The sequence below is a fragment of the Syzygium oleosum genome, unplaced genomic scaffold, assembly GCF_021117445.2.
Source record: "Syzygium oleosum isolate NSW1041296 unplaced genomic scaffold, Sole_v2.1 Sole_v2.10, whole genome shotgun sequence".
NCBI lineage: Eukaryota > Viridiplantae > Streptophyta > Magnoliopsida > Myrtales > Myrtaceae > Syzygium > Syzygium oleosum.
Window position 1 is genome coordinate 344,076 of NW_026607494.1, and position 144,179 is coordinate 488,254.

At 39.5% G+C, this 144,179-nt stretch overlaps 10 protein-coding genes and 1 pseudogene across 12 annotated transcripts; 6 read left to right on the forward strand and 5 right to left on the reverse strand.

The window, feature by feature from the left end:
* The first annotated feature begins 1,337 nt into the window (after nucleotides 1-1,337).
* Nucleotides 1,338-4,275, forward strand: LOC115692425 (pentatricopeptide repeat-containing protein At1g74630). Its single transcript, XM_030619267.2, has one exon. The coding sequence runs from the start codon at nucleotides 1,452-1,454 to the stop codon at nucleotides 3,387-3,389; it is 1,938 nt and encodes a 645-aa protein (XP_030475127.2). The 5' UTR covers nucleotides 1,338-1,451; the 3' UTR covers nucleotides 3,390-4,275.
* A 10,036-nt stretch (nucleotides 4,276-14,311) lies between these two features.
* On the reverse strand, nucleotides 14,312-16,306 carry LOC130139062 (putative disease resistance protein RGA4). Its single transcript, XM_056315286.1, has one exon. It carries the CDS (start codon nucleotides 16,304-16,306, stop codon nucleotides 14,312-14,314), a length of 1,995 nt encoding a protein of 664 aa, XP_056171261.1.
* A 399-nt stretch (nucleotides 16,307-16,705) lies between these two features.
* LOC115692431 (putative disease resistance protein RGA3) lies at nucleotides 16,706-17,626 on the reverse strand. The gene has a single exon (XM_030619270.2). It carries the CDS (start codon nucleotides 17,624-17,626, stop codon nucleotides 16,706-16,708), a length of 921 nt encoding a protein of 306 aa, XP_030475130.2.
* A 4,518-nt stretch (nucleotides 17,627-22,144) lies between these two features.
* LOC115692423 (cell division protein FtsZ homolog 2-1, chloroplastic-like) lies at nucleotides 22,145-32,194 on the forward strand. The gene is made up of 8 exons (XM_030619266.2): nucleotides 22,145-22,376; nucleotides 22,796-23,559; nucleotides 24,089-24,388; nucleotides 25,002-25,092; nucleotides 29,126-29,250; nucleotides 31,079-31,171; nucleotides 31,506-31,571; nucleotides 31,678-32,194. Exons 2-8 carry the CDS (start codon nucleotides 22,909-22,911, stop codon nucleotides 31,807-31,809), a joined length of 1,458 nt encoding a protein of 485 aa, XP_030475126.2. The 5' UTR covers nucleotides 22,145-22,376; nucleotides 22,796-22,908; the 3' UTR covers nucleotides 31,810-32,194.
* Nucleotides 32,195-42,797: 10,603 nt separating this feature from the next.
* On the forward strand, nucleotides 42,798-44,213 carry LOC115692419 (protein BIC1). The gene is made up of 2 exons (XM_030619260.2): nucleotides 42,798-43,485; nucleotides 43,742-44,213. Exons 1-2 carry the CDS (start codon nucleotides 42,995-42,997, stop codon nucleotides 43,770-43,772), a joined length of 522 nt encoding a protein of 173 aa, XP_030475120.2. The 5' UTR covers nucleotides 42,798-42,994; the 3' UTR covers nucleotides 43,773-44,213.
* An 85-nt stretch (nucleotides 44,214-44,298) lies between these two features.
* On the reverse strand, nucleotides 44,299-51,234 carry LOC115692418 (protein CIA1). Of its 2 annotated transcripts, XM_030619259.2 has the most exons (10): nucleotides 50,730-51,232; nucleotides 50,296-50,442; nucleotides 49,852-50,070; nucleotides 49,635-49,696; nucleotides 49,364-49,429; nucleotides 49,210-49,281; nucleotides 47,886-47,948; nucleotides 47,237-47,306; nucleotides 45,543-45,626; nucleotides 44,299-44,732 (listed from the first exon to the last, which is right to left on the reverse strand). In XM_030619259.2, the coding sequence occupies exons 1-10, from the start codon at nucleotides 50,922-50,924 to the stop codon at nucleotides 44,658-44,660; spliced, it is 1,053 nt and encodes a 350-aa protein (XP_030475119.1). In that variant the 5' UTR covers nucleotides 50,925-51,232; the 3' UTR covers nucleotides 44,299-44,657. The 2 variants fall into 2 exon arrangements, with proteins under 2 accessions (XP_030475119.1, XP_056171316.1); XM_056315341.1 differs by lacking the exons at nucleotides 44,299-44,732; nucleotides 45,543-45,626; nucleotides 47,237-47,306 and adding an exon at nucleotides 47,327-47,521 and having other exon boundaries at nucleotides 50,730-51,234.
* Nucleotides 51,235-79,361: 28,127 nt separating this feature from the next.
* LOC115692426 (cytochrome b-c1 complex subunit 9) lies at nucleotides 79,362-81,937 on the forward strand. Of its 2 annotated transcripts, XR_008817388.1 has the most exons (4): nucleotides 79,362-79,587; nucleotides 80,101-80,148; nucleotides 81,682-81,863; nucleotides 81,900-81,937. XR_008817388.1 is itself a non-coding variant. In XM_030619268.2 (3 exons), the coding sequence occupies exons 1-3, from the start codon at nucleotides 79,468-79,470 to the stop codon at nucleotides 81,730-81,732; spliced, it is 219 nt and encodes a 72-aa protein (XP_030475128.2). In that variant the 5' UTR covers nucleotides 79,362-79,467; the 3' UTR covers nucleotides 81,733-81,937. The 2 variants fall into 2 exon arrangements, 1 of the variants encoding a protein (XP_030475128.2); XM_030619268.2 differs by having other exon boundaries at nucleotides 81,682-81,937.
* A 1,329-nt stretch (nucleotides 81,938-83,266) lies between these two features.
* Nucleotides 83,267-86,683, reverse strand: LOC115692410 (iron-sulfur assembly protein IscA-like 2, mitochondrial). Its single transcript, XM_030619248.2, has 5 exons — nucleotides 86,351-86,683; nucleotides 84,797-84,989; nucleotides 83,966-84,096; nucleotides 83,759-83,867; nucleotides 83,267-83,542 (listed from the first exon to the last, which is right to left on the reverse strand). Exons 2-5 carry the CDS (start codon nucleotides 84,947-84,949, stop codon nucleotides 83,477-83,479), a joined length of 459 nt encoding a protein of 152 aa, XP_030475108.2. The 5' UTR covers nucleotides 84,950-84,989; nucleotides 86,351-86,683; the 3' UTR covers nucleotides 83,267-83,476.
* A 2,188-nt stretch (nucleotides 86,684-88,871) lies between these two features.
* Nucleotides 88,872-91,535, forward strand: LOC115692417 (glucosamine 6-phosphate N-acetyltransferase). Its single transcript, XM_030619257.2, has 2 exons — nucleotides 88,872-88,985; nucleotides 90,930-91,535. Exon 2 carries the CDS (start codon nucleotides 90,960-90,962, stop codon nucleotides 91,431-91,433), a length of 474 nt encoding a protein of 157 aa, XP_030475117.1. The 5' UTR covers nucleotides 88,872-88,985; nucleotides 90,930-90,959; the 3' UTR covers nucleotides 91,434-91,535.
* Nucleotides 91,536-92,760: 1,225 nt separating this feature from the next.
* Nucleotides 92,761-111,740, reverse strand: LOC115692416 (nuclear pore complex protein NUP107). The gene is made up of 24 exons (XM_056315387.1): nucleotides 111,516-111,740; nucleotides 110,816-111,195; nucleotides 109,681-109,750; nucleotides 109,369-109,485; nucleotides 108,293-108,323; nucleotides 108,055-108,180; nucleotides 106,630-106,788; nucleotides 105,364-105,456; nucleotides 105,111-105,278; nucleotides 104,680-104,778; nucleotides 102,464-102,699; nucleotides 102,324-102,381; nucleotides 101,933-102,021; nucleotides 99,685-99,816; nucleotides 98,927-99,049; nucleotides 98,050-98,148; nucleotides 97,788-97,976; nucleotides 97,299-97,473; nucleotides 97,061-97,217; nucleotides 96,754-96,956; nucleotides 95,675-95,816; nucleotides 93,521-93,681; nucleotides 93,273-93,389; nucleotides 92,761-92,933 (listed from the first exon to the last, which is right to left on the reverse strand). The coding sequence occupies exons 1-24, from the start codon at nucleotides 111,593-111,595 to the stop codon at nucleotides 92,868-92,870; spliced, it is 3,270 nt and encodes a 1,089-aa protein (XP_056171362.1). The 5' UTR covers nucleotides 111,596-111,740; the 3' UTR covers nucleotides 92,761-92,867.
* A 15,709-nt stretch (nucleotides 111,741-127,449) lies between these two features.
* On the forward strand, nucleotides 127,450-128,629 carry LOC115687505 (L10-interacting MYB domain-containing protein-like; annotated as a pseudogene).
* The last annotated feature ends 15,550 nt before the right edge of the window (nucleotides 128,630-144,179 follow it).

Genomic DNA, 144,179 nt, shown 5'->3' on the forward strand with positions numbered 1-144,179 from the left:
GAAGGTGTGTGGTTTGGGACGAATCAGGCAGAAGCTAGTGGGCCTGTAACGACCCGATCTGATGAGGGCGAGGAGTGATTGTCGGGAAAAATCATCCAATTGTAGTACTTTAGTTGGGTAAGCAACAATTATGCTAATTATATTAGGGTGCTACTATTGTTAACATATTATTAGATATTATATCTATACCTATATGATGTATTATATAACTAATCAGTAATAATTTTTCTTTTGTAATAAATGTGACATAAGATATATAATAATAACAATAACAACAACATGTTATAAAATGTCTTTAGCCGTAGGACTGTGGATTTGGAACAAGGTTTCTCCAAAAACATGGTTACATTTTTCATTACACGCGGCTTTCTCCTTTTTTGATTATTATGTAAGATTAAATCCTTTTGAATCATCCCTATATACAACCAACTATTGTTCATAATTGCTTCTCTTTGGACAAAAAATGCAAACAGGAGGAGGAGGGGAATACCACAAAGACAAAGTGTAACACTAATGGAGGAAGGGGGTCGGGCAATGGATCATCTAAAAAAGAAAATTTGGGATAGTTATTACGTTCACTGTCATTTAAAAACAAATTTACACATTCATTATTAAATGAGTAACATATGAAATAAATTTGGTTATGCATCTATATTTAAGCACGTATGTTACCCATTCGACGCGCATTTGTAAAAGTTAGCAATCAATCTCATAAAAACCCATAGTTTTTGTTAAAGATTTTAACGAAAATAGACCTATATTATGTCAGCAATAGTATATTTTAGAGTTAATATTACGAAAAATCCTAAGTTAGCACATCTATGATAATTTTACCCCAAACTAACTTTTTATCACCAAAAACTCTAAACTGGTACATCTGTGACAATTTTACCCTTCATTAGTTTCCCTTAAATTTTACCGTTAAATTTCTAAATTCGATGACACGTGGCAGTTGACGGGTATACAAGTTTGGGGTTTTACCCTCCGCTTGTCACAGATGTACCGGTTTGTGATTTTTCGTGATATTAATCTAATTTAACGGAGAATAAATTTATCACAAATGTACTAATTTGGAGTTTTTTTTGGTCAAAAAATTAGTTTAGGGTAAAATTATCACAAGTGTACCAGTTTGAGATTTTTAGTGATCAAAAATTAATTTGGGATAAATTTGTCACATGTATTCTAGTTTGTGATTTTTCGTGGTATTAACCGTAACATTTATAACGTGTAGAAAACATTTAACAAACAACTAATTTTTTTTATTTTGCCTTTTCTTTTCCTGCTCATCTACATTAGTTCAAACTCTAGTTTTTCATCTTATGCCTGAGGATATTTGCTTTGTGTCGGCTTCATTGACTAAACAGATGAGCGAAGTTACCAAACCACGTAGAAACCTTATGCAATTTCCATGTCGCCGACCATGGAGAGCGTGAGATGTTGATGAGCTGAGCATGAACAACCCAGCAAATCTTTGCCCGTCGCTGCCGATATTGAACCATTGCCGGACCCTCAAGTCCGTCAAGACCGTGCAGGCCCTCCTCTGCAAAACCGGCGTTGACACCGATCCTCTGTTCGCCGGAAAGCTCCTCCTCCACTGCGCCATCACCATCTCCGACGCCCTCGACCATGCTCGCCGTCTCTTCCTTCACTTCCCAAACCCGGATACGTTCATGTACAACACCCTCATCCGGGGTTTTTCCGAGTCTGATGCCCCTCGTAATTCCTTCTCATTGTTCGACGAAATGCGTAGGAAATCGGTCGCTCCTCCTGACAGCTTTTCTTTCGCGTTCATGCTTAAAGCAGCTGCGAATCTGCGGTCTTTGAGGGTTGGAATTCAGCTGCATTGTCAAGCTCTGGTTCATGGGCTGGACACCCATGTTTTTGTTGGGACTACTATGATAAGCATGTACGGCGAATGTGGGCATGCTCATTTCGCGAGGCAAGTGTTTGACGAAATGCGTGACCCCAACGCTGTTTCTTGGAATGCGATCATTACTTCTAGTTTTCGTTCCGGGGACTTGAAGCTTGCTAAGGCCATGTTTGATGCGATGCCTTTTAGGAATTCAACTTCGTATAATGCCATGCTTGCAGGGTACACGAAAGCGGGGCAGCTTGACCTTTCTATGGAGGTGTTCTCTGCGGTACCCTTGAAGGATGACGTATCTTGGAGTACTATGATTGTTGGATTTGCACAAAACGGTTGCTTTGACGAGGCTTTTAGATTTTTCAGGGATTTGCAGCGAATAGAAATGAGACCAAATGAGGTGAGCTTGACTGGAGTTTTAGCTGCGTGTGCTGATGCAGGGGCATTTGAGTTTGGGAAAATAATACATGGATTTATAGAGAAATGTGGGTTTTCAAATATCATCTCCGTGGCTAATGCATTGTTAAATACTTACTCTAAGTGTGGTAATATACGCATGGCTCGGTTGGTCTTTGAGATGACGCTACACAGAAGAAACATCGTTTCTTGGACTACTATGATTGCAGGCTTGGCCATGCAAGGTTATGGGGAAGAAGCAATAGAACTTTTCCATAAAATGAAAGGGTGTGGAATTGTGCCCGATGGCATAACCTTCATTTCCATCCTATATGCTTGTAGTCATTCTGGTTTGATTGAAGAAGGTCTCAAGTATTTTTTTATGATGAAAGATATGTATGGAATAGAACCAGCCATTGAGCATTATGGTTGTATTGTTGACTTATATGGCAGGGCTGGTCAACTTCAGAAGGCCTATGACTTCGTCTGTCAAATGCCTGTTGCCCCTACTTCTATCATTTGGCGAACTCTTCTAGGGGCTTGCAGCATTCATAACAATGTCAAGATAGGGGAACAAGTTAGGAAAAAGCTTTCTGAGATTGATCCCACCAATTCTGGTGACCATGTGCTGCTGTCGAACATATATGCTGTTGCGGGGAAATGGAGGGATGTTGCTGCGATTAGAAGATCAATGAGAGACCAGAGAATGAAGAAAACTCCTGGTTGGAGCATGATTGAAGTAGACAAGACCATGTATAGTTTTGTTGCTGGTGAAAAGCAGGGTGAGATTGCTGAAAAGGCTAATGAGAAGTTGACAGAGATTCTGTTGAGGTTAAAGGTTGAAGGAGGTTATGTTCCGGAGCTCAAGATGGTCTTGCATGATCTAGAAGAGGAGGAAAAAGAAGATTCAGTGTCTAGGCACAGTGAAAAGCTTGCTGTAGCATTTGGAATGGCAAGATCGTGCAAGGGTAGCGCTATCAGAATAGTGAAGAATTTGAGGGTTTGCAGGGATTGTCATGCATTTATGAAGCTCGTCTCCAAACTCTATAAACTGGAGATTCTGGTGAGAGACAGAAGTCGCTTTCATTTCTTCATTGATGGTTCTTGCTCATGTGGAGAGTACTGGTGATGGTTAAGTAAGAATAGTTAATGGAGACTCCATGCTAGAAATCATGGCATGAAGTAAACTAGTATGAAGCCTGAAGGATAACAAAAGGGTTTCTTGTTGTATTTTGCTAGGTCAGAGATTTCACTTAGAGGTAAATGGAAAACTCCCTTTATAGAGTGAAACTCTTCTTGGGGCAAAAAAAACAGAAACAAGGAAATGGAAACAACTGGAGGCTTCACATTTCTTCAAGCATCAGCTAAAGCAACAATTTAAGAAGCTTCATATGCAGTCTGGTACTTGTTGATTCGTTTGAATACGGATTTATCAAAAAGCATGATATAATGATGGGGATGCGCTCTGTACGGGTTTGCATGACATCCAACCTTGAAAGCCACAAGCTCGCAAAAGAAGGGAAGCTACCTTAGGAAGTACCCCTTCCAGGAACATCTAGTAGACTCGGCTTCAAAGTGGATGTTCGGTGTGGAGAGCGCATTATTACATGTGTCTGCCTACCTGGTGGGGGGCAACTACATTATTGTGGTTAAACAGGACACCCGACTTTACAAATCTGATGGCCTTGGTGGCTCAGACTGCTCTCTCACACACTTGGGAGATGCAGTCAGTCAAACCTGATTTTGAGGTTTTAGGGATTCCATATTTCCTACCCCCTCTTCCTTGGTAATTGTTATACTCGTGACCTGGTTATTGAGAGCCAGCAATTGGCGCTGGGTTTCATTCAGGAACCAGAAGAAGATCACTATCAGGGTCTTTTTGGTGCCACTCAATGTAGATTAGCCGCCTGATCTTTTTGTGCTGATTGCACTGAATTATAAAAAAAAAATAAACTGTTCAAAGAAGAATGTACTTGCACAAGAGCAGCAAGTTGCATCAAGATTGTTCTTCCATCCATGGAGCTATGCTTTTATGCCTACTGCTTAATCTATCCCATCAAAATTCAGACCTGATGAATATTAAGCTGGTTTCTTCATATATGGCAAGGCTGCAAGTAAGCTCCATTAGATCCACATTTCCAAAGGTAGATTGTAGTTCTCTTAAAATTTCAAGGCGTGTGGCATCCAAACTATCGTTATATTGTGTTGGTTGTTGTTGAGTTGGTTGAAGGAGAAAAGACTAGCCAAACTATGTTATTGATTGAATCGCTACTTACAAATTTATAAGCTGTAGAAGCTTATCTCTAGGAACAGAAAAACAATAAGATCCCAAAATACAAGGAAAATAAATAAGATATTTATCCCTAATGATAAGAAGAATTTTAAAAACAAATCCTAACTGAAATAGGTAAAAAACTAAATCCTAAAAATCTGCTAAGGATCCGCAACACTCCCCCTCAAGCTGAGTTGTACAGACCGTACATACCCAGCTTGTCTAGTAGACTTTCAAACATTTTTCTGGATAGGCCCTTAGTCAAAATGTCAGCTGTTTGATTCCCGGTAGGGATGTATGTTAAACTGATAATTCCATCTTCTATCTTTTCTTTGATGAAGTGTCTATCTACCTCTACATGTTTAGTGCGATCATGATGAACTGGATTATGAGCAATACTAATAGCAGCCTTGTTATCACAATACATCCTCATAGGCAGCTCCCCTTGAACTTGTAACTCTTTCATAAGACGACTCAGCCAAATAAGTTCACAAACTCCGTGTGCCAAAGCTCGAAATTCTGCCTCTGCACTGCTTCTAGCCACAACACTCTGCTTCTTACTCCTCCAGGTTACAAGATTGCCCCAAATAAAAGTACAACAACCAGAAGTTGATCTCCTATCTTCCACTAATCCTGCCCAATCAGCATCTGTATATCCTTCAATTAATCTATTCTCATTTTTTCTGAAAAATAGCCCCTTTCCAGATGTACCCTTCAAGTATTTCAAAATTCTAAAGACAGCTTCCATATCTTCTTCAGTAGGATCATGCATATACTGACTTACCACACTTACAGCAAATGCTATATCAGGTCTGGTATGTGAAAGATAAATGAGTTTACCTACCAAACGTTGATACCTTCCTTTATCTACAAGTGTCCCATCGACTTTCTGCCCGGTTTTGCTTAATGGTTCCATTGGAGTATCAACAGGTTTAGAGCCAAGCATCCCTGTTTCTTTCAATAAATCCAATACATACTTTCTTTGGGTAATGGAAATACCTTCTCTATTTCTTGCAAATTCCATTCCAAGAAAATATCTTAAGGATCCCAAGTCCTTAATTTCGAATTCAGCAGCTAACTTCCCCTACAACCTTGACATTTCCTCTTCGTCATTACCTGTTAAGATAATGTCGTCAACATAAACAATAAGGATAGTACTCTTACCTTCCTTATGTCTATAAAAAAGAGTGTGATCCATCTGTGCTTGACAATATCCTTGTTGTAAGACGGCTTTAGTGAATCTCCCAAACCAGGCTCTAGGAGATTGTTTCAACCCATAAAGAGCTTTGTTCAATCTGCAAACCTTTCCATACTTCTTCGCATCATCAAATCCTAGCGGAAGATTCATATAAACTTCTTCCAAATCACCGTTTAGGAATGCATTCTTGACATCGAGTTGTTGTAGTTTCCAATCAAGGTTTGCTGCAAGAGAGAGAATTACTCGTATAGTATTCAGCTTCGCTATAGGTGCAAACGTCTCCCCGTAATCAATCCCGTATGTTTGGGTGAAACCCTTGGCGACTAATCTTGCTTTGTACCTTTCCACTGAGCCATCAGATTTGTATTTAACTGTAAAAACCCATTTGCACCCCACGGAGTCTTCCCCTTGGGTTTTTCAACAATATCCCAGGTGTTATTCTTCTCAAGGGCACTCATCTCCTCAAATACAGCTTTCTTCCATTGTGGTTCTTTTAACGCATTATGAATATCCTTAGGAAGATTTTCACCTGAAACCCTTGTAACAAAGGCTCTAAAAGAAGGAGATAGATGTCCATAGGAAACATAATTAGAAATAGGATGTTGTGTACATGATCTTACACCCTTTCTATCAGCAATGGGAATGTCGAGCTCACTAACCTTATTAGACCGATCCGGGTCCAAGAATTGACTGCTTTCGGGTTGCACAATGGTCTCCTTATTTTGTTTCAAATTTCTACGTGAATAAACACGTAATTCAGTGTGTAATTGTGGGCTATTGGGTACGGTTTCAGGACTGTTGGGTACGGTCTCAGAGATAGAAGGAGACACGGTTTCTATTTCAATATTGGTTTCGGTAGATGATGGTATAGTGGATAGAGTGATGGGTTGAGATAGCGATTCGGGCATTGTAGGCAATGTAGGGATGGTAGGGACAGATTCAGTGAGCATAAAGGATTCAGTGATTGTGTCCCAAGAATTGTCTTCCTCTATATTTTCTGGTTTCTCTCCCTGAAGAGAATTCTTGAAAAAAGGTTGCTGTTCAAAAAAGGTAATGTCCATAGAGATAATGTATTTTTTATGTTGGGGAATAAAACACTTGTAACCTTTTTTTGTGGAAGAATAACTGAGAAATATGCATGGAATGGCTCGAGGTTCAAGCTTTGAACGAGAAGGATCAGTGATATGAATGAAACACTTGCAGCCGAAAACTTTCAGTGGTAAGGAGGAGACAATTTGGTGATCTGGGAAAGTTTTGCAAAGAATGTTGATTGGTGTCTCATACTTGTGAACTCGTGAGGGTAACCGGTTAATTAGGTAACAAGCTGTAAGGATAGAATCCCCCCAAAGATATGTAGGTACATTAGTTGTAAACATGAGGGAACGGGCTACCTCTAACAAGTGTCTGTTTTTGCATTCAGCAACACCATTCTGTTTTGGGGTACGGACACAAGAACTTTGGTGAATGATGCCGTTGGATTCCAAGTATTTCCCAAGAGTGGAGATGAAGTATTCTGTACGAAAGATTTTGATATTAGTACCGAACTGAGTTTTAACCATGGTATGGAATATTTGAAAGATATGAGAAACTTCACTCTTGTCTTTTAATAGATATACCCAAGTAAGACGGGTATGATCATCTATAAAAGTAATGAACCACCTTTTTCCCGTATTAGTTGTAATACATGAAGGCCCCCATAAGTCACTGTGTATCGAAGAAAATGGTGAGGATGGGATATGTTCATGAGATGAGTAGGAAGAGCGCTTATGTTTAGCTAATTGGCATATATCACATTGAAAAACATCACTTGAAAGGAATAATGATGGAAATAATTGTTTCATATATCCAAAGCTTGGATGTCCAAGTCTGAAATGTAATAACATGAGATGTTTTTCACGAGTCATTGGAAAAGATTCACAACTAACATTGAAAACATTTTTATTAATGCAGAAATCTGAAACAAAATAATAAAGTCCACCGTGTTCCTTAGCACTGCCAATCCTCTTCCCCAAACTCAAGTCCCGAAATTCACAAATAGATGGTGAGAACTGAACCATACAATTCAAATCCCTTGAGAGCTTACTAATGGAAAGGAGATTGCAAGTCAACTTAGGGACATGGAGAACATTTACTAAGCAAATTGTCGGGCTCAAATGGACAGTACCCGACCCTGCAATAGAGGCAAGGGAACCATCTGCAATTTTCACTTTAATGTTACCCGAACTTGGTTGATATGTAGAAAAAATATTTTCAGATCCAGTCATATGATCAGTAGCTCCGGAATCTATTATCCATGGATCACAACCGGTAGATCCCCACGAGAGAGCGATTAAAAAGTACCTTTCGAGCAAGCAAAGAAGTGCTTGCAGCAAGAGGATTTTGTGGAGTTGTCGGGGAGTGAGCAATTTATATAATTGCTCTATCTGCCGCTTATTGAGGGAAGCTGGATCGGATGATCTTCATGCTTCTAGTGACACATCCATAGAAGCCGAGTATCCTCTAGTGTTATGAGGTCTATTATTTTTCAAATCTCCAGGCTTGCCATGGAGTTTCCAGCATTTGTCCCTAGTATGATTAGTTCTTTGGCAATAATCACACCAGAGATTTCCTTGGCATTTGTTTGACCTCGGTTCTCCTCTTTGATCAGCCTTGTTGTGATCATTACGACGAGAAACAAGGGCTGATGATTAAGGGCTGTTATATCGATTTGTTGTTGCCTAACATCACGCGCTTCCTTGATTCTTCACGCCGAACCTCACAAAAAATCTCCTCTATACATGGTAATGGTTTGATTCCAAGAAGACGACCTCGAACCTCATCAAGATCTCTATTTAGACCTGCCAAGAAATCATATGCCCTCTCCTTTGCCATTCGGTCCTGATATTTCTTGGTACATGTAGCACAGGCCATAGAACAGTCATCATGAAGATCTAATTCCTGCCAAATCTTTACCAGTGAGGTGTAGTATTCTGTCACATCGGCTTCTCCCTGCAGTAGATTCCTTGCTGCATTCCGAAGTTCAAATACTTGAGATGAATTATCAAGGTCGGAATATGCCAAATTTAGATAGTTCCGAGTTCGGCGCGAGGAGTAGTAGAGACGGCTACTTTGGATTTTTTTGTCATGGAATTGATTAGCCATGACATAACAATGTTGTTGTTGGCATCCCATGTCTCGAAAGCAGGATCCTTTGAGTCTGGTTTTGATAGAGTACCTAAGAGATATCCGAGCTTACCCCTGTTTGAAGAAGAAGAAAAGAAGAGAAGGGGATGAATGAATTGTCTAACCCTCTAGGTTAGCATGCTCTCTTATTTATACTAATAGTGAGGGTACATAGTAATGTGGTAGACATTCCCACACATGATAGTAAATAGTAATAAAATAACTCTTAATAACTCGTAACACCCTCCCTCAAGCTGAGGCATAGATATCGACCATGCCTAGCTTGTTACATATAAAGCGAACCCGTTGCCCGCCTAAAGATTTAGTCAACACATCGCTGGGCGATCGCGCATCTGAACATGTGAGAGAGTGATACTCCCACGCGTAAGCTCCTGTCGAACGAAATGACAGTCAATCTCAATGTGTTTTGTTCTCTCGTGAAAGACAGGATTTGAAGCAATGTGAATCGCTGAACTACTATCACACCATAGCGAAGTAGGACCACTCAACCCATATCCAACCTCATTCGGAAGATGTCTAGTCCACATAATCTCTGCCGGTGGCTGCAAGCAATGGCCCGATACTGCTTCAAGCCTACTCCTCGCAACAATGTCCCTGTTTCTTACTCTTCCATGAAACCAAATTACCACCAACATACAAAGCATATCCAGAGGTAGACCGCCTATCGGTAGGGCAACCACCCAATCAAGCATCGTATAACACTCCATGCGAGCGTGACCATGAGCGGCAAAAACAATTCCCTTGCCGGGACTACCTCGAAGATATCTCAGAATCCTCAAAACAGCATCCCAATGTGGTTGTCTAGGTGCTGCCATAAACTGACTAACTACACTAACCGAATATGCAAGATCAGGTCTAGTCATCGTAGTGAGATAGTTTAGTTTACCAACAACACGCCGGTATCTTTCAGGGTGTTCAAACAACTCGCCCTGATCAGGAAGAAGCTTCAATCCCGATTCCATAGGCGACTCTGCAGATCGAGAGTGCTGCATGTTAAATTCAGCCAAAATATCTAGAATATACTTACGTTGTGACAAAGAAATACTTTCTTTCTTTCGAGCCACCTCTATGCCAAGAAAATATCTCAAATCACCCAGGTCTTTCGTCTCAAAGTGAGTATGTAAATATCTCTTCAGCTCAACAATACCCTGCTCATCATCCCCTGTCAAGACAATGTCATCCACATATAAAACCAGAAAGATACACCCAGTAGTAGCACGACGATAGAACACTGCATGATCCTTTTGAGACTGAAGCAAACCAAAAGTCTGAACCACTGAGCTGAATCGGTCAAACCATGCTCGAGGAGACTGCTTCAAACCATACAAAGAGCGACGAAGCTTACAAACTTTCCCTCCCTGAACAGCAAACCCTGGAGGCTGCTCCATATAAACATCCTCAGCAAGATCACCTTTTGGTCCATAGGCACGCTCTCAGGCGCAACATGAGCAGATGTGGTTCGTGAACCAGAAGCTGCCTGTGCAGCTTGTAATTTTCGGCAATAGCTGCGAAGATGTCCAATAATACCACAATAATTGCAAGTACGAGTCTCCCGACCACGACCGGCAGTACCACCACGACCTCCCCCTCGGTCACGGCCTCCACTGCCACGGCCACCTCCTTTGTTCGTATATAAAGCAGCAGCCTGTTCACCAACCTCTGAGGGGGCGGCTTTAACCTCCTCACGACTCGCAGTACGAAGAACACGACGATGAACTTCTCCAAGAGAAGGAACTCGAGCATCTGAAAGGATTTGTGAGCGAGCAGTGTCAAACTCAGCTCCCAGCCCATTAAGATAGCAAGTGACCAGAAACTGATTTCGTTGTTCTTGAAAAGTAGTCCGACTAGACGTAAACGGGACTAACCGATCAAATTCATCAGCAAAGGATTTAAAATCCTCATAATATCCCTGCAGAGGCCGACCGGCAAAAGCCGGCTTCAACAACCCACACACAACATCATAGAGTCGCGAGAAATCATTTAGAGAGGAGTATAAATCTGCCAAAGCATCCCATAACTCCTTAACAGTATCAGAATTGCTAACAACGGTCTGAACAGAAATATCCATAGCATTCAATAGTTGACTATAAATACGACAATCAACAGTGTACCATTCATCATAAGTCGGGTCATCCCTGCTCGGGGGAGGCTGAGTAAGATGATGAGATAACCGCTGTCCGTGCAAATTCTTGAAAACATTCTTCTTCCAAAGTGTGTATGTAGACTGTCCCGTCAAAACACATTCGACGAGCTTAGACGAAGTAGATATAAAGGTCGGAGCTTGTGACCGCATCACATCAGATCCAGTCGCACCAGATCTATTCATGGCTAATCCAGTCTCACCGGATTCAACAGCAGCATCTATCGGAGTCTCAGAACCACTTGACATAATGATGCGTACTTAATCTAGTCACACCAAATTAATTAGAAAATTAGATTAAAGAAAGAGATCACAAGCTCCACCGTTTCATAGATCCTTGATCAGAACTAGATCAGATCTGGAAGAAGAGAATGACCGACAAAAAGAGAAGCAGGCCTAGAGATTAGATTAGAGAGAGAGAGAGAGAGAGAGCAGATGGTGGTGACGGTGATGGTGGTGGTGATGGTGGCGCTGGCTAGGGTTAGGATTTAGGTTGGGGCGGCGGCTAGGGTTGGCTCTGATACCATGTTTGAAGAAGAAGAAAAGAAGAGAAGGGGATGAATGAATTGTCTAACCCTCTAGGTTAGCATGCTCTCTTATTTATACTAATAGTAAGGGTACATAGTAATGTGGTAGACATTCCCACACATGATAGTAAATAATAATAAAATAACTCTTAATAACTCGTAACAACCCCTTCCTTTAACGATCATTAGGACTGACCGAGACCAAGAGAGGAAGTTTTTTCCATTTAATTTGAGTGAGGTAATTTGAGGAGAGGAGAGGGATTGATCAAGGAAAGGGAGTGGGAGCAATTGTAGAGGAGGACGAGATGATCGTAGAACCATCCGAGTCTGCTCCTCTGCTTCCCCGTGTCCTGGCAGTCTTTACCATGGTTTTTTCTCAACTTTACAGATCAGAACAACCACGCTCTGATACCATGTTGAGTTGGTTGAAGGAGAAAAGACTAGCCAAACTATGTTATTGATTGAATCGCTACTTACAAATTTATAAGCTATAGAAGCTTATCTCTAGGAACAGAAAAACAATAAGATCCCAAAATACAAGGAAAATAAATAAGATATTTATCCCTAATGATAAGAAGAATTTTAAAAACAAATCCTAACTGAAATAGGTAAAAATCTAAATCCTAAAAATCTGCTAAGGATCCGCAACAGTTGTAATGGTAGTATTGTATGTACTCAGCTTTTTGACTTGTAGTTTCTATGCATTGTGGTAGTTGTAACTGGTTTCCATGAGTTCGTTCTTGGTAATAACATTTAGCTTGGATGATAAAAAGTTGAGTTAAAGCTTTTTGGCCAGATCATCTGTTGTTTCAGCTTAATTGAAAACAAAAAGTACTTTGTTTCTTCCCAACAAATTAAAATATTATTTAAATTTCAAAAGATTACGATGATATCATTTGTCAACCTACATATCAAACATTTGCATTTTGTGAAAGTTTCAAGTGTTTTCGGTTTATAAAGAGTCAAAAAGCACTAACTGTAAGGTTTTAGTAAGCAAAAAGTAAAAAGTAAAAAGTCAATTCAAGCAATAGCCACGTCCAATCTTCGTTGTAGGAAGAAGCAATAAAAAAGAAAAAAAAAGTGTTCATATCTTCATTGAGAATGTCTTTGAATTACTCATTTCTGGTGTCAACTCATGCGTCTGGTTGGTTTCCTTGGCTAGGCTTAATGTCGATCTAATTTTTTTGGTGGCACTAATCTGTTAATAGATAAACAGAGTGCACTTCCAATGTTGAGTCCCCACCCTTCTGCTTCTTCGTCCTTCTTCTTTTGTTTTTTTCACAATATTTACTGCCATGCCCATGCTGTTAATTTCTTTGAACCAATGTCATCTGTATCTATCCTCATATATCTCCGGGTGATGCTATTTGACTAATTTACCCAGCCGCTAATGGAACAGATTGAAATACCCTTTCTTGAGTGGATCTACTCTGGCGTATCTACTTCTTGTGATTTACTTTTTTCGTTCTCTTTTTTGGTCTAAAAAATCTTGTTCCCGTGATTTACAATCCCTCAATTACAAAGTTCTCCTTGGAAGCCCTTCTTTGTTTCACAGTACTTTCCCACAGAAAGCAGTTATTGTTGGCTAAGCCAACAATAACTGCTATGAGGATGCTGGCCAAAAACAAAAAACTGCTATGAGGATCGAGGACCAAAAAAAATGAGTCACTTTTGGTCTTTGACTTCTGATGATATGTGACATGCTGTTGGACTTGGAACGAGAGTTCCACTGTCATTGAAGAGGATTTCTCGCGAGAAAGGTCAGCTTTTCATGCAATTAGCTGCTTAGTGAATACTTCAGTGTAGAAATGCATTGAAAGTTCATCAGTTATCTAAAATTTTCTTTTCTTATTTTGGTGAAGCAATAACTATCACTTAGTTTTGAGAAAAGTAGAATTGGCTTCTCCATTTGAAAACCATGAATTTACTCAAATCGAGAACGAAAAAATGATTTAAGAAAGGAAAATTGATGGAGCACTTCAAAGCTTATTCAGGAAGGAAAATTGAGTGTTAGCATAAATAAGAAAAGTTGATTGATAATAGCATTAGTTAACTAATATCTAACGATAAATTATATGCAAAAAAAATTACATGAAAACAGGAAAACATAGTTCAGTAGATCTAATTTGGTTCATTTGGACGGACATCCTACCTAAAAATAGAATGATCAGGATTTAAAGACCTGACTTTCTGAGATGGAATTCTTCGTAAGTAATTGATTTTGAAATATTCTAATTCTACCAATCCGATCTAACAATTGGGATCCTATCTGTTTTTCCTTTCCATTCAAAAGAACGATTCTTCCAATGTGTGTTAGAATGATAGAGCTTATCTGTTAATACACAAAGCTATATCTTATGCGTATATTGGTTAAATTTTCATGGAGTGTATACTTCTCTAAGTAATAGTTTATGTCATATTTCCAAAAGGGAGAATAAACACTAAATTAATTGACAACATGCAACACCATGCATACAATAAATATATGAATTTACGCCTAGTCACTCTATTTTAGAAATTTTGTAACATAAAAAATGATAATTGTCGGAAATGACCTGAAAGATAAGAATACAAATGAAGGAAACAGGGTACTTATAAGTTATCACAGGCAATTACTAGAAGTTCAAAGACTGAAATAGAACGCAATTTTGAGCTGCAAGAAATCTCGATTTCTTATAACTCGCTCGCTTGAACCAATCCACCGCATATAATATTGTGAGCATGAGCAATCTTATGCCAATCTTATACACTCTCTCCTTGGCATCTTTGCCATCACTATGGGACAACCAGAAAGCTCCAACTCTTGCAAACCAGTGAGAGAACTCACTGGAGTCGGCAAAGAAATTAATTTCCGGCAATCGAAAATTCGTATACGTTGTAGAGACTGGAGGTTGCCTATCGATTCAGGTAGGCTAACCAAGCCACTGCAGCTTTCAATCTCAAGCTTTTCTAGATTTGGGAACTGTTCGAGCCTTTGTGGTAGGCAATCTGGTTTTGCTGCTTCTTTAATTGTCATAGAACGTAGATTCAGAAAGCCTTTTGATTGCATACTGCTGCCACTATCAACCTCTTTAAAATCAATGTCTTTGCAGTTGCTAATACCCAGTATCTCAAGCGAAGAGAGATGTGACAGTCCTTGGGACAGAGACATTAATTTTGGGCAATCTGATATCCACATGAACTCAAGAGAAGTGAGATTTTGCAGCCATTTCCCCGATAGAGATTCCATTTTAAGGACTTTGCCAATACGAAGTTTCTTCAATCTGCAAAGGGAGGAAGATGATTCTGCTGTTGATGACTGTGGGGACAATAGTTTTTCGTTGACTCCGTAAACGTCTAGTTTTTCCAGACTCGGCAGTAGTGGCATAGACAACAAATTGGGGCAATCCAAGATCACCAGGTAAGAAAGGTGAGGAATTGACGGAAGCAACTCCTTGCTGGCCTCTTCCTTTCGCCACCATTTCTTCAAGTTGGGCATGTTGACAATCCAGAGCTGTGCAAGCACTGGGAAGAAATCACACCCTGATGGTCTGACTTCAGCAACCCCTTCACATTCTATTATGCACTCTATGTTACTCAAATCTCCAAGATAGAGGTCCTTAAGATAAGCAAGCTGATGCAGTGGTGGCAAATGTTGGCACCTAAAACAACTGTCCAGCCGAACTTTAACTAAATTGGGGAGGTATGACATCAGATCATCCACCATCCATTTGCGAAACCGTGCACCTCCATACCATTCAATCATTAACTGTTTGAGGCTCCAGAGCGCCTTTATATCCTCCAACATCATCACATCATTTAATACACCCTCGTTTTCATGGCTTTCTGGACCCCATTCCACAATCAAGGACTGAAGATTTTGTTTGTCTTTCAGGTTCACATCCTTCCATTCTAATGTGGCGTCATCATCATGTCCTAAGTCCACGATCCTCAGCTCTCCATCCAAGTTGTTTAGGTCCTTCAGTTCTGTGAGCCAACAGCTTTGCCTGGAAATGGTGATACCACCCTTGCCTAATGATTGAAGAGACTGCAACTTGCCCAATCCACATGGCACTTGCTTCAGATTGGCACATCCATCAATATCAAGATGTCTTAGGTTGATCGACTTTTCCATTTGTGTTGGCAAGTTTTCAAGGTTATAACAGCTGGTGAGTATTAAGGTCTGTAAATTAAGGAGATCAGTGATAGTGTTGGGGAGCAGTTTGATGTCGGGATTCCAAGATATATCGAGATATCTCAGATGGACAAGGTTGCTTATGGATATTGGCAGCATGGTGACTCCTGAATTGCTCATACTCAAAGAACGCAAGCCTCTAAATCTTCCTATGGCTGTGTCATAAAATAGCTTATTTGGCATGCTATGGAAAGGGGATTGATTTAGGAGAAGAAAGGACCTAAGTTTGTCCGCTCCAGAGTAAGAGGTTTCCCGCGTCCATGATAGATCAAAATTAGAACTGTGTGACACGTGGCGGACCCTTTCATCAAGTTTTCCTGAACTCAAGTCCACAATCATGCACTCTGTCCCCGCAACTAGTTGAGCAAGATCATGCATTAAGTCATGCATTTTGAAATTTACTATGTTGCCTAATTCATCCTCTTGAACATCTTGAAAGAAGGACCTCCACAGCAAATCCATGAAATACTCATTGCCCAAACGTTCCTTATTCGGATCCACGTCTGATGATGGGATAAATCCCTGTGCCATCCAAAGGTTGATCAATGCCATCCTATCAATTCTGTAGTCTTTTGGGAATATAGAGGAATAAGCAAAGCACTGCTTTAGATGGGATGGTAAGTGATCATAACTTAGCTTCAGTATTGGAATAATGCCATCTTCTTGTAGAGCCACCTTAGCAAGTTTGCTATTCTTAAAGTCAGACCACTCGGCGAGTGTTGTTTTGGAGTATAGCACCCTTCCAACAGACCTTATGGCAAGAGGGACTCCGGAACATTTGTCTACTATCTCTAGTCCGATCTCTTTCAAGTGCGGATCATTGAGTTCCTGCTCGTCTTCTGAAAGCCATTTGTTTCAGTAAAGACCAAGACTGGTTTCTGGAAAGACTGCCTAAAAAATACAGGATATCCGCGCCTGCGCTATCCGCGACCAATTTACTGCGTGTTGTTATTAGAATTTTGCTTCCTCTTGCATCAGGAGTCCCCTCAGATCAAGCCACTTTGTAGGGATTTCATTCCACACGTCATCCAAGACAAGCATGTACTTCTTTCCCTCGATTTCCCTCCGGAAGAGCTTCTGCAGTTGGTCTATCTCCATATTTTGAGGTAAATCCTTGTCGGTAGCGGACTTTATCATCTTCTCTAGGATTAGTTTTACGTCAAAAACGTCCGAGATGCAAACCCACATATGGATCTCAAAGTTTTTCTTGACCAGCTCATCGTTACACACCAATTGTGCTAATGTTGTTTTCCCTAAGCCACCTATCCCTATTATAGAAATGATGGATACATTCTCCTGGATATTGGAAGGTATCAGTAGGAACTTTAGAATTGCAATTTTATCATCATCCCTCCCTATGACCTCCTCAGCACGGACAAATGAGTGAGTCTGTTCTCTCTCCCTGACCACGAACCGAGTTTCAAACGGGTACTCAGCTAAGTGGAACTTCCTATTGGCCGCAATACGATCTAATCTTTCCCTAATGCCTTTTATCTTGTGACGTGTCTTGATAGCAAGAATGAAATCCTTCATGCTTGAAAAGATGAGATGGAAATTCTTGATTACCCCCTTATCGGCTGCATCACCGCTGACCAAGATCTGCCTTCTCAAGGCCTCAGTCGTGCACTCGTCTAGCAAGTCGTCAGCATCGTACATGACTTGTTTCAGCTCCATGAGCCAACTTTTGACTTGATGGTTCTTCTCGTATGCCTCCTCCGCGTCAAGAAGGACATTCCGGATTGTGGAGACGACGACGACTAGCTTCTTGAGCTCATCCTTCAATCCCCAGAGCTCTGCAATCTCATTCACAATCAAAGAGCCCACTCTCTTGATGATTTCTGACGCTACGCTGAAGAGAGCTGCTTCTGCCATTGCAAGGGAAAACGAGGGTTAACAGCAAATGTTTCTTTTGTGCACTCCAAGATCAACCGGATGATGCTTGTTGGCAATGGCCTAGATATTTAAGTCAGGAGGAGTCTCTTTCTCTTTGTATCATTTAATCTGAGTCAACGTGGACCCGGCTTCTGCTGAGCAACGACCAAGACTCGTTCTTTCATCCCCTGTCTACCTTTCACAGAACATGACGAACCAATCCCCTGTCTACCTTTCAGAGAGAATATAACTCGAACGTGACCAACCACGACCAATCTAAACGTAACACAACAAGAACACAACTCAAAACTCGAACTTGCGGTCATATACAATCTCTTTTCAATCAGAGATTGGTTCTCTACCTGTTGCGCTAATTCCAGATATAAGAATTCACGGGTCGCGCAAGCTAATCAAGGAACTTGAAGTGTTAATGTGTCTGTCAGGCGAACCTTTAAACTCTCGCTCCCATTGGAGCTTTCACGGCCTGGCCGTTTGATATACAGGAACGGTGGGCTCCACGGATGCGTTACTTATTTTAACATGCCGGTGCCCGCACGTCCTGCGTCCTCAATTCTCCCCGTATCTTTTTCTTCCCCAGAAAAAAGGAATACCCTTTAGAAATTTTACATTCTTGGGATCCCGAGGTCCGAACAAGGCGAGAGATGAAACCTTTTAAGGACTTGCTTAGGTCCTATTGTTATTAACAATGCTCGTGTCTTTATTGGATAAACTTTGTGATTGCAATTACATTTATAATCCGTCCAAACATTGTTCATGTTCCATTTTCTTCTTTGGAGAGACGAATGGCCGGACTCCGAAAAGAGTTGTGCAAGTTATGGGATCAATGCACATTGCTTTTGTTTGTCTATCTCTCTATCTTACTTAGAAAAGGAACTTTTAATTTTATCCCGGTATTTTGTGAACGTAAAATATATTTCTTGTTAAAGGTTCCTTTTATTTCTCGAAAAATTAATGATTTGAGAAATATCTTCCTAAAAATAATCGCTTCATGAACAAAAATGAACGAATGAAAGATATTTAACATTCACGAAAATGTTTAGACATAAATTATTGTCGATAATGAAATTTTTTTATCGACCAATTATTTCAAGCGATATAAGCAACTAGTTTTAAGAAAATATTTTCTAAATTATTTATTTTTCGCGAAACAAACGAAGCCTAAAATTGTAAAAGAGATCTGCCGAGCAACCATGAAGTCATTATTATTGATAGGAAATTCTAATCAAAGGAAGGGAAAATAAATAATAGAGAATTGAGGAAAAAGGCTAAACCAAATAAAAACCACAAACTTTTGTTGCCATGACAATTTTAATACCAACTTTCAAAAGTACCAAACTAAAACACAAATTTTCATCTTTGTGACAAATCTTTTATCCGCTAGTTTTGATCCAAAATCTTATTTTTTATTACCTTTCTACCCTTTACAGTTTCAGCTATTTACTGAATTGCCATTAAGGATATGTTTTCTTGAAGAGAACTTAGTTTTTCATTTTATTTTTTTACTTTTTGGCCCTCCAATCTATGATTCTTAACAAATATTATCTATCCAAAGATTAATTATAACATCCATAAACAAACAACAATCTTGATTAATCTTATTATAACGGATAAATATCCAAGTCGTATAATCCACGTAAATCCTTGTGACGGTCTCTCCTCTCCACTCAATGGCCATGCCACCAGCCATAGCCAACCACCGTGTGGTGGTTGCTCACCCGTGCTGCCCCAGCAGGAACTACCCTAGCTTGAAACTACTGAGGTTGAGGAATGTGCACCTGTGCCTAACCCTCCAACCTTTAGAACTGCAATCGAGTCTTTATATTATTAACTGTTAATACTTAATACTAACAGAGATAGAGTCGACAAAGAGTACGCGTTGCCGAAGAATACGCAAAGCTTGATTCAATGAATTGATGCCACTTCTTTATATAAAAGCTCTTTCTTTAAATTCCAATAGTAAGTTCCAGGCCTTCCTCGGTTAGTTAGATTGAAAGATTCCTTTTTAGGTTATAGGGCAGGAAGCAGAGGTGATACTACTGGTCTTTCTTTTGTTCTTTCTTGAAGAAAATAAGCGAAGCGGGGATGCCACCAACCTAGAATTCCTTGAGAGCCCTTTCCCATTCTAGCTTGGGGAAGGAGGAGGTCGAGGCTCCTGAATCTGACCTAGTAGGTGCCATCATCTTAATGGATTCGGCAAACTCATTAATAAGGGACCTTCATAGTAAAAACAAGTACGAAGGCCAGAGGAGAAGAGCACCCAATCTGGAGTAATACAGAATAGAGACCTCGAGTAGTTAAATAAATTCCAGTTTTTGAAAGAAGGCCCTGAAATACATCAATAGCACCTAAAGATGCAAAGAAACAAAAGCACAAACCAAAGAAGGTCAGCAAGATGACAACCGAAAGCTTCCGTTGGTTTTGCTAAAGCTTTCCTCGAGAGAGTAGATACTCTTCGGTTAGAACACTACAATAACGGACATAACATTAGATTTGAATTCACTACAAAGAAAGATAAAGAGAAATTGGGCAAAAGAACACTACAAGTGCCATAACTTGTGTACGGCGTTCACTTTGGTGCCATAAGTTTTTTTTGGATCACTTTAGTGCTAAAATTTTTGAAAAACGATCACTTAAGTGCCAACTCTGGTGCCGTACACAATTTTTCGCCGGAAATCCGACGTGGCATTTTTTTTATTAATTTCTGAAGCTGACGTGGCTCGCCGGAGGCTCACCGGAGATTGGTACTTAAGTGATCGTTTTTAAAAATTTTTAGCACTTCAATGATCGTTTTTAAAAAATTTTAGCACTTAAGTGATCGTTTTTCAAAAATTTTAGCACTGAAGTGATCCAAAAAAAACTTATGACACTTAAGTGATCGTTTTTCCTCCGACTTGGCACCAAAGTGATCCGAAAAAAAGTTATGGCACCAAAGTGATCTCCGTACACAAGTTATGGCACTTATAGTGTCCTTTTGCCGAGAAATTGTATTCGATAATGTGGCAATACGGGCCGAAAGAATAATAATCGAACGGGGATGCACTCTGAAATACTCCTCCGATCGGTTCCGACAGTCTTTTCTTCACCTTCTCTTCTCGGCACAATCCAGGCGTTCAAGCCAGCAGATCAAATCATGGGTTTTCATCCCCGGAGAGGCAAATTAGTCGGTTGGTTGAAATGCGGTTATGCCGGGTGGACCACCTCAACCGATCAACCAAGCCACCGCCATCGCCACCCCTCGCGGTCAAAACCAGCCGCAAAGTTCAAATCGCACCTCCACGAGTCGACCACCACCACCGCAGAGAGCAACCTAGTTTTTGAGAGGGGTATTGGATGTGGAGGATTTTAGCGTGTTGAATTGGCTGTTGTGCTGGCTAAGTGCTGAGTTGCTATTGATTCGATTTGGGTGTATAATTTATTGATTTTTTTGCCATTTGATAAAGGTTATTAAAAAGAAAGGGAAGAAATTCAGATAATTACGAGAGAAAAAAAAAATGAATGATGGATTGAATCGTAATGTCATTTGGATGCTAACCACGGAACGAACGGAAATCAATACATAAGGATTCAAATTTCTTTTATGTATTTGCAGTTAAAGATAAAAACAAGGACATATGTGGAAAAGAAGAAGATTATTAATTTTTGTATTACCAGTACCAATAGCTCCAAATTCCTCCTTATTAGGAGGAAGATATTATAAATAATTAATTAATTAATTAGCACTAATCCCTTTTAATTTACCCCTAATCCATTTTAATATGAGACATTCTTTAAAATCCTCTCCCTTATCTTCGAATGACCTCGTTTTTTCGTACATAGATATGTCCGAGGTGCCTTGTTTCATTTGTTGATTTTTGGGAAAGATCAATGACCTAACAATTATTTTTATCATTAAAGGGAAAATGACAAAAATAATGTGCGATGTGGTTCGTGAAATTATTCAATATGGTCCATAAACTATAGCCCAATGTGCAATATCGTCCTTCAATTTTAAAATTGTTCAATGTAGTCCCTGAACTTTTTGTATATGTTCAATTTAGTCCTTATACTATATGAATATGTTGAACATTGTTATTCCATTAATTAAAGTTCAGGGACAACATTTAAAATTTCCATATAGTTCGAGGATTAGATTGAGCATAAACCAAAATTTAGAGACCACATTAAATAAAATTAAAAGTTTAGGAACGACATTGTACATTGGAACAAAGTTCACGAACCATTTATGTTATTATCCCTCCATTGAAAAAACATGACATTTGAGCTTACCTCGAACCGACCCGGACCAGCCTGGGTCGATTCTCTTTGAGCCGACTCTTGGAGCCAAAAGTTTTAGGTCCGGCAATGTTCGAGGCGGGCTCATATTCAAGCGAAAATCCCAGCCCGGCCGGCCCGAATCTCAGCACAACGGCAGAATGTCCTCTCCTTTTTTTGTGTAGTTCAGGTATAATTTGATAGGATTGCTCCTTGCTTCTTGGTGCCGGGATATTTTGGAGGCGGGTGTGGGTGTGTGGAGACCTTCGTTATCAGCCAAACAAGCCAGACCAAACATATATTTTGGTAAAGCATTAAAGCAAAGCATCAAACGCAGCGACCCACCGCGAGAGTCCCCTCGCTCACTCCCCTCCCTCCCCACTCGAAAGCCGAACCACTAAAACCTCTCTCGTTTCCAGTTTCGGCGACCACCCATCAAGCGCTTCGCCGCCATTCCTCGCCTTCCTCGTCTCCATTAGTAAGCCCTTTAGCATTCTCTCGCATTGCTCCTGTGTTGGGCATGTGGGTTCTGCATTCTTTTCTGTTTGCTCGATTCTTTGGCATTGTTCAGGTTTCGATACGGCTGAATTTCGTTACCCACTAAACGTTTTTTTGTTTTCTTTTGTCTGGGGTAGTTCGCGCATCCTTTGGTTGTTGTTTTGTCGCGTCCGAGGTTGTGTTCTCGACCCTGAAGTTATGGTATTGCCTTTAGGGTTTTTGTTCTTTTCTTTCTGCACGTTTGGCCTTCGTATACTTGAGCTTGAGTGGCTAATTTTCCGTTTGACATGGTCCTGGTGTGTTTTTTTTGGACAGTCACTTTGTGCATTTTCATTATTCTGGTTCTGCCCTTAATGCTGCTTGCTGTGTCTCTGATTGTCTTTCATTTCTCTCAAACAGGTCTTCCGAAAATATTGGCAGTGGAATTGGAGATTTGGGTTGTCTTAGTCTAAAGACTCTGTTAACGTATACAATTTATCTTATCGTAAGATCATTTGCGTCTGCATTTGGAAATGGCTTCTTGTTCATCCATGCGTATTGCGCCTTCTGTCACCCGGGTCCCCTTGGGGATGTCTGGCCATCTTGGGGACAGATTTGCCCTCGAGAATCAGTTGGGAAGAGTTAATTTTCTGAGGATGTCCGACCGCAAGAGTAGACTTATGGATGCCTACCAAAATTGTTCTTCGTCTCAATTTAAATGCTCTTTTAACTCACACAGTGTCAGTCCATACCCAAGTAAAGATCCTTTCCTGAATCTGCACCCGGAAGTGTCAATGCTTAGGGGTGAGGGAAATAACACCGTAAGTAATCCGCGGAAGGATAGTTCAAGTGGAAATGTCACGGAGAACCTAAGAGATACACCTACTCCAAATTCTTATAATGAAGCTAAGATCAAGGTTATTGGGGTGGGAGGAGGTGGGTCAAACGCAGTTAATCGCATGATTGAAAGTGCAATGAAGGGCGTGGAGTTTTGGATTGTCAATACAGATGTTCAAGCGATGAGAATGTCACCTGTCTTATCAGAGAATCGTCTACAAATCGGTCAAGAGCTTACTAGAGGTCTTGGTGCTGGTGGGAACCCCGAGATTGGCATGAATGCTGCAAAAGAGAGCAAAGAAACAATAGAGGAGGCACTTTATGGTGCAGATATGGTCTTTGTCACGGTAGGATAGGTTCTGTTTTTCCTGTCATCAAATTAAACAATGATGTTCACCTAGTGTATGCTTCTTTGTTTTACGGTTTAATGCTTTCACTTTGACCTCCATAATTTGCAGGCATTTTCTTATTGTTAGTGGATATTACCATCAGGGACTAAAAAAAGGTTTTAGCTGCAATTTTTTTCTCTTTTGGAAGTTTGATCTGTTCTCATACTCAAATAAGCATGTGAATGATAGGGTGTAAGCTAAGACTACTGATAATTTGGTAAGAGTGACCATGCAGCGTGCTAATTATCATAAAACAAACTTTTTAGAATGTTCATTCTCTTTATTGCATTCCTGCTGTTGGGACTAAAGTATGTAGATTGCTAATATAGGGGATAAAATTGTCATTGGAAGCTAATTTTTTTGGGACATTTAATGAATTCTAGTCTGGAAAATTTTACTTCAGGCTATTTTAAGTTGAATGCACTTGCTTGTTGATATATTGACATGGTCCATCTATTTTCTCATCATCTTAGACCTCCACTTGCAGGCTGGCATGGGGGGAGGAACTGGGACTGGTGGTGCACCTATCATTGCAGGAATTGCAAAATCAATGGGTATACTGACTGTTGGTATAGTCACAACGCCGTTTTCTTTTGAGGGAAGAAGGAGGACCGTTCAAGCCCAGGAAGGAGTAGCATCTTTGAGAGACAACGTTGACACACTAATTGTCATCCCGAATGACAAATTGTTAACTGCAGTTTCACAATCTACCCCAGTGACTGAAGCATTTAATCTGGCAGATGATATCCTACGGCAAGGAGTTCGAGGCATCTCTGACATAATCACGGTATAGAGATATCAGTTTGCCTCATTGGACCTTCATTTCTTTTGTTATTTGGTTGTTGAAATAGAAGTTCTGGATATAGAAAGAAAGAGGAAAATTTTATTCAAAATTTATTTCCTGTGATAGCACGAAGGTTTTAAAAATCTAATTATTTCCGCCGCCAAATGATCTCAAGGTATCCAGTTTATAAGCAGCAGATATGGATTATGTAGGAGAGATTTATTTCTATTCTGAGGAACCCTTTCCAGTATATTATAGTAGCTTAATGCATATACGATCATGGAAAACTGTTGCTGTTGTTACTGAAGAAAGAAACTGGGAAAATGAGTATTTTATTGCTGGAGTTGCTTCTATGGTTTGAGGTATGCTGACTGATCATTCACTATTTTAGATAGAGCCACCTTGCAGTAACTTTTGTCTGACTGTTTGTTCATGGTTTGTCTGGGTAGTAAGTTAGATAAGTTAAGTATTTGCTGTTAATGAGCACTTTCTTTATAAAATTAATATGTTTCATCAACTAGATTGTGCTAGTGGAAGTTCTCTTACTATTTCGAGTATCCTACTTCCTTGAATTTATCTGTTGGTGCTAGTTGATCTTATATCATCTTGTTTGCAGATACCGGGGATGGTCAATGTGGATTTTGCTGATGTTCGAGCTATAATGGCAAATGCCGGCTCTGCATTGATGGGGATAGGAACTGCAACAGGTATTTTGGTGTTAAAGCAGAATAATTATTGTATGATGTTGTGATAAAACTTCCTGCATGCTATTGTAGCATCCATCTCCTCATATTGTTTAAATGTATCGTAGATACCTCACTAATTGCCAAGTAAAATCTTAATGTCAAATGTAGATTTGATATGTTAGGTACTGTAATTAATTTAGTGTTGATAGCTTTGTTTGGATTGTTAGAATCTCTCTAACGGTTGACTGCAGCCGAAATAAAGCTGATTTAGTTTTCACTAATTGACAGTCTGGTTAGTTAACTATTTCAACTTTTGATAACTTTATATGAAAAGTAATTGGCATTTTCAATATGTTAGAGAAGGAAAAGTTGATTTAATATTCAGCAAAATACCGTATTTATACAATGGTAACTCAATAAACCCTAAGAGTCCTAAAGACTACTTTGCCCTTGATACTTCTAACACTCCCCCTCAAGCTGGAGCATAGATATTAATCATGCCCAGCTTGTTACAAATATATTCTATCCTCCCGCTACCCAAAGATTTAGTAAAAATGTTTGCAAGTTGTTCACCAGTTCTAACATGACTAGGAAGAATCATTCCACTTTGCAGCTTCTCTCGAATAAAATGACAATCAATCTCAATGTGTTTTGTTCTCTCATGAAACACCGGGTTAGATGCTATATGTACTATGATCTTATTATCACACCATAGAGACATAGGAATTGAAACTTTCAAGCCTAACTCGATGGCCGCAACTGCTTGAATCCACACTAATTCACATGTTGCTTGTGCCATGGCTCTATACTCTGATTCAGCACTGGAGCGGGCAACAACACTCTGTTTCTTACTCTTCCATGACACTAGATTTCCTCCAACCAATGTACAGTAGCCAGTAGTAGATCTCCTATCATCTGGAGATCTCCTTCAACTCTACTATGACCATGATTTTGATAAATAATGCCTTTCCCTGGAGTCTTCTTCAAGTACCTTAAAATTCGAATTACTGCATCCCAGTGAGAAGTACGAGGAGAAGACAGAAATTGGCTGACCACACTAACTGGAAAGGCAATGTCTGGTCGAGTAACTGTGAGATAATTTAGTTTGCCTACCAATCTTCTATATCTCTGAGGACTATCGAATAGCTCTCCTCCTTCGGCAACCAGTTTAACTCCTTGTTCCATGGGTGAATCAAGAGGCTTGGATCCTAACATGCCCGTCTCAATGAGTAAATCCAAGACATATTTTCGTTGTGACAGAACAATACCCTTTGTGGATCGTGCCACCTCAATCCCTAAGAAATACTTCAATTTTCTTAGGTCCTTAGTCTCAAACCTGTTTCGAAGATAGATCTTTAGTTCATCTATACCAACTAAATCATCTCCCGTGATAATAATATCATCCACATAGACAATCAAGAATAATTTGCCTTTCCTTGACTGTCTATAAAAGAAAGAGTGATCATTGTCACATCTAGACAGTCCAAAAGAAAGTACAGCTTCAGAAAATCTTCCAAACCATGCCCGAGGAGACTGCTTCAAACCATACAAGGATCTTTTTAATTTGCAAACCATTCCTCCAAACTCCCCCTGAGCAACAAACCCTGGAGGTTGCTCCATATAAACTTCTTCATGTAGAGTACCGTGCAAAAAGGCATTCTTAACATCAAGCTGAAATAAAGGCCAATGATAGGTGGCAGCAAGAGATATCAAAATACGAACAGAAGTAAGCTTGGCAACAGGAGAGAAAATATCCAGATAGTCAATCCCATACATCTGAGCATACCCTTTCGCAACAAGTCTCGCTTTTAAGCGAGCAAGAGAACCATCGGGATTAACTTTAACAGCATACACCCATCTACAACCAATAGCAGTTTTGCCTGAAGGAAGAGATACCAAGTCCCAAGTTTGATTTACCTGTAGAGCTTTTCATTATTCTTCCATTGCTGTCCTCCACCCAGAAATTTGTACTGCCTCAGATACAGACTTGGGAATAGGATATTGGTCAACAGTAGATAAAAATGATCGAAAAGAAGGAGACACAAAAGAATATGAAATAAAATTTGCGATAGAATGTTGTGTACAGGCACGTGTACCTTTGCGATGAGCTATTGGAAGATCAAGATCTAACACATGAGGAGAATCGACTAATGGTGGATCTCGGGGATGAAGATGACGCAATCGATGACGTGAGGAAGGGGGAGTATGAACCCGAGGACGCCGAGTATAAACCTGTAGAGGAGGTGGTTCCTGTGTAGATGCAGATGAAACAGCTGGAGTAGTTGACCGAATTGTAGTCACATGTAATTCTTCATCCAACTCAGACACAGAAATTGGAACATCATGATATGGAGTGGATTCGAAGAATGAGACATCAGCACTTATGAAGTATTTGTTCAGTAAGGGAGAATAACAATGATAACCCTTTTGAGTACGGGAGTAACCAAGAAACATACACTTAATAGCCTTGGGATCAAGTTTGGATACTCCAGGTCGATGATCACGAACAAAACAGACACAACCAAATACACGAGGTGGTAAGGCAAATAGTGGCTGATTTGGAAACAAAGTAGAAAATGGAATACCACCTCGTAGAACAGAGGAAGGCATGCGATTAATGAGATAGCATGCAGTCAAGACAGCATCAGACCAAAAGACTTTAGGGACTTTCATCTCAAATAACATAGATCTAGTAACTTCCAACAAATGTCTATTCTTCCTCTCAGCAACACCATTCTGCTGTGGTGTATCAGGACATGAAGATTCATGAATCATACCATGCTGTGTCATAAAATCAGAAAAAGGTGCAGAAAAGTACTCCTTAGCGTTATCAGAACGCAACACTTTAACATGCACACCAAACTGAGTAAAGATTTCAGATATAAATGCGCGAAATATAGAAAACAACTCAGAACGATTTTTCATTAGATATAACCAAGTAACTCTGGAATAGTCATCAACAAAAGTAACGAAATATCTAAAACCCAACTTGGAAGTCACATGACATGGACCCCAAACATCTGAATGAACTAACAAAAATGGAGACTCTGTTCGTTTAATGTCTCGAGGCGGATAACTAACACGATGTAATTTGCCAAGTTGGCATGACTCACACTCTAAACTAGAAATAGATTTAAAACTGGAATTCAATCTCTGAAGACTGTGTAGAGAAGGATGACCAAGACGACAATGGATATGATGTAGAGTAGTTACTACGGTATTTGCTCAAGTCCTTTACCAATCGTCGTCTTCGTAGCCAGATCCTGGAATATACAAGAATCAGGATAGAATGTTAGAGCATGTTAGAGAAGGAAAAGTTGATTTATTATTCAGCAAAATACCGTATTTATACAATGGTAACCCAATAAACCCTAAGAGTCCTAAAGACCACTTTGCCCTTGATATTTCTAACACAATACATTCCATAAAGTTCATGTAATAATTGTTGGAGGTAATTGTGGGCCATGAAGTTCAGATCCGCATTCTTGCATCTTTACTAAGAAGGTGGTTTTTGTGAATTATAGAATCCTACGAATCTAACAATGAAAATTAGCTTACATGTCCTCAATGTTTGATTAACCATATATAGAGAGAGGAAGAGACTGAACTAATCTTATGGTGTGAGTTTCCTTTGGCAATTTTCTGTCTCTCCTTAATAATTCATGACTGCACTCTGCAAGTTGTAGGAAAGGCATAAAAGTTTCAGTTTAAAGTTATTACTAATCCAGCTATTAGATCTAACTATCACCTTATTCAAAAAGGGATCTATCACATTCTTCTGTGCATATTGGCCATTGAGAAACTCTGAACTGTGACTTAATCAAGAAGTCACTCAAGAAGTCGTACTGGTCTAATATAGAAAATCACACTCTCCTCATGAGCATGCATGTGCATCGGTATCTGTGATAAAGTTATCCTGGGGATTGCTAATATCTTAGATTGATGTATGAGGTGAGGTGACAAACTTGTCTGTTTGAAATTTGGTTCATAAACTCACTTATGATTAATGTCGAAATTTTCAGTCTGTAAACAATGATATCTTGTCATTAAATAGGTAAGAGCAGGGCCAAAGATGCTGCATTGAATGCTGTTCAGTCACCATTACTGGACATCGGCATAGAAAGGGCTACTGGAATTGTTTGGAACATAACTGGTGGCAGCGATCTCACATTATATGAGGTATAAGCACATTAAAATACTTTCTGTCCATCTTCTGTAGGTGGTTGTCTGAAGTTTGACCTTTACTTGCTTCCTCTTTGCCTAGCATATTTTCTATTTAAGCACATCCATCGAAAAGACAATGGAAATCACAATTCACAGCATAGGATGATCTCAGGTAGGTATCGGCATATCGCGGATGATGCAGCACATATGTGTGCTCCCTCATTCACGACTCATTGGAGGAGAAGTGATATTTAGAACTAGAAGTAAAATTCCATGTCTTGTTACTAAGGGTGCGCATGGCAACGATTCTGTGCCCGGAAACTGATTTTGCTCAGAAATTATTCTTTTTTATACTGTGCTCGGGAACTGATTCTGAGCATTTGAATACGTTTGGTAACGGCTCAAAATTTCTATTCCTGAAATAGCAAAAGAACATAAATGTGTTTGGTAACAGCATAAAATTTCTTTTTATTAATAATATTTAAATAATATTTTAAATATTTTAATATTTCTTTCTTTTCTTTTTTTCTTCTCCTCCTTGGTCATGGCCGGTAAAATATTTTTTAATTAATGATACTTTTATTAAAAATAATTTTTTTATTTCTTTTGGTCATGGCCGATAAAAAATTTCTTTATTAATAATGCTTTTATTAAAAAATATTTTTTTTTTTTTTGGCCATGGCTGATAAAATTTTTTTTATTAATAATATTTTATTTTATTTTTTGACCATGGACGGTAAAATATTTTTTTTATTAATAAATTTTTTTTATTAAAATATTTTTTTATTTTTTTTTCCATGGCCTGGTCGCCGACCATAACCGGTAAAATATTTTTTTTATTGACATTTTTTTTATTAATAATATTTTTTATTAAAAGTATTTTTTTCCTTTTTTTTTGCCATGGCCAATAAAATAATTTTATTAATAATATATGTTTTTTAAATGGCCTAGTCGCTGGCCATGGCTGGTAAAATATTTTTTTTTTGTTCATGGCCGGTAAAATATTTTTTTATTAATAACATTTTTTTATTAAAATATTTTAATCTCGCCAGATACGGCGAAGGTGGCCCTCGCGCCGGACATTAGAAGCTACATTAAAAATCAAGAAAAAGAAAAAAAATTTGATTCTCATTTTTGTTCCCAGAATCAAGAATCTACTTTTTTTTTATTCTTGATTCTGCACCAAAACTAATTCTGGACACAAATTTGCAAGAATTTGTGCTCAGAATCGAAAAATTTAACAAACGGATTTCTGTTCCAAAACTGATTCTGGGAACAAAAAAACAAAAATTTTCACTATTTGGCCGGTTGCCAAACAATCCCTAAGTGCTACTGATTTCTTCATTAGTGGCATCTTGAATCAACAAGAAAAAAAAACTAATCTTTTTTTCTTTCATATGTGCTGCGTACAGTTGGTCATAGATTGCAGCACTAGGGCTTATCTGTTACTGCACATAGCTTCAATATTGTGATGGAACTTGGTCCCACTGAAAATGAGGTTTGGTGCTGAAGTTTTTGTGATGGCGCTGTGGGACTGTTTCATCTTCTTGTATGTACATGTATTTAGACTTTGGGTCTCTGATTGGCATGGCAAATGGTAAATCTTCCATGTTCCAAGACTTTCTTGAGGAGAAACAAACAAATATGAGGCCTCTCTCTTTCCCACCTAAAGTTTTTGACATCAGGCATTGGAATTCCTGAACAGGCTCCCCAACCACCAGTTGGCTGTTTGACAATTTAAAGCTTGTACTATATCTCTAACGGCTTATGCAAGCCAGGATCTTCACTGCTACTTTAGGAGAATAATTTAAAGCTTTTACGTATTTGTGTCCTTTTTTGGCAGGTAAATGCTGCTGCAGAGGTGATATATGACCTTGTGGATCCAAATGCTAATTTAATATTTGGTGCAGTAATAGATCCATCACTCAGTGGTCAAGTAAGTTGCAGATAGTAGCTGATCAATAAGCAAACTGTACTGCACTTACGCTATTCAATCTTAAGTAAATCTAGTCTTTAAACCTTCATGATCTCTGAATAAGTCCCTTTTCTCTCTTAGTTTCTTATTTTGCCATCTTTGGAACATGTGTCCCAAGTCTTTTTGGTTGAACACCGTCCTTTAAAATCAGCACAGATGGGGAAAGTACACCCTATGAGAGAGGAATAAGATTTTGATTTGGGCCAAAATATACTGGACAGTTTTTTTACAACTGTCCCATTACAACAATGAATCTTGTGCTGATGGTGATTGTAATTGGTTTGCTCTTAATCAGGTTAGCATAACATTGATTGCAACGGGGTTCAAACGCCAAGAAGAAAGTGACAGCAGGCTTGTCCAGGTCTCTCTCTCTCTCTCTCTCTCGGGAGTATGAACAAATGACTTGTTTTCCTTGTGAGTGTTGACCATGTTTTAATTGATTTTATTTCTGCTGTTTGGAAATGCAGGCAGGTCAGCTTGCCCAAGGGGAGGTCACCATAGGAATCAACCGGCCAACGTCCTCCTTTAGCGAGGGTGGTTCAGTAGAGATTCCAGAATTCCTCAAGAAGAAGGGACGTTCACGTTATCCAAGAGCTTAAATTGTAAAGTTAGGGATTTCTTGTTGGCTTCAGCATGCCTTCTAAGAGAGTGAAAAGGATTCTCTGACGATACAGGCCTCCTAAATATGCCTTTGGATCTTAACTAAGGGTTCTACATCTTGAGATATTAGAGTGCATCATTGGCTAGTGAATCTTGTGATTATTTTTTTTAGGTTTTGTTTATTATGTTATAAATGTGGCCTAGAGGAAAATAATACGAGCTGCAATTTCAGACTTGAGTATCATCTAAATTCTCCACGAAGTTCAGTTGTTTTGTGATATATGTTGGAAATAATTCCCCTGTACAGATGGTACTTACTTGGAAGTGGCTCTGCTTCCTGATGTAGCTGTAATCTACTAGATGCAGTTTATTTTTGTTCTTTCATTTTTTTATCACCTAATTTAGAAGATAGAGAGGTTCATAATGTACTTTGTGTGACTTCCATCATGTGCAGGCCCCTGAGCTGGTTCTTGGTGGTAATATTAGAACCTAATGGTCCTAAATGTGGCTTTGTATAGTCTTATAAATAAGATTAAATGTTGAAATGGTAGCTATCGAGATCTTCTATATGCGCTTCATGTAATCCTGCTGGCAAGAGTAGGCATCAATTGTTTGCGGGGAATCATATGTTACAGCTTGTGGATTGCACAGGAGGCGGGTGCCTTGGCAGGATGAACTCAATTGGGTAAGGCGATACTCGTGTTTAAGCTTCTTGGAGGGCTCTAAATTGGGTTCTCAATAATCATGAAATGCCTACTGTTGCTCGTGGGATTTGATAAATTCAGTTTCTTAATAAGCATAGAATTGAGATCTGAGAGTTTGAATCACCTTGAGGGAAAGCTTAACTGTGATTCTTCTGGAAGGTGGGACATTGGTTGACATAGATGGGCCGGTAACAGGATGTTCTGCAACTTTGTGGCAACGAATGAATTACATTAGAAAAACTAAAGTGGGCATAGCTTACCTAGTTGTGTAGATAAAATTCATGAAGACGGTCGGGTTATGTGGGATATGCCTTTGAATCTTGTGACCCTTATACACCCAACTGTTCGGATTTCAGTCCGCATTGATTGTGCAGAGGCAAGATTTTGCCCTAATTTGTTCCTCTGGCAGGTCTCTGTTTTGGCTATATATGACTTTACTTTATGGTAGATACCACCATGCAATATTTTGAGTCCCAAGGCAAACTCTCTTACATGAAGGCTTCTCTCGGAACAGGTGTTTGTAAACTGGTTACCTAGGATCTCCAATGGTAACTATACTTAAGTAGGAGCACAAATGGGGTAAAAGGATCTTCATCCGTGAAAGATGGAGATTAAGGCTTCATCTGTTTGACGAAAAATGAACTTTGTTGGAAATTGTTTTCGAAGGAACTTATTTTCAAGAAAAATTATTCATTTTTCAATGTTTGGTTGCATTTTGTAAATAATAACAGCAGTCATATTTTGATGTTTGTCATGAGAAAATTATGAAACGCACATTGAGATAAAGTCTCGAGTACAACTCAAGTCTTGGGCTTGAGTGCGAGGGTCTAGGGCCTGGCCTCCGAGGGACCTAGACCTGGTAGCTAAGGTGCCAAGCTCGAATGTCGAGGTCCCAAGTACGAGCACTAGAATTGAATCATATTTTGAAAAGAAATGATTTTTGATATTTAAAAGAGAAAGTGACGTACTTGAATAAGATTTTTCATGGATTCATATTCTTAAGTGATCCAAACATTGAAAAATGAGAAATATTTTTTCGTAAATAAAATTTTCCCGAAACGTGAACTTCCCTTTGGGAGATGGACATGTTTTGGATATTCATATGCAACAAAAAAAGTAGGGATCACTTGAAATGGACTATGTTCATCATTTTCATTATCATCATCAGATGTTACTTATTAACCATCGCCGGTTGTTGGTAGCCGTCTTTGACTTTAACCGAAGAAATATAAGGAAGATGAATTCAAAGATCGAGAAAGACATTTCACACTAAATAGTGAATCCAGAGAGATTAAGTCGGACATTTCAGTCTAATTAGCTTCCATGTATAGTCACACTTTAGCAAACAATGTTACAATACAAGAATATAATGAAAGAGAAAGAAATGTGAAAAATAAAATAAAATAACTGGTCGGAGCTTCAAGCAAATGAGGACGAAATGGACGGTGGTGGTTGGAGGTGTCCATCACCATCTAAGAAATATTTCTCCTCAAAACTCTTTCCCGCCGAGTCTCCAATAAATAATATTAAAAATTAGGGATATCGATTTCGAGATAAGTATATTCCCACTTAAAACTTAAAATCGGACCGGGCAAGATTGATTCCTAGTTTGTGGAATCGGGAATCGGATCACCAAGGTCGGTCCCGGAATTAGTGATTTCTTTACGAGAGGAAGTTTCCCCAACATTAAAAGAAAAAAATAATTTATTAATTAGAATTTATTTCAGAATAAAAAATAATAAAAATTAAGAAATCTTGGCCAGTCCGATCCAGACGATCCGGTTCCTTTTGTGGAATTGAGAACCGGAGTGGTTATTCCCAGTTCCAAATTTTTGGAATTGGGAACCATAACGGTCTCCCAAAACCTGCCAATTTGGTCCAGTTCCTAAAGTGGACCGAGACAAATGCACACCCCTATAAAAAAATAATATACATCTTTTTCTTGTAAAAATAATCAAAATGACAAAAGGGTTCCCCTCATCCTCCCCTAAATCAAATAGTACAACCTCATTGGCCTATCCCCCAAGAATCACATTCATCCATAATCACCATCAACCTCCCATACTCACTTGGGAAAAAAGCAAGAACTCATATCAACCTCACATTATTCCCCCAAGATCCTTCTAAAAGGCATAATGGGTGGGCCACTCGAGATGAGCCAAACCCAGCCCATAAACCACAAAGGCCCACAAAGTAGTTATTTGCCTCTTACTATAAATAGTAGACCTCCCTTGGAAAACCAACGTGATTTTTCACGTATGCGTAATAACACACATTTTCGAAAGTAACGTCTTCTCTGGTTTTCCTTCGGAACGTAAGTGGATACGAAAGACAATCGAAGATCACTCTCAAGTGCAAAGTGGCATTTAATCTGTGATAATACCAGGTATGTTCGTTATGTGATATGCCAGTACGATCGGTGATACAAGTTTATGATCATTGGGCACATTTTCCGCGTTGATCGAATACGTTTCGAATATGTCGATTAGGGAATGAGTTTTCTCAACATTGGTATCAAATCCCACTTACTTGTTTCCTGATCGTACATGCGAATACCCTCTAAAATTTGAAGTGTATATTGTCTATTTTTTTGTTTCAGTCTCGTTTTTGGCCCGTTTTCGCGTAGACGAACTGTTCATGAATGTTTCCATTTGATTTTTTCGCCAAAACTCGTTTTGGATTACACAGACAGAAAGTGCTCGTTGAGACGAGAAAAGTGAGAGGTGGTGCATCACCGGCAGAGATCGCACGCGCCCTCACGCTCCGACACAAGTTGTGGGCGTGACGGTCACACGCGGCCGTGGCAAAGCAACGTATCGATTGTCGGCATCGCCGCCAACTGCCGACGCTGACGTCAACGACGCACATATCTGGGTTAACCCAGATCCTGACCCGACCCGACCCAGTGACTCGGCGACCCTATTGACCATTGACCCGACCCGGTTAACCGTTGACCAGTCAACGATAGGATCAGTCAAATCGAACCGGTTCAAACCGGTCAAAATGACCCCAGCGTGGTTTTTTGGCCTGTACGAGCTCATTTGAACTCCGATTTTGGTGTTCTTAGTATCGGTGTGTTCATATCGGAATGCTCTACGTTATGGTATATTTGTATGACATGTTTACCGCACTTATGAATGTGAAAATGCATAATGAACCCTATGTATGTGTACTTTGGGGTATATTTTTTGGCATTTTCTCTAGTATTTTTCTATGATTTTCGAAATACAAGTGCTGGGTCACATGTATATGAATAAGCATTCACTATCTTAATATATCATGTATTATGAGTAATTCTTTTGTTCTGCATTCATTGTAGGAACAATGGTGCATACGAGACGCACTCCGATAATCCCAAGAACGGCGGCTCAAAAGGAGAGGCTTGAGAAACTTAAAATCAAGCTAGCTCTTTATCGATAGGATGCTGGTGATGACATGATGACACACATCATCAAGGTCAACAAAATGATACAATATATTATTTGGAACGGTTTCATAATGCCGGAATATGGGATGATCAAAGCCCTAAAATGCACTATTCTTGAGGAGTTGAGAAGAATGCTTGATAAGGTTAGGGAAACCTTAGAGGGCCCAAGCTATAAGATGCTTGTGGAGAATTTCCTACAAGAGTACATAAGGGTCGGGGTAAGGAAAACATCAACCCTTGCATTGAACGAGTCTCGGCGCAAACTGTGGCCCGAATCTAGAGATTTTCCGAGAGCCTTTATTTTTGTTCCAAAGAAAATGAAATTCCTTAAGGAATTTCATGAATATTTTCATGTCTGTGTTGAATAGGTACACTTGATGTTGTTCTTTTAGGATTTGGAATTACTTGTGTATATGTTTCAAGTTGATATTACATCTTTTTGAATATTTGTGAATATGTCATGAAATATATGGTTATGGAAATTTGTGGATTTTTATTTGATATAGCCATATTATATGGTATGTTATGTGGGAAGTTCTTAAAAGTTTGTGTAACTTTTGAAGAACTAAATTTTTATTTACATAAATAATTATGTTAATGATAATTTCAAATTGGAATTCTTAAACGATGATTGGGAACATAGCGACTTGTCGACTCTAAGACCTTTTGTGAAACTATTCATTAATGTGATTAGTTCATGTAATTATGATGTTGATGAAGCATCAATATAGGCATTAATAATTCGTGTGTATGCGTCTGAAATATTCAAATACAATGGCTTTAGCAATTAAGAACATAGTGGCCAAATTTAAAAAGGGAAAAAAATTGAATGGCGATAATTATGAGATTTGGAGTCTCAAAATTTAGTTTGTGCTGAAAGAGCAAGAGGCACTCGAAACTCTTAACCAGGTTATGGAAGAACCTGAAGATGGGACTACTGCCCAGCACAAAAGGGATAAAGATGCCTATGCTGCGTAGAAAAGGAAGAACTCTTTGGCTCGCATTTCGTTGCTAAGCAGCATGGACAATGATATCATGCGAGAGTTCAGATGTTTTAAGAACGCCAAAGACATGTGGGCCACACTGGCAACAAGATTTGGTCGAACTTCTGCAACCAAACTGAGATAACTCACTATTCGTTTTGACTCATACGAGATGTCTCATGGAAAGACCATGAAACAATATTTGAGGCAGATGTCAAATATGATAAGTGAGCTGAAGGATGCTAGTCACATACTCACTGATGAACAGCAAGTACAGGCAGTAATCCGCTCATTGCCTCAAAGCTAGGAGTATGAAGACCTTCGAGGATGCTTTCCAGCATCTTAAACCGGAAGAGGACTGCCTCCTAAAGGCTAAGCCGGAAAGCGACATTTACTTTGCTGGTTCTAGGTCGCATGGAGTTTTGGGGCTCCAAGCGGAAGTATCTTGCTGGGTTAAAGTAGTGGAAAGGTAAGGAAGCAAGTCCTTCAGGCAAGAAACCGAGGTTTAACCAATGGGAGAAAGGAAAGCGTCCTTTCAAGAAGAACATTTCAAGAGTGAAATGTTACAACTGTGACAAGAAAGGTCACTTTGCTCGCGACTGTGGTAAGCAAAAGAAGGTAGAAACCTTTAGCATTCACGAAAGTGCTACTTATGTGTCTAGTTCAGTATTTCTAACTGAATCTAATCCTTTGTGGACTGTAGACTCGGGAGCCACAGACTATGTAGCGAAGGATAGAGAAGCCTTCGTGGAATTCCAATGAGTTCCACAAGGAACGAAGTGGTATATGTTGGGAACAATTCCAGAGTGGAGGTTAGAGGCATTGGCACCTGTCAACTACTTATGCACGGTGGACGTACATTGTTCCTACATGATATGTTATTTGCTCTAGAAATTCGTCGGAACTTAGTTTTAGTGTTGATTTTAATAAGACTTGGTTTTAACGTAAACTTCCATAACATTGGTGTAGACTTGTCTTTAGGTACAAGTTATTATGATTGTGGATATTTTTTGAATGGTTTCACTGTATTAGATGTTAACTATTGTGAAGTTAAAGTTAGTTATTCCTTATTTACAACCTCTGATTCTTATGAGAATGATGTGAATGTGTGGCATGCTAGACTTTGTCATATTGGCCAACAAAGAATGAATAGATTTGGCCAAAGATGGCTCATTGGGCAATATTAAAAAGGTTGATTTGCCCATATGCAAGCATTACCTAAAAGGAAAAACAAACCATTTGGAAAAGAAACAAGAGCTGAGTTTCATTTGCAATTAATCCATACAGACATTTGTGGTCCAATGAATGTAAGAGCAAAGCATGGGGCTATTTATTTAATCACATTTATTGATGATCATACTCGATTCGAACATGTTGATTTGATTTCTCATAAGTCCGAGGCATTAAGTTGCTGTAAAAGATCTATGAGCTTAGTGGAAAATCAATTAGACAGAAAAATAAAAGTAAAAGTATTAAGATATGATCGAGGTCGAGAATAACTGTCTGATCAGTTCAGAATTTATTTGATAAAAAGCGAATAGAAAGGCAACTGACTATTCTACATACTCCTTAACAAAATGGTGTTGCAGAAAGGAGAAACAGAACCTTAATGAAAATGGTTAAGTCAATGATAGCACAAACTAAGTTACCTATCACCTTTTGGGGTGATGTTTTGTTAACCGCTGCCTATATACTTAATTGTGTGCCTTCTAAATCAGTTACTTCTACTCCATATGAGTTATGGACAGACAGAAAACCCGATTTAAGCTTTTTAAAACCTTTGGGTTATACTGTCTATACTCGTGAGTCCTCTCACAAGTATGAAAAATTAGGCCCAAGAGGCAAAAAGAGTATTTTCATAAGATACTCAGAGCACTCAAAAGAGTATGTGCTCATAGGTGAGCAAGAAAGCGGAAGTATAACTAAATTCGAATCACGGAATACTACATTCTTAGAGAATGAATTTCCTAAAAATGGCAAATTAGGTAGAAATTGCTTATTATATGAATTTGTGGATCGTGATAGTGAAGTCAGTGGGAGCATTGTGACAAGTGGGGAGTTCAGTGCAAACCAGTCTCAATTGCAACCACTTAATGAGACGACATCACTATTATTTAATCCGAGTGGAAGCGCAATGGAGCGTGGTGAATCATCAGGAATATAGCCTCCCATACGATTGTCAAGTCGTAATAGGATTCCTCATTGATGTTTTGACATCGATGGAGAAGCTTTCATGATCGCCCCACAGGATGAAGATGAGCCGAAGAATGTGAATAAGGTTATAATATGTCATAATAAGGAAAAATGGATGCATGCAATGGAAGAAGAAATGTAGTCATTAAGATCAAACCAAGTTTGGGAATTAGTTGACCTTCTAAAGAGACACAAAGCCATTGGAAACAAGTGGGTTCTCAAAATAAAGCGTAAGGCTAATGGCTCAGTAAAGAGGTATAAGGCTCGTCTTGTGGCGAAATGATATAATCAATAGAAAGGAGTTGATTTTGAATAAACTTTTTCTCCTGTGGTTAGATTTACCTCTATTCGTCTTATTATTCTGGCAATAGTAGCTAGTATGGATCTTGAATTACATCAAATGGATGTAAAGACTGCATTCCTCAATAGAGAATTATAGGAAGAAATTTATATGGAACAACCTATTGGCTTCATTACAAAAGGCAAAGAGCAAAAGGTGTGTCGACTATTGAGATTGATATATGACTTGAAGCAGTCTTCGAGACAATGATATATACGTTTTCACAATGCTATAATAGCATATGATTTTGTAATGATTAGTAAAGATAATTGTGTATATATCAAAAGATCCAAATATCAATTTGTGATCTTATCATTATATGTTAATGATATACTAATTGCCAGAAGTAATATGGAGTTTGATAATATAGTGAAGAGTTAGTTATCTTCCAATTTTGAGATGAAAGATATGGGTGAAACTGCATACATTCTTGGAATTAAGATTTCAAAAGATCGTTCAAGGAAATCTTTATCCCTTTCACAACAGACGTATGTGAATAAAATCCTTTAGTAGATAGTATGGATGTTGAATTACATTAAATGGATGTAAAGACTGCATTCCTCAATAGAGAATTATAGGAAGAAATTTATATGGAACAACCTGTTGGTTTCATTATAAAAGGCCAAAACCAAAAGGTGTGTCGACTATTGAGATCGATATATGGCCTTAAGCAGTCTTCGAGACAATGATGCATACGTTTTCACAATGCCATAATAGCATATGATTTTGTAATTATTAGTTAAGATAATTGTGTATATATCAAAAGATCCAACTATCAATTTGTGATATTATCATTATATGTTGATGATATACTAATTGCCAGAGGCAGTATGGAGTTTGTTAATATAGTGAAGAATTGGTTATCTTTCAATTTTGAGATGAAAGATATGGGTGAAGCTGCATACATTCTTGGAATTAAGATTTCAAGAGATCGTTCAAGGAAATATTTATCCCTTGCACAAGAGACGTATATGAATAAAATCCTTTAGCGATTTCGTATGCAAGATTGTAAATCAATAGACACTCATATTGCAAAGAGCGAAGCATTGAACGATAGAATGTGTCCTAAAACTCCACAAGAAAAGGAGCAAATGGAACAAGTTCCATATGCTAGTGCTGTCGGAAGTTTAATGTACGCTATGATATGTACGAGACCTAATATTTGTTATGCAATTGGAATGATAAGTAGATATCAATCTAATCCAGGTCAAGCACATTGGATTGCCATCAAAGGAATCCCAAGATATCTAAAGGGAAATGCTGACTATGCACTGACTTATCAAGGAAGTGATCTACACCTTGAAAGCTATATTGATGTTGACTGGGGAGGAGATTTAAAGGAAAGGAAATCTACCTATGGATATGTATTCTTACTGAATAATGGCGCCATATGTTGGAGCAGTAAGAAGCAACAGTGTGTGGCCTTATCCAAAATGGAAGCTGAGTTCGTGGCTCTATCAGTGGCGGCACAAAAAGCTGTTTGGCTTGGAAGATTTTTGGATCACTTAGGTGTTGCTGAGAATGCTGCAAACTTAGTATTAGTCTATTGTGATAGCCAAGCAGCGCAATAGTGTATACTAAGGATCCCATGTACTATGAAAAGACCAAACATATAGATATCAAATATAACTATATCAAGGACATGATTGCACGAAAGGAAGTGAATGTGCAGTACATATCTACGCAAAGGATGATAGCAGATCTTATGACGAATCCGATTCCTAGAGAAGTTTTCCATGGTCATGTGAGATTTTTAGGACTATGTAAAATATGATGCACTGAATATTATAATTTTCCCTAGATGTCCACTATTAATGAAGTTTGTTATTATCAATGCCTATGAGTTTATATAACGTTTATGAATGTTGATGCTAAGTGCATTATATTAAATAGGTATATCGGACAGATGAGATATTAGCTCACTCACATGGGTAATCACCTCTACTCATTGTGTGATGAATAGAGATGAGACCGTTTTAAGCTTGTTATCTAGGTGATAATTGAAAGCTCAAGCTTGAAGCATAGACGTTGCTTTAACAAAATGTTAAGATGATGACATATAGATTGTTATATCCGAAAGTGAAACATATTTCACTTTATCTGTCTTTAATGCCAAATGTGAGTTATGATAAATGCTTATGAATATAGTAGATTTGTGAACTCAAGTTAGACATTAAGTATATCTGAACTATCATCTATACGGTATTGAGAGTAAAGACATACGCTCTATGGGAAAGGACAGAATACCGTAATACGTATTTCATATTACGTATGTCTGGGATGACCGATAAGTGTTGGCAAAAGTTATGATCTCAACTTTTTAAGCCATGTGAGACTCTTGAGGAAAATAGTTCCTCAATTAAGTACCCTCACGACTCTTACTTATTCTCAAAATTTTTATTCAGTGTTTACTATCTTAGGATGTTGCTGATGATCATTACAATTCAGTCTAACGGGGCATTTCTAGAAAAGCAAGCTGGACTAAAATGTAGAGGTTTAAGGAAAGAGGAAGATCAATTTGTTTTATAATGTCACATTTTTTTTTTGTATTCACAAGTCGACCAATTATGATTTTCAATAAATCATAGTTGTGAATACAATATATGATATACTAAAAGAGATCAAGAGAGATACAAATATGACTGATTGATATGGGGAACTGCATACTAATTCTACTTTAGATAATGCTTAATTTACCTGTTATATTTTACCAACAGATGTATAGCAACGAGCTTTCGAAGTATACTGGTCGCACAAATTATTTGCCAATATGAACTTTGTAAAGAAGAGAGTTGTGCTTAGCCCATCATGGACAAGTGGGAAATGAAAGGCATAATGGGTGGGCCACTCAAGATGGGCCAAACCTGGTCCATGAACCACAAAAGCCCACAATGTGGTTATTTGCCTCTTACTATAAATAGTAGACCCTCCTTGGAAAACCAACGTGATTTTTCACGAATGCGTAATAACACACCTCTTCTGGTTTTCCTTCGGAATGCAAATGAGTACAAAAGACAATCGAAAATCACTCTCAAGTGTAAAAGGCATTTAATCCGTGGCAATATCAGGTATGTTTGTTATGTGATATGCCTATACGATTAGTGATATAAGTTGATGATCATTAAACACGTTTATCATTTTAATTGAACACATTTCGAATATGTCGACAGGAGAATGAGTTTTTCTAATACCTTCCCACGGAGCAGGTCGACCCAGGTGACCCTGACCCTCTCTCTCTGGTGCATCAAGGGACTTGAAAGAAAGCCACACAAAATGGAATTCAGTCAGGAAAAAGACACGTACACTTGTCACATACCATTAAAAAAAGGGGGGGGCTGCTGGACGACGTGTCGACTACCGTCCCACCCATTTCTCTTCCCTCTTATTCCCACACACTCTCTCAAGCTCTTGCCAATCTTCTCAAGCACGAAGGAGATCTGCAGCAGGGGTCGGATCAAGAACTGGAGCAGAGCCAAGACCTCACAAGAATCAAGAAGAGCAAACACTGGCCGTTCATTCAATTCGTCCACTTCCCACATGAGGAAAGAAGACAGTGAAATGAGTGCCCAAGAAGGTTCCGGTTCGGCTCAGTCCGATGCATCAATGCCCTCCTCTCCTGCAGAAACCCACCAGTCTATTCATGGGGATGACCCCGAGGGTAACTTTGACGTAAATGACGGGCGGAGTTCATCACCAGCAACTCATGAGGAGACCAAGAACGATGAAGAAGTAAGCGTGCGACTCCAAGCATTGGCCGACTACTCCTTGTGCCTGGACGGTTCAAATGAAGAAGGTAAGGAAGAAGATAAAGGAATGAATGGGCGGGAGAGGCTGAAGAGACATCGGGTCGAAGTCGTGGGTCGGGCTTGGATTCCCGAGATATGGGGTCAGGAGGAGCTGCTGAAGGATTGGGTGGATTGCTCCGCGTTCGAGGCCTCGTTCATGCCCGCGAAAATCACGTCGGCCAAGGCGGCTTTGGTTGAAGAGGGAAGAAGAGCTAACTCCGGTGGACTGAGAATAGAGAACAGGTGCTAAGATTTTTCCACTGTTTTTCTTCTTTGGGCTTTTGCTGTCTTTCAGATTTGGAGCTGAGAAGAGAAGTGCAAGTGTAATCATAATTACTTTCCGATTGACCTTGGCAATGTGTCGTGTATTGTCGAACCAGGAAGATGCATAATGTTCAAGTGATTTTTGGGAATTGCTTTTCTTCCTTCTTTTGTTTGCTTTGTAGAGGGTACTATACAAGCCTAGCAGATAAGAGTTCCAACGTGCTGTTTTATTCAGGGACACGTTCCGTGAAATGCAAGAAAAGTAGTGATGGTTTTGGCTCCTATCCATGTCCGGTTTGGTGGGAATGCAATGGGAGTTTTGAGGACATTGCACAATATAACGACATTTGGATCGATGATTCGCCAAACGCCAGAGGAGAGCTCGTAAAGAGCGAGATGGTGACTTTTCCGGATGAAGCGACTGGCGTAGAAACCGTTATTCAGGACCAGTAGAATTGTTGTATCGAGAGATCGAGATCAGCACAAGAATACAAGCATAATCTACTTCTGAATCCTTGGCTCCGCCATTGTCAATGTGCAATTGACAAAGCGTGAACCTCTGCTTCTAGTGTATGGAGGGGGCAGCAAATATCAATCCTTTTTTGGGCCACAAAGTAACTATAGCAGGAAAGAGAGAAACAAGCACTGGTCTGTTGCATATGTTGCTCCTGTATGTCCTCAAAGCAAAATGACCTGTTTATCTACTACCAACATGATCATGGATCGTTATAGTCTCCGCTTCGAATATGCAATAGCGAAAGATAATAAACAAAACAAAGAAAAAGGAATGTCTCCCACAAAATTTTGATTAGTCTGTTGACTGCAGAATATATGTATGGTTTACACAGCCAAACTAGAAGAGAACCCAGCAAATGGCAGAACAGGGGGAAAAATTCTCCCCGAAACCGTGCACCCAAAGACATCCCTTCAGCTGGGCTACAAGCACAAATTTTCCTCATCTTCATTCTCATCTCTGTTTTTCTCCCTGGCCAAACTTGGGTAAAATCTGATCAACGGCATTCTCTTATCCCAAGGCGAGACATTTGAAATGAAACTCTATATATTTCTTCTAAGGTTTGAACATTTTGGAGAGCTTTTTACATAACTATGACATGATACCTATGGAAATTCACCGACAGTGTGATACATAGCTATCCAATCACAGGCACAAGCTCCCATATTTTTACCATCCCGTCGTCACTTGCAGATGCAAGAAAGCGGTTTTCCTGGAAATAACAGTTGTAAGTGCATAATATTGCGGCAATATTAATATGAAAAATCAAACAGAAGCAATCAAGCATTGTAGCTAACAGAATCAACAAACCCACAATAGCCCACCCCCAACAGAAACCCCCCCCTTTTTTCCCAACCTCCAAAACACACAGAACCAGAGAGAGAGAGAGAGAGGAGAAGAAGAAGAAGAAGAAGAAGGAAGCCCAGGCCAACCAAGAAACTGAGAACAAAAGACAAATTTGCACGGGAAAACCAATAAGTAGTTAGAGATAAATTGACGAGAGATTTCCCCAATGCAGTGTTTCTTACATTATCTTCTAAACCTGTTTCGACAGTCTAATCTTTTTTCATTCTCATCATTTTAGGTAATGAAGGGGGAAGATAATACAAAGAACACCAAGCAAGAAGCTGCCTAGTGTACTCTCTTCGTCTCAGTATATTTAATTACTAAAAGACAATTTTGAGTTTGAGATTTTTCTTTTTCTTGGTATTCCTGCAGAATAAAGCAAAGAATAATCTCCATACAGCGGTTAATGGTCATCATGAATACTTCCACCATAGGCATGAGCAAGATCTAAAAATTACAGCAAGGAAAGACCAAATTTCCAGCAAGCACCTTGTAATACACTAAAAATATTGTAGTCAGTTAAATCTTTAATATGAGTCCACATTCAGGTCAACTCGCATTCCTAATACGATAAGATGATTACATTCAACCGCAATCTGACTTTACAATCAAGCAAAAATAGACGTCTCTATTGAATGCATATGCCTATACGGAACTCAGAGAGAGAGAGACTTACACCGGGGCTCCACCTTACTGAGTTCACATCCATATCATGGGCCTTTTCATTTCTTAGAATCATTTTGTGTGAAGGTCCATCAACCTGAGATAGATGTGAGAAGGTTGATGAGGTAATCTGTGTTTTTGAGTTCAAAAGGCAAAAGGACGCATAGTCGTCAATCCAAAAGATTCAGTAGATCAAGTAAAGGCCCTACTGCATAATCACAAAGTTTGCTTATTGAATATTTCACGAGTTGGATTTAATGCAATATCCATCAACTTCGTAGTCAGGTAACAAAAAAGACTCTAGATAAATGTAACCACAAAGTGAAGACGATTAGTTCTGCATTTGATTGCCAAAACTACATGGTCATGGAAAATGTCTAAGGATTCATAGGACAACCCAGCAAAGTATGAAGTGAGCAGCCTTGTTGACCAGTCTACAACAAAAACCCAAAGAAGAACTTGCATCTAACAGAGATTTCAGATTATTTTAGAGAGGAAAGACCTTGGTTTGTCAATCCTCCCAACTGATCCCTCAGTGCAAAAGTATTGAGTGTTTAACGCTGCGACTGGAGCATTCTTGCAAAGTTCCAAATTTCGAAAATGAATGTTGAAATGTCCCTCAGCTAGGCAGAGCCTCAAGATTTCGCCGGTTTGGTCTAATATCCATTTATAAATAGGAATTTCCAAGCTTATTTATAGAAATTGAGGCATATGCCTAAAAAAAGTTGTTCGACTAAACAAGGGCTATGTTCTAGTGCAAGTAGCTGACATTCTCAGACAATGGTCGAGGGAAAACATAAGATCATTGAAGGGGCAATGTCAGTAATGCTTGCACATTGAGCCAAGACAGGGACCAGAGATCGAAATCAAACATGTTGACTTTTGTGAACCAGATTCAGATGCCTAAATTGTAGAACAAACTGAATGCTGAACGGGCAGATGGCACACGCTTCTAACAATGTCTCATCCACAGTTTCATTTATTGTCCAAAAAATAGATGGTCACTTCAAAATTTTACTTGCAAAGATCATTAGTTGAGGAAATTAAGATATGACAGCAGGATATTTTAACTTTCAAATGTTAATACTTTTTCTCTTTGAACATATGTTAATATTAGAGCAAGCGAAATTCCAGTTTGATTGAATGGTGTTGCATGTGTAAAGCATACAGGGAATTCACTGCTTTTTCATCAAGATTTTGTTCAACATTTTTGGCATTTCAGTTTCGATTCCTCGGAATATAGGGTTAGTCAAAGTCAGTTCTGTAATTGTTTCAGTGCTGGATCTTTTCTTCCTGTTCTCTCCTTTCCAAATTGGCTCGGACTCTTGGAGTGCCGCTCCTCTTCGCCTCGTGTGCAATTGGAAGGAAAGAACTAAAAAATTATCGGAAGAATCCAAATCTTCTCAGATTCCTTTTTTGCTTATTTGAAGTACTTATGGATTTCATGTTCTAATAATTTTAGGAAATAGTGTGGTCCTGTCAGTTTCTTACCTCTTCTTGTATATTCCTGATGTACTTGAACAATTCTCTATTAAGAAATTTTTCATCTAATAAAAGAAGGTTAACATTGACCAAACCTGTTAATCACTTAAGAGAAGCCATCTAAACATTAACATTTCGGAAGCTCCATAAATAGGGGAACAATATAGGAGGAACTGTTAAAAGAAAAGATTAAGTCATGAAGATATGGTGAGGTATAATACTTACTGAACCATCTTTACTCTCAACAAAAAATCGGATAGCATCATCTGCAGCCCCAGTGGCGATAATTCCTTCCCTGTAACATTCAAGAATCATAACACTATAAATCAGCAACTCTTAACATAAGAGGCAATCCATGTCAACGCATTTCACATTAACCAAGAAAGCAAAATCCAAATTATTTCAAGAAGTGCCCATAAAATTCTTTCTATCTCAATTCCTAACTTGTCAGGTTGAAGCCCCTCGTATTCTTGACTTTGCTCCTAATAATTCTTGCCCTTGCCTGTTATACTGGTACTTGGAAAACAAACAAACTTATCATGCTACATAGCAATTCATTTGGGAAGATCTTGCGGGATAGTTCCTAAAATCAACAGTCATTGTCCATGATTAACTGATACATGCACTACGGAACAACTAGGGAGATGTTGGGAAATAATATACTTTGGACCGATAACTACAACATCATCCAGCTTATACCCAAACCAATTCTTCAGAAGTTGAAAGATATGTTAGAGATCACCACTTAACTTGCATCACCAAGATTTTTCTGACTTAACATTTACAAGGCTAAGAGGAACTGATAAGAAGAAAATATGCAGATATAATCTCAAACTAAGTAAAAATATATTCATCAAAGTATCGATATCGCTACCTGGACCAATGAACAGAAAAGATGGTTCGATCATGGTAACCAGAGAGAGTGCAGAGATGACTCCTGGAGAAAAGAGAGAAAGCAAATTATATGATTGCAATGAAGATTTAGCAGTAGCTAGAAACCATCTAGTAAACGAATGGGACTAGTGTTAAAGCAAATCTTCCATCAGTCAATATGTACATTTGAAAGATCATACAGTCAAACAACACGTATTACTTTTCTACAATACAATTTCATAGTATTGTGGTTCAAAATTTAATCTAAAGCCAGACCGCAATAACCATAACATAAAAACTGCACGCACGGTCCGTACAAATAGCATAATCACCAAACAGTCATCTCAACCATGTGAAGCGCATTACATGGGCTAGATATATCACTGGCCCGAAAAGGTTGTTGCATTGCCTTTCCATTTAAGCAAGATTTACCAATTAGGATGGAGGACAGAAAGAGAACAATGACCTCAGCAACATAGACATAGAGGAACAGAGAGATCGCACCGAGATCAACCTTTGATGGAGTGAGAGAGGCTTCCATCACTGCCATCATGGTAATTAACCGCGATAACCATGGTTTTGTCACCACTCTCCACCCCGGCCCTCACCTCTCTCTGTGTTGACATAGCATAGGGCTTCTTATAATACTATTTTTAATTTTTTTTTCTCTGGATATAACAAGTAGTATCCACAGTTATCACATTCCGATGGTACTTCTCGTCAGGGCTATATCCTATCTCAACTCCAAAGGCCTCGCCAAAAGTCTGTTGGGATAAAAATTATTTTATTCGGGCTTATACTCAGCCAAACAAACACAGCTTTATGCCTTTAATGCTAAGCAACTAGAAGAGGGTATCAGAATATCCAACTCAAAACTTAAGTTATTAGGTGGAAGAAGACTACATGAATATAAGACCCATTGAAATCAATAGATAAGCAATGTTAATATACTTCAAAACCCTCTCTCACGTACAAATCGGACTAAGAACAGTACGTGGAATTGATGAACGGAGAGACGCAGATGCGAAATAAACTTTGGGTGAAACTTGGCTCAAATATCATATTAGAATATCTAACTCAAAAGCTTAAGTTATTAGATGGAGAGACACTGCATGAATAGAAGACTCATTAAACTTCATAACCAAGCATTGCAGGATATATTTTAACTGACTGATTGACAGGAGCAAGAATTGAAACATGGCATAGGAAAATAAGATTCAAAATCCTTAAAAAAATTATCAAACTTTCTTATCATAATCTCCCATACTAGCTGCAACTCTTCACAATCGCAAAAATTAAATGCTTATAGTTGGTCTCTTCCTCACCAAGGTGCATAGCCATCACCAGACATCATCTTTCTGCTGTCTGTCTCCCATATCTTTATCGTGAGATCATCACTGCAACATACTCAAATTGTTAGCAGCAGTCTCTTTCTAATTAGTTTAATACAGAGATACTGAAAACGGAACTCTAGCATACCTACACGTAACCATTTTGTCTCCAGCAGTGTTAAAGGAAAGAGCCCAAACGGTAGATGTATGACCACTAACAGGAGAAGCAATCATGTAAACCAAAAATTATCACAAAACAGAAAGACGTATTGTTTCAACATGCTATGTAATACAGGTACTGTCGAAAGTGCCATCACATGCATATAGAAAGGACTACACTGGTCACACATGGAAGGAGCCAACTTTCACAAAGGACGAACAAAGAACAGAAACAAAAGATGATTATAGAAGTGAGGTACCCATTAGCTTCACTTATGGTTTGAACACAATGCCAGTCATCATCACCATCCTCTGCCCAAATCTGCAAGAAAAATTGCACGCACCAAGTCTTTAATCTCCAGACCAAACTCATATCCGGGATAACCAACGGCAGCGAAGCCAGTGGGAAAATTCGTTCTCGACTTTCTTCAGCAGCAGCATTAGCAAAGACAACAGAATTTTAAAGCAAAGAAGTACCTTAATAGTGTTGTCATAGCTACAAGAAAAGAGTATATCCATGGTTGGGTGCCACTGGACCATCTTCACATCTTGTGTGTGTCCTTGCAACACTGAGGCACACTCAAACTCATTCCCTGGCAACACTTCCCAAATCCAAACAGATCTATCTCGGCCACATGTCGCAAGTAAGGACCCTGACGCATTCCAACACACGCTTTTGACTTCATTTTCATGACCCTATAGCACATAGACAAGTAAAAAGTCTACTTCAAATTTATTAGAACCATGAATTAACCAGCAAATCATATACGGAAGGAATCTACGTTTCAAGAACCAGCAAATGCCGAGTGGGAGGGGAAAAGAGAAGGGTACATATGGCATACAAGATCGTCACGCAACAAAAGCTTAGCAAGTCCAATGGTGCATAATTTTAACAATCGAAGTGCAAAACCATAGTTATACCTCTAATGTAGAAACACATTCGAAATCACCCCCAACATTTTCCCAAATCGCAGTGGTGGCGTCGAAGCTCCCAGTGGCTAATAACTTCCCCGAAGGCGACCAAGCACAAGACCTAACAGTCCTAGTGTGCGTCTCATCCAAAACCGCCTGCAAGTTCCAACTCAAGATTACTGTACAAAGCGCACTACTACAATCCACGAAATTTGGAAATCAAACCCTTTCATGTTTTGCAAACTACTCTACCAGGGAACAAGCACTCAACTTCATATCTTACAATCCCGCAGCCCGATTACAAAGGAACTCGCACATGATAATGACGAACATTCCCTCAAGCTCGGCCGCAGTTCGACCATTCCGAGGTTCATCACTCGACAATCAATCAACTAGCTTCCAATAAATCGTAACCACAGGAAAGCGCGACAACAAAAACCGACCTTGCAGGACCACGAGGAAGACGAGGGGTTCTGCTCCCAGACGCGGACCGTCTTGTCGCCGCTGCAGGAGGCGAGCATCGCGGGGACGCCGGCCGCGCCGGTGGCCGGGTTCCACGCTACGCTCCACACCCTATCGGCGTGGCCCTCCAGCTTCTGCAGCTCCTTGAGCGACCACTCGCCGTCGTGCGACTCCATCGGCCACCGACGGAGCGGGAGATCGAGGGGCGGGTCGTCGAACGATCGGACTTCCGGCGACCGGGGGAGGGTGGGGGAGCTCGCGAGGCGGCGGGTGAGTACGCGCCGCCGCAGTGAGGAGGAGGAGGTGGTGGCGGTCCGATGGGGGGCGGGCGGAGGACTGATCTGACGGTGGGGGGGAGCGTGGAGCGAACGTGTCTTTGAATTATTGCGACATGGCGTGTCGGATTTCCCGGAGAAAAAGAGAAACAAAGAGAAGTGACACTTTCCCTGCCTCCTTTTTCCTTCTTTTGTTTTTCCACTCTCTGTTTTTGGCCTTTTCCTTCTTGATAATCCGAAATTATAGGCTGATTATCATGATGAGCATAGTTTCATAATAAAATCGGAAATCGGAACCGGAAGACCGAATCAATTCCAGATTCTAGGAAGGAAGGTTCCGGTTCCCACTTCGGTTCCCGATTCAAAAACCCTAAATCCCTAATTTTCTTCCTCCGTTCCCCAATTTGCTTTCTTTATTTTTTTTTTTTTATAATCTTATAGGCGAAAATTTAAGAATCTCTTTCAAACATTAAAACCGGGAACTGGAGAACCAAACCGATTCCAGATTCTAGGAAGGGAGGTCTGGTTTTCGGTTCAGTTCCCGATTCCTATTCGGATTGAAAACCCTAAAATCCTTAATTTTCTTCCTCCGTTCCCCAATTTGCTTTCTTTTGTTTTTATATTCTCACAGGCAAAAATTAAGAATCTCTTTCGAGAATGACATGACTTCTCATTTTAATTGCATTTATTTGGACTGTAATATCAGTAAAACTAGTATTTTGTATTTCTTTGGTGAACGACAAGTTTGTTCGGTACTCAATAGACCAAGAACGCTATGGAGGTTCCTTATTTTTCATTGTTACCTCTTTGGTTGGCAAGGTTGTGTATTCATCTGCTGAGTTTATTTGTGACATCCCGAACCTGCCCCTTTCAAGAGGAATCCTCTAGTTCTCAATAGTCATCAAATTTTTCGCAGGCAGAAGATGCTTCTTTCTAAGGTCAACATTTATAACATGAATATGATATAGAAAACATAGAAATGCAAGGACGTACAAGTGATGAAATTTACCATTCATCTTAATTAATAACAAGGGTGATACAAGGGGGTGAGTTGCACTCGGGGAGACTATCTACAGGAGCTACTCCAACCCGAACTATCCACATGGACCCACCAACCACATCAAAATCAAAAGCTATTACCCAAACACACAATTCTATCCCAAAAAGTGTCAGTCGTGTCTTTCCAAAAATGGTCCTTCCCACTCCTCGATACTGGCCTCACACAACCCAACTACTAGCATCGCCAACCGCTTCATCCTGCCCCGGGTGTGGGAGAGGTCCCACCGGCCGTCCACCAGCATGAACATAGATGGCTACAAACTCCAAAAGTATGGGTCTTAATGGGAACCCAATATCTACGGTCAGAATAGAGATACACTTAAAAAAAGACTATCCCTGGGAAATCAGGATCCATGAACTCAGGCAGATGACTCTCGAAATCGGCGGATGCTCCATAACTAATGAAGGTCGATGTGGGAAGCATCGGCATGGCTATATATCTGTAAAAAGTTATCAACAATAAACGGTGAGCGAAAGCTCAGTAAAATAAACTCTATCACTCTATACTAAATAGATAATGTCAAGCATATCAACAGGATCAATCAGATAGACAACTAAACCAATCAATAAGCCAGCCATAGCATGCATAGACTCCCTTTTCTTTCTCCGCTACCAATCATCGGGCATTAAGATCACAAATCAATGAAACAAGCGATAACACGAGCATACGACGCATGCATTTTACGTCATTAATCAAACTTTAATCTCCACTCCAAGGCACATGTCCGATGCGCTCCTCGGCCACGCAAGGAGGAACATCCCATCTAGCAGTATTCAATGCGCCCTCCGGTCTACCGCAATATACGCCAGTATTCTCATCGGCTCGCGTGGGCTTCGTAGTCCACTAATCACGGCATCCCGATCATACTCCCAGGGCATCTAGGGCATAGCTCCTCCTAAGCATCGTAGTCGACTGACCACGGCATCCCACATTCCTTACGACTCCTCAAGGCATCGTCGTATGTAAATTGATGGCATCAATTCATCTCTTAGTCACACATTCACACGCACAAGCGATCTTTTCATTTATCACATGCATAGTTAACAATGAACTTACAACTTACCGTGCACTCCTCGGACTCCAACCAATTCATAATTATCAATTCCACAGCTTCTCACCATTTCTAATACACAACTATAGACTTCTTACTATATAACATCTATTCTTGCTTAATTTCTAATCTACGATTCCCAAATTACCTTATACGATCTTGAAAGCTTACAATATTTTTCGAAAACACGAGACCCTCGGCCCAAGACCGTGCCGAATGCCCAGTTATTCCACCAATCGAGCGATCGGCTTCTCGATCGCGCTGATCTTCCGCGGCCAACACCGCTGTCCGCGCCAGGGCATTCGGCCCACCTCACTGACCAAGCTGGAGCATCCAACCGATCACTCGGCTCCCCCACCACACTCAATTGAATTTCCATTCTTGCCATGACTTCTTAAAGATCTCCAACCTCGCCAACAAACTTGGCGAACACACAATTTCATTAGATTCTCCATCACAACCCCGCCTCAGCCGAACACAATCAACAATTTCCCCCACAACATCTAGCCACCACACTATCTAATCCGAGACCCAAACTCAACATGCAAACACTATAATGGTTAGTATAGGGTGAGAGAGTACACTTGCCTCAACGGCGAGTGTGGCGGCATGGTGCGCGGTTCCTAGTCCGAGGCATAGAGAGAGGAAGAGCACATCGCGACGATTTCCGGGCTCACGATGGCTGCTACTGTCGATGCGAGGAGACGAGACAATGGAGGGAGCGGTGACTGGTTGGGCGGCGTCGTACGGTGGACGGCTGCCGCAGATGGATCGAGTGGCTGGTGGAGTTCCGGGCGAAGAGAGAGAGCAAGTGAGAACCGGAGGGAAGGAAGGAAATATGAGGGAGGGAAAGAGAGTCAAGGGGTTTTTCCCCTTCCCTTGCATGTATGGCCATTGGCCGTGTGGGGTGGTGGAGCCACACGGTCCAAGACGGGCGCCACTTGGTGCTTCTCCTTTGCCAAGTGGCGAAGGGGAAGAAGAAAAGAGAAAAAAATGAAAAGCAAGAGGGCGGTGAAGCTGGCGATAAGAGGGAGGAGAGCAATGGAGGGAAAATGAAAGCTTGGGTGATGCAGCAAAGAGTCGGGTCGTGTGGCAAAGGAAACCAAGAAACACGGTGTATGATCTCAAAGGTAATAATGGTGGCGTTAAAATGACACATGAACTTCTAAGTTCGAAATTCCCAATTTCCGTCGATGAGCGCTCGAACCTTTTAGGGTCCTCATATTCCTTTGACGAATGGAAGTTTAGGATGGCATAACTCTCCCCTCCTTAAAGAATTTAGTCCTTGAAATTCCAATTCTCATCCATTCCTTCGAACAATTGGGGATATTGCCATCTCATGTTTTCTTCGTCTTCCCACATTGCCTCCTCTTGGTCATGATACCGCCATAGCACCTTAACAAGAGGGATAGTTTTATTCTTGAGGATCCACTCATTGTGATCCAATATTTGCATTGGTTCATCGACGTATCTTACTCTGTCGTCGACTTGTACAGCTTCAAAATCCAAAACATGCGCAGAATCAGGTTCATATTTTCTCAGCATAGAAACATGAAACACATTATGTACGTTGGATAGTTTTGGTGGTAATGCCAATCGATATACCAATTCTCCAATTCTTTCAAATATCTCTAAAGGTCCTATAAATCTCGAACTTAACTTTTCCTTCTTTCCAAACCTTGATACTCCTCTCATTGGCGACACTTTTAGGAATACATGATCACCCATCTTGAATTCCAATGGTCTTCAACGTCTGTCAGCATAACTTTTCTACCGACTCTAGGCAGTTCTAAGTCTATTGCGTATCACTTTCATTGCATCAGTCATGACTTCTACCAATTCTGGTCCTGTCAACTTCCGTTCTCCTACCTCATCCCAACAGACGGACATCCTGCAAGCCCTTCCGTATGGAACCTCAAATGGGGTCATGCTAATACTTTTCTGAAAATTGTTGTTATAAGCAAACTCCACTATATACAACTTCTCATCCCAATTGCCCTTGAAATCAATCATACAGGCCTGTAACATATCCTCTAACACTTGAATTACCCGTTTTGATTGTCCATCCGTTTGTGGGTAGAATGTGGTATTGTACTGAAGTTTCATTCCTAAAGCCACTTGGAGACTCTTCCAAAAGTTCAAAGTGAATCTAGGGTCCCGATCTGATGTGATGATCACAGGTACTCCGTGCAATCGCACTATTTATTTAACATATAAGTCTGCATGCTTCTCAAGTGTATAGTCTGCTCGTACTTAGTTAGACGATCCATAGTAACCCATATAGCATCGTGACCACTTGATGTCCTTGGTAGACCCTGCACAAAATCCATTGTTATTCTATTCAGGAATTTCTAATGGTTTCAACAATCCTGCAGGGTTACGGTGCTCTACCTTTACTTGTTAACATGTCAAGCATTTGGCTACATGCTTTGCAATATCTGTCTTCATTCCACTCCACCGATAAAGTTGACGAAGATTATGATACATTTTCGTGTTTTCGGGGTGAATACTATAATTACTCCGATAAACTTCCGTCAAAATTTCCCTTTTTAACTCATCATTGTCAGGCACACATAGACATCCACGGAATCTTATGTTGCCTTCATCCGTCACTTGAAAATCCATTTTCCTTCCTTTCGCTACCTCTTCTCGTATCTTCGAGATTCCAGGATCTGTTTGTTGTAATATCGTTATTCTTTGTATAACTTCAAGTTCAATTTTGACCGTAGCTAATACACTTGAAAGATTCTCTACTTCGAGCTTAAATTCCGATCCAGAAACCTGCTCGAGTCAACACCACTCCTTAACCATTAAACTTGCTACTGTCGAGACGAACTTGCTACTGTCAAGGCGGACTTTCGACTAAGAGCATCCGCTACTTTGTTTGCTTTTCCTGGATGGTATAAAATCTCCCAATCATAATCCTTGAACAATTCTATCCATTGTCTCTGTTTCATATTCAATTCCTTTTGAGAGAACAAATGCTTCAAACTTTTACGATCCGTATAAATTTCAAACTTTTCTCCGTAAAGATAATGTCTCCACATCTTCAGTGCAAAGATAATCACCGCAAGTTCTAGAGTATGCGTCGGATAATTTAACTCATACAGCTTTAATTATCTTGATGCATAAGCAATGACCTTCTCGTGCTGCATTAAAACACACCCAAGTCCTTTGTGAGAAACGTCACTATACACCACGAATCCTTCTGATCCCGATGGTATTATCAGAATTGATGCCGTAGTCATTTTCCTCTTGAGTTCCAGAAAAACTTTGCTCACACTCCTCATCCCATTCAAACTTTGTATCCTTCCTTGTTAATTAGGTTAACAGTCCTACGAGACATGAAAATCCTTCAACAAATCTTTTATAGTAACCAGCCATTCCTAGAAAACTTCGAATCTCTGTTACTGTTTTTGGTCTTGGCCAATTGATTACCACTTCAATCTTAGCTAAGTCTACTGATATACCCTCGCCAGTTACCACATGACCCAGAAATACTACTCGGTCCAGCCAAAACTCACATTTACTAAATTTCGCATACAACCTATGTTCTCGAAGAGACTGAAGTACCATCCTTAGGTGTTGTTCAGGCTCTTCTGGCCCTTTCGAGTATATCAGGATATCATCAATGAAGACAATCACAAATCGATCCAAAAACGGTTTAAACACCTGGTTCATTAGGTCCATAAATGTTGCTGGTGCGTTAGTCAATCCAAATGGTATAACCGCAAACTCATAATGTCCGTATCGAGTTTGGAAAGTCATCTTAGGAATGTCTTCTTTCTTGATCCACAGTTGATCACATCCAGACCGTAGATCAATCTTTGAAAATATAGATGCTCACTGCAACTGATCAAATAAGTCGTCAATTCTAAGCAACGGATACTTATTCTTAACCGTTGCTTAATTCAATTGTCTATAGTCGATGCATAGGCGTAATGATCCATCTTTCTTCTTCACAAACAGCACTGGCACACCCCACGGTGATGTACTTGGTCGTATAAACCCCCTATCAAGTAATTCTTGTAACTGCACCTTTAATTCATTCAGTTCCGTTAAGGCCATTCTATAAGGGGCTTTTGATATAGGCTATGTTCCTGGGGCTAATTCAATAACAAATTCAACCTCTTGTTCCAAGGGTAATCCTAGCAATTCCTCAGGAAATATGTTAGGAAATTCTTGGACTACTCGAATTTCCTCAAGCTCAGCTTCCTTTTTAATTTGATCATTGACTACTACTAAATATCCTTGACAGCCCTTGCTAAGCAGTTGGTGTGCTTCAAATGTTGAGATGAGAGGCACAGAGGGGTCCATCCCACTTCCGAAAAATTCGAAGCTAGTGTGATCGGGTGGATCAAACTGGATTGTTTTTCTATAACAATCCACATTGGCTTATTGTCTGCTGAGCCAATCCATTCTTATGATGATATCAAAATCATACATAATTAATACAACCAAATCTATCACCTGATCCGTCCCACCTATAGATATTTGCAATCTCTACACATTAATGTTAATAACACCTTATTCTTTAAAGGTATAGAGACACTAAGGGGCGCTACAAGCAACTCAGATTTCAGTCCATACAATTGCACAAAATTGGCAAATATAAATGAGTGGGTATCACCAGTATCAAATAGGGCTTAAGCCTTTTTGTCACACAAGGAGAGCGTACCTGAAATAACAGTCTTGAAAGTCTCAGCTTCCTCCTGGGTGACTGCATAAACTCTTACTTGATTTGGCGGCCTCTGTAAATTCCTTTGCTGTGGTGCTCCTTCCTGAGTTACTTTCTACGGTTACTGTTGTCGCGCCACGCTCTCGCGTGCTTGAATGGAGGTATTTTTCTACACGGGTCTCTCCCAGATCATACCTCACGTGACAGCGAGGTTTATTTGATCTAAACTTGAACTTGGAGTCGCCACTAGTCATTTACGGTAGGTTGACTAGAAACATAATCGAGGTACGGGAGAGGTACCACGATCCTACGAACCAGAGATTCTAGGGACTTGGTTACGTTAACGATTCCAAATTGAGACCATTAACGCCCTTTCGGTACCTAAGAACGATATGGCATGTCTAACGTGTCACACGGATTCCTAAGGTCAATTCACTAATCTAATCATGAACACACAATTAAGCACCCAAGAATTAAATGTGCAATCAATGGCAAATCAATCATAGCAACCCTAATTTGGCCACTAAAAATGAAAATCAAGCAAAACACCCAAACCTTAATGAAGCCCTAGAGGCTTACTCATTTAAAGGTGCATTTTTGGATTTAGGGTTTTTTAGGGGTTTTAACCCTTAAATTTGGAATTTTCCAAAAAATGCCACTTAGCCATTTCCGAAAATTCAAACTTCACTTCTTATGACTGGCCACGATGATTTTGGACCTTTCTGTGAATTTTCAAATTTTTTGAATTTTTGAAATTTTTTTTTTCGGAAAAATTTTTTAAACCGAGAATTGATTTTTTTAATGGTTTTCTGAAAATTTTCATGAATTTTCCAATTTTTCCAATTTTCTATTTTTTGATTTTCTAATTTTTGAATTTTTATTTTCTGAATTTTTATGAATTTTATGAATTTTTTGGATTTTTATGAATTTTCTGCTTTTTTATGAATTTTCTGCAAATTTTTTAATTTTCTAAAAAAATTTCTAATTTTTTTTATGATTTTTGTGATTTTTTTTATAGAATTTTCTGATTTTTTATTTTTTTTATTATTATTTTTGGAATTTTCAATTCCCGCGGGCGAATTGCACCGGACTGGACCAGTTCAAATCAGTTCGGCCGAGACCGAACCGGCCGGCACCGGCGCCGGTCTTCTTCTCCGGCGGGTGCGGCATGCCAAAACGGCACCGTTTTAGCCCAAATTCATTAAAGCATTTTTACAAACAGTTGGTGTGCGTTGTTCCGCATTTAACGTTCTCTAGACCGCCGATTCGGGCTCACCGCCGGCGACCTTCCGGCAACTATTTCGCTGTTCCACTTGCACCATCCTCAAGTCCACATGTTCTATTATCAATCTAGCCTAATTACAAGCCCTAACTTGTAAACTGTTCAAGCATGGTTTCCAGAATACAAATCCTAAAACTAGCCGTCCTAGCCGTCTAAATCGGTTCTAACAACTATCAAAATATCAAACAAAGTCAGGGAAACTAACTTGAATGGCCCTATGGCCATGGCAATGCTCCGACGAGACTTCGAGTTTTCCGGCGAAGGGGTTTAATGCACGGCCGAGGTGGTTTATGCATATTTTCCAATCAAATAAAGTAAAACCTGGTTAGCACACATTTTAGGCATCTAATATAGTAAAATCATAGAAAAACATGCACAAACAAACAAAAACAATATTCTAGAATTTCTAAAAAAATGACCGCGAGTGATATTTACCTTCTTCGTCCGATGATTAAACGAAATTGTTGAGATGATCCGTGCCTGCAGTGTTGTTCCTCGACACTTGATCTTTCCTCTGGTGACCGCGGCTTCGCCGTAACAGGTCTGGATGCGCCGAAACACGCTCGGTTTCAGGCCTTCACGGTCAGACTTTCCCGGCTGGTACGGCGAGGGAGGTCATAGCCAACTCACGATTCGCCGACGCCCCGCCGTTTAGGGCGGCGCCGAACACTCGTGGGGGGACCTCTGACTCTTCTTCTCTGGTTTTCTCTCTTCGGTTTCGCTCTCTTCTCTCTTTTCTCTCTCTTGGGAATTTTCTCGAACACCCTCTATTCTTCTCCCGTCAGTTTTTCTCCTTTTTTGTTGATTGATTTCTCGCTCAAATTCAGTTGGAACCGACCTCCGATCGGTTGGGGTCGTTAACCAGTGCCAGCTGGACATTTTCCAGCTAGCAAAACCAATTAAAATGTGCTAGTTTGATCGAGAATGATCGGTGAAGTCGCGGGCACGAGCCAGTTTTCCTGGGTTTTTTTGTGCATTGGGCAAGTCGGGTAGGGAAGACAAACTACTCGGGTCGGGTCGGGTTGACCCGACCGACCCGGGTAGGTCTAAATTCTTCAATTCAACCCAATTTTGACCCAATTTTTCAAATTTAACCCCAAAATTGAATTTCCCATCACATTTTGAACCTAAGCATATGTTTTTCCCCAATTTTTAATATAATCATGTCCAAAATTTTCCAAATTTCATATCCGGGTTATTCGGATTTTTCTCAATTCGACGTCCTAATGACCTGATTAGGCAAAACCGATGCCAAAATTGAATTACCTAGGTCTGATTAACCCTAGAAATGATAGTCTCATATTTCGACAATTTCATATTGGGCACGATTCTCAATTTGGGTTCAAAATTCTTAATTTTCAATCAAATTGTGGGGATTTTTTATTTTTATGTCAAATTGTGCAATTGGACCGACCATTGTGCAATTCAAGGTCCCAGAATCAATTGTTGTGAAGACACTATGATTTAAAAATGACTAGAAAAAATTTAATTTCATTTTTGGTTCAATTTGGGTTTAATTTTGCCCAATTTTGGAAAAAAACATATACCCAATTGAGATTTTTCAAAATTGACAATGTATTTATGAAATTGGATTTAAAATAAGACTAATGACTATTTTTATGGAATTTTATGATTCCATTTGCTATTTTTGTTGATTTTCTCGCCTATTTTGATTAAAAGAAATTAAGAAAAAAATGCTAAAAAATGCTAAAAAATTATTTTTTGGTTGAGAAATAGGTTTCTAGGCTTGGCCAAGATCCCTAGACCTAATTTTGAAAATTTTGAAAATATGACAAAACTGAGCTAAAAATTAGATGTCAACAGCTGCCCCTCTTTGAGATTGAGCTCGTTAGAGATTGATCTCAAAGACAAGGTGACACCTGAATTTTTAGTTGACTCACTAAACAAAATAAAATGAAAATTTCACAACAACTGATTAGGGTCTTTGCTTTTGAAATTTGTGATCTAATCCAAAGGTTCTCTTTTTGGAACACATTTTGAAAGATTCTTAATTATTGAGAGAGAGAAACTTACCTGTTTGTGAGAGTTTATTTGTTGCTCATCCAAGGCCATGAATTGATAGTGAGTGATGATTATTCTGATTTCGCGGTTTAAGGATGAACTCACGAACCATGAACGCCCGTGGCTCTTTGCCTTAAGACTTGAATTTGCCTAACGTCTCCTCGTCAAATAGGATTTTGGAATTTGCCTAGTGGTTCCTCGCCAGTATGACTTTAGATTTGCCTAGGGGTTCCTCACCTATAGGACTTTGAAATTTGCCTAGTGGCTCTTCGCCAACTAGGACTTGAAATTTGCCTAGTGGCTCTTCACCTATAGGACTTGAATTTGCTTAAGGGCTTCTCGCCTGTAGCACTTTAATTTGCCTAGTAGTTCCTCACCAGTAGGACTTCGAAAGATTTGCATAGTGGTTCCTCACCAGTAGGACTTGAAAGTTTTGCCTAGTGGTTCCTAACCAGTAGGACTTTGAAATTTTGCCTAGTGGTTCCTCACCAGTAAGTCTTCGAAAGATTTGCCTAGTGGTTCCTCACCAAATAGGACTTTGAAATTTTGCCTAGTGGTTCCTCACCAGTAGGACTTCGAAAGATTTGCCTAGTGGTTCCTCACCAAATAGGACTTTGGAATTTGCTTAGTGACTTCTCGTCAAATAGGACTTGAAATTGCCTAGTGGCTCCTCGCCAAATAGGACTTTGAAATAGTTTTATGAAGCTACGGTTTGCGATCACTTACAAATGGTCAATTCTCCGAGGCTACAAATCCGCAATTACTCAGAAGAACTATAACGAGGCCATGCTTTAGGCTCAAAAAGTCATCCAAAGCTACAAGTTGCGAACACTCGGAGGGTGATGGCTTCGAAGCTACAAACCTACGAACACTTGGCAAGACCATAAAAATCACCATGAAGAGGCCATTCTATGGGCCAAAAAAAGTTATCCAAGGCTACAGGTTGCAAACACTCGGAGGGTGATAGCTCCGAAGCTACAGACCTGCGATCACTTGAGAAAACTGTAAAGATCACCATATTCAAAGCTGCAAAATCACGATCACTCATGAGAATCATCACTCAGAGACTACGAAGTGCAATTTGCTTTGGAATATCTGTTAAAAATGTGATTTTAAGGATAATTTCACGAAACTTTTGTATGGTTTTTTAGCTAACCAAAAACTATTTTGAAACGTGGTTTTTTTTTAGATTACCACAAACTTTTTGAAAACTTGGTTTTAAGTTGACCAAAAATTATTTGAAACCTGGTTTTGAAACATGCATTCTTTGTATTAAATGCATTTCAGCCAATCAAATTTCCTTTTCAAGGAATTATTTGAACAAAATGCTTGCAATCTTTCAAGAAATGCTTGAAATGATCGTTTGGAAGACCTTCATTAGAAAGAATTTGTTTCAATCTATGAACTTGGTCTTTTCTTCATTCGATTGAAAGGGGACTAATCTGATATCCCTCAATTTTATCTCTCTTAACCAATCCTTAGGTGTTCAGAGATATTCACAATGTATACAATCTGATTGATCCGATAAGGTCTTTCAAAAGGTTGTAATGTTGGCTTGGTCAATGGTTATTCAAAGGATAGGCATTCTGAGGCCAAGAAAAGGGATTTCATCATATCTGACTTCGGGTCTACAAGTTAAGAACCTCGAGGATAAGATAAGATATTATTGCATACACTTCTTTAAGTGATGGCTTCTGTCATGAAATCATATTTTCACTCTCAACATCCCAATATGAAGAGTCTTCGGGGAGAGGTTGTAATATTGGTATTGGGTAGGCTCAAAAGGCTCAATTGTTTTTGAATTCGGGATTTTTGTGAAACTGGTGATCTTCTTGGCATCACCGCTCTTTTTCTTTGTCCACTGGGGATCTTTTTTGAACATAAGAGTCCCCTAAACTTTCATCAAGATCTTTTCAATCATTGATTTGTTGTGACTTTCGATTTTTCATAACTTTTGCTTTGCTTTTGACTTGACTTTTGTCATTCTTTCTTTTGAATGTTTTTTTTTCCTTTCTTTTGCTCATTTTTCTGGGCATTGGCTTTGTTTTTACCAGGCACACTGCTTTTTCATGCCCCAGACTCCTTTATCCTTGATCTTTTTGCATTCTAAGGACTCTGTGTTCTGCCCTTTTGCTTTATATTTATTAAAGTGGATCATATGCTCATGCTCCAGTGCGAAGAGATGATTACCCCAAGAGTGCGAAGAGATGATTACCAACTTGGGGTTCTGAAATGAATATTCAGGCTCAATTGGGCTTTGTCAAAGATAAAGTGTTTGGGTATAGGAAATGAAGTGCTCTTCTTACTCTTGGGATGTTTTGAGCTTCCATATGACTTTATGTGAAGTTATCTCAGAAAGATTGATGCAAGAGTATGCAATAAAATCTTTCTTGATCCTATTCTCCATAGTTGTCAATCCTCAAACCTCCTGATTTGCCCCAATGTGGGGTGGTCCTTAATATGGTTGTTTTGGGGAAACTTCTCCACTATTTTGGCTCAAATTTGGTTTGCAAGGGATAAGTATGTGTTTGGGATAGTGAAATGATTGCCTTTCATCATTTCAATCCATGTAATCATTGCGAATATCCCATATTTCCTTTCAGATGAGTTTTTCTCACTCACTTCAACACTTTGACTTTGAGTGTATAGGGGACGTGTTTGGATATGGCTTACCTTTCATCATTTGAAGGTCTTTCCATTTTGATTTGATCCAAACTTTTTCTATGAAATTTTTCAAAGCCTTTTGTCAAATTATCCCTTTTTGGAAATTTTGATGCTTATTGCAATTTCAAAGGAAGCGTGTTTCAAAATCTTTGATTGAAACATTTCTGAAATATTTCGTTTGCAAAACACTTTGTTTTATTTTTGCTCAGCCTTAGTGTCATTCCGCTTGGGGAAGAAAAAGGTTTGATTTTTCTCTTAGAAAGGCGACCTCACATGCCCTCACGATTTAGGGATACCTATCTGATCAATTCATCAAGATCCTTTTTGTTTGCATGCCTTTGCTTTGGTTATACTGGGTATTCTCCTATTGTTGCTCCCTTTCTTTGTCTCTCTGGGCATGATAAAAAGGAAAGCACATTAGAGGATATCAATGGAAAATAGAATTGGGAGATGATACTTCCTCTACCATTTGATAACTCCATTGGGAATTCTGAAATTGTCAACCGGTTCAGATTCAAACTTGCTCTCTTCTGCAAAATAGATAAACATGTTCATGAAATGTATGGCATGCAAGATATGCATGATATGCACATGTTCTAAAATGACCCGAATCTTTTCTTGAATGTTCGCCTTCATTTCATGGGTAGAAAATCTTGATAGCATCTGCATTTACAGGATAGGCCAGTTCTGTTCCTGTCATATCTACAAGAATCAATGTTCCTCCCGGAAGAACCTTCTTGACAATGTATGAACCCTCATAATTCGGAGTGAATTTGCCCCAAGGATCTGAGTTATTGGGAATAACTTTCTTTACTACTAGATCATCCACTTCAAAACGTCTTGGTTTCATCTTTCTGTTGAAAGATTTAGCAACTCTTTTCTGGTAAGCTTGTCCATGACATATAGCCCTTAATCTTCTCTCATCAATCATGTTGAGCTGTTCACATCTTTGTTGGTTCCATTCAGCTTCTAAGAGTTTTAATTGGGATAATATCCTTAATGAAGGAATTTCTACCTCGACGGGTAATACTGCTTCCATCCCATATACTAAGGAAAATGGAGTTGCCCCAGTTGATGTTCGAATTGAAGTTCGGTATGCCATCAGAGCATATGGCAATCTTTCGTGCCAATCACGATAATTTTCGGCTGTCTTGGCTAGTATCTTCTTGATATTCTTGTTCGCTGCTTCCACTGCTCCGTTCATTTGTGATCGGTATGGAGATGAATTCAAGTGTCGAATGTGGAAGTGTTCAAGCAGATCATTTACGATTTTGTTATTCAAATTTGAACCATTGTCGGTAATGATTGCTTCTGAAACTCCATACCTAGCGATGATGTCTCGCTTAACGAATTTTGCCACATTCTTGGCGGTGACATTTGTATATGAATTCGCTTCAATCCACTTGGTGAAGTAGTCAATTGTCACCAAGATAAAGCGATGTCCATTTGAAGCCTTGGGGTTAATTGGACCAATCATGTCAATTCCCCACATTGAAAATGGCCATGGTTCTGACATTTGATGCAGCTCATTCGGCGGTGTATTGATTCTGTCTCCATAAACTTGACATTGGTGACAACACCTCACATGTTGAATGCAATATGTTTCCATTGTCATCCAATAATATCACAATCTCATGATTTTGCGGGCTAGAAGATGGCCGTTTATGTGCGGACCACATTCGCCTTCATGGATTTCTATCATGATTTGTTCAGTTTCTTTGCTATCAACGCATCTTAACAGGATCGAATCGAATGATTTCTTATAAAGAACTTGTCCGCTGAGAAAGAACTTGTTGGCTATCTTTCTGATAAATTTTCTGTCGCCTGACTGGCTTTCTTCAGAAAATTCTCCTACTTGTAAGTACTTCTTGATATCATGAAACCATGGTTCATTGTCAAATTCCGTTTGAACTTCCATGCAGTGTGCTGGTTGTTCGAGAATATTGATTCTCAATGGTTTTATATCCATACCATCTTAAGCTTGGAGTAAGGATGATAAGGTTGTAAGAGCATCTGCAAAATGATTCTGAGCTCTTGCAAATATAGTCAAATGTTATTTCTTCGAATTCTTCCATCATTCCTTCTAAGTATTTGTGATAGGGAATTAGCTTTGCATCACGAATTTGCCATTCTCCAGTTGTTTGCAATATAATGAGCATAGAATCTCCATACACTTGAAGTCTCCTTATCTTCATCGAGAGGGTCAATTGCAAGCCAAGGATACATGCTTCATATTCAGCGATGTTGTTAGTGCATGGGAATACCAGTTTTGCAGATACTGGGTAATGTTGGCCTTCTGGGGAGATTAGCACCGCCTCAGTTCCCGATCCAGATAAATTGGTTGCACCATCAAAATACATGGTCCATTTGTTATCGACCAATGTTAATATGTGATCATCAAATCTTTCTTCTTCAGGGTCAATAGTATTCTGGGAATTTTCTGCTAGCATGTCTGCTATCGCTCGTCCCTTAACTGATTTCTGTGGTGAACTTCTGATATCAAATTCCGATAACAGGACTTGCCATTTTGCCAATTTCCTGACCAAGGAGGATTTCTCAAGTAAGAACTTGATTGGGTCATTCTCTGTCACCAATAAAATTTGATGATGAAGGGTGTACTGTCTTAATCTGTGTAATACCCAAATTAATGCAACGCATGTCTTCTCAACTGCTGGGTAATTCACTTCTGATATTGTGAATTTCTTGCTCAAGTAATAAATGGCTTGTTCTTTACCATCATTTGGCTTTCTTTGTACAAGCACCGCTCCTAACGACTCATAGTGAATCGTCAAATATAAGATCAGTGGGACTCCAGGAATTGGTGGTACCAACACTGGTGGGCATACCAGATACTTTTTGATCTTGTCAAAGGCTTGTTGACATTCTGCATCCCATTTTACTTTGGCGTTTTTCTTCAACAATTTGAAGAATGGTTTAGCAGTCTCAGAAAGCTGATAGATGAAACGGGCAATGTAGTTCAATCGTCCCAACAAGCTTCTCACTTTTTTTACTGTAGAAAGAGTCTTTAAGTCATATATTGCCTTGATCTTGGAAGGATCAATTTCGATTCCTCTGTTACTGACCACAAATCCTAGCAGTTTGCCAGATTTTGCCCCAAATACACACTTATTGGGGTTCAGCCGCAACTTGTACTTTCTAAGTCTTTCGAACAATTTGTGAAGCACCTCAACATGATCTTCTCCTTATTTGGATTTTGCAATCATGTCATTCACATATACTTCGATTTCTTTATGCATCATGTCATGGAACAGAGTTACCATTGCCCTTTGATATGTGGCACCAGCATTTTTCAGACCAAAAGGTATCACCTTATAACAAAATGTGCCCCATGGTGTTATGAAGGATGTTTTCGCCTTATCCTCTTTCCTCATGAGGATTTGATTATATCCTGAGAAATCATCCATGAATGAAAATGTTTCGAACCCAGCAGTGCTATCCACTAATACGTCAATATGTGGAAGCGGGAAATCATCTTTAGGGCTTGCTTTTTTAGGTCACGATAATCAACACATACTCGTACTCGACCATCTTTCTTCATTACGGGTACTATGTTGGCAACCCATTCTGGATATGGCACAACTTCGATGAAATCAACTTTGAGTAATTTCATCACCTCTTCTTCTATTTTCTTTGCCAATTCCGGCTTTGTTCGCCTCAATTGTTGCTTCTTTGGTGGAATATTTGGATCAATTGGCAAATCATGTTCAACTATGCTTGGATCAAGGCCTGGCATGTCAGCATAAGACCACGCGAATATATCTTGATATTCCTTGAGCAAATCTGTTATTCTTTCTGCTTCTGCTGAGGGAAGACTTTCCCCAATTTTAACCTCTTTGGGATTCTCTTTATTACCCAGATTAACAGTAATCGTTTTTTCTAATGTGAGTGGCTTTGATTCTTCATGACGGATCCATTCTCTTCTGATCTATTCCTCATCTTCGCAAGTGATCTCCTCAGAGAGATTTGGGTCACATATGAACCTATTATGGATGCGTGAATGCTTATGCCTGACATGTAACAAACATGATTAGTAATTGCATATGAAATGAATTGATGCGTGAGGTTTAATGAAAAACCATTTTGAAAAATTATTTTGAAATCTGTTTTGAAGAGATCAAGAGAATAGAGCTAATCCTCATATCCTTGGACATCCTTGCTCTTAAAACCGTTTTCACAATTAGGAGTCATATGGAAACCCAAAGCCTCAAGCCTCACGTGTGAAAGCAATATTCATCATTGGTTTGGTTTTGTTTTCATATGTCCTTAACAAAACATTGAACACTTTTATTGAATTACAAAACGTGATTACAACTGTATTAACAAGAATGACAATTGCAACTAAGTCGAAATTGCAAACAACATCAATATGAAATAGACAAATTGTAAAAGCAACAATAAGGATAGGGTTCAAAAGAATCTTCCTACTCCAGTGCGTAGGTGTCTTCATCTTCAGTTATAACGACGCTAATAACGTCCTCTTCAAATAAACCCAACAAGATAGACTCTACTTCTACATGTAAATTTTCTTCTGAAAGCAGTTTGGGAGGCCCAGGAAAGTTTTCTCTGATATGAATATGATGATAGGGTAACTCTCTAGCCTTACCCTTCCACGTTGATGGGTTAATGGTTCGATCACCTCGGCTTCCACGGCCTTCACGATTCTTTTGACCTTGGCCTCGGCCTCCATGGTCATTACTAGTGACTTCATACCCCACTCCATACTTTTTCTTTGTGCCAAATGGGATAATGGATTCTTTAATTCCTTGCGCTTTTGTCCCAAGTCCATCATCAAAGTTGAATCCATATTGGCATAATACTTTTCCAGACATAATAGACGATGCCGAAAGTTCCGGAGACTTCATGACACTACCAGCGGGAATTTGTATCATAGAAATCATCTCAAATGAATGATAGCTGAGCTCTTCTTTTATCTCAGGCTCGACATAAGGTATGGCCCTTTCCTTGTAAGTGGTGAAGTCCGTCTCCTCGTGCACGGTAATCATTTTACCGTTAATAACGAATCTAACTTTTTTATGAAGACTAGAAGGAATGGCGCCAGCCATATGATCCAAGGCCTCCCTAGCAGTAGGTTGAAAGTCCTTGGAATGTCTACCATTTGAAAATCGATCAGGAAAGGCACAGGGCCTATATTTACTTCCAGCTCGATGTCACCGATAACATCTTTTTTCATCCCATCGAACGAACGTACAATCACCTTTGAAGGCTTAACGAACTCTTTATTAATTCCTAGACGATGCAGCATGCTTAATGGACACAAATTAAGCGCGGAGCCATTATCAATCAGCACGCGGGATACTTCCTTGCCCCGGCATTCAACCGCAATATATAAGGCCTTGTTATGTGAACGACCATCCATTGGAAAATCTTCGTCAGAAAAAGCTATCTGATCTTTCAAGATAATAGCCCCAACGAAATCTTCTAGTTGCACCTCGTTGATCGTTTCGGGAACATGTACTTCATTAAGAAGCTTCATAAGCACCATTTTGTGGTTTTCTGAGGTTTTGAAAAGATCCAAGAATGAAATTTGTGCGGCATCTTCCTCAATTGCTCAATTACCTCATATTCGCTTGTCCTCATGACCGACAACAACCGCTTGACATCTTCTTCAGTTACTCCTTTCTTTTCGTGCTCACCTTCTTTTGGGACATAACATCTTCCCGATCTGGTTATTGCATCAACTTCTTTAGGCGTGTAGTCCCATGGTACACATCTGGTATCAAATTTCTCCTTTGGAGGTAAAGTGATGATCACAGGCTGAACCTCTTTCTCTTCGATCTTTAGTTGACCAATTGGGAACTCAATGGTAATTGGTTCAACATGATCATTCCCTTCCTCAAGCGTATCCACTTCATCAAGATTAATCAATAGTGGTGTAATCATGGACACCATGCTTTTGTCAGCTTCAATAGTAGTCATTCCACCCCAACCGTCAGGCACGATATTTTCATCTTTGGATGCCCATGAAGGTGGTGTGTATTTGACACGATAGTTATACCGGCCACTGTCTTGTCCCACATAATCCACAATTTTGCCTTGTTTTCGTGCTTTGCGAACAAATCGTCTGTCTCCTTGGCGAGCCTTTTTCTTCATTTTCTCGTCTTGATCTTCTTTCTCTTCAAGACTTAATTTGTTGATTGGGATTTCATCTATGCCTCCCCATCCATCAGGCACAATAGTTTCGTTTTTAAAAGCCCAGGGTGGAGGTGTGTACTTAACACGAAAGTTGTATTTTCCACTATCTTGACCAAGGAAGTCTACAGTGTCACCTTGCTCAAGTGATGTTTGGGTAAATCGTCTTTCATCCCGCCGAACCCTTTCTTTTTGCTCTTCAAATTGATCCACTTCATCACCGGATGGAGTCTCATTTTGTCTGCTGAGCTCATCGTCCATGCCATCCCAACCATCGGGCACAATCACTTCACTTTTAAAAGCCCACGGTGGTAGAGTATACTTTACTTGGAAGTTGTATTTGCCAGAATCTTCTCCCAAGTTGTCTATAATTTCCCCTTTTAAGAATGCTTCACGACGAAAGCGAGCATCTCCTTGTCGAGCAGTCTTTAATTTAGCCTCACATTCATCTTCATCATCAGGCCTTATTATTTCTCCTTCTGTAAGGACCATATTTACCACATTGTGCTCAGGAAAAGGGTTCTGATGCACATTTGGCTTAGGCTCTTGAAAACTTAATATTTTCTTGTCTATGAGTTGCTGAACTTTGTATTTCAAGACTATACCATTGTCCACATCGTGTCCTCTTTCTCCCATGTGATATGTGCAAGTCTTTGACTCATCGTACCAGGGGAACCTTGCAGGATTATCTCTTGGCACTTCTTTGGCCACCAAATGCCTTTCCAACAGCATCGGTAGTAATTTCGATAGGGGCCGTGACAACGGAGTGAATTGCCTTACGATTCTTTTCTTCGGCTCAAACTATTTTGGATTTCTCCAAGGGACGTTAGACTGTTTTGGGAATGAAGCCTGATTAACATTGGGGCTAGATACCATAGCCACGTCACGTACAGGTTCTTTATCCTTTCTTTCAGGATACGGTCTCCGTGCTGTCACTTCTTGAGATTTCTTTTCCTTCAATGTCCATTCGATTCTTTCACCAACCTTCACCAACATGGTGAATGTTTGGCAGCCTGATATATGCAGCTTGTCGTAATACTCAGTTGGTAACGACTTCAAGAAGAGTTCAATAAGCTCATCCTCACTTATAGCCAGTTTAACTTGTGAGGCTACAGCTTTCCACCTTTGAGCGTAGGCTCTGAATCCTTCGCTTCTTCATTTCTCGGTTCTGACTAAGTCCTCCCGGGTTGGAAGTACTTCGACATTGAATTTGTATTGGCGAAGGAATTCTCCCGCTAAATGATCCCATTCGGTAAAATCTTCTATGTCGAGAGCGGTATACCATGCCAGGGCTGCTCCCTTCAAACTATCTTGAAATGTGCTGATAAGAAGTGGCATATTGTCTGAATATCTTGCCATCTTGCGGAGGTAATATTTCAAATGGCTTTTAGGACAGCCAGTTCCATCATATTTATTCACAAACTCCGGTTCTTTGTAGTTTTCTAGAACCACCACCTTTGCGTAAGGCGAGAATTTATCGAACCTTTGAAGCTCATATCCTTGTCTTGCAAGGCATTCTTCAATTTTGGCCAATCGTTTGGCCTCCTCTTCATCCTTTGTTTTGGATGCTTTCTTGGTTTGATCATCTTCTATTGGCCTCCTCTTCATCCTTTGTTTTGGATGCTTTCTTGGTTTGATCATCTTCTTCCAAATTCACTACCTCAGGCATAGTCTTTGGAGGATTTTCTTGAATCGGTTCTTTGTTTCTGACTGAGTCTTCAACTGGTGTTTCAATAGTATTGGAAGTTCCTACATTTGGAGTAGTAGGATAAGACCCTCGAGATGCGAGAATAAAGGCCTTCATTTCCGCCATCATGGTAGCCATTTGCGTCATCTGGTTCTCCACTTCAACTAGTCGAGTGCGAGTTTCTTTCTCGGCCATTTTAATTTGTAAACGGGTTTGGGTCTTTTGCCTTCCGTTGCTAGAAAACCTGCTTCATGAAAACCATCGGGATATTAGAATTGGTGAAATGAATATGAAAATCCACATTCTTTTAATTGTATGGTTTCTTGTGATTAACAAGGATAAAAACTTTTACACAAGCCTTAGCCTTGCATAAAAACTTCTCATCAATGCTTTTCTCAAGAAATCATACCATTCAAAGAATTGTAATCCATGGTGATCCTTCTTTTTAATCATGTCTTTGAATTTATCCAAAAGGATTTTGAAAAATGAGTATTTCATATAAAATCCAAGATTGATTTACAAAATGATTTTAGACTCGAATGGGAATTCTAAATCATCCAAGTCTAGGCTTCTTGCTAACTAAGGTAGCTTCCGCCCCGTGGTAATCCTTCTATTCTTTGATTTGATATTCCCATTCTTCGACATCGATCACGACTTCTTCGGGGATGTAAGGCTCAACTCCAGGCACGTGTGGGATAATGTATTCTGGGACATACTCTTCCTCGGGATCCGTTATAATGATCAATGGAACGAATGGCTCCACATCAATTGGTCGTTTACTTTCCATCCACTTAATGTATTCCTTGGATGCCATATCAATCTCCATGTCTCCTTCCAAGTCCTTAGGCCATTCCACTACTTGTGAAGGTGAATTATCCAAAGAAAGGATAATTTTGTGAACCTTGTCTTGAAGGTCTTTCTTCTCTTCTTCGGGTATAATTCCACTTGGGATGTCAAAGGCAAACTCCTCAGGATTCCATGCTGGTGGGACTTGTTGAAGCATCCCAAATTGTCTGACAACTCTCAAGAGACAATAGGCGGCTCCCCCATTCAGCCCGAGTAATGGTACCGCATTCCCTTCTTGGCTTGTAATCCTTGCCTTGCTAATCTTTGGCCAATTGATCCGCCATTGGATTTGATTAGGAGTTAAGGCTCTAATGAAATTGGCCCAATCTAAGAAAGATTGTTTGGGTAATTTGTTTTGGATACGAATGTATCGCTCAATTGGATTTATCGCCGAACAAATTTCGCAAATGTTCATTAAACGACACCAAGGTCGAATGTGTAAGATGAACCATAAAGACAAAAGACCGGTAGAAGCTTGAAAGATACCCTTCCCATGATTTTGGTATGTGTTTAAGGAGATGACAGTTTGGGCAAGAAGCATATTAGAAAAATCCCATTTAAGACATGCTTGTCTTGCAATCACAGCCACTAAAGGGTCTAATCCCGTTCTAGACACGGGGAATAGAACAAAGCCGAGGAAAGCTAGAATGAATACCCGGGCTGAAGTGTTTCCCATTTCCCTAGGAAGTTTGGAAAAGTTGGCTATTATAAAGGATAATGGAAATCTACCCGTGTTTGATTTGATTAACTTTTTGATTTTGGAAGTTTTGAGGTTAAGGAATTCTGCAAGAAAGCTTATGGGATTAAGTCCAACAGGTGGCTCTACGACCCTAGGCTTGGAATCAATTCCAATGGCGGCTTGATATTCTTTCAAAGTCGGTGTCAATTCATACTTTCTAAATTGGAAAGTGGCGGTGGAAACTTCCTAAAAATGCACCAATGCTTGGATCAAACTGACTTGATGTTCCATATGGATCAAGTCTAGAAGGTATCCCAACCTATCTTGGACATAAACTTGGTTATCTTTTGTCATGTCCTTCCACCAAGCCATGAGCTCTTTTTGTGGAATGGGAACCACTTGGATGTCTAGTTTTCCCATCAAGCCTGAAATTGGATTTAAAATAAGACTAATGACTATTTTTATGGAATTTTCTAATTCCATTTGCTATTTTTGTTGATTTTCTCGCCTATTTTGACTAAAAGAAATTAAGAAAAAAATGCAGAAAAATGCTAAAAAATTATTTTTTGGTTTAGAAATAGGTTTCTAGGCTTGGCCAAGATCCCTAGACTTAATTTTGAAATTTTTGAAAATATGACAAAAATGAGCTAAAAATTAGGTGTCAACAGCTGTCCCCCTTGAGGATAATTCCTGACATATGACCATATTGTCCACATCTAAAACATTGCTTTTGTGATTGACACAGTGCATTTCCATGTTGCCTCCCACACAAATGGCAATTACCCATTGAAACTGGTCTCTGTCCCCTTGACTAGTCATTCCATGACCTTCCAGGGTTTCCATTGTGGCGTCTCTTGTTAGGATCAAAAGGCATTTGTTCAAACTGGACAGGTCTCTTGCCAAACCTAGCATTGTCCCGTGTAGTTTGGTGACCTGATCATCCTTGTGCCTCGTTCTCTATTCGTCATTTCATTAACTCTTACTCAATAAATTGAGCTCGCCTATAAAGTACACAATAATCCTTTATGTCTAACGGCACCAATTGCCTCCTTATTTCCACCTTCAAGCCATTTAAGAATCTCTTGGCCTTATCCTCACTATTCTCAACCATACGAGGCACAAACCTAGAAAATTCAGAAAATTTTGCTTCGTACTAATCCACCGTCAAATTATTCTGGCACAGTTGCATGAATTCCGCTATTTTCTGATCTTTTGTGTAACCAGAGAAATATTTCTCATAAAATACCTCTACAAAGGTTCCCCATACTACTATCGTACCTGTTGGAAACACCATTTCCTTGGACGCCTTCCACCAATGTTCAGCATTCCCTTCCAGTTGGTACTCAGCTAAGATCATCTTATTAGCATCATTGCGGTTCAACAGATTAAATATTTTCTCCAAACTTCTCATCCACCTTTCTGCCTCACTGGGATCTCTTAATCCCGTAAACTTAATTCGTTTCAATTTCAGAAATTGCTCAATGAGTCCTTGTACGTGGCGGTCACCATTTCCTGCAGCCGCTTGTTGTTGGGCTTGTTGTTCAAATAATGCCCCCACATTAGCCAAAGTCTTGAGAATTCCATCCACTCGATGATCCCTTCCATGTGCAGAACCAGAAGATGATCCACTATTCCTTCTCATCTTGTCTTACAAGTTTTCTACACATTGATCACCAACTACTTCAGATGATCAATTGTCACAGTATCTCGTACGTAATAGATGTTACTAACATAATATGAGTAACCATGGTTACTTGTATCTTCCTAGCACAGAACTAACAAACACATGCATCGGGTGTCTTACATCACACGCATCCTAACCTTTCAGTCGCTAGCGCACCTTATCACTCCAGAGTAAACTTAGGCTCTGATATCATCTCTAGGGCTGTGACATCCCAAGCCCACCCTTTTCAAGAGGAATCTTCTAGTTCTCAATAGTCATAAGATTTTTCGCAGTCGGAAGATGCTTCTTTCTAAGGTCAACATTTATAACATGAATATGATATAGAAAACATAGAAATGCAAGGACAAGCAAGTGATGAAATTTACAATTCAACTTATTTAATAACAAGGGTGATACAAGGGGGTGAGTTGCACTCGTGGAGACTATCTACAGGAGCTACTCCAACCCAAACTATCCACATGGACCCACCGACCACATCAAAATCAAAAGCTATCACCCAAACACATGACTCTATCCCAAAAAGTGTCAGTCGTGTCTTTCCAAAAATGGTCCTTCCCACTCGTCGATACTAGCCTCACACGACCTCGCTACTAGTAATGTCGTCCGCTCCATACTGCCTCGAGTGTGGGAAAGGTCCCACCAGCCATCCTTCAACACAAACATAGACGACTACAAACTCCAAAAGTATGAGTCCCACTAGGGACCCAATATCTACTGTCAAAATAGAGATACACTTAAAAAAGACTATCACTGGGTAATCAGGGTCCATGAACTCAGACAGATGGCTCTCGAAATCGATGGGTGCTCCAAAACTAATGGAGGTCGATGTGGGAAGTATCGGCATAGCTACATATCTGTAAAAAGTTATCAACAATAAATAGTGAGCGAAAGCTTAGCAAAATAAACTCTATCATGCTATATTAAATAGATAATGTCAAGCATATCAACAGGATCAATCAGATAGATAACTAAACTAATCAATAAGCCAGCCATAGCATGCATAGACTCCCTTTTCTTTCTCTGCTACCAATCACCGGGCATTAAGATCAAAAATCAATGGAACAGGCGATAACACGAGCATACGACGCATGCATTTTACGTCATTAATCAAACTTTAATCTCCACTCCAAGGCACATGTCCGGTGCGCACGCCAGCCACGCAAGGAGGAACATCCCGTCTAGCAGTATTCGGCGCGCCCTCCGGTCTGCCGCAGTATACGCCAGTATTCTCATCAGTCCGCGCAGGCTTCGTAGTCCACTGACCACGGCATCCCGATCATACTCCCAGGGAATCTAGGGCATAGCTCCTCTTAGGCATCGTAGTCCACTGACCACGGCATCCCGCATTCCCTACGGCTCCTCGGGGCACCGTCGTATGTAAATCGATGGCATCGATTCATCTCTTAGTCACACATTCACACGCACAAGCAATCTTTTCATTTATCACATGCATAGTTCACAATAAACTTATAACTTACCGTGCACTCCTCGGACTCCAAACCAATTCATGAGTATCAATTCAACAACTTCTCACCATTTCTAATATACGACTATAGACTCCTTACTATATAATATCTATTATTTCTTAATTTCTAATCTGCGATTCCCAAATTACCTCATACGATCTTGAAAGCTTACAATATTTTCCGAAAACACGAGACCTTCGGCCCAAGACCATGCTGGATGCCTGGTTATTCCACCAATCAAGTGATTGGCTTCTTGGTCGCACTCATCTTCCACTGCCAACGCCGCTGTCTGTGCCGGGGCACTCGGCCCACCTCGCCGACCAAGCTAGAGCATCTAGCCGATCGTTAGGCTCCTCTACGACACCCAATTGAATGTCCATTCTTGCCACGACTTCCTAAGGATCTCCAACCTCGCCAACAAGCTTGGCGAACACACAAATTCATCGGACTCTCCATCACAACCCCGCCTCAGCCGAACATAATCAACAATTTCCCCCATAACATCCTAGCACCAGATTATATAATTTGAGACCTAAACTCGACATGCAAACACTATAATGTTTAGTATAGGGTGAGAGAGTACACTTGCCTTAACGGTGAGTGCGGCGGCGTGGCGCGCGGTTCCTGATATAAGGCGTAGAGAGAGGGAGAGCACGGCGTGGCATTTTCCGGGCTTGCGGTGGCTGCTGCTGTTGCCAATGAGAGGAGACGGGATGGCGGAGGGAGCGGTGACTGGTCGGGCGGCGTTGTGCGGTGGACGGCTGCCACGGATGGATCGAGCGGCTGGTGGAGTTCCAAGCGAAGAGAGAGAGAGAGAGAGAGAGAGAGAGAGAGAGAGAGAGAGAGAGAGAGAGAGAGAGAGCAAGTGAGAGAACCAGCGGGAAGAAAGGAAAAATGAGGGGGGGGGGGGGGGGGAAGAGAGTCAAGGGGTTTTCCCCGTTCCTTGCATGTATGGCCATTGGCCGTATGGGGTGGTGGAGCCACACGGCCCAAGGTGGGCGCCACTTGGCACTTCTCCTCCGCCAAGTGGCGGAGGGGAAGAAGAAAAGAGAAAAAAATGAAAAGCAAGAGGGCGGTGAAGCTAGCAGTAAGAGGGAGGAGAGAAATGGAGGGAAAATGAAAGTGTGGGTGATGCGGCAAAGAGTCGGGCCGCATGGCGAAGGAAACCAAGAAACACGGTATATGATCTCAAAGGTGACAATGATGGCGTTAAAATGACACCTGAACTTCTAAGTTCGAAATTCTCAATTTCTGTCGATGAGCGCTCCAACCTTTTAGGGTCCTCACATTTCTTTGACATATGGAAGTTCAGGATATCACATTATTCACTTTTTGAGGATGAGAAATATAGCCTTGGATTCGATTTACTAGCAATTAGGCTGGTCCTAACAAAAATGAACTGGTACAATAGTCCTTGTGTTTTTTTTTTGTTGACTGAATTAATGAGAAGCTTTCATTTTTATTGTTGGCTCATTTTTGTTTTGCTTAACAAAAAATGAAACAAAAAAAGAGCCCGTTAGACCCTAGAATGTGTGACATGATAGCATTCAAGTTCTAACGGGTAAGTTTCATATTCCAAAAAATGAGGAACCTATACACGCGGATAGGTTCCAAGTTTCAAGCGAAAACTGTAAAGAATATGGAATCGCTCACCCCTACTCTTTATAAGTCGAAATAACGTCACAAGTGATACTTGAATTTTGGCCCAACATACAATATGATTCCTAAATTTTTAATTTATTCCATGCGGTATTTGAATTTTAACCTATTGTGTAATGTGGTCCCTTAGTTTATGGTAAATATCCAATCTAGTCGCTAGCTTATTACATCCATGGTCTGGTCTTTGGATTATCAAGTTGAGGAACTAAATTAAACATCTACAAAAAGTTCGAGGATCGAATTGAACAAATTTAAAATTCAAGAACCATATTATACATTGGGCTAAAATTTAGGAATCATATTAAACAAATTTAAAACTCATGGACTACAGTGCACATTGAGCCAAAATTCGGAGACCATTTACGTCATTTTTCCTAATAAATTTAAGCTTTAAGATTAGACATTCTAACGTGATATCAAAGTCAAATTCCACCATAGTTCATTTCGCGTGTTTGGCTCTTTGTTCGTCAAATTCCACATGCCGTTCCTACCATGGCAAATGAGAGTTCATACGCTCTTTATATATGTATACTCTCTCTTTACTTATGAGCTTATTTAGTGTCAAATAACACTTGACATATTACAAAGATATTAGTCATAGCGAAAATTTATATGCGAAAATTTAAATCCTAGTGTTATTTAACGCAATTCATATTTTAACAAGAAATAACAATATCATGAATGAAAAAGGAAAAAACTAACAATTAGAGTATTTATGTATAGAAAATCTTATGAGAATGACTTTTTATGCTCTTAATTTGAGGATTTTGACTACTTACTCTCTTACTAGCCATTGAATTAAGAGCGAATTACGATTGTCCGTGGCAATTTTACGCCGCCAACATGTGCTCCAAGTACTTCGAAGTGAAAACGAAACCTATATTACGTGAATTAGATCAACTCATGTTAACCCTTCAGAGAACGAGATTTTGTACATATAGTGGAAGGCTGCTGGCAATAGAGTCAAATGAGCATAGGCTCATGAATGATTTGAAAAACATTATCTTAAACATGATCGGCTGTATCGCTTGTAAAATAAATGAACGAAAAAAATTTTCATCGTCCGCAAAAATGTTTAGATATAAATTGCTGCCGATAATGGAATTTGAAGTAATACAAGTGATCATTTTTAAGAAATGTTTTTTCATTTTCTGCTAAACAAACGAAGCCCTAATTTGTACCTGTATTTCCCACAATTACCAAAGAACCGGTGGACACATTGGATTCGATCCGATGAAGTTGATAGGGCAAAAGCAAAATGCAAAGCGCGGGCCTGCAAGAATCCGGCCCATGCGAAGGCATGTTGAACCGGGTTCAACTGAACGATCCCGGTTCAAACCATTACGGTTCGTTCTCTTAGCAGGTCCCGAGCTAAACCGGCCATCTCCATATCATTCGTTTTCCGCTGAGGAGCGTGTTCGCACGAACCCTAACTGACCCACGCGACCTGCGAGAGCGATTGCGATCGATTGACGGAGATTCGAAGCGCCTAGCCATGGAATCGGCAGCTCGCAGAAGCGGAGGCGGCCTCCTCGAAGGCTTCTACCGGGTCATCATGCGCCGGAACTCCGTCTACGTCACCTTCGTCGTCGCCGGAGCTTTTCTCGGAGAACGGGTGAGCTACGATCTCGGTACCGAGATTCCAATCTGAAATGGTCCTTTGCTTTTGGGTTGATCCTCTTTTCGAGTTCTGTTGTCCGTGGGGTTCGTCGAGGCTTTGGAGGATTTAAGCTGGGGAATGAGATCGTTGTGTCTTCCGCTGCTTGGGGTTTTGGATTTGCAGTTTTGATTTTTTTTGTTCCGAGTTTTGAGTTAATTGAACAAAAAGAAAATTTTCGATTGTATCTTGGTATTGCTCAGAGTGTTTCTTCAATTGAGATGTTTTATGGATTTTCAGTGATCTGCGGTGGTTTTCCATTAGAAGGTCGGATCAGCTTGGTCATTGTTATGAAATTACTTTGTTGGGTAATGGGCATTTTGGGTTCAATGAAAAGTAAATGGGGAATTTGGGTACTGTGCGTTCGAGAATGAAATGTGTCTTGGGGCTATTGCATTTTCTTTTCCAGGTTAGTGGTCATGTGTAGTGGACCTTATATGCTAATTATGTCGCCGAAACAATTTGATGCAGGCTGTGGACTACGGAGTTCATAAGCTCTGGGAGTACAACAACGTTGGGGTACGCATCTGTCTCCATATATGCTTTGCTCTTCATATCTCTTTACCCGCATCCAGACAATCAATGATCTGTAAATGCATCTCTAGCTGTGGTAGAAATTCTGTGTGTTTCAATCACGATAATCTGATGAAACTTATATCAAGTTGTGAAAGATCAATGCTGTTGAGATTTTTGCTATTAGAAATGGCTCATATAATCTTTGAATAGTGAGTCATGAATTCTGGGCAGATCTTCAAATGTTCTAAGCGGTATTCTTTTTTTCTTAGTATGCTACCCATTCCCCTTAAGGAACCGGGGCTTGGAGGCAAGGGGACGTTTTTTACTTACCAAGAAAATAAAGAATCAGATAGTTTTTTTACTTTGAACATTATGTGGGTTTCCTGTTATCGAGTGGTCATCATTGTTTTTGTGATTAGAAAAATTCTTGCTTTGGAATACTAGTAAGTGCCTTCTCTTTTCATCATATTATGATCGAAGTGCTGGATCTCGTGGTTGTGGGATATGTTAGAAAGTCCAACAAAAAATTTAAACTGCCAGGTGTTGAAATCCCATAAACTAGTCACATAGGATACTCTTAACACCCCCTCTCACGTGCAAAATGGACTATGAATGGCACGTGGAATTCAATGAATTAGTAGGCTTCACACTCGGGATCGATCCAGGGCGGAAGCTGGCTCTAATACGAGCTTAGAAAGCCCAACCAAACTAAGTTAGATAGACGAAGACCACATGTATATAATGCGGATCAAAATGCAATAGCAAGTAATGCGGAATTCTTTAGCAAGACCATCTATTTGGGAGTGCGTGGGTCATATGATATATACGAGTTGAGGGGCACACAATTACTTGTGTGCAAGATTGAGCAAGGCTAATAGATGTGCACAAGAAGACATGAAGTGGAGTAGAAAAGAGAGTGGAGAGAGTGGATTACAAAGAAACTACCTTGTTGTAACCAATTGTGTTCATCTCTGTAATGTCCCACCAAGTTGGATTATAAAACAAATGTATTAAAGTAGAATTCATCGATGAAAAACATCAACTATTTTCTTAATATGTAGAAAGATATGTAGCTATATACTCGGTGTTATAATCATGTGTTTTGTCAACGTCATCAGTGGGTATTGTTGCCATGGCCTTACGTGGTCTTCATAGTAGGTGCGCCGATGCTGGGTTTGCAGTTAATAATATGTATCTATTCCTTTGCCTTACTTTTCTTCCTTATTGAGAGAGGATAGTAAATGAAAAGTGAAAACCTTTGGGCTCTGTGGGTGACGTACTTCATTTGATTGCTGCACTAGTCCGAGGCCGGCAACATTTTTTTGTTTCGATTTAATGAAGCTATAAATAGAAAGGACAGGCGGTCTTTGAAGTGACAGAATCTTGGCTATTTTGGCTGGCAACAGTATTGACAGCTGTTGATTTCTTTGCTTCTTGAAGTTCTTGTTGTGTGACAGTCCTCACTTTAAGACCTTTGCACCGTGTGATCTTTTCATGTGTCTGGGTTTAAATCATGTTTGTGTTTGTGATCCGCAGAAACGGTACGAGGACATTCCAGTTTTGGGTCAAAGGCAATCAGAAGAGTGATATTTTTCCTCCTGACAACTGCAGCATGTATTTATGCTTCTGAGTTCTTGGAGGATGCATTTGTGTTGCACTTTCCATTCTTGAATAAGTTTCATGCGCATGGTTGCCTCAAAACTTAATTTTGTAACCTTGTGTTACTAAAATGTTTCTCTTTGTGGAATCATCAGTGGCAGTATTTACTGAATTTCAGCTGTTTTTTGCCCAAGAGTCTCTGTAACCTGTGTGTCTGCTCTTTGATGCAATCCAGTAACGACTATTAACGTTTTGGTGCTTGTGCTCTGGATTCTCTTTGCTTGAGCTTTTTATTTGAAATTGCAAAAGGAAAAATCACAGCTTGAGTTCATGGAGAGTTTAAAATTGGCTTTGTGGACCTGTGTAGTGCCAGTTTTCGAATTAATGTCTTTTAGGTGCGCTATGAGCATGGCAATTCATAGTACTTGACACGATATGATTGTCTTGGATGAACGGGATGTTGAGAATATGTCAAGCTTATCCTTTTGCAATGTCTAACTTTGATGAATTTACCAAGGGAGAATCAAATCATCCTCTCTAACTTTTGCCCCTAAACAATTTTGCTTATATTAATTTTTCAGTTAGCCAATTTGCTCCTTGAATTTGCAAATAATATCAGCACAGTTAATACTCCTATTAATCTTCACACTCCACCAACCAGAAAACATAGTTCATTAAATGCTCCGTTCACTCTCCTCCCGAAACCCGAGCCGCCACCCTTCTGCCTAAGATACAATGCACCAATAAAACCTCTCTCTCTCTCTCTCTCTCTCTCTCTTCTGCTATGAAGGTTAGCTAGTGGTTTGATGGTGGGAGAGAGATTAAGATTAGAGGGTCTTAAGGTCACGGTTAATGTTGAATTAGGTATAACGATTTATTGATATTTATAAGGTATTTGGTCTTTTGACTACCAAGTTTATATAGAGAAATGCAAATTGGAAGTTATAACTATGATAGGTCGGGATTTTGTTATTATTTTCCCATCTGCACAGTGTTTTCTCGTACACAAGCTTTGGCGTCATCTGATATAGCACCATGTCTTTATTAAACACCTTGATTAGATTCGCTTTGAGATTCTTCCATTGCGAATGTTGGGTTCTCTTTGAGATTCTTAAAGATTGGTATTCGGAGCTCAAGGTGCAACATCCGGGGACTTAAGTTTTTCATCCACGCATCTTTTATGCACGTCCTAAACAATGTTTATTGCAATCCATGCCATTTTAATAGCTAGGGAAGAAGGGCAGACGGTTTACCAGTTCATGCAACCATGCGTCATTTTTGTTCTTTTCAGATTTCGATTGGATCTGGCAAATCGTTGCATCACGAGGGCACCATGGGGAACCCTGTCATCTCTCAACAGCTTCCGATTTTAGCATTGTGATGAACTTTACCAATCCTTCTTTTCTTCTGCCAACCAAATCTTCTTTATGAATATATGGAGTTTTCAGACGCCGCCAATAGGTGCCCCAAACCGACTAACCTATAAACGGTCCACTAGACGCATAAACAAGGCATGGATGGAATCGTCAAAAAAAAATTTGTCAAAAGTCCAAAAAGCAGGCTCAGTTATAGAACTTACAAATGAGTAGCATTACACCTGTTAAGTGTCAAGAGTCTGTTAACTCCTGTGTCCAACTTTACAACAAATGACTCGATGGCACATAGTAATCGAGGAACGCTAAATTTTCTCGAGAACTGACTATATGTCAGTGGAGAGCGAGAAATGTGAGGATTACTGTTTTACCATGAAAGAACTTTTGCAGCTACACCCTCCCACTGCACTTGGGTTTGTAGTTACCTGCACATGACACCAGAAATTACGAGTTGTCGGTCAAGGTAAGCCTAACCATAGACAAACATGAAAATGAGGAAAAGAAAGAATTATTCCAACAGCTCACTCTGTTGTGAAAAATTCATAAATAAGCAAATTGATCTCTCCGATAGTTGCAGTATCAGTGAAATGTAAAACGGGAACATAATTGTTATATTCAAGGTCCACTGTCACAACAGCTACCTGGAAAGCTGAACGGATAAGCTCTTCAACATAGTCAACAGTTGCCCCTTTCACAAAATCATATGAAATATTGTCTACAACAAGTTTAACTCCTTCTCTCTCAAAAATCCTGAAAGCAAGATAGCTCAAATGAATTTTCACATCTTGGTCAATACAGGAGAAACCATGTAGAAAGCAAAACTTCTCTCCTGTACTTTCAGTGAGTACCTGTCGTCTGAATTCGCTTTGTCATCCAAATCGAAAACGTACTGGAACCCCGAACATCCACCAGTTTCTACACTCAAGCGGAGCAGTTTCTCAGTACAGGATCTTTCACTCGCCTGCAGTTCTTTCATTCTCTGAAAGGTAGTCCTACAGTCAATCAGAACTTGAAAATGACTCGACAAGAGGAAAAGGATCACTATCCCTGCTCCTTAGATACTCTACGTTCAAAGCATTCTATGTTGATGTAAATCCTCTCCTATTCTACTTATAAAGTGTTCTTCTACATGATCTAAGCCATTGAAGAAGCTGCAACTCTCACAAACCGACCATATTTCTGAAAATCATGCATACGAGGATACATGGAATACTTTTATAGTCAACATTCTGTTACCAAAAAGCACTGCTGCTATAAAATAAGATTTCATGTAGAAGGCACCATGGAGTGCTTGCCAACTCCAAGATAGAGATGGTATGAGATCTAACTAAGGGAGTATTACAATGAATATTGTGACTATAACTATTTTCACAAACTTACTAGCCATCCCATCTAGGTGCCATGCTTGGAAAAGAAAAGGACAACTATAATTATGGGTACCATTACTTTCCCTAATATGCAAACTATCCTATTGATCCAACATAGAGTTGGTGAATTTTTTAAAGTGTTACCTAAATATCCATTTACCTCGGTACCCAGTTGGAACTATAGGATTCAGAAAGCATAGGGATCTAAGATGAAGCCAATCAAATACAGGTCCTCAGTCAGTGTCAACTACATCTAAGCTTTACATACTCCCTCTTTTGAAGCCCATCAATATCATATTAAGATAAAAATACCTGAATGCAACTGTCAGTTAGGTGTACGTCATCAGGAGATGGCAATGGCGAGGAAGAAGCTTCACGAAGTGCTGAAGCAGAAGAGCTCAAAAGCCTATGGTTCTCTCGAATCCGAGCAGCAAAAAATGGAGTTATGCGCTTAATCAATGACATTTTTATGTTTTATGGATATCTCTTGCTCCAGTTTGTGGATCTGGAAACATAAAGATCATCATCAGAATCATTCATTAACTCCTGTCTCCAGCAACTTTATACTTTTCCGATATTATTAAGAAACTAAAAAATGACAGCTTTGTCTATTGACCAGAGAAGTCACCGCTCATACAGTGTCAAATGGGGGCTTGTGAAGACAACCTAAGGCAAGACTTCACCTCAAGGAGATATGTGTTATTATAATGAGCGAGGGTTGCTTGGATGTGAATTTGATCTAGTCACAGAAATCAATATTTCCTGCTTTTGTAAACATGCATACATGAACCACAACCAGTCCTGACCAAAATTTGCAACATCAATCAATTCACTAAGCTTAACATTTTAACTAGACAAATTCTTAAGCTTGCGGTAGATTATTTCCATCTTATTCAGCAAGATATTATTCATCCAAAAGTTCAGAGGACACACTAAGATTTAACCATCTTTAAGTTCAACCAGTAGGATTAATTCTGATCAAATAAAGATACAACTGCCATACCTTTTGCCCCTTAAGGAACTTCACAGCCAAAAAGTCTTCCAACAACGAAACTTAACTACTCGAAAAAAAGAAAATGCTGACCAAACAAAGCCCGATGCCTACTACGCTTTTCTGTAGTTATTTCAACAGAACTTAACATTTTGCCGATAACAAATTGACATTATATCAATCGCACAATAGCAACACCAGGCTCTTAAGATCTAGTAAACTGAGTGTGCACATGACTATAATCTAAATGAATCTCCAAACTCATCTCACATGAAATGCCATATCACCGAAAGATATCTCACAGAACAATTTTCGCAGTCTCTGAGTGACGTGAAGGGGACAGACTAATCTTAACTTCCGAAGACAACAAGATGATGCAAGAGAACTCAAGAATATGTTTCTAAAGACAAGAGCTTTGCCCAGCTAGTCCTAAACCCACGAACCGGGAGTCGCTCGCGGCATTTCTAAACACGAAATGGATCTCCCAAGAGTCCGTCGAATCAGCTCCGAAATAATCTAAAAAGCCTTCAGCAATCCCCCGGCGACTGGACTGACATCCCTACATTCACGCAGTTCCCCGGACTTCCATATCGACCGTTCACCACAACGGAAAAGTCCAATGGATTAATCCATTTACCGGGCTCGCCCCTCGCGGCGACTTCCGCCCGCAGCCGCGCGGACAGTTCCGGCGACATCATCACAAACGACCAAAGAATTCCCGCATACCAACATAAGAACACCGCACAGGCCACAGACGCAGATAGATAACTGCGCCAAGCAAACGACACATCGAGGCTGAGAACAAGCAGCTCTTCTTCTTCTTGTTCCCCCCACCACCAAGAGCCCATTCGAACGAACGAGCTGAACTAGATTACCTGATCCGATTCCGGCCCCGCCCCGATCTTCGACACGAATCGAGAGGGAGCGCGCGATCCGTGTGGCTCCGGGAGATTAGGGAGGAGGAGGAGGGCGGCTCGCTTCGCGGAGGGGAGGATTGCACCGGCTTCGAATCAATGGTATCGTCTCACGCACGCAGCGAAGATGGACGCAGGTAGCATCGTCGAAGAAGCTCTCAGAGGCTCGGATGAAGACGCAAAACTCCCCTCCTTCTCCTCCTCCTCCTGCTTCTTCTTCTTCTTCACCACTTTTACCAGAGAATCGAGAGAGATGGAAAAGGAAGAACAGATTTTCGATTCTTGTTTGCGTTTATTCGTGGGTAAGGACAAAAATGATCACCGAGCTTTTAAATTATTTATTTTATTCATATAATTCATGAACTTTAACTAATATAATTCTTAAATTTTTGGTACATATTTAATTTGATAGATCAAATTGCACTTTGAGATAAAGTTAAGAGATTCCATAGAACAAATTAAAAATTGGACTACCACATTGCACATTGAATCAAGGTTCAAGAGATTTATCTTAGGGATATGTTCACAAGAAATCCTAAAATTTGTCGCGAAAATGTAATTGAGTCCTAAAACTTTCAAAAAGTACAATCGATTTTTAAAATTTGTCAAATTGATTTAATCGAGTCTTAAAATTAACACTATCAATTTTTCTACTGGAAAATACTGATGTGGCATCTATCAATAAAAGAATTTTCTGCACGAAATTCTATTATTATTTTGTTATTAAAAAATTATTTAAATTAAATTAAGAAAACTAAAACGGATAAAATTTTCTTAAAAAAAACAAAATTTGAAAAAAAAAAAATACTAAGGCCTGCATGTGGGAGCTACGGCTGCCACCCATCGCCACAGGGGTCGACGAACCCTTGCCCAAGGCTTGCAAAGCTCGTCGGCCCCAGGCGAAGGTCGGGCATCGCCCCGGTCGAGGTGCCCTCAACCTAGATTTAGGCGAGCCTCACTAGCCTTAGGTGAGGGCCAACGAGGTATTGCCTAGGCCTAGCGAGGGTCAATAGCCCTTGTCTTGGGCTTGCGAGGCCTCGTCCAGGGCAGGTGATGGTTACTGGTATGGGTGTCAGAACCGAACCGAAAAATCGAACAGAGATACGAACCGAAAATTTCATGCATTTCGGTTCGGTTTCGATTTCGGTTCGGATAATCAAAATTAACCATTTTTTTTAATTCGGTTTATTTCAGTTCGGTTCGGATAAGTTCGGATCGAACCGAACTGAAATAAAGAATTCGGTTTTAGCCCTAAAAAGCCCTATCTTGCCCTCTCTCCCGCTCGCATCTCCCTCTCTCCCTGTCCCTCTCCTCCTCGCTGCTCCGCCTCCGAAATTCGCGACTCCCCCCCCCCTCCGCCGCCGCCGCCGCCTCCGACGGCCGCAGCTCCCGCCGGGATCACGGGCCCGAGCCGGGCGTTTTCCTCCGCCGGTCCGCACGACCGAGCCCTACCGAGACGAGATCGCGACCGAGCCTCGCCATCGTCACCTTTTCCGTTCCTCGGTTCCCCGTCGTCGGCGGCGGCTCTTGGTGCAAGGGCACCGGCGGTATCATCCCCATCACCGAAGGATACCTGTTCACGCCTGTTCGACAAAGCTCCGATTTTGCTGCACGATTCCGAAGCAGATTCGCGGCCGCGACAAACCCAGAGAGTTCCCGAGTGTTCTTCTTTGGGGTGAAAAGGTTAGGGCTTCGATGTTTTTGTTGTTCTGGTATGCGTTCGATAGTGCGGATTGGCTGATTGTGTTATATGTGGATTATGATAGTCTTAGAGAATTGGAATGTGTTGAACGGAGTACCCTGCGTTGCTGTTGTTCTGTACTTGCTCAGTAAAAAAAGAAGAAGAAGAAACCGAAAACTAATCCGAACCGAACCGAACCAAACCGAACCAAATCGGTTTTTCGGTTCGGTTCCAATTCGGTTCAAGCAAGTTTCGGTTCGGTTCAGGGATGCTTCCTTAACGGTTCGGTTTTTCAAGAAAACCGAACCGAACCGAACCGTTTACAGCCCTAGTCAGTGGCCTCAGGTCATAACCTACCTCAGCTGAGGGCCAGCATTGCCCAAATCTAGGCGCCCTCACCCAGGGTCGGCAGAGGTCACTGGCCCCTCGATGGGCGACGGCACCCCACTGGCAAAGCTCCTTCTTTCTTTTCTTTTTTTCTTTTTTGTTTTTTTATAATTTTTATAATTTTTTTTAATTTAATTCAAATAGTTTGTTAATAATAAAAAAAAATTCCGCGTAGGAAAAAAAATTATTAAAAATGCTACATTAGCATTTTTCGCTAGACAAATTGACGGTTTTGATAAGTTTTAGAATTCGATTGCACTTTTTGAATGTTTTAGAACACAACGGAACTTTCGCGATAAATTTTAGGACTTTTAGAAAAACGTATCCATTTATTTTCTGACCTTGTAATTTACCTTTCTTCTCCCCGCTAATCAAACCGAAATTCCGTTTTTGGCCCTCCTCGTATTTTTGGAGGAAACATTTCGCCAGTTGGACCCAGCAAATCTCGGTGTCTTTGCCTCCTCTCTCTCTCTCTCTCGCGCATTTCATCAATCACTCGGCGCGCATCCAGTTCGAATCGAGCGGAAGGTACTCTTTCAGTTCAGGCTTTGTGATCGTGATTACGAGCGTTGTGAATGGCGTAATCCTTTTTGTTTTTTTTCTTTCTCTTCGAGGCAATCCCTAAGCTCTTTCTGAATTCAAAGCACTAGACACAGTGTCGGGTGTCGAGCGCCGATGCCGGCAATCGTGCGATTCTGGGAATTTCAATTACATGATGGCTAAGCTCAATCGCACTCTAGGAAAGCGCGGGACAGTCTAGTGTACTGTTTTTCCTTAGATTGTTGTTGTGTCTGGCTTTTGTAGGAAAGAGATTGCTGACTTTTAGTTACTATTGGTCTGTGCTCATCAGGCAAAATTCACATGACCCAGATTGCATTTTTGACAATTTCCGGTAAAATTGCTTGCATTTTTGACAATTTCCTCGGATTACAAGAATGGTAAAGGGTTTTGTTTTCCCCTCCACCTCCCTTTTTAGAAACAAAAATAATTTTTAGCACCCTTTCTTTCCAATGCCTCGCCGAATCGCCACAGTCGTTGCCTTTGCCATTGTCGGTGTGCAAGCTAGCACGCCATCACCATTGGTTTGCATTTTGGTGCATGAGTTGATATGAAGCTTTCGTAATCGATCGGTGTCTTCTGCTTTTGTGGGGAATCTTCCGATACTGAAATGGCTGTTTAGGGGTTCATTGCGTCTTTAATGAGTGTCGCAAACTCTGTAATCTGATTGTCGCTCTCTGTCTCAACCTCACAGTTTTAAGTGGACGTAATTTGTGATGAAGCAATATTTTCGGTGACATTTGCAATGACTTTTACGGGCACTTACAATTGTTGCTACAAGTAATACAGATCACGGCATTTTGCAAATGCCGTTAAAGAGAGAACTTTTGGTGGCATTTTTGGATGTCTTTACCAGCATTTGTAACAATTGACGGCGAAACTTTAATCAACATCGCTCTCAGCGTCATTTTGCTCTTTTGCCCATAAGAATTGTACTGGCATTTACGAATGCTGGGAAATCACTTAATAAGTGTGGGCAAAAGTTCCTGTTGTTGTATGGTGATCATGGGCATTGTTTCCAAAATATGCAGAAGTGTCGAGTTAGTTATTATTATTATTATTATTTTTTGGCTTATCTGATTTCTCTGTGCATATTTTATTGGATTATATGTTCTGCCATATCCTAGACATGAACTAAGTCCAGGTAAGAAAAAGCTTGTGAGTCATTTTATGCTTTGAGAAAGAACAACTCCATTTTGTGAGTTTTTGACTAATAAGCACTGCATATGTTGTTTTCCAATTTATCGATGAAAAATGGTGTTGTTGTGTATTAACACCAAACGTCATTACAGATACCTACTGTGTAACAAAGAAAGCAACTAATGGCTTATTCCTAGTTAGAATTTTATTTGAAAGTTTAACGAGCGGTTTTGAAATTGACAAAGCCAAGGAAACTTGTTCACCATGCTCTGTTTTTCAGCGGTAATTGTTGCCAGGCTGTAGATAAGATGCTTTGATTCTGCTTTCTAACTTTAAAATTTAAAGTGAGAATATCACTATGTAAACAAAGGACGCTATAGAACTGCTTCTTTTTGCTCTTTGTATTGAGTACATACATACTAATTTAGCCTCACTAGCAAGTTCTCCTCCTCCTCCTCTTGTTTTTATCTTTTGCAAACAGACTCACTAGGAAGTAACTGATATCACATTTTCATTAATATATGGTAGACAGAAGAAGGCAGAAAAGTGGAAACATTTAGTGAATTGCATTTATCTTTTGCTTTTTGATTTAGAGCTCAGCAGATTTGGCCACTACAAGTCTGTGCGAGGTGGCTTGTTTAGATAGGCAAATGATGTGCGTCTTATGTGTCGTTTACCTTTACTTTATTAACATAGTGGAGCTTCTAAGTGCGTTCCATGTTCTTTTCTTAAATTCTATGATCTCTCATACTTTGCTTGTTGATGTGAATGAAGTTGGTGTAAACAGAAGCGTCATCTCCGGAAATGCAGACGGGGGTCCCACTAAATGAAGCACGCAATCTTCAAGTTCGGAAACTAGAGATCTCTGACAAAAACAAAGGGTTTGTAGAGCTACTACAGCAACTGACAGTTTGCGATGCGATCTCTGATAAGGATTTTGAAATACGGTTCCAAGAGCTCAGCTCTCTGGGCGATGACCATGTGATTTGTGTGATCGAGGATACTAGTCTCGGAAAGATCATCGCCACTGGAAGTGTGTTCATCGAGAAGAAGTTCATAAGGAACTGTGGCAAGGTTGGGCATATCGAAGACGTGGTCGTTGATCGTGATTCTAGGGGGATGCAGTTAGGGAAGAAGGTTCTTTCTTTTCTTGCTGATCATGCCCGATCTGTGGGTTGCTATAAGGCGATTCTTGACTGCATCAATGAGAATAAAGCATTCTATGAGAAGTGTGGCTTCAAGCAGAAGGAAATTCAGATGGTTAAGTATTTCATCTAAGAAGTTACCCAAGATTCGATTGAGTAAGTTGAACAGACTACTGTATTCTGATGATTCAACAGCAAAACTTGCATTTTTTTACTGTTAATTTGCATACTTCGGCACCTTTATTAATTTTATCTGTTCGTTGATACCACCTTGCTTTTTGTGATGATTATAAAGATAAATCGAACTGTTTGTGCTGTGTCGGTTAGCTGAGAGCAGAAACTTATCCATTGTGGGTGAAAGTCTAAGTTGTGATTCAAAGTCAGGATGAAGAATTAGAATGGTAGAATACTAGAAGCATATAAAAAAAGGAGATACATAACAAATCTGACCAGCTTTTCCACGATTCAGATATTAAACCTGGTGTTGCCTGAAGTGTGTTACATTCAGATGGTCAAGTACTTTGTCCGATCGCTATTTTATTGCTAAAGCCTAATCTTTGTTTTCTTATGACCAATTACGGTTTCGATCTTTTAACTTGTGCACATTGTTCAGTCGGATCTTAATTTGCACAATGCAGTCCGCTTGTCGTTAACATACTTGATTTGGCTAACATGTCTACCGACATAAAAATTCGTCTCGGTGCTGGCGCCGCCACTGCCACCCTCTCAATGGCCACCGGAGCCACCTGGGAAACGCCCTCTTCAGTTTTCTACAACCCTCTGGTCAAGACCTCAAAAAGTGGGAGCAATTATGCCACTCAAACTGATCTCCTGGCTTCCACTAGTCCATTGAATTAATGTATTTGATTTCATTTCCCCGTCCCCCCCGTGGTGTTATCCGCTACAACCGTCGAAAGTAAAGACGGAGCAAGTTCTCCACAATCATTAAAAACCGTGTTTGAATTGAAGAAAACTGATGCAACATCCGCCGTATTTTACCGATCTTGTCAAATTGATTCAAATTTCACAATGCAAAATTGTAATGAATCTCCTATAACTCCTTCAAGTTTTTTTTTTTTTTTGGTCGGTGTAACTCCTTGAAGTTCAAAGGGTAAAGAAGTGGCTGCCGCTCGTAAAGATGTCGTTTCTTTATTTATGTTAGTAATATGCACTCATGCACTCCACCACACACTATCAGTTTTTTCTTTTCCCATTGTCTTCACACCCCTCTCTCTCTCTCTGTTAACACAAACGATCAGACCATATAACGGGAAGCACCAATAAATGGGCTACACCTAGCGAATAACAGCTAATTCTTGCCCAATTCAAATATTTATGACGCCCCCTTCTATAAACAAAGCCTCGGTCCCGGTGGATAATTTACATAAGATCAATGAAATGCTCAACTTCACACTTCTTGATTGTACAGAGAGAGAGAGAGAGAGAGAGAGGACTAGTCATTAGACTTCCAAAACGACCTTCATTTTCTCTTTTTTGGCTCCTCGCCTCATGCTTTACGAAGTTTAAAAAAAGAAGAAGAGCCGATCAGGTTAAATTTACAATAGGCCTATTCATCAACTTGCCGTTGCTCCATGCTGCATATGGAGTATTCCCTCTCTAAGAACAAAAATTCCTGGAAAAAACCAATGACACCATCAGCATATTCAAGTTACTGGAACAATCCCACAAGAGTAGGCGAAATGAATATAAGTTGGACACTACTTTTTGTAAGAAAAGTATAAAAGAGAGTAAAACCACGCTCCATTCTAGACACAATAAAAGTGTATGATCGAGATGTCCTTTGTCCACAGGGTGCAGAATTAAAAGTATCAAAGACAATTTACACCAAAGAGGACCCGGAGGACTCGAGTGAATCATTATCATGCCACTAAAATATGCGTGCAACAAAGTCAGGTCTTCCACGATATGGGAAGACCCAAAATCCCGTATCAAGTACTAGTATCAAATTTACCTGCAACTGTTGCTGACTAAACAGATGAAGTAGCCCTGTTTCAGGTGAAGTGATCAGTTCAATCAGATCGTCATGGCTTTCGGGAAGGCCACCAGACTCCACAACAGACACCAAGACCTGCATTGCATAGAGAACAGCTCAATAAACTGAAAGACAGATGGGATGCACTGTGCATCCATTTTGGTATGTATTCTGGAAATGTCAAAAAGAATAGAGACGGGATTTCTTCTTTGGGGAGAAAACACCACCTGCATGCATCGCAGAATGACTTCTGGTAGACAACACCTACGACACAGGCCCCGGACGATGTATGATGCTGGGCCGTCCAAAGAACCATCTTTATTTGAATACCAAGCATCTAATCGGGAGATTTCCATGGTGACTCCAATCTGAAATCGAGCAAGCTCACCTGCAGTAAACAGTCATCAGCACTACGAAAATAAGCCGGTGCATCTGAAAATCTGGACCAATCTGTGTAGACTGAACTGATTTTCAGTTTTTCAAAGATTGGATTTTGGGGTAAATTTCAACCTTTTTTCACATAAATTATGCCTAAGACGGTATTAAAGATTGTATTTCAACAACTTATAGCAGCTTACCAAACAAAAGCTAAGAGAAAAAAGATGTGAGTATTACTAGCAGGACATCTACAATTATCTGAAAAAAAAATGTAGGCCAGTCTTCAGTCATTGGATCAGGAAACCAAATTGCACCATATAAGCCATCTGGCATAATTCTATATAGTTTTCCTGAAGTCTTTTATTCTACAAAGTTTTCCTGAATTTTTCTCTGTCTACAACAGCAAGTTCATCAAATCGCCCCACCGGTTAACTTTTCAAGATAACTTCTACAGTTAACTTTTCCCTTGCTTCACTTTCCGATGTCTGAAAATCCTAAAAAGAAAAACAGCTCTTAAACTTCACTAACTCTCTTCAAGCAAATTCCATGACTATCAACCTCTTTCCCAAATGAGGAAACCTTAGACCCAAGCATCTTTAAAACATTGGATATTTGCAACAATGCAACCACTCATTTGAACACTTCAAGCTGGTCAAATGACTCAAGATCTACCTGCGAAGTTACTCATTGTCCTCAAAATCATTCTAGCCGGAGAGGAGGGAGGGTTAAACCAAAATCATGTGTCAACCCGTAACCAAAATGAACTGATTTATTTAGTCAGATCATATGTCTTCGGTTTTGTGATATTTTGGAGTATACAATCATATGTAAAGAGTGGAAATCATCAAAATGCAGGTAGGAGTGAGGAAGAAGCTCAGGGTGGACTAGAGTTCCCATTGTCACAGATTGAATTGATTGGTTGGAAAGGGAAGCCATAGGAAAGTCTGCAAACTGGAACAAGTGACTCAGTAGGGTTTTTGGTGGAAAGCTGGACCAAACCAGTCCGTTGAGACCCTTATTTAGCAGTGTTAGGAGTAAGTTTCACTGCCAAGTTCCCATTTTCTTTTGACAAGTGATCTAGTCATAAAAACAAACAAACAAAAACCGAGTACAGAATCAAGGAAGAAAGCATTATGTGACAATTAAAGTTTATTTTATCAATGAAATCAATATATCTGCCTATTGCATACCCAAAGAGTTCAATCAAAGAGGCTCATCCTTAGTGTTTCTCTCGAGTTGAATTTAAAATGCATAGTGCCATCATTGAGTTTCAATAAAAGATGCAAATGAATATCAAGAGATGGAAGAAGGGCTTCCTATAACGATACCCTAATTTAAACAACACAATGCCAAAACACATTGACATGTTGTCATGCATGTTAATTCCAATTAAGATTAAACTATTATAAAGAAGAATGTGAAAGTTTTTACCTTTTACATCCTCCCTGCTCTCTCCTAGTCTTCTACCCCCATAAAATTGTTTGTGTTGTTCATCATGAAAATTAACAATTATCTGATTGCTTTTGCCCATATGACAAAAAATGCAGAGAATCGAACTTCCGAGCAATCACACAATTTGGATCAGAGATAGATTATTTCTTTTTCCTAATCTTAATATAGCATTTCCCATCCAGACCACTTCCTAATGAAAAATGGCAAGCCCTCCAGATAAAATTTCCTGGCACATTCATGTAATGATATGCCCTATGAAATAGAACGTATGAAAAAAGATGCAATATGTTCATAACTCCACTTACTCCGATTCACTATAAGCAAGCACATGGAATTTACTTTCAATAAAGAGAATAACCAATCTGCTTCTTTGGCAGTCCAAGAAATCTTATGAGCAAGCAAGAGACAATCATCATCATCATCACATTGCTTCATCTTTCCCCGCACTATATTGTCTCCAATGGCATTATTAAGGGGCAACTCATACCAAGTAAGGAACAAATTTTAAAAAAAGAGCACAAATGAATGCAGTTATGAACTGTTTTTCTCACCCTTGAAGCCAGCTGCCACCATACTAGCAAGTATGCCACCATCATTAAGTACATGGAGTCCCAACCCGTCACCTTCGATGGCCAAGCACCTTAGGACAACCTCAATGCAGTACTTATCCTTGGATGAGATAGCAACATTCACCTGCCCATTACATTTAAAACGTCAGCAAAGGGAAACGATATCTTCCAATTCAGCTCACAATGTCATGATCACTTTTATCTACCTGTCAATTCAGCAATCATGCCCGGTAAATTTCTTAGCTTTCCTCTACTAGACTTTGCTGCACTTAGGTACTTTAATAGAACAAGACCAAAATTACTTCAGTGACTGCCATTTATCAAACTAAGTACAGCTGACAACACTCCCCATTCTCCTATCAATAGTCCATACTTGGGAACCAATGACATAAGGAACTGTTAGACCGAACCCATATCATAGGTAGAGGTTGTTTCCAAGAATAAAATCCAAGCTACATGCTGCCGGCGACCGAGGAAGAGTTACAACATTAGTAGGCAAATGGAGAGGAAACTAAGCTAGACAAAGGACAGGATTACTTTTAGGAGACATTTGAAGACAGCCTGGTAACATCTTTTGGATAGACCTATGGACATAACAAAAAAGAAAAATGGCATCTGTGATTGTTGTTTCATTGTCAATAACATCAAACAATACTGGCCAAAAGGAAAAAGGCAGAACACTTATCATTAGTTCTGATTAACTAATGCAGTTAACAGCAATAGATTCAATGTAGAAGGAGAGTTGCTCTTGAATTCCTCAATCATCCAAAACATCTTGACCCTGCTTTTTCCACACATCTAAGTGTTGATCTTGAATATACCTCAAGAACTAATTAGTTCTATATTTCTTTTTAATATGTGAATTTCCAAGGGGAAATTCTGTGTAAGAATACGCAAATCTCTCATCAAAAAGGAGAAGAAAATGGCAGAATTTTGTTTTTCCACTCATGAGATTAAATTATCATATTTAGCTTCACATCAAATTCCGGTAAGCACGTAACTGACATGAATAAGGCATGTAAGGAACCGAAGAGAAATTTGATGAAAACAGACCATCATACCATCAATTGCCGACCTAACACCACTTCCTCACTCACTGAAGAGTAAAGTGCACTCATCAGCGTAGCACAAATTGTGGCATCTGGACACATACATTCACCAGATGGAAGGCAGAGCAATGCAGATGCGTGCAACTCAAGGTAAATAGGTTCCACTGCCTCATACACGTTTTCTTCATGAGAAGTCAACCAGGGATTTTCTTTCCCTGTGGTCAAATTGGGAAGTTCAAAGAATCAAACACAAATCAACTGTCTTAAGTTGTGTCTGCTTTTTGCATAAAGCATAATTACAGTAGCTGAACCCACTTACTCAGTAGTAATGAACGTGCTGACTGTAGGTTTTCTCTAGCTGCAGCAGAAGCTTTTTCCTTCTCCTCCTGTGAGAGTTCTACTGCAGAAACTTCTGCATTCTCTTGTTCGATTTTGAGCCATTTACGGTAAGTTGCATCACAGGAGTAGTACTCACTCTGACAAATAAATGATACATAACCATCATAAGGAATATATCGATGGAACAAAAATGTATGAGTCATGCCTACGAAACATACCCAGTCTTGGAATTCACTTAAATCCTCCGAGATATCATAATTTTCAAGAGCATCAAGATTCTCCGACAGCTGCTTCAGAGGTTCAGCAAGGAAGCTAAGTAACTTGTGAGCACCTATGGGCATTGCAGGCACTCTCCAAAGGGAAATCAAAGCGAATTCCCTGAACAGTATATTGCTACAAAAGAAGAAGAAAACTTAAACAAGAGTACCAAGAAACAGGAGGAATGAGATAACAATGACGAAGCGAAGCGATCGTGGTGACGATTCAAGTAAGACAGACGTGTTTATCAGATGAGTATATAAAAAAGAGGAAATGCAAAAGATGGAACAATGTGCAGAAATATCTAAAAAGAAAAGGAAAGAAAAGAACATTTGATTTCAAGTTACCAATACAACAAAATGTAAGTGATGAAAAACAAGCTATACTAACTTTTCATCATTTAGTACAAAAGAAACTAAGAAAAACCAGAAGGCCCAAAAGGATATTACCTATGCATTAGAGCACGAAGCAGCAGCTTGACACTAATAACCTTAACGTCTGCAATGGTGGAAGGTGGTGTGAAGCAGAGCCACTGAATAACCATAGCCTTTTGAAGGCTTTGAAGGCGATGCTGCTCAGCAATGTCCAATGTATTATCATACTTTCTAACTTTGGTTTCTCTTGAACTTGACAGAACCCTATTCAAGTCAAAGTTCATCAAATTTCCAGTAATCAGCATAAAACCAGAAGGCAGTAAAACGAAATTTGTACCTCTCAATTATTTCTTCGAAACTTCCCTTTGAATCATCGCTAGGAGAAAATGGCAAGTACTCTATAGCAGAAAGGAAGATCTTATACTTGACATGTACACTGCAAGAAAATAACGGAAATCAAACTCATAAACACGAAAACCAAAGCAGCTGACAAGCATATGAATATGGTTATCTTCGCACTCAGCACAGTACAAGTGATGGAAGGACACTGCAATGGCATAAAGGAAGTGATCATTAAAGCATACCCTGTACAATTAATATACCATTTAGGAGAATAAACTATGGGCTTCTCTACAGCATAGATGGTGATCCCTCAAATGCCATGGCTCGTGAAATTTGTCCCCAGGATTGTCACATTTGGTATTATCAGGGAAATCTAAATCTAAGCATCTTATGCTAGCATGTGATAGGGGACCCACTTCCACCTAAAGTTATCGAGTGTTAACCAGAGTATGCTACCTCCTTCCAACCTCATGTGGGACCCATATGTATATAAGAGGAGAGAGTATACTCCTAAACCACCTAATAAGTTCTCCAGTTCAACAGTTACTATCCATGCATGATATGAAGACCGGATCATACTTCGGTACGTAATTTTGCATGTTCAGGACATCTTCAAAGTTTCTATGTTTCCACGAGTGCTGCTTTTATTCAAATGATATATTTGACCTAATTTACTTTCTACTTAAATTTTAGAATGCAAATACAAAATGTGGAATATTCTCACATTTGAAGGTGGTAAATTGAACAATCAGACCAACAGAAGTTAATTATACCGACAATATGACGGTCTTTAAAAGATTGTCACACAAAACCGCGTGAACATAAGGAGAGACAAAAGAAGAAAGATTCAAAACAATTCTACATCTACAGACCTGCTGTTCACCCTAAGTTCCATCATGTGGGCAAAGAGTTCAATGCATCGGTGACGAGCAAGCTGAGAAGCATAAATCCCAACCAATTCCTCATGCTGTTTTGAGAACAGAAACATCGCATACCTGAAATTGAACCCCAAACAGGCAAATGAATCATAGAATTGTTGCCTCCATAACATCACAAGACAGTGATCGGTGCAAACTTCAAAACCATTGAAGAATTAATGGACTATATGAAAACTGGACAACCACGCTAAAAAAATAAGGGATCTTCTACCATTGCAGAACTATTGTAGAGACCTACACAGCTAGAAATACAGGTGGCCATATAGGTATAACAAGGCAGTAGGTACCTTCATGTCCTGAATAAAGAATAAAATGAAAACGTCTGGCTGGCATTATTTAACTTTGAGAAAGGAGAATATGTTTTCCAACTCTACAAGTGATTAGTCACAACTCCGAACAAAGTTCTAACAAAACGAGTAGCAGACATTGACACCAACAGGTTATAATCAATAGATAAGTTTGCAAATCATCGAATGAGCAGCATATGATTACTAACTGACCCATTATCATACATGCAAACTGGTTCATTATGAAGGAGCACATTAGCCCCTAGATTTGCCTACATGAAGAATTAGACCAACAGCGAGACATTATATTAATTCAGGGCTTATTAACAACCTGCAGAATCTAAAGTCCATATACTTTGTTAATCCATCGAAAAAACAGTTACTTAATGCAAGAAAAAGACTCACATGTGAAGAATGAAATCACCAACTGTCATAATCTTCTCCTTGAAGGCATCCTTAACTTCATCAGCAAGCAGATATCTTAGCACAAGTACTAAATGAGCTCCAAACCTAATCATCTGAGGATCCCCATGTGGCCTGAAAGAAGGCGAAATACAAACCTTAAGGAATCTTTCGCAGTAACTTGCTTCTCAGAACCCAGACATGGAGAGAGAGAGAGAGAGAGAGAGAGAGAGAGAGAGAGAGAGGAAAATTCATGACTGCTCCTCCATCAAATCACACTCTAACCAAAAGAATAGAGAATAATTTTTCAAAAGGTGTTTCTTCACTGAAATCACCGGAAAGCATTGTCTTCAAAATAATGATTTGGCTTGTAAAAGATTTGACAAAGCCAAACTGGGCATAGACAACATAAAAATTGCCTGCAGTAAAAGTATGTTTTCTGCAAGTTTTTCTTTATAGATAATAAAGGTTTTAATCTATTCAAGTAAATCAGAAATGGTTATAAAAATAAAGAAACAAAGAACAATAAGAAACAAAGGAAAACTTCACAAAACTACTTGAAGTCAGAACAAGATCTCCAAGCCAAATAAAGAGTACTACACAGAAGCAATAGAAGATTCTAAACCCTCAAACAATCTTTTATTGCCTCCTTCCAAATGCACCACATGAGAGAGTGGTGCAGTACCCCAATACTTCTTAGATACTTAGCCTTCTCCATAAGCATCCCAACAACTAAAAAGCTAGATGGCATGACTTGGCATTACCCACGCCACCTTAGATGAACTAAGCATATGCATCCAAAGCTGAAGAGCAAAGTCCCAATGAAGAAAGAGATGATTAACAGATTTCCCCGAATGCTTACACAAGCAACACCGATCCACGAAAAGAAAATTCCGTTTCCTGAGATTCTCAATGGTAAGAATCTTATTCCAAGCTACCATCCAACCAAAAAAGAAAAGAGATTATATATGGTATATAGGGCAGCCAAATTGCTTTAGAGAGGAATGAATGAGGGGGGAAATTCCCCAAGATAGACTAACATAATTTAACACTGAATTTCCTGTCATTAGCTGAGGTACCACACCATCTTGTCATCCCTGAAACCATATATTTTCACAAGTTGAACTGTTACAATTACTTGTTGACTTGCCTTGACTCAGCTACCCACATTTTCTAACTTCCAAGATCTCTTCTATAGGTTTCATCTTGTTGTGGGCTTCTTGAAGGGAAAAACTAAATGAAAACAGCTATATATCAAATGTTAGGACTCGGCCTTTAAGTATGCATCATTAGAAAACAAATAGAAGACGACCAGAGGTTATTCTTCTGGTTCAGGATGCACACACGCACAGAGAGAGAGAGAGAGAGAGAGAGAGAGAGATGGTGGAGTTTAACAGAAGATTTATTCTTGCTTTTACTGTTGGCAGAATTTTGATTTTCAGGGTCTTTACGTATGCTTTCAGAGTCCTAGTAGAATTAGGTTTACTTCTTTAGGTAGGAGTCCTATTAATAATGGGTTTTATGCCTATTTATAAGTGTTGGAGGGTTGTTTTCAGAGGGTAGTTTCCATTATTGAGTAAAGTTTGTTTTCTAGAAATTTGTTTTTCCTTTTCTCTAGCTTTGACGTCCACAAGACAACATTTTAGATTGTAAGTTTCCTTGTGAATTGTTCGATTTGCTTCTTCAATTCTGTTCTTGGTGTTAGATGCCTTGTCAGGGTGGATAAGAGCCAGGTTCCGATCTTTCTTCATGGCTGCAAGGAGTATGCGAGTCCTAGGCTCAACCAAGCCCAATAGATTGTTGAGATGAAATGAACAATCAAACGACTTGCTTTAGAAGTGCAAACTCTATGTCAAGATCGTGAAAGAGCCCAAGAAAGGGTGCCAGAAGGCGATCATGATCCCGATGTTATGTTTTCTTTTTACATGTGGCGCCATTAGGGGCATTGATACTCTGAGACTGGCACAAATAAACTTGTTTTTATTGCTTAATTTAGTAATCTGGAGCTTTATGATCAATCCATATGCAAGATTTCCTAGAGTTATTTTGCAAAGCTTATATAACTTTACGATTATACAGTTCGAAAGTACAATCCAATTTCATGGGATCAGGTTAAAAAACGTGTTCGAATATCCTGCTAGAAAAATTGAAAGAAAAACCAGGAAGCCATGGTCATAAAAAGCTACCTTACATCCAATAGTTAAGTATCTGGAAATGAAATAAGTTGCTGAGCATTTTCATATTCTAATACCTGAAGACATTTTGATCATCTTCTGAAGGTGCTATCCATGACCAGATAAGATCCAGCAACTGTGGTATATTCCCTTCCATAAGTTTCATCTGCAAAAGCAAGTCATGCCAAGCTCAAATGAAGTGATAAACAATAAAACTATCACCAGAAGATCTAATTGAACTCTTAGTCGAATGATGTATGTTTCATATTGTGCGGACAAATCGTCCAAAAGGATCAAAGTTGCCCGCCTGTAACAGATTGCGTACCTTCGTACAAGACAGAAAAATGAATGGAAATGCTATGATGATATAGTTTTCATAATTGATGCAGTAAAGAAGCAATTATATGCTTCATCCATGCTTCCATGACCAGAATTCAGCCAAAATGATTCTCCTGCCAAGATACTCACCTCAATTTGCCTTTGCTGCTCTTTGCATCCTCGCATAACGGCCTCGTGGACAGCATCACTAAATTAGGCCGAAAGTGAGGCTTATCATATATTGAAAGAAACGAAACTAACTTCCAAAGAAATTGAGTCTTGTTTAGTACCCTGAATGAAGTTTCTGAAGAAGAGCAGAAAGATGTCGTGGCTGCTGGTTAAGAACTTGCAGCGGCCAATTTTCAGGCCCCGATGAAGACTGAGATGTGCCCTCAATTTGTTCAGGACTGCCATCAACATCATCTCCATAACTCTTTGAATGAGCCATTCCACCAGGCTGCAAGCGAGCGAGTTCCATGTCCACCAGAACATCAAGCCAGGACTTGGCCATTGCCCAGCAAGCAGACTGCAATTGTGGTGGGCATACATCAGCCTTTCATGTGATTGCTATTTCTGTTTATGATAAATGTACTATAATATCGAAGAAGGTAACCTATTCATGTACATAAGATGCACACAAAAGACAATGCTAGGCAAAGCCTAAAGAACAGAAAAACTGGAAAATTGCTCAGAAACAAAATTCAAATCCCGGTCTGGCAAAGTGTCAAATGCCGTCTCTTTCGATTAGTTGTCAGGTGCTTCTGATCCAACCATTCTTCTCCTGTTTCCCCAGACCAGAGCTTGTGCATCATGCAAATCTTACAATTATATCAAGCAGGGTTTTCAAGATGCATGGTGTTCACACTAGTCCACCTCATGAATTAGGTTAGGTATGGAAAAAGGTTGAATTTTCTTATTTTCTTTTCTTTGTTTCTCTCATTCCCTTTTCCTTTTTATTTGTTAATAAAATTTTTCCTCTCCAAATTGATTTATATTATCCAGGACAATGCCCTTTTGTGCCATAACCACTAGACAAACTTTCATTATTTAGAGGAGATTGCATGCTTTGTTTTTAAATAATATCAATGTTTAATTTTAAGCATAAAGCCAATTGTTTACCCAAATCCATCCAGCACTTTTCATCTCATCATATTATTTGGTAATCCTTTCGGGGAAGCTTCATAGGTTCCTGATTTAGTAAGGAGGGACCAACCAAGAGCAGTCAGTACAGTAAAGGAAAAAAACGATTCACAATTCTTGATTTAATCAGAACTAATTCGCTTATATAGATTTGATTGCAACCGTTTATTGACACAATAACTATTTTACATCTATGACTGAGCAAAAATTATGAAAAAATTGGGCGAGATGATCATTATGGCAAGTTGTAATGAATATTAATAATAAATTATGAAAAAGAACGGTGCCCACCATCAAACTTGGGTTTTCACCACCTTTAAAGTTATCAAGGACCGTTTGTTTAAGCGTTTTATAAGCAAAGAGCACATTCTTTGCTTTCCCGCCAAAATTTGAATGTCCTAACTTCAAAAAACTATGAAAAAATTATATGCGAACGTAAGTCTCAACATTTATATGTCATAAAAGTTTCATAAATTTAGGATTAAACAAAAAGTCATAGGGCGTTTGTCGCAAAATTTAGATTAAGTAAAAAGAAAAGATAATCCAGACACTCCTCAAAAAACTTTCTTTTAAAACTCATGGCCTTTGCACAGATGCCAACAACCAAGTAACTCATTTCAGTGTTCTCCGTAACGTCACCGATTGAACTTCAGAAATTGACCAAATTTCTGAAGCATCTTCACCACAATTATTCATAGATTTGAAGCTTTTCTACACATGTAGCACCAGGTCACAATGAAAAGACAGAAAAATCTCAAGTTTTTATTTGTTAAAATTCTTCCCAGGCATTGTGTCTAGGGGTTGCTCCTTTTGCTAAAGTCTTTGGGAGAACTTCATACAAAAATTATACTTCATAATCCTTGCTCATTTAGATTTTATGAAATTGTCACTGAAGTTTGTAAACTATTCATGAAGTAGCTAGATATAGGGAGCAAACTAGTACATGGCTATGATGTCTCAAAGGCTCAATTCCTTTTCAATCTTTTGCATTTACATCATAAAACTGTCATCCAAGCAAATATGAATCGAGTCTGCAAAAATTATTCCTATAAGCATAAGCTGGTACATCTGTCTGCCAGGCACCTCGTAATGGCTAGTCCATACTGCGTCTGCCAAAATTTTCTGCTACCCTACCGTACGCCCTAGAAAACAGAAATCATAATCCTACCTTTAACTTGTCCATCATCTATCACTAAGCCTCAAAGGCTAAATCATGTGACAGAACGCTAAAGATAATTCCTTGCCATATCTAGCCTTTCCACATTGTCACAAGAAATGCTAACCATTCATAGGAAAAGGCCAAAAAGAACTCGCAGAAGTTAAAGAAGTCAACAATAATTATGTTGATTAGATGGAAAAGACAAACCTCCCAGTCTGTACATATTGGAAGCAAGCACCTCAAATTGCTACATTGTGCTGCATATACAGCAGCTTCGTATTTGCAACCATCTTTCTCAGCAATCCTCTTTAAAGTACCATGCACAAAGGCAGAAACATATGTTAGACTACAAAAACCAAACACCAGAGAGAATCATCAAACATCCAAAAACTTGAAGAACCCTGAGTCTTGGTAAGAATCCTAGCGCTATTGAATGAAGATGGCCACAGTTATTCATAATGCATACCACAAGAAAATGGGACTAACATATATATGCAGATTGTTGAACCAATACACCTTAAATAGAGTTGCATTTTCGGCACACAGATGCTGCACGTCAGTATTAAAATGATATATTCAACAAAGAAGAGTTAATGTAATGAGTCAAGTATGTGCAGAATCCATCATTAGAACCCTACTTCTGATGCGCAGTAGGATGCCCATTTCCAGAGGCGCCACTGGTGTCCAATGCCATTTTCCAACTCAATTGCTTGAAGAGTCCGATTTTTTCCATTCTTTACCAGGGCTTCACATGAAGGAAATAGATCCAACCCTCCAAATGGACGAAGAGTTGCCGCTCTCCATGGCTGCCATGCCATAACAAAGTAAGCTTCATAAGAACATTAATAACTGGTTGAATTTACAATTGCATCTTTTTGAAACTCAACACACCTGTCCAGCAGACCGACAAATGTCACAAGCCTCATCGAGTCTCCCAGCCCTTAATAAAGTCCACACATCTTCCAATAGCAAATTATCTTGTTTCTGTAAGGAAATATTGAAAGTCCTGGTTTAATTTCCACAAGCTTAAGGATCGTATAAAGGTATATGTTCACGATAACTGCATCCACCCAACAATAGGAAAAGTAGGAAAGGCACGCAACTATTGACAAAATGATTGCAAGAAAAGCTTCACACACAATATGACTTCCACTTAATTAGAACTAGGTTTCTGCTTTGTGTCAAGTGTAGAAAAGGCCGTACCAGAAGCTATATGAAGTGATGATAACAGTTCTGGCAGTACCAAAGCAGGTATCATTCTTCTTCCTAACAATTAGTCTTTTGATGTTTTATGTAGGGATTTTAAAATCCATTAATTAACATCAACTTCATGGACACAAATATTTCTCCAAAAAGCCATAGTTATCGAGCGGCATCATGTGTGCTGCAGCATGTAAGCAATGGAATATAATCTGGAGAAAATAAATAGCATGTGTCTTTGCTTGCAAGACAGACAATTTCCCCCCTTGATGGAGATTAGAAAATCAACATTATATCTGCTTTACAATCAAGTATAACCTATGTTTTTTAGGACTGACAATAAGCTCTCAGTCTGAATTAGTATTTTAACTCAGATGCTGAAGATGGAAAAACTGTGAATTCCAGCCTTCTTGGCTATTGGAAGCAGTGCACGGAGTAATATCCTTGAAATCCTTGAAAAGAGGGATTATATCTCAACATATCCATCGGGACTCAGCTGCATTTCTCAACCTTAATACATGTGGATATAGAAACTCTCTGTACCACAAATGGCCAGCACAAAGAGGATAAATTTCTCACAAGATATTTTTCTTTTCTCCATCATCTTATGCCCTTTTTTGAAGTTTCCTTCCAATGACCCCCAAAAAAATACAATAGAAGGGTACTAGCAAATGCATTTTATCATTTTTATAGTAAGGCATGAAAATCACAAACAACTACAAGTATGGTGAACATAGATGCACAAGCTTCATTAAGAATGAATCATCTAAAGGCTTCTAAGCATGCTGGGGCCAAGAAGGGGAAAATTTTTTAAATATAACCAATTTTGAAGGGGGAACACAGACTTCGAACAGTAATTTGGTCAATATTTTATTTATAACCAATGCTATAATTGGAATGTTACGGTGGGTATTTGTTTGCTAGAACTATGAGAGTATATACAGGCAAGAGAAATACTTTGTCATCAGGCAGCTGATGCGCATGTTCACGTGTTGGAGCATCAAAATCCAAGTGACGAACAGTGTCTGTATCAGAACGACCCTTCTTAAGAAACCTCTGTGTGTGATGCCAGATTCCAGAGCTGGGAAGATAGGTTCCAACATGAGATCCTCGCACCTGAAATGACAGATAAGTTAATGGGAGTCCCTGTAAAAAACTCATGACATCTATCTGTAAGGAAACCTATGATATTCGGCCAGCACAGAAGCATAGCAATATCAGAACCTAGAGGGATACAAGCATGACACTCAGCATTATGGATCAACTCGTAGATTTTTTCTCAAATTGCATACCAAAAGCAGACTTCCACATTCAGTTGGATTACCAATTAGAGAAGGATTGTAGATATTTTGCTTCCTCATTTCAGTATTTTCTTCACCTTTTTTTGTTGATAGATAAAAAGTTCAACTATAGGGCACCAAGGAGGTGCAAACCCACATACAAAAAGAGCCCAAAAAACTAAAGCCATATAAAAAACAGCCCTCAAAACCGAAAGGAGTTTCTAGCATCTAAACCAGAATATATATATAGAAAGACAAAAAATGATGCGTATTTTCAAATATATACAATAAATTCACTAAAAAGTGGTACCAAGAAGGCATTAGCCCCACAAAAAATGGCTTCTTAAGCAAAGCCTTTCAAGTACAAAAAATAAACACCAGATTGTGACATGATCAATCTAGAAACACGCATAAATAAGTATCTAACCACCAACATCTTCACCCTTCCACTTCGCTATACCAAAGATGAAGAACATAACACTCAAACTCTATGGATTTTACTGAGAAAATTCTTCTCTTTCTAAGCTCTCCTTGTTTCTTTCGGTCTAAATATGCAAAAGAACAGCACGATGTCCATTTTCAGGAATTTTTATTTTGCTGTACGGTAATTACACCTTGTCATGACTATGATCCTGTTCTTGCTTGACTTTCTTCTCAAGGCCGGTTCATCCCAATGATAGAAAAAAAGCAAGCTACCAATATTATCAGAACAGAGTAAATATTATTAACCATCCACCAAACTGCCGCATAACTAGAAGATATAACTCCTGCATTGTCAAAACCCAAAGTCAGCTACAGTTGACCTAATGGGTCCAGCGACCTTTGGTCTAATCTTTTATGGGAGACATGGTTTAGTACATAACCATCAAAAATTCATTATTTATGATGTCTTAGGTAGCTGACACAATCCTATCCACAAAGGTACAAAAAACTGTGGTGCCACCGGAACTGACAGGTACCAAATTGTAAGAAACAACACTGCCAGGTGGAAAAGAGATTGGTGAAGCATAGGCAATATTTGTCGATTATTCTGAACAACAAATCACACTTTACAACATAATTTGATGTCCCTCATAAAAGAAATAAGTGAAGAGAGTTATGCCTTGCTTTCCAAATCAAGTGCTTTGGAAGCTAGTCCCTCTAACCACTGAACAACCCGGAGGCACAACTGTGCCGTATGGTCATTTGAAACAAACTGACAAGCCTCCAAATGCGATGTAGTTGGATACTGTACTAAACAAAGAGAAAGATGTTATTAGAAAAAGTAAAGTATTATACATGACCCTGAAGTCATTTTGCAAACATCAAAAGATAACTGTTGAGACAGAAAGATGCATTACCAAATATATATCTTTTGGAATGTCTTCATTCCCTGTATAAGAAAGAGAAAATGTCAGAACCACATGCACGCAGACAGCTTCAGGAAGAGAGGGGCAACTCAGCAGGGATAAGCATACATGAAATATTGACACAATGACAGGCTAGACAAATACTTACAAGTTGCTGCGGAAATAGTAAATTCAAAAGATTTAGGGTGCCTCTAATTCTAGAGAAATGTCAGACTTTCATTTTCAGTGAGAAATTTTTAGGAAAATGTTTTCTTGTTTTCAGACTATCTTCCTCTTTTTTCTTTTCTTTCACGACTCTACGAGCTGATTTACCTCTCTTGCAAGACTTGGTCTTCTGGGGCAAATGCTTCATCTTGTAATTTTTGGAACTCTATTACTTATAGTTTGTGTTCATTTTGATTTTATTAGAATTTCAAAAAATTTGGAGCACAAGTTGGTACATTGTTTATACTCTCTGTAAGTCATCTTTCTCATACTTTCAGTTCCAACATTGGCAAGAAATGTTTAAACATGAATTCTTCATTAATTACCAATTCTCTCCTCATATATAATCGAAAACTTCAGAAACCATTTTATAAAATGATAAAAGACTTATCCTAGCAGTTTTCTGTTTCCACAAAGAATTGTAAAGAAAGAAAGAACCAAATAGATCCTTAAGAAATTTTCGTCTATATCCTCGACCTTAATCAAGTACGCCTACCACTAAAATTTATACTTATCAAACTTGATCCTGATCTCGATCTTTAAAATCAGTTTGGATTCATTAACCGACCAATAAAAAGATTATTCACCAGTGATACTACTAAAGAATTCAAAAACGATTTCTAATTCATCACATGGATAAATGCAAAAATTACAGCACATTTTTTATGTCCAGGTAGTCATATGCAAGATATCAAAAAAAAAAACCGTGAAATCTCACATGATCTCATTATTGTATGGAGCTTCACAACACTCGCCACACACAACGAATAACGTGCTAAAATCACAAAACCAGATTTAATAGATTAAACTGTCAAAGAAATGTTCTAGCATATAATCAACTTCAAGAGGTCAGAGATCTGTTTCCTTTTCCATATAGATACCACAGGAGAGACCACGAAGCAGCCTCATCAAGCAAGAATTGAGCCTTTTGTCTCATTAGCTTGTCCTCCACAATGCGATGCTTCATATTGGAACCATACCTTTTGAAGCCAAAAGAGTAAAATGAGAGTCACGCCATGCAAGGGTAAGAAGAGTACACAAGTAACACACAACTATTACACTTCAACAAAAGCAATAGTAATTGTGCGGTGAATTTGCTAGTCCATTCACACATTGCCAAATTCCCACAGAACCAGTCATTAAGTACCGTATTATTTGTCTGCTGTAAATTATACCTGATTGACTCTGAAACATTTCTACAAGATGACTCAAATCGTAGTATTAGATCAGGTATAGACATCAGCCCTGCAAAAGGATAAAAAGTAAGACTCTAGAAAGCATGCTATTGAAAGTTTCATATTTAAGTCTGCCAAATCGCATAACACTGCAGATTTAAATATAACTGTCAAGAACAGGTGCATGCCCACAACACGATACTATTTATACACTTGTGAACTTCAGGTTAAAGGGAAAGGACACACACACACACACACACTCACCCGCACGCGCGTACACAACACAGAGAGATCAATTATATGACACCTACGCTAAGCTCACAAAAGAAATTAGAAGAATCCCCTGCACAGGTTTTGAGTATATCGAAATTGAAACTTGAGCTTCTTTTGTTGATTTACACTCCAAAGCGACCATATAATCCTCATAAAAGCTCCCCTCAACTTTCGTCTAAACTCGCAAGAACAACTAGTTTCTGTGGTGAGCATGTCTTCAATGTCCTCTCTTCACTTAAAAACTTACTTATCTACTCTCTATGTTGACTCATGTCTATTCATGAATACACTCTCTCCGATAAAAGCTGCAGGTAATCTGTGCTGAAAAGAAAAACTACAATCTCTGTGTTGACAACACAACCCATCCATATTTTAAAAGGATTTTTTTTAAGATGATAACAGACAAGTCAAACATCAGGCCCACAAGTCTGATGCTCATAATCTAAGTCAGAACAGATTTTCAAGAAGCTTAAATGAAAACAAACAAACAGACAAACAGCAGCTGCATCTTTTTAGATAAAAATTCCTTGAAAGGATAGCAAGGGGGAACCTTTAACAACCATATAGAAAGCAGATATAATAGCTGCAGCATCCTACAATCCTCTATCATGGCAATTTAAACCATTGCATATGACTCACCTAAGTAACATAAAGCATCACAGTTACGGAACTGAAGATCGAGGCACATGCTCATATTTCATCTCAGATTCAAATTTCCATGAAATAGTTCTCCATACCCTCCACGGTATCAGTGCAAATAATGTATATGTGAAAGTGACCAAATAAATCAACCATGAGATTAAAGAGACGAACATCTATTCAATTTATCTCTACATGCTAACAGTTAATCTACTTAGAACACCTTGAATAGCAGAATCCAGCAGAGAAGCAAATAAAGAGAATGTCATCTCTCCACTGTCCGATGACGACTCATCCTCCTGCTTACAAGCCTTCAGCGAATAACTTCCAGCTCTTCGGACCGAAACAAAACCCGTCTCGGCCTCCAACTTCCCATGACCCTCGATGGAGTATCTTCTCTTGGAAGAAGACTGGGTCCTCGCAGGCGTTCGCTCTGCGTAATCAGCATCGAAGCCCAAGGCTTCCTGCTTAATGTCTTCAAGAAGAAGCGCGGCATTTGTCGGGCTGTGGATGTGTGGTCCATCGTACAGCAAGCTACCCTGCCTTGCCATCGACCCCGAACGTTTCTGGGGCGATATGTTGGAATTCGACGACTGCCCTCTCCTGAGCATGCAACAACACGATTCAATCCCAACGACATGCCTTGCCTAGACAAAACTACATTTACCGACACACAGAACGGTGCCCTTAATTGGAAGAAGATAGTCAGACAAGATCATCAGAGTGAAATCGACATATCGACAAGTACAGTTTGAAAGGAACAGGGGGCAAAGAGGCTGCTGATTTCCAAGCTTCCACATTCGACCTTAGGATGACCGAACCACCATCATTTCCCCCCTCCGATTCCAATCAATCTCGACAACCATGGAGCACAAGATGAGCGGAGGAATGTAAAAACGAAAGGGATGCATGGATTGATTTACCCGTATCGTCGAAACTGCTCCCTAATTGTGAGATCCTCTGGGTCGAAATAGCTGGGCGACGCATCCATTTCGTCCTCCATGGTAGCTCCGGGCTTGAAGCTTCGCAGTGTCGGTCACGGTGAAGAAGGAAGTAGCTCAGAGTCAGAGCTGACCCTTAAACCCTAATTCTCCATGCGCGGGAATTGAAAGAAGTATGATGGCCGGATCAGTCCGTGGTTGCTTTGGGTCTCGACCCGACTCCGGACGAGAGGTCATTCACCATCCAAATCTAGACCTGCCATTATTTTTAGGGAAAAATAACACAAATAGTCCCTGCATTTTGACCCAACATATAATATGATCCCTGAACTTTTAATTTATTCAATATGGTTCCTGAACTTTAATCCAATATGCAATATAGTTCCTGAACTTTTAATTTGTTTAATATCGTCCATGAACTTTGATAGATGATTAACATTTTAGTCCATTCTATATTTGGTCAAAATACAGTGTTTGTATAATTTTCCATTATTTTTACCCCCTTCGAGCCAAGTGGTCTGGGCCAACGGAAGCCCGAAATATCTCTCCTTTTTCAAGTAAAAGGAGCAGGACAAAACACAACCAAGAAATTCTCTTATACGAATCTCACAACTAATTTCATATATACAACTTAAGTTTTAGAATACAAATCTTTGGAGAAAAGCTCTAGGAAAATCCCCGTGAGCGGTTGAGAATGTACAGTGGGATTGTCTTGTTGTTGCTCTGTACTTGTTGCTTGCAAAATCTCCTATGACATTTTGAAGAATTGACAAAATCATTTTTTGCCTATTACAATTGATAAATGCAGATATTGTTTATTTAAGTTGATGTTGATACGAGGAACACTTTGTCACCATTAACGGCATCTGAAGTTTATAGTGGAAACACGCCAAATCGGATGGACCTTGATAGAGAGTGTACAAATCTAGGCTAACAAGAAGAATTTGAGATATTATGATAGGGTAAACAATTGAATGAACTCAATCGCTTATATACTCATGAAGACCAATGATTAGAGCCTCGTAAGTCGATTTTCAGTGAGTAACTTGGATAGACTTACTGAATTGCTGATAAAGGTAACTCCCTGTATCAATTGAAAAAGAAATGTTATTTACGTGTTTATGTTACCCGGATAAGATGACCCATATATTCTTTTTAACTTGATTTGTAGGTCAACAACTCTCTCTCGAATCCCTTTTTGTCTATATGAATTCCTGACCATGGATTTTCTATAAGATTAATAACTAGCTTCAAGATCTGGAATTTTGGAAAGAAGAACTGGATATAAATCAAATTAGTTCTTCCCTATTTTGCTCGCTTAATTAGTGAAACGGACAATTGACTATTATACTCTATTTACAGAGGCTTCACTATTGCTAGGAAAATCACATTGCATGGATTGCCAAATTTCCAACAATTGTGTTTATCAAATTCAACGGCTAATTGATTTTTTTGAGGGTTAATACCATGAAAAATCCTAAATTAGTGTATTTGTAATAAATTTACCACAAACTAATTTTTTGACTCCAAAAACTCCAAACCAATACAGTTGTGATAAATTTACCATCTACTAATTCCGTTAAATTTTACCATCAAATTACTGTATTGGATGGCACGTGGTAGTTGACGAGTGTATTAGTTTGGGGTTTTACCCTCCGTTTGTTATAGGTGTACTAGTTTGTGATTTTTTATGATATTAATCCAATTTAACGGAAATTAACGGAGGGTAAATTTATGACAAATTTACTGATTTTGGGTTTTTGGTGGCTAATTTGGGATAAATTTGTCATATGACTAGTTTGGAATTTTTTGTGGTCAAAATATTAGTTTGGGGTAAATTTATTACAAATGTACCAATTTCGGATTTTTCGTGGTATTAACCCTTCTTTTGAAGATTCTCCGCAGCTAATTTGGAGATTGAAGATTTATATCAGAAATTCAAAACAATATAAAGGAAGTAGAGAAAAACACAGAAAGCTACAAATTCTGATCACGTTCTTTTTCATATTTGCAATCATGATTCTACAATTATGATTCTATTAGATTAGTCATTGATTGTCGTAATATGATAATTTGAGGAGTGTGCAAATGTAATAGTAGTGATTGATTAATGATAGTTTGATTTCTCAACTTCGAGTAAAAACAACACTTTTTATATGTGAATATTAGCGAAATTACTATTAGATTCCAGTCTTGTTAATAGCTATTAGTTCGAAAGAATGGACGTAGACTTGACATAAGCTAAACCACTATAATATCTATTGGAAAAAATACCCAAGTAATCTTAAATATATAATATGGATTTCAATTCAATCCTAAATTTTCCAATTTAACCAATGTTATCGTAAACTTTGGCTCTAAATTTCAATGTAGTCCTTCCAGTCAAGTGCCATTGAAAATTGTTGATGTGGTGATCTAATTATTGTTGGTTGTCCTACGTGGCACAGTTAGCTATTTAACAAGTACAACTCAGTAGAAATGACATCATTTTCTTTAATTTTCTAAACTTTTTATTTTTATTATTTCTTTTTTTCCTATTTCCTTTGCTGTTCACCTTCTTCTTCTTTTCTGTGTTTCTTTTTCGAAAATAAAGGGAAATCTTCACGATGAAGCTAATGGGGCGAGACAAAGGGAAATCTTCATGAGTGAGACTTGTTGTCTATAAGGGTGCGAATGATAATCATTTTGTTTTAGAAATCAATTTATGGCTATTTCTGTTCTTCTTCTTTTATGTCAAATTTCTATTTCTGTCTCTAAACAAGTTTTTGAGCAGAGAAACACACTTGATAACGACACAAAATTTCTATTTCTGGAATATAAAATTTCTCGAAACAGAAATTCGTTTAATAACATAGGAAATCCTCAAATACCACATCACATTACAAGAACCAACATAGGAAATCCTTAAATACAAAATAATGGAAATACGTTACAAAAGTCGGAAATACAATTTCATGGAATCTCTGGCATATTATAATCCTCTGCCATTTTATTGGCAATACTTTTCCAAAGAATATTCATCTTGGTTCCTTCCCCGGTCAATGTATCGTCCGTAACCTCATTTTGTATAGGTTCAAACCGGTACTCCGGATCTCCATATAGGGAAAAGTTCTTATCCATCCTGTCTTGATCACGGATGTAATTATGGATAGCACAATATACAATTACAATATGTGCTTACTTTCGAATTGTAAATGAAGACATGTGTCTCAAAATGAAAAAAACGATTCTTTAATGCTCCAAATGATCTCTTAATGACATTCCTTAGTGAAGAATGCTTATAGTTGAACAATTCTCTTGCCGTTCTTGGCCATCTTGCTCTACCTCTATAATCATTTAGATGATACCATTCACCTTTAAAAGGAGTTAAAAATCCGGAGTTGCTACATAACTACAATCTACCATGTAGTATTTCCCTATAACAAGGTATTCATATATTGGTCATGATTTGCAACCGCAATACAATTATAAAGAAAATTACTCATTAAAGAACAAGCAAATACATGGTGGTGATTGAGGAAATTCCAAGCGAGGAGTCTCGAGTGCTGTCAAGAGCACCTGACAATCGTTGGCAAAGCCTTCCCGGCCAGCATACACAAAAGTAAATTTCATATCAAACGAACAAACACACATTACATTCTGAGTGATAATTCCTTTCCAGCCTTTAAATGAGATCTGCTTCGTCACAGGTACAGGAGCATGAACATGGGTGCCATTAATAATGCCTACGTAGCCCTGTCATTTTATCAAAGACTAAAATTATATATGATTATCAACAAAATAAAACTGATGGTGTAAAAGAATGTATGAGAATCCTACCTTGAAATAACGTTTAAGGTTAAAATCCGTAAGAATATCCTCTAGGACAATATCAAAGGAATGTGGTCTGATAACCTCTCTTGCTAATTTGAGAATTGCTTTCAACACTATAATAAAGTACTTGCTGATAGTTTGTCCCTAATGTTGGAATCTCTCACATAAATCTCTATCCAAGTTCTTTTGACAAATCAAGATAAGAAATCCTTACTTGTTTATCTATCATAATATATCGATTATCTTCCAACCAACATTTTGCCTTCATAAAATCACAAAGGTCGAAAAAGACAAGTCTCTTCATTCTAAAAGCTTCATATACTCTATCTGAATATCCATAAAGAACCTCTCTTACCCATTTGGGTCTGACAATACGCTGTCCCTAATAAGTTCTCTTGTGTGCATGGACATATCCACCATAATAGTGCACAACCAAGCTATCGGTATATCAAGATCAAATTCATCAAAGTCTTGTCAAACTAATTCAACTAATGCTACTTGATTATTATACACGCTACTTTCACCCCCTTCATATTACCTATGCCATCAGACGAAATAAAAACATAAACACATCAAATAAGGACTCCAATAGCAATCAACAATAGCCACAATGTCATCATAGTTGCATCATAAAAAAACCAAAGTCTCTCAAATACATAAGTCATAGAGTGAAATTAAGCCAAATATAAATTTATAGCATATTTCTCAACAACTATTTAAATACTATGTTTGGCAGTCGGGATAAAATTTAGGATAAGATAAAACTTATCATATCCCGTGTTTGGTGCCTATCCAAGATAGGATAAAGTTTGATATATGAGGGATATAGTCCGGATAAAATTATCCCATAGGGGAGGTGTGATAAATGTGGATAGAATTTCTAATATCCATAATATAAAAGTTATTTTTCTCGAATAACAAAATTGTTAAATTATAAAATTAAAATAATATTTGAATATAAATAATAGTTGAATTTTAATATAAAAAATTCAAAATAACAATAAATTCGTTTTTATTTATTATTATTATTATTTATATATTCAAATTTCTTTCTATCTTACGATATAAATTTCATATATATAAATAAACACATTTGTTATTTATATTTATTACATATTTTAGGTATATTAGTACAGTTTACTATCCAATAAAATTTTATTAGAGAATGATGGAAGGGGAAAAAAGAAAAGAAGTAAAAAAGATAGGGAAAAATAATAAAAATAAACAAATAAAAATGAAATAGGTAAGAGTGTCTTGAGAGGTTTTATCAATTTCATTTGTGTAATTTTTAGGTTCATCCGCAAATAATGGACATTGTGAGACGTGAAAATATTCGACTTTATGACCATGATTCACCAAACAGTAAATAGAATATAGCAAATTTCTTGGATTTCATATCCTATCCTATTCAGTCCTATGATGACTAGAAATTCAGACGATCAAATGCAGCCAAAGAGATTCAAAAAGTCCATGTCTCCTTTCAGGTACAGATATAATGAAAGCCTCTCTTCAAGTGGTATTAAGGCATGCCTGAAGATCTTGCTCCAAGTCAGGAATGCCATTTAGGATGGCAACCACAACTCCTATGGAGTAGGGGTCTATGGGTGGTAGGGTATGTGAGGTGATGTAGCTACTTGTTGATTGACCCGTCCTTAATTTAATCATTTCTTGAATGGCTTTGTAGGTGCCGATAATATCATATGTGTTACTCTTTCTCCTCCTCTTTGAATTTGGATTCCTATCCAACTTGTGCTTCTTACGAACTAGGGTGGTAGTCACGTCAGGTGCAAAGACTTCCTCATCAATACGATGTTCATTAAATTCCTCCAAATCACTTACCGCAGCACCACAACCATTATCTTCTTCCTCCAACATCACCAAGTCTTTTATATTTCTTGCTGCATACTCCCCAGTAGCATATGTATCACCAAATACAACACATAGGTCGGGATACCGAAAAAACCCATCATTCTTGAATTTAGCCCATTCGCTATTATCCTACAATTTTCACAATAATGACATACGTCAGCAATATAATCGAAGCTTACATCCTTAATAAAAACAAAATGATCCAAGTAAAATAATATATTGATGTTAGACTCCTATACACTTGGATCCTTTACATTAACCGTTTGTTTACATTATCACATCCAAATATAGATTGTGAAAGAAGCTTTTTAAAACTACTATACTGTCTCTTCAGTTTGTTTACCCTATTCTTTAACTGAATTACATTAAAGTGGAGTCCTGTTTGTTTATTGAACTTGGCATGTATGTTCTTCCACCCTCCTTTGTTATAGGTACAGGTGGTGTGATTTCCTTTTTTCCCTCTTCTACCAACAAACTTACAAGCAAACTGGTCAAAAGCTCGGTCCACTTTGCCATAAATGCCTATTTGTAGGATCCCTTTTAACCTTAATTGGTTGAGCATCAAATGAGCCATATCAGATGATGTATCAATTCAAGTGCAGAAGTTTTGATGTCTAGATCACAATCATATGAATACCTGTTAATAAACCAAAATACAGAAAGAAAATTGAAAGAGAACATCCTCATATCAAATCAAGCAAGCATATATCGCAAGCATACATTTACGGCCTATGCACTTCCTAAGATCACTTTTACTACTATGTAAATACATTTTATTGCATAACTATGTAAAAAAACATAGGAGGACTCCTATACTAGTCAATTACAATAGTATGTCCCACACATTCTCTTTTCATGTAATGACACCACACCCCAAAGGACAATATCATATCATAGTGTCTGATACCGAACTTCAGAGCCACCAAAGTGAGAGCACGAGTGAGAAGAAAATGTGTCAGTCCCCAATTGATCCAAGCATATGCATACTTATATAAATCAGTGACTCAACTCATACCTTTCACGGTTTCAAAGCCAAAATTTGGTAACTCCTTTAGTTATTTGTTGTTTCCTAATATTACCATTACCGGAGAATATCAAATTGCACAAAGAAATTTCATCCTTCTGCAATTTGTTTGCACAAACTTTTGTGGTTGTTATTTGTGCAAGTCGTTTGGGTACATACACCAATGAAGAATAATAAGCAAAATAAAGAATATAGTATCATTGGACTCTTATGTATTTTGTTTGAATGGCCTCTGTTTGTTGCACATGCAATATGCTCACAATAATTAACCACTTTCTATAAAGACCAAGCTTAATCTGGCAAAGCATGAGACTAATGTATAGGACTAATACAACTTTGCTAATAGGATCTATGCGGCCTCTAAATCAAGAGATAGAGCAAGTCAGGAGTACATAGCAGACATGACCCATGAGTATCATTAATATGGACATGATAGTCGAACTCTTACAAGTTTTTTGCTAGATCTTACTTGGTTGTTATTGGTTAAGAAGCTAACATAAAAAATCCTCTCAAAGCAACGGTGAAAACTCATGGCGCCATCCTCTGACCCCAAAAAAATCCTGTCAATCACAATTACTTGGAGGCGTCGAGTAGATAGGCTCATGCAATCGATGAGGGCCTTGTGAAGTGAGGGTCGACGAGGAGGACGGAGTCGATGGTGGCGAGGAGGACGGAGTCGAAGTCGACGGCGGCAAGGAGGACGGAGTCGAAGTCAAAGTTGTGATGACGTGCCTAGGATTTTTTGTCTCTCTTTCTGTCAAAGAGGTAGAGGAGAGTCAAGCCAGAATGTCTCCGTGTTTTATTTGGTCGAAGTTTCTTTAGTTGAAGAGGTAGAAATTATTTTTATTTTTGTTTCAGAAATGAAGTGAAAATTTTTTTAACTTCTCATTTCTGCAAACCTATTTCCAGAATAGAAAAATGAAATTGCATTACTAAATAGATTTATATTCTAAACCTGTTTTTGGGAACATAAAAATTGAAAAATAGAGAAACAAAATGGTTATTATTCGTAGCCTAAGTATCACGAGAGAAGGTCGAGCCGCCATGGATGACAACCTCAATCGATGACCTCGAATCCTATTAAGAGTAAGAAAAAGATCATGAAGCGAATTATTTATATAAAATCAGAGAGGAAAATTTTGGCACGAAATGGAACTAATCTTTTTATCTTAATCAAGGGTAGCTTCGGAATCAATTGCTTATAATTACAAGAAATCCTGAAATGCCTAAGAAAAAAAACAAAAAATAAGGAATCTTGGATTAAAGATGATGAACGAACTTCATCTTAAAGTTCAATTTACTTTCAATCTTCGTTCCATAGCTCAAAGGAATTTTGAAGATGACAGATTTTGGGTTAAAAACGATAAGCAGTTTGTTGAGGTTGTCCCCCATCGTTTTTGGAATGGGCTGGTGGTAAGTTTATGAGTGTGAGGGAAAGCCTTATCCTTTGAGCTAGCATTTAAGATAAGAAAGGTCCAAGACCACCCAATACTGGTGTCAGAGCCCAAGTTACCAACAAGTCTAGACTCAATAGTCACACGAATGGGTTGTTGCAGCTCTGACCCAAGCCCAATTTGTGAGGGGGATATTATTGAAGTTGTTTCACATCAATTGTAGAAGAGGCTGGTGGTTAGTTATAAGTATGAGGGAAAGTCTCACCCTTTGAGTTAGCTTTTGGGATAAAAGAGGCCCAAGACCACCCGACTTTGGTAAATGTGAGGGAAAGCCTCACCCTTGAGCTAGCTTTTGGGGTGAGATAGGCCTAAGACTACCTAACACTGGTATCAAAGATTATGTTACCAACAAGCCTTGACCCAACAGTCACATAAGAGTTATGGGTTGTTGCGGCTCCAACCTAGGCCTGATATGAGGAAGAGATTGTTGAGGTTGTCCCACATTAGTTGTGAAAGGGACTGATGGTCGGTTTATAAGTTTAAGAGAAAGCCTCACCCTTCTAGCTAGCTTTTGGGATAAGAAATGACCAAGACCACCTAATACTGGTATTAGGGTGTGTTTGGGAATGGCTTTGCCAAGCCACTTTGGATATTCAAAGCCCCTTGGGCTAAAATTTGGTGTTTGAGAAATTTTTTTAGAAACCCTATTAAGAAAAAGTTGGCCTTTTGAAGGCTAAAAAGCCCAAGGCAGCCTCCTATCTGCCTTGGCATTTCAGCTTTCTGAGCACATTGAAGGGGTAATAATGAATTTTTTTTATCGTTGGAATTGCCCTCATAGATTTATCTAATTTCCACTTTAACCCTTCTTTTGTTAGAAATCCTAGAAGCAGAACCCCTTACGCTCCGCTCACTTCGCCCCTCTCTCTGGTTGCTCTCTGTCACACCCCGTACCCCCATCGAGCTCGTGACATCCCCTGCTCCGGTCGAAATGATGCGACATCCCAGGAACGTCGCCGACCCAACCCTAACATCAGAGCCACATGCGGAAGCGAGAATAAAAACCCCGGACAGAAATATGACGACAACGGGGTAGAACACCACAACAATCAAACAACAACATCTTCATACAGCACTAAACATACAAACATCATATTACAGACATAAATACAGACGAACATACTCCGCCACCGTTTTAACAAAAGATTAAGGTCTGGTTAACTTAACTTCCCTATGGGTCAACCCGATTCACACAACCTCTAAAACCCTAGGAAAAACCTAAGGATCGCCCTTCTCCATTCTGCCCCTAATTCATCTGGCTCAATCCTCCGGAAATCCCTTGGGCATCGCCTGCGAATCCACCGGCACCATGGGCGGCTTTTCGAACTTCCAAAAAGAGGAGGCAGACTTCCCGGGTCTAAGGCTGGGGGTCTGAAAGTGGCGGTTATACAACCGTGAGACGAATCTCAATAAGTGTACAACCCCAAACCCCACGTAGGCACTCACGTACCGCCAGACGAAAACACACATAACACACAATAACTAGCCAAACTAACAATCACATGCGACCCTACCTGGAATTCCTCACGCACGTCCCTGCACGTTAGTCAACCACACAACCAGTATGTCACATAAATACATCACAGCCGCGCGCGTGCCCCGATTATAGAGCAAAACCCACTTGGGCACGTCCCATACCATGCCTAGCGGTTTTTACCCCATAATCGAGCATCATACCACGCGATACAACCACACTCGCACACCAACTCACACTACGCGTCACTTTCTTAATTTCACTCGTCTCGCCAATTCTTGCTCATTCTCAACCTTTCCACCACTACCGCGCCCGCGTAAAACGCATCAGGCCAACGGTCTTCTGACCTCGTCAGGCATCGTCACCCCGTCGGGCCGGGCATCGTCACCTCGTCAGGGACGGCATCGTCCCGCGTAAACAAACACGCCTCAGGACGGAATCCTATACACACTTTCCTTCTACCGCGCCCGCGTAAAACGCATCAGGCCAACGGTCTTCTGACCACGTCAGGCATCGATACCTCGTCAGGCCGGGCATCGTCACCTCGTCAGGGAAGGCATCGTCCCGCGTAAACGTACACGCCTCAGGACGGATCCTTTCCAACCAATCCCACATTCCCGTACCTTCATTCCACTCATTCCACACATACCACACTTACACACGGCCACACCCAATTTCACGCCACACATACAAATGGCCACACACACACAATCTCACACTCCACATCCACTTCGCAAATGCACATCCTCGTCACACGAGCGCACCACACAACCACACACACTTAGCACGCGACCTCAATGCGCGATCACATCACCACACCTCACGGCCACACACCTGGCACACATGGTCACACATTTTCAGTCCAATGGACACTCATAACCAGCCAACAATCACTAATCACACAACTATATGTACAAGTCCATTCAAAACGTAATTCTACCAATCATCAAACAATTCAGCCCCTAGTCGGTCCACCACACCTCGCAGCCACACAATCACACATACAAGCCCATTCAAGCATCAAACTACCCGTCAAAATGCCACAATAACACCGAATAATTCTCGAGAGAGAGAAAAATCGAGAATATATAAAATCGGGTCCAAACTGGGCAGTTGCGCAGTGACAGAAATCTATTTGAAATAAATAGTAAACCAACTCCAAAATTTATAAAATTTGAATATGTTGTACAAAACATCTCAATGAACATTTTCCGTGAATAACTCGAAACCCAGTTCTAACCGTAAATACCTCGTTTTAACACTCAAAATCGGACAAAATCCGATTCGCTCGGACAGCCCCTCAGGCCATCAAAATACAACTCATTCGGTACCCAAATCATTTTGGAAAACCTTGAAATTTTTATATGTTATAGCCACAAATTTTCCCAACAATTTTTGTGAAGGAAGTATTTTGAAGATAGGCCTGGAAAAATTTATAAAAATTCGAACAGACCCGAAGGTCGGGTGAACAGTAAATCGGGCAGTTTAATTTCGGTCCAAAGATGGACTTCCGAATGGAATCAAATGATTTCCAAAAATTCCCAAATTAAAATATGTTATACTTCAAGATGTTGGAAACAACTTTCATGAAGAACACTTCCTCAAATTCGGGTCACACAAGTCACAGTAAAAATAGCAAAAACCAGCGACGCAGCAGCAACCTAACTGGAAATCAGCCAACACACACCACCGAGCAAACCAGCCACTAAATTCATTCTAAACCGAGCCCTAAACAAGCCTAACAATACCCGAGGTCCTAGGCGACATTTGGGGAGGTCACTTACCTAAGAAAGGCGAGACGAACGGGCTGGATGGGTGGCTGAAACGGGCGGAACAGCAGCAGCAATGGGAGGAAATGGCTAAGGAAGAGAATGAAGGAAGAAAGGAGGAGGAGGAAAACGTGGGGAAGGGGGGGAAGGCTGATGAACGTGGGCTGGCTGAATGGGGGAGGAGAGAGAGAGGGCTGGTCAGCTGGTCAAATATGACAGCCCCCAAGTGCCACGTGTTGCGATCCTACGCGATTTCCCGTTTTGCCCTTGATCCGACGGCCTAGATTCAACCTAATCCAATAATTGAAGGGCAAAGAGGTCAATTGTCCAATGATGCAACTGATATTTTCAGACCTGATTATCCCAAAATTATCCCCAAAATTCGGAACTGAAACGGGCCCAGGGGCAAAATTGTCATTTTTCCGGTCCCGGGGCGAAATTCCAATTTTCGCACATACGGGTTCCATATGTGTGTGGCCCACATAATATGGCGTCGGAATCGTGAAAATAGCTCCTTAAGCCCTCGAAAATCGACTGCAAAGTCCTGAAAATAAAATAATATTATTTTTCACTTCCGAGCCAAAATTCCAATTTTTGACCGAAACAACTCTAAATGCGCGTGGCCACCCCAAAATGACACTAGCCTCGAAAAATAACCTCAAACGACCTCAAAATCCAACATCGGTGTCCACAGGGGCAAAACCGTAATTTTTCCGGCCCCGGACCGAAATCCATTTTTTTTGCAGAAATGGGTGGCCCCAAGGTTGGCCAAGCCAAAAACGTCATCGGCCGCTCAAAATTATCACTTTCAAAATTCTCAATTCCCGAGCCCGAATTCCAAAAAATGACTAAAATTGAACAATCGCGACTTTAGCTTATCTCTTGCTAACGAGTGGCTCCCTGGAATTACGCGCTCTCGACCCGTGACCGACACTAAGTCAAATCACGTTTAAGTTTACTTTTCCCAAGACGACCTCGATTGTCATATAATTGCAAGGGTCTGTCACTAGTGCCCTTCGGACATGATCAATCAAATAGACCGGTCTCGATTGGCTCAAAACATTCCCTCGTCAATCCATATGGTCGAAGATCAAACCCAGGTCGAGTTCTTTGGTCGTGCGAACTCAATCCCGTAATAGCCTTACCCCTAAGGTTAGTATCCCGAGAATGCGCGGGTCCCGGGTGAGATCTCACTATAGTGCATTGGTCAAATTCATTTCCTAAATCCCGGGAAAAGGATCGAAAATTCATACTGTTACACTCTCCGTTCACCATTTTCTTCTCTTGTGCTCGCCTCTTGTTGGCCTTTCTCTTTGCTCAGAACCAAGTCGCTCACCTCGCCGTGCTCGCCTCTGTCTTCGGTCGCTTGTCTCACCTCGAATCTAGGTTATTTTGCTTCGATTCCTTCTCGTAGTGTTTTTCTAGCTATGATTGTTAAGTCGCTCACCTCACACGTGCTCACCTCCCTCTTAGTGGCCTCTCTCTTCGCTCAGAACCGAGTTGCTCGCCTCGTCGTGCTTGCCTCCGGGTGCGTTTGGAAATGGCTTTGGGAAGCCACTTTGGGCTAAAATTTGGTATTGGGAAATTTTTTCACAACCCCATTGAGAGAAAGCCAGCCTTGTGAAGGCTGAAACCCTAAGGCAAGTCCTAAGCTGCCTTGAGCTTTCAGCTTTCTCGGCATGCAACAGTATCAATTAAGTAGAAAAGATTTCTTTCAAAACAACCCTCATCTATTTTTTGATTTTCCAATTTTAGCCCTGTCTTTCACTTTTCATTCTCTTATTCGCTTACCTCGGCTGGCGTGGCTGTGAGGGGACAGCAACGGGCAGGCATGGTCGCGCATCCCAACGACCATTGCTTGGGGTCGCACGGCCACCGCGATGGGCCACGCGACCCAGGCGAGGGCCGCCTGAGGTTACGCGACCTAGAGGACCCTTGCCGGGAACTTGCACAACCTCGGAGAGGTGACACGTAATTCCGGCTGAGATCGTGCTACCCAGACGACCCTCGTAGGCCGCCGGCGACCCAGATCTGGCGTTGCGCGACCGTCGTCTGAGGTCGAACGACCTCAGACAGCCCCCGACGACCACCGACAAGGGCCGCCTGGGGTCGAGCGACCCCCGATGAGGGTCGCAAAACCCAAGCGAGGGCCATCGGCGACCCTTATCTAACGCCGAGCGATCGTCGTATGAGGCCGGACGATGAGGGCAGCCCTTGCAACCATTGACGAGGGCCGTCTCGCCTGGGTTTTACACGGCCGCGTGACGTCAGATTTGGGTCACCAGCAGCCCTCGCTTGGGTTTCACGACCCTCGTCGAGGGTCTCTGGACCCTAGGCGGCCCTTGTCGGTGGTTGCCGGGGGCTGCCTGAGGTCATTCGGCCTCAGACGACGGCCGCGTGATTCCATATCTAGGTAGCCGGCGGCCGCCTGCCCTTCGCCTGTTCCGGCGAAGGGTTTCGACTTTTCTTTAATAAAAAATAAAAAAAAATGCCTTACAACTATAATTTTTCTAAACGTTATTTTACCCAAAGTTGCTTTGCAATGAACTTTTAAGTTACAACTTATCAAACACAATTTGCATTTTGTAAAACTCCAACTTAAAGTCTTTCGTATTTTGCCAAAGACTTTCCTCTAAAGTGTTCCCAAACGCAGCCTCTGTCTTCGCCTAGGAACCCAATTGCTCGTCTTACCTCAAATTCAGGTTCTTTTGCTTCGATTCCTTCTCGTAGTGTTTTTTCTAGCTATGATTGTTAAGTCTTTTGCCTCACTTGAAATACAATGTTTATGCAAGATGATTAATATGTATTTTAACATTTCTTTGTCAAGCATGCGAGATAGGGAAAATGGAGATTTATTGGTTGAAGGTTTAAGCATGAAAACTGTCGATTGAAAGTGTGAGCGAATGATGGAAGGAGAGAAAGAGGACACAAGATGCTCAGGCAAATCTAGTAGAGAGGGTGGCCTCTATGAAAGACTATAATTGTCATCTAAACATGGCAGAGTAAATCCGAAAAATACCATTATCCTGAAATAAACATGCTACTCCATGAAACTTGTGTATGAATGGCATGACTGATTCGCTCACCACCTGCTCAATGAAATGCTTGAACTGAAATCGTTTTGCTCGATAAACACTATTTGGTGTGTTAATTAAGAGGATGACTTCTATCATATTTCATCTTTGCTTAGAGTATTGCTGGGTCCATTTCTCTCTATTTTGCATTTTACATTTCGTGTAATGATTCAATCGTAAATGGCATGTTGTGTATCGTTGGCTATTCACAAGTGTCAGTGTGTGTTGAATGCTGTTCATATGCATTTGGTTATGTCAAATGATGTTCATGTATGCTATTTCGAGGCGATGGATGGTTGAAGGGTTGGTGGTTCATGGTTAAGGTTTGGCAACCGGAAGTACTTGATGATAAAGTATGTTATTTTGGTTTAGGATGAGAAACGTAGGCACTATTGTTGAAGTTGTACTATTCTGAAATTGATACGTGAGTATTGAAGTTTCTGGGTTAAAGGGAAAACAAAAGAATTTCCTGGATTTATTAAAAAGAAATAATGGGAGGGGCTTGGTCAGGGGCTTGAGGCTTTCTTATGGTCTTAATGGTTGGAGTTTAACACAATAAAAATGGGTTTGGTTTGCTTAGGAAGAGGTACCAATTTTGTTCCGAAGGGGAGATTGTCATAGATCAGTGACCGGTGGTGGTTACAAGGAGATAGCATCTTTCTCGTCGAGTGTGGCAGGAGATAGCATCTTTCTCGTCGAGTGTTGGATGAGCATTATCGTTGTTGAAGTTTTGGTGTTTTAGAATATACATGTCTAGTGAGAAGAAGTTATGGAAACGAAAAGAGGAAAAAAATGGGCTCTTGTTATGATCATAAGTTTAGCATATATGGGCTTAATTTCATTCAAGTAAGTTTAGATTTAGTTAAGTTTATCTAATTTGGGAGACTTGATAATTTTATATTGGAGGTTATTAAATTTGAAGCAAGTTATGCAAATAAAGTCAGTACTAAAATTTGTTAAAATACAAAGTACGAACATATGTGGTAATTTTATAAAAATATTGATAGATTATCTACCATTTGTGTAGATTAGCTCGTGTTGTCTATAGTTTTGTTAACCTCTCTCTTCGCTCAGAATTGAGTTGCTCGCCTCGCCGTGCTTGCCTCTCTCTTCACTCGGAACCCGGTTGCTCGTCTCATCTTGAATCCAAGTTCTTTTGCTTCGATTCCTTCTTGTAGTATTTTTTTTATAAACACGATAGGTCTCTATCCCAATTGATTGCCCACAACCATGTCTGTAGCTTTATGTTGGATGTCGCATTGTGTTGTAGCTTTAAGTTCTGTCTATAGGTTTCTTTTGTCAATTAATTGATTTTCCATTCTGAACACTCCGTGATGATTTTGTTTGACATCGGATTGTGCTGTAGCTTTATGTTCTATCTTTAATGTTTTGTCAAAATTTGCATACGCACGCGTTCATTCATGTTAATGAAATTTGGTCATACTTTAATCTCGTTTGTTTACATTTTTCAAATGTGTTTGTGGTTATTTTATTGGAAATTGGCAAGTTCATCAAAGGAAAAGGCATATTGGAGCTCGGAAGATGTAGAAACTTTTTGTCAATTGTGCATTGAACAAATTGAAAAAAGCAATCATCCGGCAATCAATAAAAGGGATGGATGGACAGTCATAATTAACAAGTTTGAGGAGCTAAGGGGCAAAAAGTTTGATAAAAATCAAATGAAGAGTAAGTGAGGTAATCTAAAGGAAGAATGGAAAACATAGAAGCAATTGATTCAAAAGGAAATGGGACTATGATGGGATCCCAGGAAGAAAACCATTGATGCGAGTGATGAATGGTGGGAGAGGAAAATTAATGTGTTTATCTCTTCTTTTGTTACTTTTTCCTAGGTTCATATTTTATGATACAACTCATGAAATTGTTTTATTATAACAAGCCAATCCTAGGCTTAAAGTTTTTCGAACGAAAGGCATACATCCAAAGGTTGAAGCTTTGTTGGATAGAATGTTCTAGGGTACAGTTTCTACCAGAAGTATCACATGGAATCCTGCCCAAGGTTTATGCAATAATTGGGATATTGAGGCCACACAAGCTAATATTGGTGATTGTGCAGGATCTATTGACGATACTTTAGAGTACAATGTAGGAGAAAAGGTAGTTCAACCAAGTCAAAGTAAGAGCCACAAAAGAGCGGCATAGAGTTCAATAAGGCAAGTTCAAGGAAAGAAAGAAAAAAAAGTGACTGGACCGGCCAAGTTAACATTGCAAATTGACAGACTTTATTCAGCGATTGAAAATAGGAGCAATGCAACATCTTTTGCAAGGGAGTTTGATCCTTACAAGGAAATTATGCAAACGTTGAAAGCCATCCCTGAGATTAAGCAAGATCGAAAGGTATACTTTTTGGCACCCTCACATTTTGCTGAAAAGAAAGACAACAGGCAGATTTTCATGAACTTAGATGGAGATGAAGAAAAGGTCGAGTGGCTCAAGTTTAAGTTGGAAGAGCATAATAGTCATCGCTAGGATGTTAGCTACTTGTTTGAACTCTTTCTATATTGTTGTAATGTGAGACATATTTTTAATTGGTGTTTTGCACTCTGTTTACACTACTTGTGAACTCTATTTCTATTTATGTTCTAATGTGAGACATGTTTTCAATTGGTGTTTTTTTGATTGGGTAAAGTTTGCATATATAAGATGGATGATATAATTGTTCCATCGATAGATTATCTATATTATTCATCACTTTTCTTATTTAACTCTATATTTTGTTACTTTGACAGTTATGGATAATTCACTTGAAGGAGAAAACCATGAAAATGAGGAAGAGGAATATTGGCAACTTGTGGGAGCTGATCAATCTACAGTCGCTTATCAAGCAATTTACAGTTACAAAGTACCTTGTATGACATCGTCATATACGGGAAATGCATGATTAGGAGAGCTGATGAGCAAATATGCTAATCTGATAAGGTGCTATTAAATGTTTAGAATGGATAAGATTGTATATAATAGTTTAATGCATAACCTAGTGACATCCTATGGTCTTTAAGGAATTAGGAATATTGATGTTATAGAAATGTTTGGAATGTTTCTTCACATTTTAGGACACAGTATAAGTAATAGGTTAACACAAGCAACGCTCTGGGGAAACCGTAAGTAGGTGGTTTAGCTTAGTATTAGATAAAATATGTGAAATGGGAAAAGATTTGATCCAACCAATTGATTGGCAATTTAGGCAAGAGCAAATTTGGATCCTAATTATGGATATTCAGTTGATCTTGATGATGTGAATGATGGGAATAGTGCTTCAAATGATAATTTATTTTCTGACATGTCATGTTTACGTGATCAAATAGCCATTAGTTTAGTAAATACTTAAGGATGCTTGTAAATTTCAATGATAATCTATTTTTTTCCTCAATGCATATGTGACAATGTTTATTATAATTAAATTACTTTCTTTTTCCAAAGATGTAGTTTATTTATTTATTAATTTTTTAATATATCTCTTTTACATTACTCTAAATGCGAAAATATAAAAGTTAAGGTCATTATTTTTTTTCAATTTTAAACAAATTAAAATTAAAAAACTTAAATTGATCAAACCAAAGGACTTTCTCAAATATATGTTTACCCAACGGCATTTCCCCAAAGTTGCTTCCCAAAGCACTTTTCAATTACAGTTTACCAAATAGTCTTTACATTTCACAAAAAACCCTTTAAACTAAAGGCCTTTGCTTTTCTCCAAAGGCTTTCCCCAAAAGCCTTCCCAAACGCAGCCTCAGAGCTCAACGTTTTCAACAAGTCTGGACCCAACAATCATACGGGAGAGATACGAGTTATCGTAGCTCCGACCCAGGCCTGATGTGTGAAGGGGAGATTATTGAAGTTGTCCCACATCAGTTGTTGAAGGGGCTGGTAGTTGATTTTATAAGCATGAGATAGAGTCTCACCATTTGAGCTAGTTTTTGGGATGAGAGGCCTAAAATCACCCAACATTGGTATAAGAACCTAGGTTGCTGACAAGTATGGACCAAATCTATGACGATCAGTGACGTCCCAGATACGTCACTTTCTAATGCGTACATTCTTGTAATTTGTCATTTATTATTCAAACGGATGTAGATTAAAGCATTGAATAAATTCAACATAACATCGAACTCATGTAATAAACACAACTTTCCTATATATATACATACACATCTTGACTTCCATTTATCATTTATATAGGGGAAAGAACAGCAGAAGTGTCAAAAGTTGTGTACGGAGCTCACTTTGGTGCCAAAAGTTTCATTTGGATCATTTAAGTGCCAAAAGTTGAGAAAAACGATCACTTAAGTGCCAAATCGGAGAAAAAACGATCACTTAAGTGTCAACGGCGAGAAATTCTGACCAAATTTAATACATGGCTTTTATATTTAAATTTTAATGACACGTGGCATTTCCATGTGTATAATTCAATTTTTTAAATATTTTTTTCTGATTTTTTTTTCTTTCTTTTCTTTTTTCTTTTTTCTTTTTTCTTTTCTTTCTTCTTCTTCTTCTACCATGGTCGGTGGCCGGAGGCCAGCCACCGGCCATGGCCGACCTCGTCGGGCGTCGCCTTCCTCCGAGCGAGGCAGTCGTGGCCTCGGCGAAGGACGGCCTCGCCGGATCTGGCGAGGCAAGCCCTCGCCAAGGCCACGACGGCCTCACCGAGACGTCGCCTTCCTTCGGGCGAGGCACAGCGGCCTCGCCGACCCTAGCCCGAAGGAAGGCGACACCCGACGAGGCCGACCATGGCCGGTGGCCGGACGCCGGCCATCGAAAATAAGAAGAAAGAAAAGAAAAAAAAGAAAAGAAAAAAAAAGAAAGAAAAGGAAAAAAAGAAGAAAAGAAATGCCACATCAGCCCCCGACGAGCCACATCAGCCTCCGGCGAGCCACATCAGCTTGAGAAATTAATAAAAAAAATGTCACGTTGGATTTCCGGCGAAGTGGCACTTAAGTGATCGTTTTTCTCAACTTTTGGCACTTAAATGATCCGATTGAAACTTTTGGCACCAAAGTGAGCTCCGTACACAACTTTTGGCACTTCTGCTGTTCTTCCCGCCATTTATATACATAGGTTTTTTCAAAAGACCATCAAAGAGTACATCAACCACTGTTATCGGCGCTCTGGGAAGTCAAGGAATCTATCACCACTACTCAAAAATGGTGCCCATCAGCATACACACTAACTATACATATCTAAAGCTACACACACCCACCCTGCTACTTCGGGCAATCCCCACCACCGTCATTGCTACCGTCTTGAGGGAGCTAGATCGGTCCCTACAGTCGTCCGCCCCGGCGCATGTACACGGCGATAAAACGATACGTCACCATCCCTGTCTCCATGCTGGTATCCACTAATAGTGAAGACACATACTTGACGAACTAACATCTGGGAAGTCCAAGTTAGTAAACTCGCTCAACGAACCCTCAAAGTCTAGGGGCGCTCCATAGAGAATAACAGGGGCAGTGGGATGAGAGGCCATGCTAACTATAGATATGAAAAATTCAAAGTCAACAAGAATGAGCTTACGCTCAGTAAAGTGGAATGTTCATTTAGTTCCATTGTTACTTCACAGCTTAAACGAAACTAATAGAACATCAATACTAATATAACATGAATACCTGGGTCAATAACACGATTAACCAGCAATCGATAAGAACAATATCGCAAGCACACATGCCACTTATATCGACATTCATTTGTTCTTAAGCAAACAACTTCCGCGATTCACTAAATAATATATGTCGGTTCGCTATTCAGCTTACCAAGGCTCGCTGTCCTTGGATATCTCACTCCGAGGCATCCCTAACATGATAGGGGCATCCCAACTCCTCCGGGGAATATATCTTGGTTCACTGTCCGATACTTATCACTCTTTAACCCTCAAGTCTCACATAGCTCTGGCATTACTCATGAACATCTTGACATCAATTTAGTAAGCACCACATTCGTTATAGTATACTGAACACATATCAACTAACATCGAATTCGGCTTTCTCACGCATCAGAACCGGATTTGTGACAATAACATCACGGTATCAACAAAACCAAGTCTACTAGTTAATCTAAGCTCACAACTCTCCCAATTGAAGCAATACCGAACACCCTATTCCACTAACTACCCACGGAGCAACAAGGACTAATTAAGCTTGAAAGTAGAAATTTCAATCCGCCTTCAACCTTGGCAAATCAATTTGAAAATTCACAAAATTTTAATATGTTATAAACAAGATCATGACCGACATTTTTCATGAACAACTCAAAGTCTAGTTCGGTCTGTATTAAGAGCAGTAATTCGCTCAGAATGAGACAATCAGAATTGGTGAAAATCGAGTTTCCAGGATCAAAAAAGAGTCATTATCCAGACCAAAATTAATCAAAACATTTTGAAATTTTGATATGTTGCTAGATACAAATACCCTTTACAACTTTCATAAAGAAATTATTTCCAATTTCAATTTATAAAAATTCGTAGAAAATTAAAAGTGACCAAAGGTCAGAACCAGTTTTCAGAATTCTGTATTAAAACCGGCAATATCATAGGCCTTCGTGCCCATCAATTTAACTCCGAAAAATATGAAATTTAAGTATGTTATATTTTAGGATGTTCTGAACAACTTTCATGAAGGAAGTTTAGTGAGATTAGAAACATAAAAATCTGAGTAAAATTAGAAATATGAAGAGGTCAAAATTATCTCGAATATGAAAATCACAACCCAGAACTAATGAACTAGTCTTATCTTGCAAAACCCAAATTTCTACACCAAAATCACCATGACCAGCAACCAATTTCCTCCATTCTCAACATGCACAGCCAAAAACACCATGTAATCAACAATTTGGAACTCAACGCCCACAATACCCCACGATTCGATCCTAAAGTAGACTGTCTGCAACTCCTCTACACGAAGTCCTCTTCACCGAACAGCTCAGAAGATTAAATAGCATGAATTGGGTTAGTTTCCACTTGCCTTAGTTGTCTTGAGTTAAAAATCAAACCTCCAAACTCCCTTGAATCGATGCGGGTCGATTGTTGTTTTTTGAGAGCAATTGAACGTGTGTGTTTCTGTTTTTTGTTTTGTGGCCGTGAGAGTGATGGAGAGGGAGAGTGAGCTGCTAGAGTGAAACAGAGGGAGAAAGAGATGACCAACATTGCATGTATTCTGATTTGTGAGGGGGCGGAGGCGCCATGCGTCATCTTGCGTGAAAGTTAGGCAACAAATGGAAAATTAGTGAGGACAATTGGCAGGTGTCTTGGGGTCAGCGTGGTGGCGGCGTCCCGGTGGTGGCGTGGTGGGGGTGTCCCAAAATTCCTAAATTGGCACATCCCAACTCATATCAAATGGACAAGTCTTATCACCATCTTCAATTTCACTTATCTTCGTTCGCTAAACAGATAGACAAAATTCGGGATGTCACACCAACAGTTATACGGGAGAGTTAGTTGTCGCGACTCTAACCCAAGCCCGATATGTAAAGGGGAGATTGTTGAGGTTGTCCCACATCGGTCGTGGAAGGGGTTGGTGGTCGGTTAATAAGTGTGAAGGAAAGTCTCATCGTTTGAGCTAGCTTTTGGGTTGAGAGAGGCCTAAGATCACTCAACTTAGTCGAGTTATAGAGATAGACCATCTCAATTAGGAAAAAATAATAATTTTCAAAGTTACAAAGAATCAGATTCTAAAGGATTGCTGACAAGAAATCTTCAAAAAACGGCTTTGTTTCATCTAAAATTGTCCATGCCACATCATCAACCATGCCATGTAGAATAGCTGGTGATTACCGGATGTCGTGTCAATAATTTTAGGTCAACATTAGCCAGAATAACTATATTGGAATTTCGCAAAGGTTTAGGATTACATTGGGAAGATTGGAAAGTTTATGATTAAATTGGAATTCGCACAATAAATTTAAGAGTAATCAGGTAATTTTTCCATATATGCTTGCAATATCTTCAATTTCTTTACTTATTTCAATAATTTTTTAATAGAAGCATTTTATATACGATAATATCAAACTATTTCTACAACTATCAAACTTAACTCAAGCTCTTTGCATTGGGACGGCGCTAGGAGAACGACACCATTACATCCTAAAAGTAATGGTGCAATTTAGACCATTCATTTTGTTACATGCATAATGGGCAACCAGACCATAACTTTGTTGTAGAAGACCATCTCTTTTGCATGTGTATTATTTAAAGAAACAAATTTACTAATATTCAAGAAAAATAAATTGTGGGGTTATTGACTACCAAGTATCTAGTCGGGGATGTGGTTCTAGACGAGTACAAGGATCTTGAGGCAGTATGGCATCGTAGTTAATTGCACATTGAATCAAAGTGCAGAGATTGTTTGTGTCATTTTTCCCTTATTTTTAGCCCTTCGAGCCGGGCAGGCCCAGCCAACGAAAGCCTGAAATATTTCTCTTCCTTTTTTCAAGTAAATAGAGCAGCACAAAACACAACCAAGAAATTATGTTATATTAATCTCACAACTAATTTCAAATATACAACTCAAGTTTTAGAAAAACAAATGTTTACAATTTCAAAATAAAGTGAAATTTTTTTTGAGAAAAGCTCTTGCAAAAGGCCCCTGAGCAGTTGAGCATGTACGGTGTGTTTGTCTTGTTGTCGCTCCGTACTTGTTGTATGGAAAATCTCCTATGATATTTTGAAGAATTGGCAAAATCATTTATTTCCTATTACTATTCGATAAATGCAGATGTTATTTATTTTCGTTGATGTTGATATGAGGAACACTTTGTCACCATTAACAACATATGAAGTTTATAGTGGAAAGACACCTAAAAACTAGATGGACCTTCGGTGAACAAATATAAGCTAATGAGATGTTCGTGAAGACTTTGAGAGATTATGATAGGGTGAACAACCGAGTGAACTCTGGATCGCTTATATACTTTGGAAGACCAATGATTAGCGACTTTTAAGTTGATTTTCAGCGAGTTGCTTGGATAGACTTACTGAATTGTTGATAAAGGTAACTCCCTTTATCAATTGAAAAGGAAATGTTTATCACGTTTTTATGTCACATGTGTACCGGTTTGAGATTTTTAGTGGTCAAAAAATTAGTTTGGGGTAAATTTGTCATAGATGTACCAATGTAGGGTTTTTCCTGGTATTAACCCTTTCAAAAATCACTATTTATCACAGTCTGGAAATTTTTTGTTTGATTCCGAGGCCTATAAGTACAGTTTTTGGTTCTTGAATCTCTTTTTCTTATTTTTTTTTTCCGAATATTCAAAGGTTTAACTAGCGATTGCTCCCCTGAATGATATTCATTCAACTTGATTTTTGTTGCATTGAAATGCCTACAATCCCTAACTTTGAGATTTGCAATTGAAATTGGGAAATTACAAACTCTCTTTGGCTCCGTTCGTTTGGCGGAAAATATTCTCCTTTTGGAAAATATTTTCCCGGAAGTCATTTTCCTGGAAAATATTTTTCCGGAACATAATTTTCCGGTGTTCGGCGACCAATATGAAAAAGTTTCGAAAAATATTTTTTTTGCCGCGGCCGGCGACAGGCGAGGCGGCGGCGAGGCGGCCCACGGGGCGGCCCGGCCGGCGGCCCGGCGCCCAGCAGCGGCGGCAGCGAGCCAAGCGGGCAGCGCGGCGCCAGCGTCCGGCGACCGGCGGGCGCGGCGTCCAGCCGGCCCAGCGCAGCAGCGGCGGCCGAGCGACCGAAGGGGGGAAAGAGGAGTTTGGCGGAAAATGATTTCCGCTTCTGAGAAGCGAAAATCATTTTCCGCCAATTTGGTCATGTTTTCCCTCATCGAGGGGAAAATGTTTTCCGGAGGAAAATGTTTTCCGCCCCCGAACACCGGAAAACCCGGAAAATATTTTCCTGGAAAATATTTTCCGCCAAACGAACACAGGCTAAGATTGCAAAAAACGAGCAACCAATCCCAAAGGGTAAATAATTGACGGCTGGATTTGGGTTGCAATATGAATGTCAAATGATTGTTTTGGTGTGTAGAACCCAGTTTAATGTTTAAAATGTGTTTTAAGTCTTGTGTTTCACCAATCAACCTTAGGTCAACGCTTAATCAAACTTAATAATTTTATGAAAACGGGGGACCAAATTGAGGTGACAACATGGGACTGACGGCAATACCTCGTCTTGAGGGAAAATTGAACCTTCAAAAGAAAATTCCATAGGTTCTTTGCTTTAATATGTTTGTCAATTACTTTGTCACCCTTTGTATCTAAGCTATTGTGTTTATCAGCTACAAGCTTTTTTCAATGTTGGTGGAGACATGAAATTGAACTACTCCTCGGTCACTAACAACTTGGGTTCGTGTTTTGATGATGGGTGATCTCTGGATAGGCATGAGCGTATGGGTCGAGAAGGTCATAGATCCGATTGCTACCTTTAGGGAATATGGGTCTTGAGCTAGTAGACCACCCCATAGGTCATGAGAGGAAGAGGGAATATCTAGATAATGAGTAGCAGGTGCATCATCTTCGTCACTACTGAGATCATCTTCATATTACTCTCTAAAAGCTAGTTGGATTTCAAAGCTTTGCTCAGGAAATTCTGGGACTTAGTTATGCCATATGGTATTGCCACAAGGCCATATCTTTGGAGGGATCAACTTGTTGTGTTGGTATGGAATCCTCTAAAGTTCCTAATATTCTTGGGGAAGTTGATGGATACAAGCACGGAGAATCTTGTATATTTCATCTAGAGCTGGCTAAAGTTTGAAAGTCAAAACACCCACTTGCGCCGGTGTTTTGTGGAGGTGGGCCTTAGAACATCCATGGTATGTGAAACAGAACAATGGTCTGTAACTCTGGATTGGGTCTGCAAGCCCTGAGTTGTCCTTGAAAAAATATTTTCTAGGCTTCCAAAGGTTTGAACCATGCAAGAAATTCACCTAAACGTTGAAAAGATGTCTCTCCTTGAATAATTTTGCCAATAATGAGATACATCTTTGTCGTAGGAAACTCAAAAGTATGACATGTAGATTTAACAAATAACAGAAAAACCATTTGAGTTCCTTAGGAAATGAATCATCTGAGGAAATGGTAAAAGGATATATGAAGAGGTATTTCGGATGTAACCCTAAAAGTCTTAAATATAATCCTCCATACCTACTAAAAACCTTAAGTTGATGCCCATAAGAGATTGATTATGCTTTTAGGAAAAACATTTCCCTAGATCAAGTCTGGAATTTCGGGGGGATATTCTCGACTTGGCCACTTAGGTAACATGAGCTGGACCTTGATGCGGTCAATGGTCTTCATAGAGGCATACATATTGATGGAGGCTACTACAGGGTTTGGTCTAGTTAGCAAATCAGCAAGCATGTTATTGTTTACACCTAATATTTAGCTCATTTTTTTTTTCATATTTTCAAAAATTTCAAAATTAGGACTAGGAATCTTGACCAAGCCTAGAAACCTATTTCTAAACCAAAGAATAATTTTTTAGCATTTTTCTGCATTTTTCTTTAATTTCTTTTAGTCAAAATAGGTGAGAAAATCAAGAAAAATAGCAAATGGAATCAGAAAATTCCATAAAAATAGTCATTAGCCTTATTTTAAATCCAATTTAATGAATACATCATCAATTTTGAAAAATCCCAATCGGATATATGTTTTTCCCAAAATTGGGCAAAATTAAACCCGAATTGAACCAAAAATGCAATTAAATTTTTTCTAATCATTTTTAAGTCATAGTGTCTTCACAACAAATGAATCTGGGACCTTGAATTTCATAATGGTTGGTCCAATTGCAAAATTTGGCATAAAAATAAAAAATCCCCAAAATTCAATTGAAATTTAAAAATTTTGAACCCAAATTGGGAATCGTGCCCAATATGAAATTGTCGAACCATGAGGCTATCATTTCTAGGGTTAATCAGATGTGGGTAATTCAATTTTGGCATCAATTTTTCCTAATCAGGTCATTAGGACATCAAATTGAATAAAAACCTATTAATCTGAATACAAAAATGTGAAAATTTTGGACACAATCATAACAAAAATTGGGGAAAATTATATATTTGGGTTCGGAATATGATTGGGAGTTCAATTTTGGGGTTTAAGTTTGAAAAATGGGTCAAAATTGAGTTTAATTGATTTTAATCAAGCTCGGGTTTTAGGGTCGGTAGGTCAGCCAGACCGACACGGGTTGGTTATCTTTCTTACCGGCTCACCCAAGCCACACTAAACCCAGAAAAAAAAAACCATTTCAAGCCCGCCACTTCACTGATCATTTCCAGCTATTTTGGCACGTGAAAATCGATTTGGCCAGCTGGAAAATCTCCTGCTGGCACCAGTGAACCGATCTAATCGATCGGTAATCGGTTCTAACCGAATTTGGGTGGGAAAAATGGATCAACAAAAACGGAAAAACCGAACATTGCGGGGGGGAAACATTGCGACGAATTCAAATTTTGAGAGAGAGAGCGAACCAAAGAATAGGAGGAGAGAGAGAGAGATTGAGCGGAGAGGTGAGTAGAGGCTTCTCGGACCGAGGGATCGATGCTTTCCTCCGACCAAAAGCGCCGGTGAATCGGCCCGGGTGGTGAGCCTCCTCACCGGGAAGCGGTTGGCTCGCAGTGGTCAGCGAGCACGAAAATCAAGCTCTAGGGCGTGCTCAAAGCCTTCCGTGAAGCCAAAACCACTAGGTGGAAGCTTAAATGTTGAAGAACAACTCCACGGGCTGTTTAGTCGAAACTCGATTTGATTGCATTCGAAGAAGGTAAAATCCCTTCACGATCACCACGGTTTTCCCGAATTCTAGAAACGTGATTTAGTTCAATCTTGCTTGATTATGCAATCTTCTCTTAGATTTTGAGTTTTGAATGCTTAGAATACATTTCTAAAAATATTTTGTGTTGTTTGATTGCATTGTGGGCATTAAAAACGCATAAGCTGCGGAGGGCCGCTTCGCGGGAGCGCCCCCGTGGCAAATGGCCGCTCAAGTTAGTAAACTCCTACCTTGCTTGATGTTTTGATGCTGTTTTAATCGATCTAGACGGCTAAGGCGGTTAGAATTAGGATTAGCAGTGGACGGAAATTCTATGATAAGAATAGTTTACAAGTTAGGTTATTCGAACCGGTTTTTGCCGGCCGGCGAAGGTCCACGACGTCTAAGTTGATTAAGGTTTGGAATAATAGATGGTGATATGAGGACGACTTTATAAGAACCCAAAATTGACACTAGAATATCGACGGAGGATCGTTGGAGGAAGGCTCAAAGTCACGGCCTCGAAGACTCTAACGCATGGATTATGCATACCAAGTGTTCGGGGAAATGCCTCAAAGAATTTGAAAAGGAAACGATGCCGTTTTGGCATCGTGTTCGCTGGAAGAGATGATCGGCGCCCGGCGCCGCGAGGCTGGTTCGGATCGGGTCGAGCCAGGGTTGAACCGAGCCGGCCTGATTTCATTTTCCGATGGGAATTTGAAAATTCAAAAAAATAAAAAATAAAAAAATAAAAAAATATAGAAATTTAAAAAAAATTAGAAATTTCATAAAAATTCAAAAAATTGTCAGAAAATTCATAAAAATTCCAAAATTTTCAGAAAATTCACAAAAAATTCGAAAATTCATAAAAATTCGAAAATTTTCAAAAAATTCATAAAAATTCAAAAAAATCACTAAAAAATTGAAAAATTGGAAAATTTATAAAAATTTTCGGAAAACCATAAAAAATCAATTCTCGGTTAAAAAAATTTCCGAAAAAAAAAATCAAAATTTTCAAAAATTTTGAAAATTCACAAAATGGTCCAAAAACATCGTGGCCAACCATAAAAAGTGAAATTTGAATTTTTTAAAGTGCCCAAGTGGCATTTTTTAGAAAATTCCAAATTCAGGGGTTACAACCCCTAAAAAACCCTAAAACCCTAAAAAAAATGTAAATCATGAAATGAATAAGCTTCTAGAGCTTCATTAGGGTTTGGATGTTTTAATTGATTTTTGTTTTTAGAGATCACTTAGGATTGATTGACTTGATTGACTTCGATTGTGCATTTAATACTTGTTTGGTCTTTCCTGCGATTAGAACGGATAGGATTAGTGGGTAAGCCTCGGAAATTCGCATGACACGTTAGACATCGTATCATTTTTAGGTACCGAAAGGGCGTTTGGGATCTCGATTTGGGATCAATAACGTAACCAAGTCCCCGTACTCAGAATCTCTGGTTCGTAGAATCGTGGTATTTCTCCCGTACCTCGATTAGGTTTCTAGTCTACCTACCAATAATGACTAGTGGCGACTCCAAAATCACAAACCTAGACTAAATAAGAAATCACCTTCCACTGTCACGTGAGGTATGGTCTGGGAGAGACTCTTACATGGAAATACCTCCTTAACGCGCAAATCCCGAAAACCCCAAAAAAAAAAGCGCGGCGAGACAGGCTTGGCGACTCCACTGGGGATTCCTAACTTTTCTAAGTGGACTTAGGCCTAGATAGAACGATATGCTTGTATTTTGTGCTTGCAAGGATCCCAGGTACGTCCCGCTAATGATAGTGTTAAATGGTTTTGCAGGCGGGTGGTATAAGGGGTGTAGTCTTTGCTAACCCTTGTTTTATAGGATGGTGTTGGGATTGAATGTGTTTTGAATGAATTTTAGAAGTGCTGTTTGGTCATTAATTGCTATGCATGTCTTTAAATTGTTTTAGCACTACACCATTAGCACACACCACCCGTGGCCCAACCCCGGCTACATTTAGGATTACCTTTAGGAGGTATGTGTTTAAGCGAAACTATGGGCCGATTGCTCATGGGATCATTTAAATACAATGCCGATCATCGAGGTGGAATAATATTCCATAACTTTAGGCCGATTGCCTATTGGAATGGAATCCCTTGTCCATTAAGGTGATGACCTTGAGCCTTTAGCATATCCTACCCTTTTTAGGCGTCAAAACTTCACTGGTTGCATTCGCTTGTCTTTGTGGTTGGTATACCTAAAACCAAACAAAAATATCATGGTAAACAAGTATCGTTCCATTCCATTCCTTTACAATTATGCATGTTAGTTGGCACATTTTAAAAAAAATGCCTAAATGACATTCAATGTTTGGTCTAAATGCCCTTTCATTTTAGAATGCATGATTAGGGCGTCATACTCCATTTGACCATTCTTTCATTTTTAGATGAAATGTATAGGTCCATGGTGGATTTCTCATGTAAGTCAAATGCTTATTTGTTCATTTTCATGTATTCAAAGTTGTAAACCATAGTTTAGGACTTTATGGTCTAAATGGAGTATGACAGAATGGGCATTTACATCACACATTGAATTTGTCCATAATCTCAACTATATGCTCTTTTAAGGTTTAAACGGACTCAAAATGACATTTGCATTACTTTCGAGGCATGCAAGCGTATTTTACCTCCGTTTTACCCCAAAAGGACATATGATTGAAATGGAGGCATTAAAATTGATTCGCAATCCATGGTGATTAATGACAAATCTTTTTGCATGATTAGGCTCAATGGGAAAACTAGACATCCAAGTAATTCCCATTCCTCGAAAGGAACTTGTTGCTTGGTGGAAAGGCATGTCCAAGGATAACCAAACTTATGTCCAAGAAAGGCTTGGATACCTTCTCGAACTTATGCATGTGGAACATCAAGTCAGTTTAGTCCAAGCTTTGGCGCATTTTTGGGAGGCTTCCACCGCCACATTCCATCTTGGAGAACATGAATTGGTACCAACATTAGAAGAATATCAAGCCGCCATTGGAATTAATTCTAAACCTAGGGTCGTAGAGCCACCCGTTGGACTTAATCCTGTGAGCCTTTTAGCCGAATTCCTTAACCTCAAAACTTCCAAAATCGAAAAGTTAATCAAATCAAATACGGGTAGATTTCCATTATCCTTCCTAGTGGACAACTTTTCAAAACTTCCTAGGGAAATGGGAAACACTTCAGCCCGGGTATTCATTCTAGCTTTCTTCGGCTTTGTTCTATTCCCCGTGTCTAGAACGGGATTAGACCCTTTAGTGATTGTGATCGCAAGACAAGCATGTCTTAAATGAGACTTCTCTAATATGCTTCTTGCCCAAACCATCATCTCCTTAAACACATACCAAAATCATGGGAAGGGTATCTTTCAAGCTTCTACTGGTCTTTTGTCATTATGGTTCATTTCACACATTCGACCATGGTGTCGTTTCATGAACATTCGCGAAATTTGTTTGGCGATAAATCCAATTGAACGATATATTCGTCTCCAAAGCAAATTACCCAAACAATCTTTCTTAGATTGGGCCAATTTCATTAGAGCCTTAACTCCTGATCAAATCCAATGGCGGATCAATTGGCCAAAGATTAATAAGGTGAAGATCACGAGCCGAGAGGGAAATGCGGTACCATTGCTTGGTTTGAGTGGAGGAGCAGCTTATTGCCCTCTAAGGGTTATTAGACAATTTGGGATACTTCAGCAAGTACCACCGGTATGGAATCCCGAAGAGTTCGCCTTTGACATCCCAAGTGGAATTATACCCGAAGAGGAGAAGAATGTCCTTCAAGCCAAAATTCACAAGATCATCCTATCTTTGGATAACCCACTCGAACAAATAATCGAGTGGCCAAAAAGCTTGGAAGAAGACATGAAGATTTGCATGGCCTCTAAAGAATACATCAAATGGATAGAAAATAAGCGTCCAATTGATGTCGAGCCATATGTCCCATTGAGCGTGGTACCAGATCCTGTAGATGAGTATGTCCCAGAATACATTATTCCAAGCATGCCTGGAGTGGAACCCTACGTCCCTGAAGAGGTTGTGATCGATGTGGAAGAATGGGAGTCTCGAGCCAAGGAATGGGAAGAATACCAAAAGGCGGAAGCTATCTTAGCTAGCAAGAAGCCTAGGATTGGATGATTTAGATTCCCATTTGAGTTTAAAATCATGATGTCAAACAATTTCAAATTTTATATGCAATGATGGATTGATCATTTTCTAAACATGCATAGATAATTTCAGAACATGATTTCAAAACATAAAGGAATCACCATGGATTGCAATTCTTTGAATTGTATGATTCCTTGAGAAAGACATTGATGAAGAATTTTATACAAGGCTAAGACTTGTATAGAATTTCTTATCCTTGACAATCTCATGAAACCATACAATTAAAAAGATGTAGGGTTTCGTGATCATTTTACTATGCTGATATCGGGTCTTTTTTGGCGAAGCAGGTTGTTTAGCAATGGAAGGTAAAAGACCTCGGACTTGCCTACAAGTTAGAATGGCAGAAGAAGAAACCCGTACTCGACTAGCTGAAGTCGAGAATCAAATGACCAAAATGGTTGCAATGATGGCGGAAATGAAAGCCTTTATTCTCGCATCTCGAGGATCTTATCCTACTACTCCAAATGTGGGAGCTTCAAACGCTACTGAAACACCAATTGAAGACCTAGTCAGAAACAAAGAACCGGTTCAAGAAAATCCTCCAAAGACTACACCTGAGGTAGTGAATTTGGAAGAGGATGATCCAAAACAAAGGATGAAGAAGAGGCCAAGAGATTGGCTAAAATTAAAGAATGCTTAGCAAGTCAAGGCTATGAGCTTCAAAGGTTCGACAAGTTCTCACCGTACGCAAAGGTGGTTGTTCCAGAAAACTATAAGGAACCGGAGTTCGTGAGCAAGTATGATGGCACTGGTTGTCCCAAAAGCCATTTGAAGTATTATCTCCGTAAGATGGCAAGATATTCAGACAACACGCCACTTCTTATTAGCACATTTCAAGATAGTTTGAGAGGGGCAGCCCTTGCATGGTATACAGCTCTCGACATAGAAGACTTCACTGAATGGGATCATGTGGCGGGAGAATTTCTTCGCCAGTACAAGTTCAATATTGAAGTACTCCCAACTAGAGAGGATCTCGTCAGGACCGAGAAACGGAAGAATGAAGGGTTCAGAACCTATGCTCAGAGATGGAAAGCTGTTGCCTCACAAGTAAAGCTCGCCATAAGTGAAGACGAACTCATTGAGCTCTTTTTAAAGTCATTGCCAATTGAGTATTATGACAAACTTTATGTATCAGGCTGTCAGACATTCACCATGTTGGTAAATGTGGGTGAGAGAATTGAATGGGATTTGAAAGAAAAGAAGGCTCAAGAAACAGCAACACGAAGGCCTTACCCCGGGATAAAAGACAAAGAATCCATATAAGAAGTGGCT

Coding starts and splice junctions, on each gene's coding strand:
- LOC115692425 (XM_030619267.2), top strand. CDS start 1,452: ATGAACAACCCAGCAAATCTTTGCCCGTCGCTGCCGATATTGAACCAT.
- LOC130139062 (XM_056315286.1), bottom strand. CDS start 16,306: ATGGCATTGATCAACCTTTGGATGGCACAGGGATTTATCCCATCATCA.
- LOC115692431 (XM_030619270.2), bottom strand. CDS start 17,626: ATGGCAGAAGCAGCTCTCTTCAGCGTAGCGTCAGAAATCATCAAGAGA.
- LOC115692423 (XM_030619266.2), top strand. CDS start 22,909: ATGGCTTCTTGTTCATCCATGCGTATTGCGCCTTCTGTCACCCGGGTC. Junction 24,389..25,001: donor GCATCTCTGACATAATCACG/GTATAGAGATAT, acceptor TCTTGTTTGCAG/ATACCGGGGATGGTCAATGT. Junction 31,572..31,677: donor GTGACAGCAGGCTTGTCCAG/GTCTCTCTCTCT, acceptor TTGGAAATGCAG/GCAGGTCAGCTTGCCCAAGG.
- LOC115692419 (XM_030619260.2), top strand. CDS start 42,995: ATGAGGAAAGAAGACAGTGAAATGAGTGCCCAAGAAGGTTCCGGTTCG. Junction 43,486..43,741: donor GGACTGAGAATAGAGAACAG/GTGCTAAGATTT, acceptor TGTTTTATTCAG/GGACACGTTCCGTGAAATGC.
- LOC115692418 (XM_030619259.2), bottom strand. CDS start 50,924: ATGGAGTCGCACGACGGCGAGTGGTCGCTCAAGGAGCTGCAGAAGCTG. Junction 45,627..47,236: donor TTGAGAGTAAAGATGGTTCA/GTAAGTATTATA, acceptor CATCTATCTCAG/GTTGATGGACCTTCACACAA. Junction 44,733..45,542: donor CAGTAAGGTGGAGCCCCGGT/GTAAGTCTCTCT, acceptor TGTTATTTCCAG/GAAAACCGCTTTCTTGCATC.
- LOC115692426 (XM_030619268.2), top strand. CDS start 79,468: ATGGAATCGGCAGCTCGCAGAAGCGGAGGCGGCCTCCTCGAAGGCTTC. Junction 79,588..80,100: donor GAGCTTTTCTCGGAGAACGG/GTGAGCTACGAT, acceptor AATTTGATGCAG/GCTGTGGACTACGGAGTTCA. Junction 80,149..81,681: donor GGGAGTACAACAACGTTGGG/GTACGCATCTGT, acceptor TGTGATCCGCAG/AAACGGTACGAGGACATTCC.
- LOC115692410 (XM_030619248.2), bottom strand. CDS start 84,949: ATGTCATTGATTAAGCGCATAACTCCATTTTTTGCTGCTCGGATTCGA. Junction 83,868..83,965: donor AAAGCGAATTCAGACGACAG/GTACTCACTGAA, acceptor TCTTGCTTTCAG/GATTTTTGAGAGAGAAGGAG. Junction 83,543..83,758: donor TTATCCGTTCAGCTTTCCAG/GTAGCTGTTGTG, acceptor TGTCATGTGCAG/GTAACTACAAACCCAAGTGC.
- LOC115692417 (XM_030619257.2), top strand. CDS start 90,960: ATGCAGACGGGGGTCCCACTAAATGAAGCACGCAATCTTCAAGTTCGG.
- LOC115692416 (XM_056315387.1), bottom strand. CDS start 111,595: ATGGAGGACGAAATGGATGCGTCGCCCAGCTATTTCGACCCAGAGGAT. Junction 111,196..111,515: donor GAGCAGTTTCGACGATACGG/GTAAATCAATCC, acceptor TTGCATGCTCAG/GAGAGGGCAGTCGTCGAATT. Junction 96,957..97,060: donor AGCACGTTCATTACTACTGA/GTAAGTGGGTTC, acceptor ATTTGACCACAG/GGAAAGAAAATCCCTGGTTG.